At 34.4% G+C, this 113,541-nt stretch overlaps 5 protein-coding genes and 1 long non-coding RNA gene across 15 annotated transcripts in view; 4 read left to right on the top strand and 2 right to left on the bottom strand.

Moving 5' to 3' along the window:
- Positions 1-6,943: 6,943 nt before the first annotated feature.
- On the bottom strand, positions 6,944-12,151 carry LOC126827671 (uncharacterized). The gene is made up of 3 exons (XR_007682832.1): positions 11,985-12,151; positions 11,156-11,264; positions 6,944-10,888 (listed from the first exon to the last, which is right to left on the bottom strand). It is a non-coding gene; the product is annotated as an uncharacterized LOC126827671 (long non-coding RNA).
- Positions 12,152-12,440: 289 nt separating this feature from the next.
- LOC126827594 (nicotinate phosphoribosyltransferase) lies at positions 12,441-31,982 on the top strand. Its single transcript, XM_050557077.2, has 14 exons — positions 12,441-12,527; positions 17,343-17,513; positions 18,349-18,559; positions 19,092-19,222; positions 19,675-19,790; positions 20,481-20,565; positions 21,061-21,169; positions 21,638-21,778; positions 23,763-23,847; positions 24,476-24,556; positions 24,893-24,995; positions 26,097-26,254; positions 26,829-26,936; positions 27,671-31,982. Exons 2-14 carry the CDS (start codon positions 17,360-17,362, stop codon positions 27,746-27,748), a joined length of 1,560 nt encoding a protein of 519 aa, XP_050413034.2. The 5' UTR covers positions 12,441-12,527; positions 17,343-17,359; the 3' UTR covers positions 27,749-31,982.
- A 1,874-nt stretch (positions 31,983-33,856) lies between these two features.
- On the top strand, positions 33,857-50,790 carry LOC126827643 (transmembrane protein 241). 2 transcript variants are annotated; one of them, XM_050557082.2, is made up of 14 exons: positions 33,857-33,955; positions 36,114-36,320; positions 36,720-36,766; positions 37,058-37,141; positions 38,200-38,281; positions 39,950-40,105; positions 42,614-42,662; positions 43,094-43,142; positions 44,439-44,474; positions 44,672-44,706; positions 44,898-44,967; positions 45,231-45,327; positions 47,907-47,971; positions 48,789-50,790. In XM_050557082.2, exons 2-14 carry the CDS (start codon positions 36,234-36,236, stop codon positions 48,949-48,951), a joined length of 1,020 nt encoding a protein of 339 aa, XP_050413039.1. In that variant the 5' UTR covers positions 33,857-33,955; positions 36,114-36,233; the 3' UTR covers positions 48,952-50,790. The 2 variants fall into 2 exon arrangements, with proteins under 2 accessions (XP_050413039.1, XP_050413048.1); XM_050557091.1 differs by lacking the exons at positions 44,439-44,474; positions 44,672-44,706; positions 44,898-44,967; ... (1 more) ...; positions 47,907-47,971; positions 48,789-50,790 and having other exon boundaries at positions 43,094-43,146.
- Positions 50,791-52,997: 2,207 nt separating this feature from the next.
- Positions 52,998-97,093, bottom strand: LOC126832175 (regulating synaptic membrane exocytosis protein 1). 9 transcript variants are annotated; one of them, XM_050533232.2, is made up of 24 exons: positions 96,624-97,093; positions 85,047-85,269; positions 83,792-84,498; positions 82,224-83,071; positions 81,371-81,450; positions 74,833-74,959; positions 73,156-73,263; positions 72,324-72,447; positions 71,870-71,922; positions 69,226-69,359; positions 68,726-68,856; positions 68,308-68,473; positions 67,409-67,516; positions 66,623-66,746; positions 66,107-66,262; positions 63,884-64,076; positions 63,240-63,382; positions 62,271-62,543; positions 61,612-61,741; positions 60,831-61,057; positions 59,458-59,596; positions 58,914-59,131; positions 58,174-58,313; positions 52,998-57,734 (listed from the first exon to the last, which is right to left on the bottom strand). In XM_050533232.2, exons 1-24 carry the CDS (start codon positions 96,758-96,760, stop codon positions 57,519-57,521), a joined length of 4,905 nt encoding a protein of 1,634 aa, XP_050389189.1. In that variant the 5' UTR covers positions 96,761-97,093; the 3' UTR covers positions 52,998-57,518. The 9 variants fall into 9 exon arrangements, with proteins under 9 accessions (XP_050389189.1, XP_050389278.1, XP_050419181.1 ...); XM_050533321.2 differs by having other exon boundaries at positions 74,845-74,959; XM_050563224.2 differs by lacking the exon at positions 81,371-81,450 and adding an exon at positions 79,847-80,052.
- Positions 97,094-102,235: 5,142 nt separating this feature from the next.
- Positions 102,236-105,231, top strand: LOC126809587 (AAC-rich mRNA clone AAC4 protein; the record flags this gene model as incomplete). Its single annotated transcript, XM_050534220.2, has 3 exons — positions 102,236-102,616; positions 103,252-103,414; positions 104,242-105,231. Coding segments are annotated over 3 exons (744 nt in total), but the record flags the coding sequence as incomplete, so codon positions are not given.
- A 4,376-nt stretch (positions 105,232-109,607) lies between these two features.
- LOC126811444 (testicular haploid expressed gene protein) overlaps positions 109,608-113,541 on the top strand; it is a 7,167-nt gene continuing 3,233 nt past the window's right edge. Inside the window, exons 1-5 of the mRNA XM_050537067.2 lie at positions 109,608-110,050; positions 110,160-110,223; positions 111,585-111,649; positions 113,149-113,215; positions 113,449-113,541. The exon at positions 113,449-113,541 is cut by the window's right edge and continues 124 nt beyond it. Coding sequence (XP_050393024.1) covers positions 110,035-110,050; positions 110,160-110,223; positions 111,585-111,649; positions 113,149-113,215; positions 113,449-113,541 — 305 coding nt within the window. The 5' untranslated portion in view covers positions 109,608-110,034. The remainder of the gene's footprint in view (positions 110,051-110,159; positions 110,224-111,584; positions 111,650-113,148; positions 113,216-113,448) is intronic.

Below are 113,541 nucleotides of genomic sequence, written 5' to 3'. Positions count from 1 at the left end.
GACGAAAACTAGGGTAATGAAGTAACTTGCATTATTCTACTACTATCTTAGATTAACTCGCCGACAGTTATGTCAGTATCCATTGCTGGAAGTAGGGTACTATAGTCCAGTTATCTGGTGCACAGATAAGTACAATTAACTAGAATAGTGTTGAAGTAAAACGGTGCCTATACGAAACACTTACCCAAAAATGGTAATTGTCCCGCCCTAATACATGACGCATTATACTATTCTATATAGGTAAGAGCGGGTTTGATTTACGCTCAGATATAATGATGAGACCGTAGGGAAGACAATAATATTCAGAGCTCAAGGGGAACATACCCATAGCCTCCCTGGCTTAGAGTCTGGGGTGAACACATCATCCTAGACTGAACCTTAAGGCCCGGTCCCAGTGGCCGATGGACACAAAACGTATGCAAAAAGGACACAGCGGACGAGCAAACTTTCGGGGGTGGCTCCATCCGTTTTCATCCGCTCCAGAAATGGACAAAATTGACGAAAACAGAACGGAAAAGAACTAACGTGGGAAGAATGTAGCGGGGATGTTAAATGGATGTTCATCGGAAGCCTAGCGGATGGAAGTGGATGACAGCTCCGAAGGGGTTAGGCAAACTCCAGACATCCTTCAATATACCAGATACATCCCAGATACAAACGCTTTGTCCGTTTTGAAAACTTTATATACGAGATGCATACGCTTACATCCTTTCTATTTTCGTGCTACTAACGATGTATAGACGTTCCATGTACCTTATCTTTCCTGGCTCCCTCTTTCCGTTTTCAACTGGAGCGGATGTGAGTTGCGAGGATGCAGAGAGGATACAGTGGACGTTTAATGGATGATAACGGACATGGAACGTTTGGTGCTCGTATATTATGTCGCGCATTTACATCGTACACGGCAGAAAGTTCATCCGTTATAAAAGTTTTGTGCAGCTCAAAACTTTTTGCGCGGGTGAAATCAAAGTGAACGGATGCTCGATGGATAGAGCGTATGAAACACGTATGCAATGAGTACACAGCGGATGCATGGCGTTTTCAAACGGAGGGCACGTTTTTTCCCCCGTTTTACATCCTCTTTGCATCCGTAAGTGCAGTGGGACCGGGCCTTTATGTAGAACTATCAAGAAGTATGTTGTAGTTTTTCAGTATTTAACCTTTGTAGTTTGCTGTATTTGTTATAAGCTTAGTAACAACATAAACGGTGTTCCAGAGACAGTTAATTGATGATTGAAATAATTGATCCCACAACGTGAAGTCGAAGAAGGTCCTAGACGATAATGTCACAGCTAATTCTTTTTTTAGTGCCGTGACGAAGGAAAGTCGCAACGTAACTCTACCCCGCAGTGTCACAGTTACGTTTATTTGGTGCCGTGACCAGGATGTCTACCCTGGAGGAAATCCTCGCAAGAAGAAGTTTCCAGTCGTTTTTAGGTAGGTACATATTTCCTAATAAACTGACCATGGAAAGCCAAAAAGACCAAGGGGTAGATTTAATGGCATTTTAGAGGTTAGGGATTTGTTAAAAGTTAAAAAGGACGATCACAAGGCTATTAAAATATGTAGCAGAGGAGAGAGTATGCGCACACGTTAGATGTGGGGTTTTTGTTAGCGTGGCTTTCCACATCTAACCAGCGACTCATAGAACTGCATAGTGCTACATAGTAGATACGATACAAGGTTTAGGTTTAAACATCGGTAACTTTCTATAAACGTAGGAAATAAATAATGAAAGTAATGAAACGAAAGATCCTAAAATTGAAACGGTAAAGCTATGTAAAAGAAAATAAATGATGTGTCCGGTTTAAGTGTAGGATAAAACAAGAGACTGAGGTTATGCTGGGGAAAGAAAGACTGAAGAAAATAACCCAGCATAAACGAAGTCGAGGTCTGAAAAGTTTGGAAAATGGGTTTGCGGTTGTCAATTTTCAGATTTTTTCGGGGGGGGGGGGGGACAACCCTAACAGACCTCCTCGGTCGCTCGTGCGCCTTCGGCGCTCTCGTGATGCGCATTCGGCGCGTACTTGTGTGGGCTTTGGTCAATGACCTGACAGGTGGGCCTTCGGCACACCAGTCCGGCACTGGGGTAAGGTTAAGGTATAAACCGGTGTAATTCGCGGTAAATGCGTTTCGGTTCAGGGCTGAACTGAATGACCCTGTTTAAATTAGCGAGATAGTGTGGGTGGCGGTATTAGGTTTTAAATAAATGTTTTAAACGGAAACACGGTACCTTGTAATATAGCGAGTAGCTTATGCATATGGTTTAAACTGTTTCTGGATTTTTCGTGTTGTGTTGTTAAAAACGTAAACAGGAGATAATAAGTTCAAAGTATGTGTTAAAAGCGGGAAAACATACCATGGTAAAATGGGTAATTTAACGTTGGATTCGAATGTGCGGTTAGCTGTCGGATAAATTTTGAATTCCCTGATATGTCATTCGTAGTGTATACGTAAAACCATACTAATGTTAACGGAAAAGTCAAGAACTTATTTTTTATGCGTGTGTCTGTGTCTGTGTGTCGCCTACAGACCGCAATTCTTAACTGATTGTCTTGAAATTTTACATACTTACTCCTTATACCCGAAGGATGTTCCCTATTGTTTTTGGTGCATGCCCGACGCCCAGGGGCAGAGCCACACCCTTTTTTGTATTTGTCTGTCGTCTACAGGTCACATTTCTTAACGGATCCACTTCAAACTTTGCATACTTATTCCTTATACCCTAAGGATAATCACTATTGTTTTTGATACATGCCCAGCCAGCTCCCAGGGGCAGAGCCACGCCCATTTTCTTTTTGGGTGTCTGTATGTTGCCTAAGGGCGCAATTTTTGACTTATCGTCTTGAAACTTTACATACTTATTCCTTATACCCTAAGGATGACCCCTATTGTTTTTGGTGCATGCCCTAACCCCAGGGACAGAGCCACATCCTTTTTTTGTATTTGTTTGTCGTTTACAGGTCGCATTTCTTAACGAATCCACTTCAAACTTTGCATACTGATTCCTTATACCCTAAGGATCATCACTATTGTTTTTGGTACATGCCCAACCCCCAGCGGCATAGCCACCCCCCTACAGGGCGCAAAGCTTGACTTATCGTCTGGAAACGTTACATACTTATTCCTTATACCTTAAGGATGATCCCTTTTGTTTTTGGTTTTGGTGCATGCTGGGGGGGGGGGGGGGGTGATAGCCGAATGGTTAGCACGTGCGCGCTGTATCATAAAGCCTGTCATTGAGTCAACTGGCGTGGTTTCGAATCCCCGGTTGTTCGTGACATTAGTAGGTTCGCCTGTCCAACCTCGTGGGTTTACTCCGGGTCCTCCGGTTTCCTCCCACTGCTAAAGACTCCTACGCGCAAGCGAATTATTGAAATAAAATTAAACCATATACCCTAAGGAAGACAACTATTGATGTTCCATATTCAACCCCCAGGGGCAGAGCCACACCTGATTTTTGTATTTATCATATACAGGCTGCAATTCTGAATTGATCATCTTGGAACTTTGCATATTTATTCCTTATACCGTAAAGACAGCAACTATTTATTTTTGTACATGCCCCGACCTCCTGTTGCAGTGTCATACCCACTTTTTTGTTAATATTTTGTCTGTAAATTTGGCAAAACAAACCCAACGCCTAACCTTCTTTGCCTCTTGTCATATTACAGCCATTTCATATTTCATTCTCTTCATTTTAAAAAGTACCATATCAATCAAAGCTGGAATGTGGACGTATATTGCAGCGTTAGCGATACTCTTGTTAATTGTTACTGCTAATGACCCCTACGCGGGTGCTAATGTCGAGTGGACGTTATACCCCATCTCTCTCTCTCTCTCTCTCTCTCTCTCTCTCTCTCTCTCTATTTGTTATATGTTAAACGTGAAGAATATAATAACTTTCGGCTTGTGGTTGAATTGTTATTACAACCAGGAGTAGAGTACAATCAGGTCTTGAAATAAATATTGATCACATTTGTTTCAAGATGCTGTTTTCTTCGAATTTACGGGACAAAAAAAAACATTTAAGATGATTATTGAGAGTAACTATATAGAAATTAGAAAAAGCGGCGTAACTGTCTAATTTGATTTATTAACCTTATGAGAAACTCTCGTGGGCCGTAGAGTATCTTATATATTGAAAGATACACCTTTCCATCCTATATACTCAATGTTAACGGTGGGTTTATAGCACAGGTGAAATGTCTTAAACAATAACCAGATACGGTTAGGGTAATTAATTGAAGATGATTTGTTAATGAGATGAAACTGTTCACTGTTAACAGGTAATACTATGAACGTTAGTATTGTAATGAGTTTTTAATTTATTAATTACCGTAGGTGGTGAGTACTAACTAACACTGCTAATTTTTATTAATGGGACAGGTTAAGTTGAATTAAGGATTAATACAGGAGAGTTCCTAATAAAGTAAATACAGTCTTAATTTTAAATAAACTTAAGTGTAAGAATATGATTAAAATAAATGTTATAAATTAAGGTTAAAGAAACTTAATTTATATTGGTCTGATTAAGGAAGTGCACGGATCAATTACGGGAAGTCATGTACCTTATCTTAAGGCACAGCAACAGACAGGGGAATTCCGGCATATAAGCAGATATGGTTCTAAAGAGGAAATGAAAGAAGTGTTAACGGATCACCAAAATTTACAGAGCAACAATTCTGAACACGATTTGAAATTATGTAGTGTTAGAAACAGTGAACTTATTGACATTGAAATTGTGATTTTAATGTGTTGGAACGTTTAACCGAGTATTTATATTGACAATGAGCGCCGACAAGGAATCACATTATTGTAGCATGTTTATAAGTATAATGATATCTTAGAATTAGGACTTAGAAATTTTAATGGACATATTCAGAACTTTTAATTATTGGTATTGTATTGTATTTATTGTATGTGACATAATAGGCGTTAATTAAGCAACCGTGCTTATTTAACGCATTGCAAAGGGGCGTGTTGTAATACTATAGGGTTTATTTTAGTTATACACATTGTTTATATTCTTGAGATGCGAATGTAATACTATAGGGTTTATTTTAGTTATAAGAAAGGTGTTCTGTTTAATATAGAAATTCGTTACCTACATGATGTGTGACGAAAACTAGGGTAATGAAGTAGCTTGCATTATTCTACTACTATCTTAGACTAACTCGCCGACAGTTATGTCAGTATCCATTGCTGGAAGAAGGGTACTATAGTCCAGTTATCTCGTGCACAGATTAGTACAATTAACTAGAATAGTGTTGACGTAAAACGGTGCCTATACGAAACACTTACCCCAAAATGGTAATTGCCCCGCATTATACTATTCTATATAGGTAAGAGCGGGTTTGATTTACGCTCAGATATCATGAGACCGTAGGGAAGACATTATTCGGAACTCAATGGGAACATATCCATAGCCTCCTCGGCTTAGAGGCTGGGGTGAACACATCATTCTAGCGCGAACCTTATGTAGAACTATCAAGATTTATGTAGGTCTTGCCACGTTAAGCCATTAGGTCTGAGTTGGAAAGGATAGTAAACTCAGGCCGTGGATATTTTAATAACTCCTAAAGTACCTCTAATAGATGTTGTAGTTTTTCAGTATTTAACCTTTGTAGTTTGCTGTATTTGTTATAAACTTAGCAACAACATAAACGGTGTTCCAGAGTCAGTTAATTGATGATTGAAATAATTGATCCCACAACGTGAAGTCGAAGAAGGTCCTAGACGATAATGTCACAGCTAATTCTTTTTTTAGTGCCGTGACGAGGGATAGTCGCAACGTAACTCTACCCTGTAGTGTCACACCAATTGATTATCAAAGTTATTGCCTGTGATCACTTTGGGATGCTTTAGAGAAAATGAAATGGGAGTTAACATCCTACTATTCTGCTCCAACTAATGAAGATGGGCATACGCCATACAGTGTGCTATGAGAGAAATTTTGCCCATGCACCAGCATTACGTTCTACAGTCTACTGGTCCTGTTTTCCAAAACAAAACAAATTTTAATAATTTCTGATAACCGCTTGGTTGTTACTCTTAATCAGATTCAGTGCCTTGTAAATTCTTTCATTAACAACAAAAAAATATGTGACAACCTTTGTGGACTGCCCAGACTACTTAACAGTTGTGGGACGTATGTTTTGTTGCCTGGCAAAACCTATCTTCACTTACTGATGTCATGTAAATATATGACATCATAATAATTACATCATCATTTTCTCTTTGAAAATATGCAAAGCAAATACTTGTGTGAATTTTGCAGGATTTTAAATACCATGGATTCAGTTATGCATATGGGTATGGATTTTATATATTTACAACTCAGTGATAGGATGATTGATGGGTGGCAAACTCTAAACACATAAATTTTTTAGCGTAACTTCTCCTAATGATGTATGTATGCCTCATGTGCAGCCAATCACTGACTGGTTGTGTGTAGCTAGTTGTAGGAGGAGACAGTTAGTCCAGATAAATTAGTTTAGGGGTATACCAATTTTGACTGTCGTATGACTTTCTTCCACTCACTGTAGTCTTAAACTTTTTTCATCATTGCTCAATGCTGTATCGCAGTGGGGGGAAACCGGAGGTCCCTGGGAAAACACGACGTTGTACAGGCGACCCTATTCCTTGTCACGTACAACCGGGGAATCGAAACCACGTCAGTTGACTCAATGACAGATCTTACGATACAACGCGCATGTGCTAACCATTCGACCACCCCCCTATTCATGAGAGTGGGGGATTTGAAGGGGGCTCATAAATGGAATAGCCCTGGGTATCTTATCATCTAAATCCAGCCCTGGAGACGGGTGATATCCTGGTCACAAATGATCACTAAGTTCAGCAGAAAGAAATTCTCAAAAGAAAAATTAACTTACTTCCAAGAATATATATTTTACACAAAATACACAAAAATAACTCAAGCTGATTTGTAATTCTTTTTATATAATTAAATATATTTCTGGTACATGCATTATACATATTATTTAATCTGACAATGTTATAAATATCACAATAGCTAGCTTATACTCAATTAGGTGTATTTATAGACTGAAGTATATGGCTACCTTACAACTCAATGACTACCATAACTTAAAACTATGAATGCTCTAATAACTGTATGAATCATTTATCTGAACTGTTCTCCTTTCTGCACTTGTTCCTGTAAAAAATATCCATTCTCATGTCAGATGAGCCAAGCTTATTTCAATTCAAAATTAGAAAATATAAAACATTCACAACACCATGTAAGCAGTAGTTAAGGAGTCAAGTTGTAAAGTTTGCATAAAGTATACAACACTAAAAAAAAATCAATAAAAAAATCAGTATTAGCTATATGTGGAAAGTTTTCATGCTGCTTTATGTTCACCTTGCACTATCCTTATTGACCTCATTACATATTCTTGTACACACACATATATAATTGTGTTGTCCACGATTCTGATCGGCTACCCAACTATAACATTAGTAGACTAGAATACAGTGGTATCAGAATTAATACCTTTGGTTACACGTTGATATTTTATTCTAACTTCTATTATTTTTTCTTCATCTTTCAGTAGTTGTATTAACAAACTAAAGGTCTTGTATTCGAACCGAGTCCAATCCAAAACAATCCGATTTCATAACTAACAAACTTCAAAGATTTCATTATTTCTTTTTTGGCAGACATTTCGGTTTTGGGTAAGAATTAAATGATTTTGGATCCAATTAGAACCTACCAAATTTATTTTAGATTTGATGCAAGCTTTGGATTTAACTGTTTCTAATTCAGAGCAAAGTGAATAAGTCGCTTTAATCAAGAATTGTTTAAGAAATTGTTCAAGAATATCAAAGCAATTCTGTACATTATCATGCATAAAAACATTGACAAATTTTGTATTTACATATACAATATTTTTTTTTCATTACTTCTGAAGTTAAATACACCCTGTTGATTTTTCTGATGTAAATAAACGGCCTGTTACACAGAAAATCCACTTGTTAGCCTTGATGTTTTGAAAAACAAAACATTTCTGTATCAAAGACCACCTACCTTGTACATAAATCAATACATAAAAATAATGGTGTCAAAAACCAATTCTCATTAATATGTGATAGGTCTTCACATGGTAAAGTTATTGATTTGCAAATTAATGTAAAAAATAAACTACGGTAATATATAGATTGCACCTTTAAAATAGACAAACTACACAATATTTCCCTTAAAATATTTCTAAATGACTTTTATTTTACCAGATTGGCCAGAATTATTTATTAAAAATGTGTACTATTTTAACTTTTTCAATTAACTTGGGACTGAATTCACTTTAAAGTAAGAAACTACCCCAACTTGAAAAATATGTAAATTACTACCATGTATTCAGTTTTAGAAATTTTTTAATAAATTGAAGCTCATCTCTTGATGTACATAAATGCCACATCATTATAAGATCTATTCTAATTCATAGTGTTACAATTAATAATTAATTAAAGCAACATAGATAACATAATTATTCATAGAATAATGAGATTTTTAAGAGCACTTTATCGATAGGTATTCATATATATTGTAACTATGAATTAAAGGAGAACTCAACCCATTGCAGACTTTTTATGTTTTATTAATTATTCAATATTAAATAGTTTTAACTATGTTCAACCCAAAATACAGATGTTTTTTGTCTTTAATTTGAAAACTAACACTGAAGCTCATCACATACATGTATGTGCAGCTGTATTTTTTATTTAATGTGGATGATAGTTCCTCTCACAACATTACAGCATGTGTTAATTATTTTATTAACAGGGACGATTTTTAACTCGGGTTATGCATTGTTGTAACTCTTTAATACTAGATAAAGAATCAAATATATAATAAGTCTGTAATGGCCAGACTACTTCTTTAATATATGACTATATTATATCGACATTCATTATCCAGTCCTTATTACATTAAACATGTATCAGTTTTAATATTTAAACAATTTAGTACATTACATGTATAATAAATCCTCTTCTTAGCACAGTCATTCATATTCAAATACATTAGTTGATTTTTTACTTACAAAATATTCTGTTTTAAATATATTACATGTATATTTACAATAAATTCAAAGAAAAACAAAAAATAAATAGCAATGTAAATGTAAAATTTAACAGGTTTCTTACTCTCTTACATGTGTATCATGTTTCAATGGTATTTAGTAACTGAACTATATACAAACGACATAACTCTATTGAATTTACAATTACCGGTACTGTTTATTTCTGAGTGACATTTATTGTCTTCTTGATAACGACTAGACAATACTAGTTGATACGTCAGTCAGTAATAAACAGTACTGGTAACTGTATTCCATAATTACATAGGAAAGTGTCACGTTTATGTCCAAATATCCCCAAATTTTTCTTCACTTTTCCATAAACCAGTAAGATCATTGCCGTAGTTCTGTCTGTGAAATTGTATTTCTGAACAAAAAGGCAAACTCAAAAATATGTTAAATAGCTATCATAGAAGAATTAGCTTTAAATAGGAGAATTAGGTAAGATAAGATAAAGAGCTGACAGTTCTCACTATAATAGTTAAAAAATAGATAATATGCTGACAATTTCAGTCAAATTGCTTCACTCTGAACCGAGATATTAGCGATTCATTACTACTGTTCGTACGATAATAACCAAAGTCCTAATTATCCATTTTAACGTCAAATCATCCATCAAAAAACATACTCAGATCCACTAAATATCGCAGGCTAACGATGGCATCAAGACTTGATTATGGTCGTGATAAGTTAATTAAAGAAAGACCCGCAATAGACGTATTTTGGCTCTTGCATAATGCATGTTTAAACATACATTATACAAGAGCTAAATCTGCCTATTGCAGGTCTTTCTTTAGGCCTTAAATGTTTTATAAACTATTAATTAGACATTTATTAACATGACAAGACCATAATCAACTCTCGACACCATCTGATGGATAAGATTTTAAACAGACTTTAATCTGATCTGCGGTTCAACGGCTGCTTATGATTAACTGTAAAAATGGATGATCGAGACTTTGTTTATTATCATAACAACGGTAACAATGACAATCGAGGCTACATTATTAGTATTTTTAAACTATTATTGCGAGAACTGTCTGGTTTTTATCTGATCTTCCATAATGCTGCTTTCAGTTTGAGTTATTTGATTGTCATCATTTTTAGAAAAAATATGTGGGGGGGGGGGGGGGTCAAATAAAAGAACTTTTGACTAAGTATGTTCTTAAATCCTATATTTAACCTTTATTTTGGCACCTTTAGTTCTAAAAGTGATTGATCTGATCTGTATTCCGAACAGCTACAACTGATTAAATTAAGATTCCTTTACAGCAGGTCAGTTTATGCAAAACCACAACACAAAGTGCCATTAAGACAAAATAATACATGTATGTAAGATTGCCCTGAAATATCTAAAAAGTCAGCAATATATACCAATTTAAAGTATTATACTTTTTATTGCAATGACCAAGATGATCCAAGCACAAAAATGTATGAATAATTTCCTAGCTTCGATTGGAATGGATTCAGAATTATTTTATCTTTACTGCTAATTTAAGATGGCATTACAAAATCAACTCCAAATGATCATTATTTTTAGTAATTGTCCACTACTTTACATTGAATACATCCTTTTAATTTATTCTCATATGTTGGATCTATTAAATCAGCAGTTGCATGTAGTTTTTATCTATCTCAGATCAAAGTTCAAGTCTCTCTCAGTGAACAAATATACTGGTATTCACTTTCAGATCCACACCGTTCATATCACGACCCCAAACATTGTAATCAAAATACATCTCCAGAACATCTTCGGGTGAACGTCTTCCTGATAGGTAATTTAAAGACTGAAATGCAGAAAAAATAACAGTTATGAATTAAACAATACACCTTGAAATAACACAGGTAATTGAGTTAACCAGCTCAATTTAAACAGATAATTTAGGCTAAATAATAAAATAGTAAAGGAATGCAATAAGACTAACATATTTTCTCAATACTGATTCATCTCTGTTGAGCCACAATCAATCTTTGAGAAAAGTTTCTGTTTACTGTATTAGAAAATTATCACACTTAAGGGGTCTAATTAATAGGAATCCAGCTTACAAACCAACCTGATATGATCGCCACGCTATATTGGCTTGAAGTAGAAAAAGGCCGATGAATAAACTAAAGCTAAAGATGGCTAGAAAATTAAGAACTGCATCATTCTTTGATATATTTCTGAAAAAGTAATTAAAAAGACAGAATTGAAATGTTGATAACTTTTCAGATAATCCCAAAATAGCACTATCCGGACGTCAGTAAAAATCAAGTCTGGAATTATGACACCTGTCTGTCACGGGCTTTGTCGAGCACAATTGATCGTTTAGTTCCTGTCACCTTTTTGTGGCACCAGTTTGTCTTTTTACTAATATAATAATAATTTTAAAATTAGCTAAAATAAACCTCCAGTATTCTCAATCAATCCATCCACAAAATGACCTTTTAAAATATGACTTTACATGAATTTATTAAGAAAATTATGGACGTTTCAATTGTGGGGAATATTTTTTTTGTGAAATCAGTTTTAAGCAAACCCCAAATTAATTGATGGTTTTAGAATTGTTTATGGTTCAGTATTGGAGAAAATCGAAAGATCCATCCCAATATAGCAATATGGAAATATCATAAACTACTGCAGCTTCCCTTCCTGTTCCAATGTTCTTAGGCTATTTTGGAACTCTTACCTTCTATTTTTCACAGTGATTCTTTATTTTCGCCAAAAGGAATCATTTCTCACCATAGTTGACACAAATTTATAATAATTCAACACTATTTTCCAGTAGAATTTTACTATAAATAACCTAGTTGGCTAGTGCCCTCACTTCTCAGTTACTTACTCAGTCACTCATAGTTATGAGACAGACAGTACCGGTAATTGAAAAGCAATGATAGACTTACTGAGTATCATCCTTGTCGTTTTCCATCTCACAGTAGCTGACATTTCCACAGTCTGAATCATCCGTGGAGTTTTCGTCCGATGAATGCATTCTTTCACACTGAATGAAAAAATAGAGCATTCAATCTCTTAAACCATTCTGAAAATTTTCTGCTCTTCAACAATAGAGATGAATTTGGTCTTGTTTGGAATTTTGTGAAACGAAAAGTAGAAACAATAATTGAATTAATAATTTCTATATAGTTTTACTCTTAAAAAGTAAAATATAAACAATTATAAATCCAGTAACTTCAAATTACACCATAAAAGGTAATTTGATTATATTTAGTTATTTTATTGCAAAATAATATTCCGGTGTCGATATTGTATAAATCCAAAGCTATTTTTATCCAGTAAGAAACCTATGAACGTATTTCAAGGACTGGAAGATTAGTCTACTTTGGTGCATTTCCCAATAATGGCTTCCCAAACAGAACCCGTTAGAAGTTCATCTCAATATAACGGCGATAATAAACAAAATGGTATTATCCAGGCCTTACTCACAGGTAAAAATCATTAGCATAGCTTTCATTCTTTTGGGTAATAATAAAATGGTTTGATGTCAAGTTTGTGATTGTATTAAAAAGTCTGTAGTTTGAATTTAATTACTAATTACTTGGGTTAACTCACATGCATACACTGACACAGCATTTCTAGCATGTGTTGGTGCCAGCTATAGGCCTAGTAAAAATTTGTATATTTTCATTTTATTATTTACCAAGATGTAAGTATTTTGTAATTTTAATGGACATTGAGTACCGGTACCTTGAGATACCCCAACTACCGGTAGGCCTACATGTAACATCATGTATGTAGGTCTAGGCTACCCGAATTATAGGATAGGGTCAATGACATAATTAAATAATTATTCACAGTTACAGCAGTGGAAATTATAATCATGGCTTTATTGATTTATTATTGATACGGTATATGCAGAATGATGAATAATCAATTAAATGTCTAGGATCCAGATGTTATGGTCACATTTATTGTTGCAAATACGATTCCTGGTAAAGTTTATGTAGATGTCTGTTCTACTTTCAGTTTCAGAGTTGACTTAAATATTTCCTGTTATGAATTTTCATTTATTATCTGAATAGAATTCACAATTGAATATACACTTGACTTGAAATACATACACTATCTTTCAAGATGAAATATTTGTATTTATTCTGCTCAAGCAGTAAAAATTTTTGCTGAACTCATGTAAGCTGGAATGATAATCAGTGTTCTGTGGCAATTCTCCAATATATCACTCCATTACAAGAAGTTATATTGTATTCCTGGTAAACTTAATGTAGATGTCTGTTCTACTTTCAGATTCAGAGTTTACTTGAATATTTCCTGTTATGAATTTTCATTTATTATCTCAATAGAATTCACTATGTATTGAATATCCACTTGACTAGAAATACATACACTATCTTTCCAGATGAAATAGTTGTATTTATTCTGCTCAAGCATAGAAATTTTTGCTCAACTCATGTAAGCTGGAGCCTGGAATGATAACCAGTGTTCTGTGGCAATTCTCCACCATATCACTCCATTACACGAAGTTATATTGTATTTAAAGGGTGTAAAGCTCTAAATCAATATTATCCACAGTCTTTGACATTACAGAAAGGAATTATTGGTCCATTCCAATTAATATTGATGTTGTTATCTTACCGTGAGAATATGGGCTCCTGATAACAAATATTTAAGATGCAATGAACAATTCTCTCTATGGAACACATGAAAAAAAATAGCGGCACACCTGGCTAAATATATATGAAAAATATTAGAATTTTGCAAAATAAAAACATGGCAAGTCATAGACCACATACAACCATAGACAGAATGACTGAAACTAAATAACACCAATGAATACTTAATTAGGATCAAGTGTTTTTTTGCATTTTCTTAGTGTGCGTTCAAAATTTCGCGGCACACTTAGGAAGATCTCCTGGCACACCTGTGTGCCACGGCACACTGGTTGAGAATCACTGCTCTATAGTCTCAAGAGTGATTTGTAATGTGGTATTGGGGTGTAAGACGTATAGAAGGATACCTCCTTACTAGGATTTACTGTTTTGTCAGGGTTATTTATATCAAAGAAACACTGAACTTTAGTTGTGATGTCATTCAAATTAGTTGTGTCATTCGTTGACATGGCAACGACTTGTTGACAGTTTGTAGGGAGGATTGAAACAAATTTATGTTTGAGTTGGGTGCGACCTACTCCAAGTCCAAGTTGAGTAGCTAATTTCACCAAGCGTTCTAAATTTTCTGCAGGAGTGATAGCAGTGTCATAAGTGAATGAGGAATAGGCTTGGTGTAAACCAAATGAAGACTTATTTTCGGAGAATCTATTAATAAATTGTGTGCGTAAATCTTCACGACTTCGGAATATTTTCTCCTCTATCTACAATCTTGCGGTTATCATCTTATTGATAGCAAGAATTGTCTGAGGATTCATCTCATCAGAGTACTCAAGGTAATCTTCGAAAGATAAAAAAATGGGCAGTGGCCAGATATCTATTTAATACGGATCCATCAAATCTATCAAATGACAGTAGGTCTCTTGCGTTCAACAACCTCGTTCCGACGGTTAGCCATAATTGTATACAAAATAAGCAAAATAGTTAAAAAATGTTTACAATTTTGTCTAAACATAGAATATGATTAACCCTGATTAATTCGTTTCACTACAGTATGAGCAACTAATTATCAAAATAATTGTGAGCAAGACAAATCAGCATGATTACAAGTTTAAACAATAAAGAAAGAAATGCATCTTGTAAACATGGAAAACATCAATTAGCAAAACAAGAAAAAAAATATTGTCTCTTTTAGGGATAAAAGTCATTGATTTATACATCAGACTTCAGTGAAAGTTCACAAGGACACAAGACAGCAAACTTGAGTTGAAATAATGTCACTTGTAGGCTACAACAACACAGTCACAAGACAGCAAATTTGATTTCAAGATTGTCACTGTACAACACTGTAGCCTATACTACATTAATTATGTCACTATGAATGAATTGGATCTAGGCTAGTTAGAGTTCTAGGCATCCACACTTTAACATGGGAAAATTGGCACACTCATGTCAAAACAGATCTTCCATTAGGTTAGGCCTACATGTGTATGGATTTAACTAAGTCTTTACTAAGTCTTATTATTCATTTGGATTATTTGAAATGTCTTTGGGTCTGTACATAAGCAATTTAGGCTGGATTTTAATTTCACACAAATTAATAGAGTTTATCAGGCCTCACTATTTCAAGTCTTATGAATTTGTAGTCCTCAGAAAATAAAGGTTCCCAAATATCAGCTGAATGACTAATTTCATGCAAATAAAGTTTATCAGGCCTCACTAGGTCAAGTTCTGATGTATTTGTAGTTCTCAGAATAAAAACAGTTTCCCAAAATCTGTTAAATGATGGGAGAACTTATAGGCGTACGAGCCAGGGGGGCAGGGGGGGCAGCTGCCCCCCTAACTTTCGGGCAAGCTGACTTTTCGGGCAGAAGGGTAAAGTGAAAAAAAAATTTTATTTCAAATAAAGTGCCCGAAATCTAATAAAACACTAATTTTACGGGCTGGAATACCAGTAAAATGCGTTTGCGGCTGTCAAATATTCCAAAATTTTCTTCGGGGGTCCATATAAGGTCAGTTCTGCTTCTTCACCTCTCGAAGAAAACCGGCGCCGCTGTCTGTAAACCTGAAATTTTTTCGGGCATTTCTAGTTTTTCTTCCCTAACTGTCATTGAGCCCTAATAAAACACTAATTTTACTTTTCTTTTAATTGAATACCACAAATTTGTACTGAGTTGACTATGGATTAAAACATTTTGTCTGGAGCCACTCTACTTTGTGCGACATTTTTCGAGCATCGATTATTATTTGTGAATGCAGCTGCAACAGTCTGATTGGATGGTTGGAATTTAGAATGGGATTTCGGTTACAAAACCATTGACTATTTTTGGAGTTGCTTACATGGGCTAGAATAGCCGAAAACACATTTGTGGTGGCTAGATTTTCAAAATTTTCTCCGGGAGGGTGAGGCTCCCCATACCCCGCGACGATTGATTGGTTGTTTGGAATTCGGGTCAGCCAGGTAGGCTATATTGGACCAAATTGAAGTTGCTGTATTCACAGACTGGAATAGCAGGAAAACGCGTATGCAGCTGTTAAATTTTCAAAATTTTCTCCGAACGGTCCCGTCTCCGTAGACTGTAAACGATTGATCTTTTGATTGGAATTCGAGTCAGCCATCTTAATTAGGCTATAATAGACCACTTTGAAGTTGCTTTGTTGACGGGCTGAAATAGCAGGAAATTATGTTTGCAGCCGTCAAATATTCACAAATTTTCTTGTGGGGGGGGGGGGGTACAATACAAGGGGAGCTCTGCTTCTTCGCCTCTCGAGGAAGATCGGCGCCGCTGTCTGTACACCCGAAATTTTTTCGGGCATTTCGGGTTCTGACCCCCTAACTGTAATCGAGCCCGTACGCCTAGGGGAGAACATGCTCCACAAACTGGGGTCTGAATCTCAAAACATGTGCATGTGCTCCTCACATCACAAGTCAATTCTTGGCAACAAATCAAAAATATCACTTGTAAACTAGTTCTTTGGATTCTACATACTAGAAATGAGAGTTTGGCATCTCCACCATGTGGTATTGGGGTGTATAGGCCACAAGATGGCCTGGATTGTTTATGACAATCAGAAGGACTAATTAAAAAAAGGCATCTCACATTTCACTCCATCCCAGAATTCCATCAAGGATCAAAGCCTTTTATTAATCAAGGGAAGTAACTCAATTTTTTTTTTAAAGAACTCAAGAAGGTTTCAGACCACTATTCCTTAATAATATGAATAAGTTGGTTTAGTAAAGGAGTATATGACAGTAATGAGGTCCCTTGATGAACGAGGCTATAAACCTCAGTGAGTAAGTGAAATGTAGACTGCATTAACCAAGTGCGAGCGATTGCCATATAATTTAACATTATGTTGAAAAATTCAGTGTAATTCAGTTTATATACACTCATATTACATTCATATGCCATATTCGTCCATTTCAGGTTTCAAAGAAAAAAGACTTAGTTCCTTTAAACAGTGTTATTACTTAAATGTTCAATCATAATTTTTGTATAATTCAGTGTTGTTACATGACCATTTAAGAGTAGAATGTTGCTAACCTTCGGATTACTTCAACTCATAAAATACATTGATGATGACTTAATTTACTTTATTTTATTCTTATTCCTAATTTTGAACAACATGTTCATTTCACATTATCTGTACCATCTTTACCATCTATATTTTATTTTTCAGATTTATATCAAATAACAATGGCTTATTCTTATTGGAAGAGTGGTAAACAATTTGATACAGCTGTTTTTGATCTGTATTTCCGTAAAAATCCTTTCCATGGAGAATTTACAGTATTTGCTGGTTTAGAGGAATGTATCAAGTTTGTCCAAAATTTTAAATTCTCAGATAGTGGTAAGTAAGCAGGTATACGGTAAAAAAGTATTATTTTTCATTCTTTGGAAATACGATATGGTCTGTAGTGCAGCTGGGCTGTTTATTAATATTATTAATATGAATATACTGCTTACAGACAAAAAGAAATTTAAAACATGTACATGTATCTACATGTATCTCACCAATGAATCAGCAGATTAGATTTAAAAATTTTGAAATACAATTCGTTAAGTCTTTGGTAAACAAAATAATAATTGTTTACAATAAGTGATCTTATGGGGAGATAAATCCACAGGCACTTGAAAAGATTAAAATAAAACTTCTTACAATGATTTATCCACGGGCACTTGAAGGAAAACTTCATACTACTGCTTGACTAGTATCACCCACCATATTGTTTTGAATCGTTGAAGATATTTCGTCTGCTATCATCTCACAATACTCACTAGTTCTAATACTTCCCATCATTTTTATTGCTAACAAGACTTTATTTAATCATTATACACCTTCCAGTGTAATTAAATTGGTCATTTTACAGCATTATTAATTACAAATCAAACTTGAAGCATTATCACTTGGCTATTCGTATCTTCGAAATATCTTCCAACGAGCCAAAACAATATGTCGGGTGATACACCTTGTGTTATTAGTAATACTAGTCAAGCAGTAGTAAGAAGTTTTATTTTAATCCCTTCAATTGCCTGTGGATAAATCATTGTAAATTATTCCAAAATATTGCAAGCACCTCAGCTTTGTTAGTTAGAATTTAAAAATTATATGCATATTTAACAATTAGTATGATTCATGATGACAAACTATTCTAGCTTGACACTTCGATAATTATTTATTTCAGATATTGAATATCTAAGATCTGTTTTATCACCATCAATAGAGGAAGAATTTTTTGTTTATTTGAAGAATTTAACTACAGATGAATTAACTGTTTATGCTATAGATGAAGGAGAGATAGTATTTCCTAAAGTACCATTAATAATGATAGAAGGGCCTCTACCAGTTGTGCAACTTATAGAAACTCCATTATTAAATTTAGTTAATTATGCTAGGTACGTAATACTATCAGACTGAAAAAAATAAATATAAACCATGTATAAAATTCCTGATCATAAAATGAGAATGTTAGTTAAACTAATTATTTGTTGTAATCGTATGTGTTAAACTGCATAGGCAGCCATTATATCTTTCTGGCTATCATTTGTTGTCCTAATGGAAAGTTCTTCAGGATTTTCCAGCCTGATAGTGTTAAAGATGAAAGGCATGGCAAGGGAATGTGTCTAGTTGTTTGGCTGAGACAAAAATATGAAATTCCATGTAGTAGTACATTTGGCAGCATGGCAGATCCCCTGACAGTTGGAAATCAAAAAAAGAATAGGCTTTAGTACCACCATTGGGTCAATATTTCCCTCATAGCTGCTTGCATGACATATATTAGCTCAGTTATTGCAGATAAATAGAATTGTCTGCGATATCACCTCGGTGGAAGCGGACGTAAAATACAACTAACTCATCATCATCAGATAAATAGAATAATAAACCAAATTTCATTTTCTGTCCTAAATGATAGTATTTATTATTTAGTTTAGTGGCTACTAATGCTATGAGGTTCCGTATAGCAGCCAATCCTAACACAACATTATTAGAATTTGGTTTACGACGAGCCCAGGGTCCTGATGGTGGTTTATCTGCATCAAGATATTGTTATATGGGAGGTAAGTTAGATTTGGTATAATAATACTGCTATCGATAACTTGCCGTCCACCATAAGTAGCATGGTGAGGACTCTGGAATCTCAACTCAAATGTCTGTGATTTGAATTTTGGGATCAAGGGATTCTTTTGGCTCTGGACACTTCTTAAGAATTTTCAGGCCCAGAATACCCTTTTTTTAATGGGGACGAAACACAAAACCAAAGTCTTGTGTACAAATTAATGTGACATGAACTCTAAAGAGTATGAATGAGAATGCTGCCTAGGCAATATTCTTCATTCTCAGTCACTATGATATCTTGCTATTGTCCATATTTTGTAAACAGTGTAAGTTGAATACATAATTAGAAAGGCAATGATTTGAATACATAATTAGAAAAGCATTGATTTGAATAGAATGTGCAGCGCTTTGTGCAATGGCTAGAGTTCTATTCTAGTGATTTGATTATTTTCAGGATTTGATGGAAGTAGTAATGTTCTTGCTGGCAAGATGTTTGGTATTCCAGTGCGTGGAACTCATGCACATGCTTTTATTACATCATATGTCTCATTAGAAGATATATCTATAAGGGTAAATATTTTAAAATTCATTGTGGAGCACATTATCCTAAGTATCTGTTTTATTTGTCAGTTTTATGAGAGGCAATCTGATTAAAACACAGATCTATATTTCGTTTCGTTTGTATTTTACTTTCGATGGCCTACACTACATGAAGATCTGACAAGTTGTACTTGAAGGTCGTGTTAGGGGTCGTACGAGCAGCTTTTGACCCTATGACGTCAGACATTGATCAATCAATCAGCGTTGGTGTTTCTAGTGGTTTACCCACAGTTCCGTGCATGGCACACCAAGAAGTCGCTGCAACAGACTGTTTCATTGACTTACGCCTCACTTCAAGCAAAACGCCCCGGTAATATAACAACTCTTCCAGATCCTAGTGTAGAAAAGACAAGTAAAACGAAATATTGAACTATAAAAAACGAAATGAACTAGGATCTGTGTTTTAATCATATTGTATGAGAAGGACGGACAACCACTGACGGATGGGGTAACCTTTCTATACTTTCTCTTTAGCAACTGATTTTTTTTTTTTTGCTGTCTCTTGTTAGAATTTTCTATTGAAATGTCAGATAACCAATACAATTGAATGATTTACTTGGGTCTACAAAGTTGGCTTGATAATAGTTTTTGATTAATCGACATAGGAATAGGGTAGACCAATGAAACAACCAACCCTAATTCTGTATATTTTTTTTTCAGACTCTAACTAAGAAGAATAGTACCGAGAAAGTAGATTTTGTAGATATTTGTTTAAAATGGCAATCAAAGCTGACATCTGTGATAGGTGAATACTTTTCCTCACAGTTTTAATTTGAGAGACAATTTGAAGCTACCCGTATTAAAGTTGTAGATCGTTATTTGAGGGATTTTGAATATCTTGCAAATATTGGGCCAAAAATGGTTCAATATGATGAATTTAGCCTCTCAGAAGATGATATAAACCAGGTAGCCCAACCTATAGTGTAAGGTCAATTTTTTGAGGCACCTCTTTTTAATCCAATTGAATCCAAGCCAGGACGTGATCTACCTTTGATATTTTGTTTTTTTCCTTAATTAAATGTTCAATAATCAATTTTAGTACAATTTTTATTTAGCATGGATTAAGCCTGGAAAAATATTCAATATTGTCTGAAAAATGCACGAATGGTATCAGTGACTTTAGATTAACATCATAAATGTATATAGTTGAACCTGGGCCAAAATATAAAATTGATCATCTATCCTGATGGGGGAAAAATTGATTGATGTTTAAAAGGATATTTTTCTTTTTGATTACCAGATTTTTTAGCTGACCAAGTTCAACCTGGTGAATTAGCAGCATTTATATCTTATGCTCAAGCTTTTCCTGATAATCTTGTTGCTCTTATAGATACATATGATGTCATACGGTAAGAAATAATTAAAAACATAGCCAAAATCTGTTGAGGATACTGAGAACCGTTCCATAGTTCCTAACTCTTCAGTAAAATGAGGTAGAAATACTCAGCATCATGTCACCATGGTTTGACAGACCTTTCCGTGACATCGTATGATTCTAGTGTTACTTCAATGCATTTTAACACTGTATATAATCACCTCACTTCTATCATCTATGGCTAGGTTTACTCTAATGTCTTCTTTTATTATAGTTCTATCAGTTTTGCTATTAACTATATGTCAACATCAAATCTGCAAAAATGCAGGTATTTGGCTAGAAGCTAGTTAAATTCTTATGTCGTAAACATGTTTTGTACCACCATACGGTCACACGACAAGTAAATTTGTCACAAGAGTTACTTCCCTTTCATGAAATAAGACCCGGTAATTTATTTTCTAAAATTTTCCATATTTTGTTAAGTAAATTTTTATAATTTCAGGAGTGGTTTACCTAACTTTTGTACTGTTGCTATGGCATTAAATGAATGTGGCTATACACCAAAGGGTATTAGATTAGATAGTGGAGACTTGGCTTACCAGTCTCTTCATGTTCGTCGTATTTATACAAAAGTTGCTAAGGCGTAAGATATTTTGAATATTTTACAATTCTATAAAGAATTTTACAAGACAAAACTATGTATTATGTATTAACAGAAAAGTCTAATTTACGAATATTTTTATTCTCAGTTATAATGACTATTATAATATCCCAGGACATGAGAATTTCAGAAAATTTGATTGTCCGAATTCAAATTGAGGATGTTGACCACTTAACTGGTTAAATATGGAATTCAGTAATCAACTGTGTGAACAATTGTAGACTACACAGATAATCTCATCGAGCACTTTCCTGAGGGGAATTTGGGGGGTTGGATGGCCGAATGGTTAGCACATGCGTGCTGTATCATGACACCTGTCATTGAGTTAACTGGCGTGGTTTCGAATTCCCGGTTGTATGTGGCAAGGAGTAGGGTTGCCTGTACAACCTCGTGGGTTTTCTCCGAGTCCTCCGGTTTAATCCAACTGCTAAAGACCCCTACGCACAAGCAAATTTTTGAAATAAAATTAAACCATATGTTAGTCCCGAAATGACCTAGTCTGTGTCGAGTGGACGTTAAACACTATTTCTCTCTCTCTCTCTCTGAGGGGAATTTTCTCAGGCAACTCTGCACATTTAGAACAGAAATCTATTCATGGATTCTCTCAGTATGAAAATTACTTCTGGAGAAACTACTCCTAATGGCTTTTCCATTTTAAATTACGTTCGGGTGGAGGGTTTAACAAATATGTACATTGTGGTATTGGAGGGGCCTATAAAAAGATGAGCCTTCCTCCACCCCCACCACTAAACTTTGGGTATATGTTAACCTCCATACTATTCTAAAAAATGCAGATCATAAGTTTATAAAACATGTTTCAAGATGCCCGAACACACCAGCCTAAATGGGCTAAATTCACACTTTCAATTATTAACCCTTTCAATGCTAGACGTAAATCCACTGCCTGTGCTAGACCCTTTTTTGAGGAAAAAAGGGAGGTTGGAACTTAATGCCAAGCAGTACTTATGGAAGCTTTTATGAAAAATCTTTTTGTGTGTTGGGATGGGCATGAAGTTGGGCTAAGAGGAAAAAATAGAATTTTGAAAATTTGCATAATAATGTAGTCACGTGACGTCATGGCGGCCATTTTGGATTTCTCATTTCTCACTAAAGCTAACACGAAAACGAATTTTTCTCCATGAAATACTTAAAAGATATTGTTTTTTTCACTGGATTTTGATAAAGATATATAAAATGAACAAAAATATCAATAGCAGTCATGAGCAATGCCGCCACGAACACGTGCATCACGTCTCCCGCTGCCATGAGCACATGCGGATTGCAATACCTTGTTTTTACTTTCACTTTCACTTTCATTCCCAAGTCCCATATCATTATCAATATAGTCAGTCAATAGATCTACATGTTCGGGACTCAGGAATTGCCTACGTCTTTTACGATCCAGCAGGCCAGCATTATTATCAACATCAGAATTATTGTCAGAATCTACTGCAGACACAGGGCTATCGTGTTCACATTGGGCTTGTTCATCATGCACGGGAGACATAGCTAGCCATGGGCGGAACGTCGCGCAACAAATCACACACTTCATAATACCAATCACTGTCCTGACTACTATCATTATCAAGTAACTGGAAACGAATTATGTGTATCACCCGCCTCGAAATTGTCCACGTGTTGGTCAGCAAGACGTCATTCACGACTTCGTCGAGAGTGCATAGTCTACGTTGTCACTATGCACTCCGCCATTTTATGGTTTGCCGCTTTGAAACACGTGGAAATATGTTCTAGTGTATAGAAAATACAATAGATGGCACTTGCAGTTACGGTACTAATTTTAGCAAGGGCTTTAGAGTACACGGTAATATCGGGTACGCGCATTTTACCAACATTTTATAATACCCGGTGCTACCAGGTATACGCAGTGAAAGGGTTAATATAGAGAGTAGAGAGTATTGCTGTTCCTTGTTGTGTGGTGAATTGATCTGTATTGTAATATTTTCAGATTTGATGTAGAATGGTTTAAAGATTTGATTATTGTGGCTAGTAATGATATAAATGAAGATACCATACATTCCTTAAATCAACAGGTATAAACTTTAAATTTATTTTTGTATCACTGTCAATTTGTGCAACCGAACTCAGTGTTGACAAGGCATTGTTGCTATATACACCATTGGGCTTAATAAAGCTATTTAAGATGGAACACTTTGTTTCGTTTAGACATGTATTTGCAAGCCTTAGCATTAAAGTATACTTGTATTATTATTTATCAATACTTTATAATAAGGGAGATTGTTTGTGAATACAGCCATATGTAGAGCTAGCATTAAAGTACATTATTTACGGATTTTTCTTTTCATCAATATTTTATTAATATTAGTATGATTAAAACAACCCAGGTTTTCTTATGAATCGCAAATAAACCAGGGCACAAATCAGTGCACAAAGACATTCTAGATACCTGATAGGTCTAAAGCTGTCATATACATATTGTCTGAGACCAAGTCAGAGTACATGATTGAGGTCAAACTGTAAACAACTCATCCCTTTTTAAACACTTTTTTTTTATTCAGGAAATATTGAAACCAAGTTTACTTGAATAAATATAGCGATTTAAAACAATGAAAATATTTTTTAATTGTTTTATGGCCAAATCAGAATATTATCCATATGTTATGCCCTTTTCTTTAAGATTCTATTTGTTTTTAATTTCAGGGACATGAAATCAATAGTTTTGGAATTGGAACCCATTTAGTAACATGTCAGAAACAACCAGCTTTAGGCTGTGTATTTAAGGTGAGTTTATTTTCTTTCTCTATTAATTTGTTTTAAAAGACAGCTCATATCCAAAGGTTACAGGCCAGAAAGAGCCATTAGAGTGAATAAAGCTACCCTTGATTTAAAGATACAGGTATTCAGTAGATCACTCACCATTTGAAAGAATAAGATTAAATGAAATTTAAGACATTCCAAACCAAAAGGTGACAAGTAGGAAAGAGCAATTAGTGTAAATAAAGCTGTTAGCTACACTTGATTTAAAGATCATTCATTCAATCACCCAGACATCAAACCCTCCTGAAAGTTATTTGAAAGAATACAATTAAATGAAACTTAAAATGTTTGTTTTTATAGTTAGTAGAAATCAACAAGAAGGCTCGTATTAAATTAAGTGAAGATATGGAGAAAGTTACCATACCAGGACGTAAAGTAGCCTACAGATTATATGGTTGTGATGGTTTGTGTTCAGATTTTATTTTAATGCATTTGGAGAAATTGGGAAAGGGTTAGATTTTTTCATTTCAGATGGAAAAATGGATCTCATGGATGTGATAAAGACCTGTCAAAAAGAAACTCAATGGGACAAAATAAATTTTTTGTTTTATCAAGTTTGAAGGCTTTGCACAATTTAGAATATCAAATAGTGTAACATTGTTAAATATACTAATGGTACATACAGGGCTCGACACTGCCGGTGGCCTCGGCGGCCATGGCCTTCGAATTTTAGAATTTGGCCGCAGATTCATGGCCGATTTTTAATTATCCACGGCCATGTATGGTCGCCGATTAGTGCTTGGTATCGAGAGTTATTTTTACTATCGATAATCGGTATCGAAACAATCTTATTTTCACGATCGTAATGAAGAATGGATTACGTGTTTTAAAGTCAAACCATACGATGTTTTTGTTCATCTAATTAATAATAAACTGTCTCATATTACGTATAAATTGTTAAAATAATGTAGCCTTGGTTCCGAATGACGAAATACCATTGATAGGCCTATGTATGTGCAGGAACCAAAATAAAAAGAGCACGAGTCGATTCAAAACATTGCGTACGTGAGCGCGACAAATACCAACATGGTGGACAAATCGTTGTCGATTCGTGTGCAAAAACTAAAGAAAATGTAATAGCCTAAAGAGCTTGTTATCACAAATTCGCAAATTGTTTATTATTATTAAAAAAATACAGCCTTGATTCCGAAAGAAGAAATACAAACGTTTTTGTCATCCATCATTGCTATATCATTTATAAATAATGAGCAGACGAATTCTGAAAGGGGAAAAACTCTGAATTATTTACACATCCGGGTATCTCCAATTTAGCGAATTCCATGATATGGCGATTATTGTTTCAAAGTTGGCCTTCGATCGAAAAAACGAATTTCAAGCCCTGGGTACATAGTCTTAATTATGTCTCTGGGAAATGTCGTGGCTCAGTGAGTAAGAGGTCCTGTGTTCGATTCCGGGTTTGGATGAGAAAGTTCATCATGATTTTTCAGCAATGATATTCTTTACATACAATAAATTATCATTTGTTTGTGTTATTTATTGTTAGGTAATGCTCTGGTAGATTTAATAAATCAACAAGATGAACCACCACCATCACCAAGGGAGAGAACTCTATGCAGGCATCCATTCCAAGAATCAAAGAGGGCTTATGTCAGTCCAGCATCTGTTCAAGTTCTACATAAAGTTTACTGGAAAAATGGCAAGGTAATCTAGGAAGTTGAATAATTTAGGCTGGTTCCTTAAAGAGTAATGAAGATAAAACGCTATTTTGAAGGGTTTTATTAAAGGAGCTTATTTGGAACTACAATTTACAATATTGTGAAAGTTGAATCTATAAAATAAATATCAGTTCAATTCTGTTCAGTATTTACAAATATATGATGAAATGAACATTTTCCAATATTTGGCATCTTCTACCTATGATATAATTGTTTGGTAAAATCTTTTGATGATTCTCTTTTTCATCTGATTGCTATGACACAGAACTATTTTTCCCCCACCTTTCGAAGATAAGCAATTTCAATGGTCGTTGCTTTGTGTCACAATATCTTGAGAGTGATGAAACTTGGTGTATAGTTTCATTACATCAATACCATGACTATGTTCGATGATGACAATTTTCTGCTCGGGCTAAGTATAGATACAATTAATAAATTTGTGACATCTATTTATTTGGAGATTGCGGCGGGGAACATCGGCTTCACTGTTGGCTTGTTTGAATTAATAATATCTGCAATATGATATGTTTTTTGGGAACATTTTCATTTGTTTTATGTAGATTCAACAACATTTACCCACATTAAAAGAACTACGAGATAAAGCCATGAAATCACTACAAACAATACGACAGGACCACAAACGAGCCCTCAATCCAACTCCTTATAAGGTAAATAATCACATATGTATCCTATTTTGGTTTATAATAATTCAGAAGTTGACACTATTAAAATAAAATGTTTATAAATGTCTATCGATTTTATTAAAACTTAATCTTTATTTCATTCCGAATTTAATTTTGGTTGTCCGGTTTGACATGAAAATCTAACTACCTCTATCAATTTTATATTCTCTTTGAAGTCTAATGATAGCCATTGTGATTGGTTAATATCATTATTGCTCAAAATTTTCAATGATGAGTCAGGTCTCCTGGTTAGTTGAATACAAATTTGGGGGCTTGGATGGCCGAATGGTTAGCACATGTGCGCTGTATCATTAAGCCTGTCATTGATTCAACTGGCGTGGTTTCGAAACCCTGGTTGTACGTGACAAGGAGTAGGGTCGCCTGTCCAACCTCGTGGGTTTTCTCCGGGTCCTCCGGTTTCCTCCCACTGCTAAAGACCCCTACGCGCAAGCGAATTATTGAAATAAAATTAAACCATATGTTAGTCCCGAAATGACCACTTTTTATAAAAAGGTCATATATTTTGTATCAGTGAATACACCAGACAGAAATTGATAATCTTCGTGAAATTGCCTATAATCAGATCAGTTTAGTGAGAAGAAGATAGAATAATTATTTCCAAAGTTATCATTTGTAAGTAAGAATTTTCTACTATGGCGACCTATGTTTTGAGAAGAGTAAAGGGGGGTGACTCATTTTGTTTTTATTGTACATTTCAGGTGTCAGTAAGTTCCAGTCTGTATACGTTTATACATCAGCTATGGTTAGACAGTGCACCTATAGGAGAGCTTTCTTAATTTATATACAGGAGCTAAACCTCTCTTCATTAAGGTCAAAATAAAGTGCTGCATTGGTTTGATTTGATGTGTCAATTAATATTAAGACAATTTGTTTACTAATTTTAGTTTGGTTTTGGCTTCAAACTGTGTTGAACACAAATTCATTTATTTGAACATTGGCTTGATATGTGGACATAAAATTCTAACTGCAGATAGACGCCCCACCCCCTCCACAATATAAACAACACATCAAACCTTACTAAACCAACACTTTATTTTTTTACACAAAATCAAAAGGGTTTAGTAGTTATTTTAAAAATCTCAATTTGTATACCCTAATGTAAATTGAAATAAAATAAGAAACTAAAATCAAATCAAATTTTATAAGACTGAATATGTTTGCTTTTAACTCACGTGCTTGACACTGCCATTCACAATAGTTTTAACCAGCAGTTTTGGTGTATTGATATGTTATGTAGAAAATTTAAGAGAATTTGTATAGTCTGCAATTGATATTGATGTAGTATTTTCAGTCCATGAGTCATTTGTATAAGGCTTCAAGCAGAACATAATGAAAAAGAACCAACCTTTGGCCAAAGAAATGGACCAAATACCCAATAACTTGTAATTGAAACACATTTGTCAGCTAATGCCAAATATCAGTGGGTACATTTAAAATTAGTATCAGTCAGGGGTATAATTGACAAAAAAATCAGGTTAAAGCTTACAATTTTAAGTAAAATAATAGAAATAATTATGATAAAGGTCTAATATTACTGTGAATTTTGATAGTGTATTTTATGAAAAGTTGGCATCTTACTATGAAATCCATTAACTTTTCACATACCATACCTCAAAATGATCTTTTCTTGTATGTTTTTAGTCTCACATACTCAAGGACATTTTTGCTATACTATGTTTTTGTATAGCCTAGCAGTCAATCCTCCACAAATAATGTTAGTCATTTAGTACCAGTAGTATAAGTGGTCCATGATATTAATTAGATTCCATGATAAATGCCAAATGTTGGAAAAACTAATTATTAGTTAGCTATATGGCAATGTACACATGAATCAGTTTGTTAACAAAAAATGTTCATCAATAATGAGACGAGAATTCCAGATTCATATATTATTCTCTGTATCTATAATCTCAATCTGATTAAAGTACATATAAATTATCAAGAAATATCTTTTTGCAATAAATTAAGTGTCATAAATACAGTCCCTCGTTTCTTTCATTTTACATGTAGCTCGGAGCTTTTAATCAAGTTGACTAAGTTACATTTGACTGAAAAAATTGACTCTTGTGTGTTCTTTATAGTTAGAAGGGGGGTTGGATGGCCGAATGGTTAGCACGTGCGTGCTGTATCATAAGACCTGTCATTGAGTCAACCGGCGTGGTTTCGAATCCCTGGTTGTACGTGACAAGGAGTAGGGTCGCCTGTCCAGCCTCGTGGGTTTTCTCTGGGTTCTCCGGTTTCCTCCCACTGCTAAAGACCCCTACGCGCAAGCGAATTATTGAAATAAAATTAAAACCATATGTTAGTCCCGAAATGACCTAGTTTGTGTCGAGTGGACGTTAAACCCCATTTCTCTCTCTCTTATAGTTAGAAGTAAATATTTCTGATTTGTACAAAACATTAAAGAGATGATCTGTTTATTTCTTTAATAAGAGGGATAACCTTCTGCATTAAAATACCATAAGCAGACAGTTTACTTCCTACAATATTCTTTTTGCCTGTCTATTGTTTCAACTTCCTGTAATGCTTCCGCAGATAAATTTCTGGGACTTTTGGGACTCTCTTTTTTTTTGTGTTATTGCCCCTGCAGTCGAACCATTTTAATAGCTTTATAAGATGGTGTTTTAAATAATTGTTATCAAACTTGCTGGAATTGTTAACTGGGCATAATGATGAACCTGATCAAAAGCCATAGCTCCACATCATTTATCTGTGAAGTTATTTAATTTATGTACTGGTCAGTGTTTTCAGAATTTTTGTAATTTTAATCTTGCTTGGATTGTTTGACTAGTGACTATACTTTAAATCTGAAACCTAAAATTTTACATCCAGTCTGCTTATGGTTCTTCGAAATGTATTAGATATGTTTCAGTAATCAACAGTTTGAATAAGATATCAAACTGGAGTTTTAAAAATACAAATATCCACACAAACTTTACAGAAATGAAAATCCAGTTTTAGAGAAGGAATATTCTCACTAATCAAAAGGTTGTTTTTTTACAAATCACAGATGTTCGCTATTATTAGTAATATTATTTACTGCCTAATAATTAATATATATATGTATGTTATATTCACTGTTCACAATTATATAGAAATATTTATAATAAGTAAATATATATTTAATGTATTTTATCATATTTATTATTATATTATATCCATGTATATACATTAAAGTCTCCACGAAATTGGTGTATGCTGATCATCATGATCTACAAAGAACTCCATATTTTGGATTGGTCTCTTTCTGGCTGTGTGGAACATAAACACTAATTATCTGTTTGCATACCAGATGTTTAGGGGGTGATTGCATTGGTATATCAAAGTAATGCTTATGATGCATGTTCAGTTTATAACCACTTATGTTGTCTGTATCACTTTGAAGAAATTATCAATATACATGATGTATCAATGTATTGTTAATAACAGCCCTAAAATACATGATGTATCATAACAGCCATTAAATACATAATATATCATAACAGTCCTAAAATACACAATGTATTGTTTAACAACAGCACTAAAATACATAACATGTTTCGTAATGGCCCTAAAATACACGATGTTTCAGTGTATCATTTTATTGTAACAGCCCTAAAGTGCACGGTGTATGGCTGTATCATATATTATAATAGCCCTAATACCTCCAATCGGTTTCAGTTGAAATTATCAGTACATGTATATATATATTTTAGTACATTCATGGTTGAATCTCCATTTGAACTTTGATCTGACAAATTAACCGGTACATGTATTTGTTACACATAGTTCATCTGTATAAAACCTGTCACAGACAGTTATTATTTCTGTTGCGAAGTTAAAAGAATTAAATCCGCAATTTTATATTCAGTAACCTGTCATATAGTAAATTAGACGACATAAATATGTATCTATATACGTTGAAGCCACAAGATAAGGTTTGGCAAGCCAATATTTTTTTTTTTAATTCATTTACACACAAGTACATGTACTTCAAAAAATAAATTGAACGACAATATATTATATTTTGTCTGGTAAAAAAGCTATCAACACAAAAAATAAATCATGACCGTCATTTGCCCCTCAAATAAAATAGCTGAAAATTTCATTAGCATATGCAAAGAGCATTACTGGATTAGAAATATTTGTCACCAATAAACCTTGCATGAAATTATCATCATGGAATTGTAACTGTCAGAGGCAGGCTTTAGATCAATCAGGGTTATTTTTTTAAAACAAATAATATTTTGTCCACAATGACTTTTAGTCTTTTGTATTGTAATTGCTCAAGGGGACTTGTCTCACAAACTTTTTAATAATTTAATGTTGTTAAAAGGGATTTGAGGTTTTGTGGACAAAGGGTCCAGTTCTTTTTATATAATATTTTAGAAATTGTGTACACTGTAAGTATGTTAACACTATAATCAATATAATAATATATGCTAAACTATTTATTATACAATATAAACTAAAGCAAATGTCTTAAAAATTTGAAAATAAAATGATTTTCTAACTGAATATTTTATGGTAATTGTCAATCCTGAGGGTGGGATAAAATTTCAAATTCGGGTGGGAGCATCATGAAATTAACAATAATAGATTTATGACACCCTCCTTTTGATACTCCCCAGCTCTTATATAATATATTCTAGTTTTAGAAATTAACACATTAATCACATAATTCAGGAATACTTTATAACGTGCAATTTATTGTGCCAAATAAAATATACATACAGCAGAATATGTCATTAAATTGTAATTTAATTGTATATGAATTAGTGCAGAGAATATGATTGATAATTTATTTATGTGAATTATTTCAATAAAATCCCAATAACATGTAACGAGGTACCGGTAGTTTTCTGGAATTGTGTAAATTTCTTTACACTTTAAATCTATAGTTTCAATAATATATGCATAATTTTAATAAGAATATTTGTTATGTACTTTACAACAATATTGTGGGATTTAACTTTTTTTTTTTAATATTATTTTAATATATGCTAATAAATGTTTGTAGATTGTTACAAAGGAAAAATACTTTCTTATATTTTGGGGGGTGTCTTATTCAGTAAGCATCCAAACTACATGTACTGCTATTCCCAATCAAGTTCTATCTAAAAGGACAAATGTTTAGCAATGTAGGCTACTTATAGACCAAGTTCTACTATAAGCATATGTGTATATTATCTATTATTACCTAATACCTAAAGCCAAAAAATGATCTAATTGTATCCACAAATAAGGTTAACAAGATTCTTGGAAATGAACTAGGCATATTTCCGTGCCCTACCCTTGTATGGTGAAGGTGACAGATTATTTGGTACTACCAGTACGGTACATTCTTTGGTTTGATCCGTGATTTTAATTCAGAAGGTACCCAGAATTGACCTAGACATGATGTGGAGATCATGATGTCGGTTTGGCTTCACGTCTGTTCTGGCTAGCTGCCAGGATTTGTATTTGTGTTACCAATAATGTTATGCCGTTTAAAGTATGTGAATTGTGTTATCTAACTTTGTGGTTTCCAAGTTATCATTCATTTGCAAAGTGACATAATTATGATCGATTGCTGGTCGTTACAATCTACTCTTATACCAAATTCTAAATGTCATGGGTCCTTTCAGTGTACACTAATGTGTACACAGGACCTCAGTTTTTTGTCCCATTCAATCGACAAGGCATTGTCCTTGCCAGTGTCATGCACCACTGTCAAGGAGAAACCATGCTGAAAATCCCGGAGAACTTCCTCGACCAACATCTCTGTGGCTTCCTATTAGTGATCCTTGACACTTGTTTGGCATCAAAATGATCAAAATTTTCATAAGTACAGGTGGGAGTTCTTTAAGAAGAAATTGTATCTTGTCTGGTTCATGGACAACCACATAACCAGGTTTTCATTTGTCTAGCGGGTGAGAATTACTGCTGGCGTATTGCGTCAGTTGCTGGATTGGCCAATAAATGTATGAGATTTAAGAAGTAGCTTTCGGAAGAGCCTCTCACAGACAAACTAGAGCTCTACCCCACCTCTGTTCTAAGGCTATTTTTGGGGTACTTACCTTCAATTTTTCACTTTAATTCTTTTTTGTTTGTCAAAAGGGATCATTTCTCAGCACAAATTTATAATAATCCATCACTATTTTAAAGTAGAATTTTGTGATTATATGTACAGGTTTATGGTTTATTATTAATTTAACTTGTTTTAAAAAGAAAATGTAAACTGACCACAAATTATACCTATAAAAAACATGTATAGGGCCTATATGTATCTAAGGTTTCAACCTGTGCAATTTTCTTCAAGTATAGGTAGGCATCATCTCCCAGGCGACAAAGGGAGATAACTTTCTCATTCGTCATGACTGTATAATGCCCAGTATCATTTACAGTATCACATCTTGCAACAATGTGTAAATGTGTCGTGGAATTGTACCGGTCATTTGTGCGTTATTCGTTGCCACTCACAAATATACTTACCATTATAATGAAATAAATATTTAAATATCATACATGAACTCCTCCCTGTTTTCAAACAGGGGACTTGGATGGCCGAATAGTTAGCACGTGCATGCTGTATCATAAGGTCTGTCATTGAGTCAACTGGCGTGGTTACAATTCCCCGGTTGAACGTGACAAGGAGTAGGGTCGCCTGTCGAACCTCGTGGGTTTTCTCTTCAATCTTGGTCCTCCGGTTTCCTCCCACTAATAAAGAGTAAAGCGCCCTACGCGCAAGCTAATTATTGAAATAAAATTGAAACATGTTATTCCCGAAATGGACCTAGTTTGTGTCGAGTGAACGTTAAACACCAAAATTTTCTCTTGCTTGTTTTCAAACAACGTACCTTTTAAAGGGGAATCCCCTATGGTTGTTTCTGGGTCAGTCAATCTATTTTTAGTCCGGAAGTGACGTCATTCAAAAGTAAACCCCAATGCCAGGTGGCGAAGAAGAAAAATATAACGGACCTCATTCACTGAATGCTAAACTAAATTCGGTACAAGTATCGAAGGTAGGCCTATGTATCAGTTGCATAATTATCATGCAACATAACCTAGCTTTGAATTAGATATCTGCTGAAACAAATTGATGAATAATGCAGAGCTGCATTTGCTTGATCGGTTGATTGATGGTTTGACAGATCTTCTCTACGACTCGAGTACGAGTTAAAACAATGAAACTGTCATTGACATTATTATTTGTCAGTAAATTATGTAATTATATGTAGGCCTTTTTATTAGACGTGAATAAGTGCATATTTCACATGCGATGAATGTTATTCATTGATATCAATGGCAAAATAAAACAAAATTCTAATGAAAAAGTGAAACACTGCACTAGCAGCTCTTTATAAATAAAAAGTCAGATTTTGTCCACTAGCTAAAAGAGCAGTATTTCTAAATGTTTGGTAGCACGATTTACCGGGTCTGTAGCCACGGGGGGTTAGCCCCCCCAAAAATCGAATTAGCCCCCCTCAAATATTTTGCCAACAATAATGATTTCTTAGGAGCGTTCTTAGCCGGCCACATCCTCAGCCCCTCCCAAAAATTCTGTAGCTATGGGCCCGCGATTTACCCATATCCATCAGTATAATATAATATATATCGATATTTGCTAATATACAGTTCTTTATGCCAAATTGTTATTTTTAATTTAAAATCATAGCTATAATTTTGTGTCAGAATGTGATTTCCACATAACTTTAGAAGTTGTAACCAAGGGCCATGACTTGTGTAATACACATAATATCACCCACAAATCCACCATTATTTCAATTGATATCATAATCATTTAAAAATGACAGTTTGGCATAGACAGTATATTATCAAATATCAATATTAATAATTATTGACATGTAATATGTGTTAATATAGCCTACATGGTAGATTTGGGTGGAATTGCATGAATCGTGCCACCCCTTTAAAATTAAATGTTATATATTATATCAAATCCAATATTCTTGTCACCAAGATGGTTTAAGAAAGGGGCTGGCATGAAATTAGGTGAAATGAAATGAGGTTTAACACCCTACTATGGGATGAAAATCTATGCCATGATGGACTCTTACAATAATTCTTCCTGGAAGTTTGGGAATCTAGACGAGTAGTCTAACTTGAATGATACATGCCAGTCTTTTGAACAGTGTGAACATGTGTGGTGGATAGACCATAAGTAGTTCAGAGCTAAACTAGACCATAAGATGCCTTGTTTTGGGAGAATAGTTGCCTAAAAGATGCATTATGTAAGATTTAGATAAAAAGCTGACAGTTCTTGCTATGATAGTTAAAAAATTGATAACGAAAATTGATTATCCATTTTTTAATTAAATCATTACCTAGCAATCAGGTTTATATCCGTTGAAAATCAGAAGCATTCGATTATGGGCTTTGCATATGAATAAATATCTAATTAATGATTTATATAACATTTCAAGTCAAACGAATGGTCTGCATTAGGCAGATTTAGCTCTTACATTATACATCTTTAATGAGACTTTAACCATTTATTGTTTATTGGAGATTTGGCAGGTTGTTATAACGTTAATTTTCAACTTGTATAGATTTGACTGTACAGCTAGCTACATCGTGCATGTTTAAATTATTAAATTGTATACAAAATCACAGAAAAATTAGCAGAGCCATCGCGGAGATGTAAATGTTGCAACCATCAATTTACAAGTTGTGCAAAAATTTTTAGTCATTTTTTCCAATAAACTTAACAAACGTTCACACAGAATATATGTGCCTTACTTTAACTTAGTCGGCCATACTGCTTGATTTATTCTAATGTCATGAGATTGTGATATTAATTACATTTATTTGTATGATGAAAGAGATAATGCCACTTTTATCTCCAATCAAATTGTATTTACCATACTTTCCAGGACGTCCACTCTGTTCTCAACAAGAACATCTTATAGTCCCAAAATATAAACTCAAATCATTTGGATACAGATCGTTTATTCATATTGTGTCTGTTCTATGGAATTCATTACCACTGAACATTAAACTGTCATCTAGCCTAGAAACATTCAAAACTAATTTAAAAACTCATCTATTTTTTACGGCCTATTATGGCACCTAGTCTGTGTAGTGGCTTGAGCATGCATACTAGCATGGAACTGTGCGTGATATAAATATACATATTATATTATTTATTATTTTTTTCAGCTCTTACAAAGTAAAATAATTATAACCCATAATCTCAGATAAAATGTACTAAGCTTACAAGAAAAAGAATGGAGTAACAATGACAAGACCAATTAGAAAAGAGGAAGATAAGAAATCACGATGATTGTCTCAACGAATGGGAAAAAGGCTCTCTATTTATCAGTCCTATTTGTTCTTCTGTTTGTTGCCACTAATTTTGTCAATAAGGTGAAACATAAAATATCTTTAAAAAATATCTTCTTCCTCTAGAACATCAAAATAACAGAGAAAAAAACATTTCAAGAATTTCTTCAGATAGCATTTGACATGGGTTGAATACATCTGCATCTCCCCACATTTGCAGGAAGCATTGCCCATGTAACTAAAAATATATGACCATTTGTCTCATATTGTAGAAGTTTTCCTTATGTTTAAGATATATATGCATTTCACAACTGTTATCTTTTTCATTAAACAGATTTATCTCTTCATTAGACAACATCCTGTTCATTAGACAACTGTTAGCTATCTTGTTCTTTAGATATCTGTTACCTTGTTCATCGAACAACTGATATCTTGTTTGTTATATATACGCCTTTGACAGATATTTTAATGAATTTATTGCAGTTTGTATTATCTGTATTAAAGTTTACCTATCCTACCATTTTCCAAGGGTAAGTTTTTTTTTATTATGCTCCCCCCCCCCCCCCACCCAATTATTTTATGACCGAGTACATTAATGATTATCCTAACTATTTTTCAAATCTTTTTCAAAATAAAGCACTTTTGAGGTCACAAATCGTGATTTTAGCTAGTAATTTTTCTTGGTGATTGACAACCTGTAATGTAGAGTTAGTTAGTCAATAGACTATTGGAGCCAAGCATTTACCACCTTTCAATGTATAAAATAAAATTGATCAAAATTTTAGAAATTATTCAACTGTTTCCCTTTTGACTGATTTTAGATGGCAGACTTTAGTTGGTGCTGTGATGATAAAAATTCTCATATCTGCTGGCATAATGGAACCAATTACCCCAACTCTTAACAGGTAATTAAAAGATTTTTGCAAATGTGTTAATATTATATATGGCTATTGAACTTGCCTTTGATATGTTAAATTAAAGTCTTCTACACATTTAGCCAGCCCCATAACAAGGAATTTGCTGAAGTTCACAGTAGAATTTGGTGAATTTCCTATTTGCAGTGGTTTGCATTGGTACTGATAACAGAATCGCAGGTGGGACCCCTGTGGCACAGTGAGTAAGACATTGGCTCGCTAACGTAGAGGTCCCGTGTTCAATCCCGGTGTTGACAGAAAGTTTATAGTGATTTTCTGACGTGATTCCCCTTGGTGCAAGATCGGACGAAAAACTGAGGTCCTGTGTATACATTGGCATATGCCTGTCTTCATTAGCCCACTTTAGTAGCAGAACAATAGGACATTATACCCCATTTTATTTCATTTCACTTCGTATATTGCAGCTATTCTACCATACATAATAGCACTAATAGCACATTATAGAATAGAATTGTCAAGTATCAATGTGTGATTGGATACAGTGTATTGTGGGAAGATATATGCATCCTGATACATAGCTTTAACAATACATCATGGCAATATTATTTTGCATTGAACATACATTATGCAGGAGCTAAATCTGCCTATTGCAGGTCTCTCTTTAGGGCTGAAATTTTATCTTAATTATTAATTAGACATTAATTAACTTATATCCAGACCATAATCAACTCTCAATGTCATCGGTAGCCTGCGATAATTACTGGATAATAATCCGATCTGCTGCTCAGTGCTCATTCATGATTAAATCAAAAAATGTATAACCGAGACTATGTTTTTTATCGTACCGACTTTAGTAATGATGATCAAGGCCAGGCCCAAAATTCAATCGCTTAAATCTCGTTTCAGAGTGGATCAATTTGGATCAATTTGACTGAAATTTTCAGCAAATTCCCTTTACATTGTCTAGTTTTTAACTATTATTAATATAGTGAGAACTGCCAGCTCTTTATCTAATCTCCCATAATGTATCTTTAATTTAGTTACATATGGCTAAAATTGTCTATAACATATGGTGTGGTTATTTTCAGATCTGATGTAGCATTATGGTTACCTGGTATGATGTTGTATGTTATATCTATTTATTCAGGTTCTAAAGCATTAGCTAGTTTGGTAAGTAATAGACGGTATGCAGGAACGTAGCTAAAACCATTGAGATATACTGATCTGCTTGTTTATAGCTACGATTGAGTGTCTTTATTTTCAACTGGCAAACTTAATTTCGTTATTAATGCATGTAGCATCTTAAAATTAAGTTAATTTCGTACTATTATAGTATTAGAACTTATCAAACATACTAAGCCCAATCCAATGAAACAACTTTGGTTTATCAGCAATTATTTTCAATAAAGTAAATCAAGCGTTGTTTTTATTAAAATTGATACAAACATTTGTTATTATGTATATTGGTCCTGCGCAACTCTGATCAAGCTAGTACTTTGATTGGCTGTTGTAAGCGAGACCTCGCCTTCATGAGGTAAAGATGTCAAATTTTAAATGTCGGGGGGGGGGGGGGGGGGGAAGCAATCTATTATCACTTCGACTTAAAAGAGGGGAGTTGTACCCTTGTCAGGTAGGATTATATGCTTAATTGTAGTTGGTTGTGACAAAAATGTTATAAATAACAATAATCAAGCGTTGTTTCAACGAAAAAAATTGTTAATTTTGCTTATTTGAAGCCTGATGTGATTAGCATTGGGGTTTACCAGTTGGATCTATATAGTACCATGAGGTTTCTTATCTAGTAGCCAGTACATGTAAACTGTGTACAGATAGACAGTACAGGTAGTCAGTACATGTAGCCGGTACAGATGGACACTACCGTCAAAAAGACAGTACAGTCAGATAAAGTATAAATAAGGGACATAATACACATAATAGTGTTCATTAGTTTGATTATTATTCTAAAATCCAATTACAGTCAAATTCTAATAAATTTTAACATTTATTTGAGCTCAGTCAGTTTAGTATTAACCAAGAAATAGTTGTGAGTTATATTAGGTTTAATATCCTACAGAATTATTTAAGGGCTGTAAACTGGTTCTGTGACTCAGACAGTTTGAGGTCATTTTGAAAATGAGCTACATAAAGTAGCTAAGTCTCTAACTCAATATCATCCAAAGTCTTCAACATTGAAAACACGAATTATTTGTCAATTTAAATCAACATTGATGTTGTGATCTTACCGGGAAACGATGGGCTTCTGATATCAAATATTTAAGACATAATAAACATTTTATTATTGGTACACGAATCGTGTACCATAATGCGTTTCAGGACCATTTGTAACAAGGGACTGGAAGAAGAAGGCTAGACATATTCCACAAGTCATGTCAAATGGTTACGCCAATCTCTTATCTGGAGAGCATGCACAATAAATACTATCAGTGAAGACTGGAATAACGAGACGCTAGAGATTACCATTCGATTGAGACTTCTGGCGTATTCCGCCGAACATAAGTGATTTGAAATAAGAGTAAACACAGAACAGATTGAATGTAAATCAGTTTATATACATTCATATTACATTATTATGTATTATGTGCGTTGCAATCTATTTGTGTGAATTTCTAAGTCTCAAATATTAGCGATTTAGCTCCTTTAACTCAATGTAAAAAAAACCCCTCTTTTCTCTGCTTTTTTCAAAGAATTGGGGTAGTGAATATTTACATGAGCCGACTGCTAAGGCCACAAGGTTAAAGAAGTGGGAGTATTCAGTAATCCATTAAAATTCATATATGTTCTACAAATCAGAATTATTTATGTATTTGCTTGTTTCAGACAATACCAATATATTTTACACAACAGAATCTGGTTTTAGTCTTTCGTCAGATTGCCACCATGTCAATCAACAAACAGATGACATCATTATTTAATTATGTTATGTTAATGTTAGTTGTTGTGTCTTGTGTTGCTGTCATTAAAACAGATCCAATGGTAAATAGACAAAATTAATTGCTTTAGCCGTTATTACGCCCACTCTATGAACTGGAAATATGTTTTTGTCATCCAGTATTTCATTTTGTCTGTCCACATTGTTTGGGACCTAATTGGATTTTAATTAAAATGCTCCTATTCTGGGCTAATGAAGACGGGCATACGCCATACATTGTGCTATGAGGGAAATTTTGCCCGGGCAGCGGTACTGTCGCCTACTCTTATATCGAATTCCAACTGCCAAGGGATCTTTTACGTGCATTCCAATGTATACACGGGACCTCGGTTTTTCGTATCATCCGAAGGACTAGACAGCTGTCCTTGTCAAGCCCTCCGTCCTGCATCACTGACAAGGGGGAACCACGCCGGAAAATCTGGATGAACTTTCTCGGCCAATGCAGGGATCAAACACTCGACCTCCAGGCTAGCGAGCCAGCGTCTTACCCACTTAGCCACGTGATCCCCCGGATTTTAATTAAACTTGCATGTTTAAATATTATGTCCTAAATGTATAATTAGTATTGACAAAGTTATTCAGCTTCAAAACAAAATAGTAGATTTTTATACAGCCACATTTAAATGTGGCCATATATTGTTGTCGGCCGTCCGGCATCCACAATTGCTTGTGCACACTGTAGAGGCTAAAGTTAATATCCGACTGACTTTAAATGTATACAGTGTTTAAGGTCATGAGACGAAGATGCCTATTGATTTTCAATGATTTCCGATAATTACTGCCAGAGTTATGGCCCTTGATCACTTTGAAAAATCGTGTGGACACTCTAGAGGCTAAAGTTAATATCCAATTGACTTTAAATTTATACACAGTGTTTATGAAGAAGCCTATTGATTTTCAACGCTTTCCAATAATTACTGCCAGAGTTATGGCCCTTGATCACTTTGAAATTACTTGTGGATGCTCTAGAGGCTAAAGTAATCATTCGATTGACTTTAGATTGGTACACAGAGTTTAAGGTCTTATGGCGAAAAAGTTTATTGATTTTGAATGATTTTTGATAACTTGAACAGCTAAATCCATGATATTAAATGTGTTGTATACTAAAGATTAGCATGGGGCAGAACTAGAAGCCAAACAAATTCTAATGATTTTCTGATAATTGCTTATTGAGTTGTTCCTCTTAAATCATTACCGACAAAATCATTACCGGACGATTTAGCTGCTGTGAGCGTATGTTTTGTTGCCTGGCAACCTATCTTATGAACTATATTTAAAGTTGAATTATATAATATTTAGATAAAGAGCTGGCAGTTCTTGCTATAATACAGTGACCCCCCACCCCCCCAAAAAAAACCCACCAGAACCCATAAAATTCTTATTAAATCCTACAAAGGTCCCAGCAAATTTCTTGACTTAAACTTCAGTCTGTGTGTGATCATTCACCAAAGTTTCAGTTATCTTGGTGGTTTTGCATAAAAGTCATGTTCTTTTCCAAAATATGCTCCAAATGGTATCTTACGTTGGAGGCAAACTTGCATATGTCGCGCAAAATTGGCAATTACTCAAACACATTCCTTTTGGGGGTTTCCCTGATTATCTCGAGGATAATGTGTACCAGAACAACCTTCAAACGATTGGTGAAGTCAGCAATCACAGCAAAAATCTGGAGAATCCCAAAGGGGAATGTGTTTGAGTAATTGACAATTTTCCGCAACTTATGCAAATTTGTCTCCAATGCGGCCGAGGCCACATGGAGTATATTTTGGAAAGAACATGACTTTTATGCAAAACCACCAAGATAACTGAAACTTTGGGGAATGATCATAGTTAAATAAATAGACAATAAAAAACAAAAATTTTAGTTAAATTACTTTATTCTGAACAAAGTTATATGAGTGTTTGTTTTAAAATGTTTTGACGTTAACAGTCTTTATGGTCAAGTACAATGTTAAATTATTAGATAGTGTGGATGCTCTAATCCATTTGATATCTCGGCCATCTGTTGGGCTAGAGAGTCGAGTATGGGCTTGTCATTTGAATAAATGAAAATGAAATGAAATGGAGTTTAACGTCTTACTGTTCTGCTCCTAACCTGGGCTAATGAAGACGGGCATACGCCATACAGTGTGCTATGAGGGAAATTTTGCCCGGACAGTGGCACTACGGCCTACTCTTATATCGAATTCCAACTGCCAAGGGATCTTTTACGTGCACGCCAATGATCCCTTAGCAAATGTCTAAGTAATACTTTATATAACATTTGAAACCAGAAAAAAGACCTCCAATAAGCAGATTAAGCTCATGCATTAGCAGAAATGTATTCTAGATATGCAATGACATGTTTTATTCTTCTGCTGTTTCCAATAAACCTTTTAAATTAGTTTACTGAATAGATGACAGTAAGCTCCCAATCATAAATGAGTTAGGTGGTAACAGGTGTTGTAAAAAATTAAACACACACTGCCTATCGCATGACACCTGTCCCCACTTGTATGCCATTTAATCAATATTATCATACATATAACTTTAAATATGATTTGATCTTATAGTTTAATGCTGAGGGCTATTTCTGGGTGTCTATTCATGTTGTATGTAGTGGTAAGTGAAATTATTTTATTTCTTATAGGTAATGGCTAATACCCATCAAATACAACTAAAACCTTCCATGAATGACAGTCCATTATACATCATTCAACATATTTCATGTGCATGGCACATTTGGTCAACATTCATTTTGGAATTAATATTGTTTGTTTTGTTAAAATTGGTTTACTAGCAATTTCTAATGAATTGTCCATTCAGAATTCTTGTAAATGCTTTTACAAATCAGAGTATTTATCCATGTTTTTAATGATATATTTCATACAGGCCTGGCACAAAGTTGAAGATGTGAAGTACTAGTTCTTTAGTGTCAGATATTTTGTCAGGTTCAACTAAAATTATTATGAGATTATTATTACAAGTGTTCGGCCATAAAACATCAAAATTAATTCTATATATATATTTTCAAGAATTTGTTTTTTTTATAGGTTTAATAGAAATTTATACACAATTAATAAATGGCAGATTAAAATTAAAGTAAGTTTGTTTTATTTATGTTGTCCTTATCTTATATCACCTTTCTTCTAATTCATCAGTGTATCATTTCATTACTGACATAAATATCTATTGTCTCTAAAATTTAAAATTGGTACTGCCACTTAAAGCTGGACCAAAGAATAAATTGGTGGTTTCATTGGATTTTATATCTTGATATATTTCCTTGAATGATATTTTATCTATATTTAACATTTCACATGCACAGATAAAGCAATGTTATATCTATATTAATGTAGAAAGAACCCAATGAAATGTAAATTGATAACCAAATCAATTTCTTTGCAACAAAAATTAATGCACAGTGTTTATATTCATAAGACCAAGAAGCATATTGATTAACCATTGTCTGGACACGTCACACGAAAAACCTTGTCGGCAACAAGGGGTAATCTAAGACCTGACATAAATAAGTTTTTGTATGCATAATTTTATTCAAATACGATCTAGAGCTTCATATAAAGACTGAAGAATAATCAGTCATAGTAAAAAAATATTTGAGGTATTAACAGTGATGATATGGATTATAACTTATTTTTGAAACCATCAAAATTTGCAAATAGCTTAATTGTCATTTCCATGTAGAATCATCTTTTGACAGTGTTTGTAGCGTACCTAGATTTGTTCAGATCTAGATTACTAGAATGATCATTGATCAACACAATATCATCAGTAAGAAAGATTTGAAATACAAAACTTGCACTGAGCGCAGAACAGATTAGATACCTGTAACCAGCAAAATGTTTAAAGGAAAGGGGATGGGATGGGGTTCCACAAGACCACTTGTTTCCGATAATGTAACACTTTTAGTTTCTTGTCAAATGGTGAATGTTGCCACTGCCTGACTTCCATTCTATTTGCAGCATTATACCCGACATTTAGTTACTGACGAGTATAAAATTCTCGATAGACAATTATGAACCGGTCCCCGACAAATGTTATGGATATGGCCGTGGGGTCCCGAAATACCCCTTGTATCCGCAAAAGGGTTAATGTCTTAAGATATGGCCCTTGTTTCCCCAAAACATGCCGTAATCGAAGTTTTAAAACTTCAGCAATAAGAGTAACTATAGGGTGAATTTTAAAAAGAATATGATTTATTAAAGCAAAGAATAGTCCACATGATTTTGATCATCAACATATTTTTAATATGATGTTGTAGAATCTGACAGAATAGTCACATCTTGGTAACAATACACAACTCTTTCAAAAACAGCATCAGTACCAAACTACCAAAATATATAATCAGTAATAATATATAGTGTTGTTTATTTTTAGTGTCCATGATAGACTTTATTCTTGTTATATATATAGGTAAGTTTTCAATCTATTGTATTTTCTTCTTATTGGATTGTGCACTAGCCACTAACTGTGGTAGTCCCATGCTGGACTGTAGTCGAATATTCCTTCTTTCTAACATTGGCAGGTCTTGAAACTTAAATTACTTTCATTGGCTTGAAAAAAAGTATTATTGATGATTGTTGTGATAATAAAATGTTTCTTTTTTGCAGTGTCATTATTTTAGCACCTTCAAGTTATTTACTTGGTAAGTTTTATATTCAATTGTTATTGATTTATTTATACGAATCAGGAACTCAGATTTTTTGGACCAGGGGTTTAGCATGTGGTCTATGATTGCAATAATGCAAGAGATAAATTTTGTACTCTTGTCTTCAATTATTTATTGCAAATTTCCCAGAAATTTAAGTTTTACATTTTATCATTATTTCTTTTTAGGGGATGCGTTAGAAGCTCAGAAATTTCCTTATTTATATTTTACAAAGTTTTATATTGGTTGTATTATGAGGTAAGTAACTTCCCATATCAAAGGTACATAATGCTGACATTCAATTTTGATTGGTTATTACTGATACTATAACATCGATGGGCAAAATGTGACTTAAGCTTGAGTTCTAGTGCTTACTGGTCAGTGCTTTTATTTTGGAACAGTTCCACAATGTACTGTATTCTAGCTCATTTTCAGGTTTAAATTACACCAATTTTGTCCCCTCTTGTAACCATTGTAATTTTGTACTTTGGATTTATTGAACATCTTTTTGTAATTTGTAGCGGTGTGTTTGGTATATGTTTGAATTTATGTGCAATAAAACTTCAAGATACCCAGCTTCGAGTTGTAGAGTTATCATCTGTAGTAGCTATTAGTAAGGTATGTATCATCATATGTAGTATCTATAAGTAAGGTATGTATGATCATCTGTAGTAGCTTTTAATTAAGTATGTATCATTTGTAGTAGCTATAAGTAAGATATGTATCATCTGTAGTAGATACATATATAAGAAAGGTATGTATCATCTGTAGTAGATATAAGTAAGGTATTATCATCATATGTAGTATCTATAAGTAAGGTATGTATGATCATCTGTAGTAGCTTTTAGTAAAGTATGTATCATTTGTAGTAGCTATAAGTGAGATATGTATCATTTGTAGTAGAAACATGTATAAGAAAAGTATGAATCATCTGTCGTAGATATAAGTAAAGTATGTATCATCTATAGAAGCTATAAGTAAGGTATGTGTCAGCTATACGTATGTGTCAGCTATAAGTATGTGTCAGCTATACGTAAGATATGTATCATCTGTAGTAGCTATAAGTAAGGTATATATTAGTTGTAGTAGCTTTATGTAAGATGTGTAGCATCTGTAGTAGCTGTAAGTATCATCTGTACTAGCTTTAAGTAAGATAGTATCATATGTAGTAGATATAAGTAAAGTATGTATCATCTGCAGTAGCTATAAGTAAGGTATAAGTAAGGTATGTGTCATCTGTAGTAGATAAAAAATCATCTGTAGTAGCTATAGGTTAGATATGTATCATTTGTAGATATGTGTCATCTGTAGTAGCTGTAAGTAAAGTATTATCATCTGTACTAGCTATAAGTAAGTTATTATGTAGTAACCATATGTAAGATATGTATACTATTCAAAAAAAGTAGGGGATATTTGATTTTGGGGGCATAATACTAAAATATGCAAATGACTACGAAAAAAGTCACTATAGAACCTAACAGAAGAAACATTTCCAGTTACATGTGACGCCCAAACGCACCAATAGCTACCGCATGGGATGCAGGTGATGCTTGGGATCATCATGGGGGTCCAACCCAAGATTTGCACGACTCTGACTTTGAATGTTACAGTCATTGTGGCATTGAATTCCAGGGTGGAAACATCAGTTTAATTGTTTTAGTGACCAGAAAACAAATTTTGATATGCGTCGGCTTACCCAAAATGAAAGGTTACGTGCCCTTGGCATGCTACAGATCGGCACAACACAGGCGGTTGTGGCGCGGACGATGAATGTTTCTCAGTCTGTCATAAGCAGGCTATGGTCCAGATACCGTGATACACAATCTGTACAGGACAGACCACGCTCAGGTCGACCAAGGGCGACAACTCAAGCCCAGGATCGATTTATCCGTACCTTGGCCTTGAGAAATCGTGTCATCACAGCAAATCAGATCAGCGCTCGTCTTCAAACAGACACTGGTGTGAGAGTGAGTGGCCAGACGATTCGGAATCGACTGCATAGGGGTCACCTTCGCGCCCGACGTCCTCGCGTGATCCCTTGTTTGAGAGATCATCACATTCAGGCAAGACGTCGTTGGTGTAGGGATCGTCAACACTGGGATAATCGACGCTGGAGCAATGTGATGTTTTCAGATGAGTCAAGGTTCACTGTTGATTTTTTGGACAGACGTAGGAGGGTGTGGAGTCGTCGAAACGAGCGCTTCCAAGACGTTAACGTCATCAGACATGATCGATTTGGGGGTGGTTCTGTTATGGTGTGGGGAGGCATCACTGTTGCTGGAAGAACGGCTTTACATGTTGTTGCAGGGCGTGTTACAGGCCAGTACTACCGGGACAACATCTTGGCAGTCCATGTTGTGCCGTTCGCACGACGTCATGGCCGCCGTTTCATCTTCCAGGATGACAACGCAAGATGTCACAGGGCCAGGATCGTTACAGGTTACCTCCAACAACAGAACATCACCACATTACCTTGGCCAGCACTGAGTCCCGACCTCTCCCCCATCGAGCATGTCTGGGACATGCTTGGACAGAGGTTACGTCAACGTCAACAACGTCCTGCCAATGTCCAAGAACTTGCTGCTGCGTTGCAACAGGAATGGGACAATCTGGACCAAAATGACCGTAGACGTCTCATTAGGAGTATGCCACGTCGGACCAATGCTTGTTTGGCAAACAGAGGAGGATTTACCCGTTACTGACTTGGTTGTGATGCTGTGGTAACTTTGCTGTTTGACCCCGGGTATCATTTTACCCTTATAATGGTCAGTCTGTGCCTTACTTAGTCTAACGATCATTTGGAATAAATCGATGAATGTGAACTTCATTTCATTTTGTCATTTGTTTCTTCGTCAGTTTCATTAGGTGACTTTAATAACACTTAAAAATCAAATATCCCCTACTTTTTTTGAATAGTATATCTCTGATTGATATGCTTGATTATGATTCTGAAACCTTTCTGAGTAAGTGATAAATCAGTTACTAAATTGTTTTCAGAAAAGTAGTAAAAATGTAAAAAAGAATTTTCATAATATTGTTAAAAAAAATACTTATATATTGTAAAATACTTACATATTTCATGATTAATTTTGATATGTAAAAAATAAGAGAATGAAGTATTTGAAGTAGCAATAATCATGATACTAATAGAACTAATAAAATGTGTCTTTTATTTGATTATATTGTATTTTCAACAGATTGTTGGGTCGTTGTTATCAGTGGCTGTATTTAGAGGTTTAATAACAGGTACACATGGGCTCTGGTAAGTTTTTTATTTATGTATTAAATTTCAAGAGGTCTCTTTAATGAATTTGGTTTTGTTGAGATCTGATTAAAAGGTCAATTAATTTAGGAACCTTTCCATAGTAAACTCCTCTGGTTAAGTATAACAAGCCTAGGATTGAAACCACAACACTTGCCTCATTGACAGATCTTATGAACTATATCACTCACATTAGCCAATTATTAAAATGAATTATTGATTCTTATCCCAAGATCTGTCCACAATACCAGAGTTTTCATGATCTGTTTGACTTAAAAAGGTGAATGGCCCAAATTAGTGTGGTTTTACTTATTGGTTGTTGTGGGTTTAAGCAGGTTTTTTTGTAGTAGTTTATTATGGTTGTAGTCTGAATCAAGGTACATTTAATACAGCCACAGAAAACAGTGATACATGGTTTCAATTGTCTAAAATTGTTAATAACAAATTTCACAGTTTTCTATCTTGTACTTCAATTTTTCTAAAATCTAATCTTAGGAAATAGACCAGGGCTCTAATATCCATCATATCCATCATAATTGTCAGCCATAATTGAATGGTAGTGAAATTTACATGCCACAAAATTAGAAATTTGAAGCATTTAACCATAAATTACATTTAAATTTATGAATTTTTGGGTATAAGTGAAAACATTTTAAACTGGAATGGTTCTAGAAATTGCAAGAGTTGTTTGAAAAATATCTTGCTTTTCTGAAGTAAACACCAAATTTTAAAAAATAGACAAACTGTCTAAAAATTTGATGTGAAAGTCCTGATATTGTTACATTTGTTCATCAGGGGTTTTTTTTCTCTTCTGCAGGTTAACAGTTAATCAGCTCTGTGGTTTAGCAGTATGTGATCCAAACTTTGACCTTACAACACCTACAATTATTAGCCTATCAGATACTCCAAAACTAAAGACTGTTGGTTTAAAACGTGATGCTTTACAGCAAGATATGTTACGTATTGAAATCCGAAGATGAAACGATGTGGTGTTCAAGTAAAACTTTTGGTTTTCGGATATGAATCTCCATATTTTGATAAAAGAGAATAACATTCCATAAGTGTTCAAGATGGCCACTTTGGCAATCATCTCTGTTGGCATTTTCATCAACATCAACATTAAAAATGACTTTTATGTTATTTGGGAGAAATTATTTGTATTTTTCTCTGTGAAGTTTAATTTGAAGTACCTTCTATGTCAGCTTACATATATTGGTGTCAACATCCTTTGTTGTTTCAGAATTTATAATTTATATAGGCATTAACAGGATTACATAACTCAAAAAAGATTCCACCATGACTCGCTAAATTTTATGTGACGATATATCTTATTGCAATATATCAGTTTGTTTTGACAGCTCCAGTTTTGATTAAACCGATTCTATGTTGCTGTCGATTTTAATATAGCATCAGTAAAACGTATCTGAAGCCTTATTACTGAAAACCTGATCTAAAATAGTTTAAGCATGCAGCCTTTCCATTGGCATGAAGCTAACCTCTAAAACAGGATTATGATGCTGGACCAATTGATTTTCTGAAATACTGCCCATGAGAATCTTCTCACTGTTTCCTGTTCAATTACCAGAAATACTGGTAAAATAAACAAATAGTTGTCTCATCATCAGTCACATGACATCATCCACTGATCAAACTCATCTCCTGAGAAAACACTCACTTACTTGCCTACCGTCAACTTCATTTACAATAGCAATACTATTGTTAAGATCATTGTACACTATGTTCATTTGCACAACTTAAGCATACCCTGGTACTTATTTAAAGGGAAATAATGAGAAATCAGCTTTAAGATATCCAGCTTATCCGCTTTTATCCTATTGATTTTCTGTTGATATGGCTGAATATTGAATAATTGGATATTGCATGTACCTTAAGATATAGGGTTCATGCCTCATGGTTAGCATTTTAATGGTTAGAAATAACTCAATCATGTTCAGAATTCACTAAAATACTTTATTGGTTCAAAACACCAATGACTCAAAACCTTAGCAGCATTGTACTTTAAAACTTGTACAAATTAGCAACTTGTAGTGTAATGTCCATATCAGTAATCTGTATTTGAAAAGTGCTGTTTTTCAGTAATTCAATCCTTCTGCATAAATTAATTTGCATATTTTTGTAAAAATATGTATTTTTGGTCGAATAAAGTATTCTAGTGAAATTTGAACATGATTGAGTTATTTTTAGCTTTTTTAGACACTAGGGTTAGTTCTAACCTTAAACGGATATCTGCACAGCACCATGTTGCAAATCAAACTTAAGAACCTTAAACTTAAATCAAACATTTTACGATTCTACTCATGTTAAGTAACCTTACATTGATAAAGTGTCTAATGTTAAATGTATTTAGACATAACTGTTTGTACAAGGAGGTCCTGGGCCTAGTTTCTTGTTATACTTACCAGTTTCATAGAGTTGTATAGTAAACTGTTCAGTTTACTTACATGTATGTAAGTCTTACATGTACTGAAATTGAGAGTACAAGTTTCGGAGAGCTGAAGTATGTTTCATAATGCTCTAGTTACCTACACACAAGTTCAATAGACTTGTATAGTAAAATGTTCAATGTGCTTTATTAAGTAGAATCTTGGTGTCTAAGCCAGTCCCTGATAAATCCTTTACTAATTTTTATTGTATCTTTTTATTGGTGTACTATATGTGTACATGTATATATTATATTTGTTGATGTTAAAAAAAAATAAAGGTCAGTGTAAGCAGTGGTACAAAAATAGTGTTTACTTTTAACCATGTTGATCATAACACTAAGATAAATCAAAAGATTAATTTGCTTTGATTTAAAGTAGCATTATGTAAGATTTGGATAAAGATCTGATCATTCTTGCTATAATAGTTAAAAAATAGATAATAAAAAAATGAATATATTGAAAATTTTAAGATACATTATGAGATATAGATAGAGCTGGCAGTTCTCACTATAATAGTTAACCAGCGGCTGCCAGGCAGTATACGCCCACATTTTCGAGAGATGGATAGAGAACAAGCTAACAAGAAAGTGATTTTTCCTACAATCAAGGGCCATAATTCAGGAAATTACAATTCGATATGCGCATATATCGAAAGGAACTGAACGAACGGCAGCCATTTTGTCTGTCAATTTTGGGCCGATTTTCACGAAATTCGAACTCAGTCGTCCTCAGGGTGTAACGGTGATATAATAATACGTTTTTTTAAATCGGATAAAAATTATGACCTATAGGATGCACAAGCTAAAAACGCAATTTTTCGTACAATCAGGGGCCATAATTCAGGAAGTTACGGTCTGATATGTGTGAATATCGAGAGGAACCAAGATCTTTGGGTTATAAACTTACATTTCAAGTTTCAACAAAATCGGATAAAAATTGTGACCTCTATAGGGTCCACAAGCTAAAAACGTGATTTTTCGTACAAACAGGGGCCATAATCCATGAAGTTTCGATCCGATACATGCCAATATCGAAAGCAGCCAAGATCTTTTGGGGATAAACCTATATTTCAAGTTTCGTCGAAATCGAATAAGAATTGTGACCTGTAGAGAGTCCACAAACAATTGTGGACGGACTGACGGACGGGGGCGACGGCATAATACGTCCACATGAAAATGTGGGCGTCTACAAACTAGATAATGTCAAGGGAATTTGCTGAAAATTTCAGTCAAATTGATCCACTCTGAACCAAGAATTTAGCGATTGAATTTTGGGCCTAGTCTCGATCATCATTACTGAAGTCATAGTCTCGATTATCCATTTCTTGATTTAATCATGAATGAGCGTAGAGCAGCAGATCGGATCCAAATCCAGTAAAAATCACAGACTAGCAATGACATCAAGAGTTGATTATGGTCTGGATAAGTTGATTATGGCCTAAAGAAAGACCTACAATAAGCAGATTTAGCTCCTACATAATGAAGATTTAAGTAAAATTACTTTATTCTGAGCCAAGTTATGAGTGTTGAAAGATGTAGCGTTGATTGTTTATTATCGTACCTAAGGTACTGGAAAAAAAAGGACCAAGTCTCGATTATCCATTTTGTAGTTTAATTTTTAAATCCCATGGGCATTCTAATCCATTTAAATCTCTGCCATCTGATGTTCTAGAGAGTTGATTATGGGCTTGTCATGTTAATAAATGTCTAAATAAAGACCTGCAATAGGCAGAATTAGCTCTTACATAATGCATTTTTAAAGAGGAGATACCAGATTTCACAGAAATGATCGCTAGATCTGTTTAACACTACAGAGATACGTAACTCATTTAAGGATTTTCATTATTCAGTTGTATACAGTTTACTTATATCTTAGCATGGTTATCTAGGCATTGTGGAAATTTAGAACTTATGGCTACCCTTCTGATAGGTATTATTTTGTTCTCAAAGATCAAAGTTGAACATAATGCAAACTGTGTTAATTCTGCTCCCCATCTTATCTTTACTGTAGAAAAGAATCATTCCTATCATCTCTTAGATTTTGCTTAAAGATGTGTTTCCAGGCAACTAAAAAAACATGCCCTTCTTTCATATGGACTGTCATGATATTTAATCACATTGCCAAGGATGCTGTTAAGAATATGATCATTCATTCTTGTTCAATCGGGGCAACTTTTCGTTGACATTTTGGTAACAGTAAACAACGGCATACCAGTATATACCGGTAAATGGTTGCCACAGATATGCTTTAGGCATACTAAGTTCACAGTTTCGTTAACATGGGCTTAGCTTTCAATTGACAAAACGGACAAGAAAGGAATGAGGTTTAATGTCATTTTAACATTTTAAGACTAACCTATGTTAATTTTTCATCTTTTTAATCTATAGTTGAGTGTGCAATGTGAGGGGGACAATTTTGTCCAGACAAGATTGTTTCTACCCACTCTTGTTCAAATTCCAGCTGTCAAGGGATATTTTACATGCATAACCAGTTTGTCCATGGGACTAACTGAACAACAAGACCCACATTTTTCTTCTTGGCCCAAACGATGAATTGACAAAAGACAAACAGAAATATTTTTTTCAATGTACAAGAAATTTAATAGTGCACAATGTACAATAATACCGACTAAAAACTGAATTAGTCAGATGGCTATGAAAACAGTGCTATTCAAAAATGTACAGAATGAAAAATGAAAGTTGTATATGGCGTATAATAATTATCATTAATTAATAAAAACCTAAATAATTCTTAATTAAAACCTGAAGTTTAATTATAATTAATATCAATTAAAAAGCTATGGTTGAATAGTACCAATCAAAAAGCTATGGTTTAATAAGGAATGAAACCCAAAAGCTTCATTATCAATTATGTATCTATGGCTTAATAGTCAATTGAACATCTATTGTTTTAAAAAAAAATCAAACATTCCCATGGTTTAATAATCAACAAATCAATATTTAATGTTATTAAAAAATCAATCAAAACCTAGAGTTCAATGATCAATCAAACCAAATAGTTTAATAATCAAACTGAATAGTTTAATAATCGTCAATCAAAACCTACACTTTATCAAAGAATCAATCAAATAAAAACATATAGCTTGGAGTAACCAATCATAACCTATAGTTTAATAATCTTCATGAAACATATGATGTATTGTTTAATATTCATTCAAATTTGATGTTTTCCAATGGTTAAATCATAATACTTGATAATTATTGATTTCAAGCCAATATTGTAACTGTCATTAAGCCATGGATTAATAATTATTTACTAAAAAACTATAAATGGTATATTAATAACATTTATAATCTAATAATTTCCAATCAAACTTTCATATGATATACATATGTATTAATTGAAATTCTATGGGATGTAAATCAGTAAACTAGCTCATTGATTACATGTAACTTTTTAAATAATTTACCATATATGCCCTTATTAAGTCTTTCTATATTAAAACGCCTTTAAAAATTTCTTAAAATGATTAAATACATTGTAATGAAAATCATGTCCTTTCAACTACTTTTTATCCAGAATCCAATTTTTGGTAGAATTCATAAATAAATTAATTACTACCCCAATGAGCCATTTTTTGCTACCTTTGTTTCTAATTAAAATTTAGACATCAGATTTCAGATTCAATTTCAATTTCAATTGTGTTCATCAATTAATAATTTATTGCATCTGAGTAAAGAAATTATTACCCTACCTGCGGCAGTAAAGTATAATTTCAACAAAAACAGATGAATGCATGTCTAATTGGTTTTCTCAGTTTGAAATTTAGTACTTAAGTATAATTCCTACGAAAAATGGATCACAGCTTATTATCAATGATCACAAAGGCTTATCCATAATTAATAATTAGACTGACCATTTATTATTTACGTACAACCTCTTTAAGTAAATTATGTGAATGTTGTATGTACATATTAGCCATATTGGCCTTTATATTTATATATATCTATATATATATATATATATATATATATTACCAGTAATAATAATAATAAAAACAAAACAAAAACAAACAAAAAAACGCATGACATATTTGCACTTGTTGGCAATGATTAGTTCACGCTTTTTTGTTGTTGTTAAATAAAAAAACAGGTACATACGCCTTTTAAGTAACACAAAAAAAAATGTCTAAAAAAGTTGTCTACTATCAATAATTCTTCTTTGTAGTCAACGTTAATATATATTTATATATTATATATATTAATATTCAACAATTCATTTCATATACGAATCAAAATTTTAACTTCACACAAACAGATTTAAATCGTGAAAAAAAGGCAACCCGACCTACAATGTCGGTTTGCACAGGCATTGCTCTAAAGTCACGCAGTTGCCATTTTACAACCGTGCATGCACATACAAGCAAAACAATCTAAAAACACGAGACTACTTTAAATATCACAAACTGGTTTCAGAAACGAACAAAAAAATCTGTGAAAAAAAGCTACATTCAAACTTATATATTATAATGTTAATTCAAATGTATTTAAAGTTTTTGCATAGAAATCTTTCTTATTGAATAATATTAATAATAGTAATAATAATAATAATAATTATAATAATATTAATTAATAATAATAGTTACTATACATATTAAATATCAACCACACATCTACGTATTAAAATTTTATCATCCAATCAACAACAAAAACCTATTTCAGTTAGCCAATCAATACTAAATACCTATTTCTGTTAGCCAATCATCAATAAGAACTGAATTCCTTTAGACAATCGGTGATCAGTGAATGAATTCCAACATAAAACCACATCATGCTACACATATACTATTTATTTTCATGTTGATCATTGTAATGGAAATGGAAATAAAAATTAAAACTATTTAATAAAATTGTCTTTGAAATACACTCCAAGTAACAAACCATATGCACCAGTCATGGCAAACACATAAAAATCTTTACATGAACTTCAATGTTGAAGATACAATGTAGTAAAATGGTTCCTCTTTAGCGATCTCAAAGAAATTTACTTTTTTACCTGGAACTGAACTAAACAATTTAATTTTTAATATTATTTAATTGAAACTATAGTAATGCAAACACTACTCGAGTTCTGAAGAAATTGTGATATACTGTATTCCAAAAAGTCCTTATTTCCAGATAAACAGAAATATTTAAAATAACTTGTATACTCAGCTACCAGATTGTCAGTCTTTGAGGTTTGTTTTATCTAGAAGTAGACTGAATCTTGGCTAAACAAACCTTATTTTAATTTTCAACAAACTATTCATGCAGTCACTTAAAAAAAAATCATGCAATTAATAAAGTTCTAAAACAAATCACTCAGTACTAAGCAATATTTAACTACAACGGCCTACATAACTTTCAATTAAAATTGCATTACAATAGTTAGTCCCAAATATGTCGGACAAACTTAAGAACTCTCAACAACTTCTAATAACAATTTGCCGCGTAACAACATTTCCATAAATCACAACACTTTAACAGAGTTGCAGACCTCTTGCAGCATCCTCAATACTTAGCATTTCAGCCTATCACATCACTCGAATTCATTTTCTGTATAACAGTCACATTATTCCTCCATGGGAATACAACATGCTAATAGTATATCTCCATGGGAACAGCTACACTTTCGTATCCATTAGTAACCGAAAAGACACATTTTTTTTATAACACACGGAGATCTCAAGTTAGTTAAACTTGTTTATTTTTCTCCCCAAAATCAAAGGAAAAAATCAACATCCATGGAACATTGAATAAATTATTAATAGGCACAATAATTGATCCCTGGTAAGAGTAGTAAACTTTCTAATACATATTCATCACTTACTAGTTAATATTCATGAAATCAATTATGAATATTCAATTATGCAAATTTATGCATACATCAAGTGTCATGTGTTAAAAAAAACAAATACTGGTAGTAGACTTACACACAATTAAAGATTTAACATCATACAGACTAAAGTTAAATATTAATTAATAGAATTGAATATTAATGAACTAATTAATAAATATTCATAATCCTAATTAATTCTGTTAAAATCACAGTAATTTTTTTTTTTTCAAAACTGGATAAAAACTTTTTTTTTTTGGTACTTTCTTAAAATGTTTTGTAAATAAATTTTGTATGTAAACAAACATTAATCAACTATTTCATATACTTCTAAAAGAGTGTTACTGTTGCATCAAAATTTCTTATTTTTCAAAAAATTCCAAAAGCAACCATCGCACTCTTTTGAAACTACTGTATCCTTATACACAAACTCTAATAAACTATTTCAAAAGCTTTAATAGGCTATTGCTTTAACCTCCCTCCGATTTTAAGGATAACAGGCTCTCGTCATTCATTACAGATTCTTATTAAAAAAGATCTTAATAAATTCAAAATTTAGATTATAAATGATCTTCCAATTAGAGTAATACAGAATGGACATTATCAAACAAATTCAATTTATACCAATCACATTTCATAATTTGCTCATCTGCATAAAGTTATGATGGTTTCCATGGCAACTTGAATGAAAAGGCTCCATATTTGTAAATGTAATATATGTATAAATGTAAATATAAGAATTGTTAAATGTGCGTTCAGCAGTAAATATTTTCATGACCTATGACTGTATCTAAGCAGATGTCGGATATACGGTTATCTGTATAGAAAAAGCACATTCTGCAATACTTCCAAAATTTAGAATGGCCAACAACTTCTCCCAGGAATCCAACTCATTGGGCCTTCTTATCCATCTTTTTTGAATGAACTTTTTTCCAGGAAATTGAAACCTTTAAATTTTTCATCATCTAACATAGCTAACACTCAACCAGAATTTTAAAAGTTTGGGAATTTTCTTTACATGCAGTAACGAATATCAAATTTTAAGTTGGTTGCGAGCATACTGTTTTTGTTCCTGATAAGCACACAATCCAATCATATTTACAAAGTTGGAAATCGCTGAAGATTGTTATGATGATAGGCATTATCAAAAGGTCACCGACAAAGGTTATGGCCATTCCATAAATCAATTCAAGTTGATCGAATGCAGACAAGTTTAAAAGAGATATAGAGCACGCTTGAGAGAAAGAGGGAGTTTAACAAGTACAGCACTAGGAGCGACCATATTTATCCAAAGAGGTGGAGGATCCTCTCGCTGATTGAGCAAGTCCAGTGGTGGAAGAATGATGTCCAACCAATGAGGAAGTAGTAAACAGTTTGTACCAGCCAATCACAATGTTGCTTAGATCTAAGTCCTCCAATAGAATCTGACTTACACCCATAAACACCTTCTTATCCATTCGACCATAATCACCCCAAACAGTCACCTGTAGAACAGAAAGAAATGTTGAAATGAAAGTAGTACATGTTTTTGTATTGGAAAGGATTAAGCACAGATCGAATAATTATACAAACATAAATTTGTTGCTCAAAAATCATAACGGACAGACGTGGCAGAAGGGTATTTAGCATTAACCTCACTATGCAAGAGCTGAAAGATACTTTCCACTGATTGTTCGTGGATAGAAATGACATATTATTTAGCTGTTGACAGACGCTTACAAGGAATTAAGGATAGCAGTATTAAATCATGAACTTTACATGGCCAAAACCTACATTGATTATAACCACTTTTGGTCCAATTGGCCTTTTGGTGAGATTCCATGTTATCTTCATCTATGTATACTGTTTATTATGGTATATTAGGCCTTTTAATGCTAAAATATGGATTTTATGTAAGTACTTAATTTCTGCTTTTCTACTTACCTGTAGTATTTTACCATGGTACGATTCATTAAAGACTAATTGTTGTTGATACAAGGGATCTAAAGTACGACGAGCTATGGTAGTCTTCTGTTTCTCTATACAATTTTTACCTTCTATTAAATACACTTTTACATATGGGGCTGAATAATAAAAAGGAAAACATTAAATTCAATTCAAAATCTGTCAATGAAATTATGTCATTGCTCAGATTTACAAATTTGAAGTTTCAATCGATGAGTCATACAAATGTTTTTAATGTAAAATACCATACTCAAGTAAGGTTATATTGCCTCTTTAAATTAAAGGACAAATTTATTTTGCATGTCTTTTGAATTTTTTATAAAATATGACTAGGACACCATTGACTAATAGACAAACAAGTTATTATCATCCTTGAGGTAAATTTAAGCCTGCTCGTTGAACAAGTTTATTTAATATCAATATCGCAGTGGGTGACATCAGGTGTTGCTAACAATTTTAAATCAATTACAGTGTCGGAAATAAGAGAATGTGTCACGATTTAATAAAATTCTAAGACAGCGAGCGACCTCAACCCAGAGATTACCAACGCCAAATGACGAGCAGTTGAAATCAGGAGAATGGAGCAGATTTAATTTTGCTTTTTTGATAATGTTCAACGATGACATAAAAGACTATGAGACTTAATAAACAAGACTAGTAACTCTTTGTTGGCCTATTATAACTTGAGATTACTATTTGAAATTCAAGACACTACCTACCTGGTAGAACACGTGCACCGGGTTTTGATAACAATCCACGAGCCCGAATAACCTCGACCTCTAAATGACCTTTACGATCGTACAATCCCAGCTGTATTTCTCCGAGACATGCAGCACCGAGTACCTGTCTGCCAACCAACTGAGATGGACCAAGTCCTTCGATAAAATCGCCAAACTGACCTTCTGATCCCAAGCGCATTCCTGTTGGAAGCCATAACCTAGAAGATAATACTCTAATGAAAGGATATTGTCAATGTTGACGCTAATATTAAAAGAATACTAATACATGTAATTATAATAAATATACTTATACTGTAAAGTCTTTAGTGAGTTATATGCTAGGGTGTAGACTTCTCATGAATTATATTATTTATGAAGTGTGAATTAAACACACTCTAATAAATAAAGATGGTTAGATTTACATTGTATGATCAGGACTCGAATTTCCATTTATAAAGGGCACAGATTTCATAAAAAAACAGAAAACCACATCTTTCTATGGTCTCTCAGCTGTTTATCCTTATCTTAATCATACAAAACTTACACGCTAGATGAGTCGCTACTAACGCTACCCATACTGCCATCGGTTGAATCTTTACTAGCTTGTTTAGACATTCCTCCACGAAGATCAACAGGTCCCACTTCTTCACTGCGTTGAAACGAACTTTTCTTTTTGCCTTTTTCTGTGAAAATACCAAAAACAGGTAGATATGAAAATGTGCAAGGGAAAAAAAGAACTTTTACAAAAAGTGGCCATAATTTATGCAAACCAGAATAAAATGTTGGCATTAATCATAATTATTTTTGTTAAATATGCATAGTAATTTAGAAATTTGAACAATTTAAGCTCCATGATTTGCAATATTCTCGAGTAATGCCCATAGTGTACCTCTCTACAATGTAACTTCTTGTAAACTAACTTTATATTAGTTGTCAACTAATTTAAGAAATGGAGTTTCCAAACATTATATTTGAAAAATATGGAGGTTGTAAACCAACTTTATATTGGTTGTCAACTAATTTAAGAAATGGAGTTTCCAAATATTATACAATGTAAACTAACTTTATATTAGTTGTCAACTAATTTAAGAAATGGAGTTTCCAAACATTATATTTGAGAAATATGGAGGCTGTAAACCAACTTTATATTGGTTGTCAACTAATTTAAGAAATGGAGTTTCAAACATTATATTTGAGAAATATGGAGGTTGTAAACCGACTTTATATTGGTCGTCAACTAATTTAAGAAATAGAGTTTTCGAACATTATATTTGAGAAAGATGGAGGTTTGTAAGATTCAATACGTTTGTAAATGACCATTATATAGTATGTTATAACTCCATACAACAACTGAATGTGGTCAGTTTTTTATAAATTAACCACAATATTGCTGCTTTACATATGGGCCAAATTATAAATATTCCTGAACAAGGTTATAATTCTCTGGAATACCTTATTCTTGAAATTAACTGCTTAAACATGCATTATGCAAGAGCTAAATCTGCCTATTGCAGGTCTTTCTTTAGGCCTGAAATGTTTTCTAAAGTATTAATTAGACATTAATTAACTGATCCAGGCCTTAATCAACTCTCGATGGCATCAGTTTTCTCCGATAATAGATTAGAATGGTTCAGCGATACTTTGATTTAATCAAATATGGAGGACCGAGACTTAGCTTCGATCAACCAGTACGGTGGTTGAAATTATTGCACACGTCTGTCAAACCTTCAAAGGGTAATATCTTCGCTTGCAATCGAGTAATTTGAATGAAATTTTCAAATTATTCATTTTACATCATTTACTTTCAAACTATTATAGCAAGAATGGCTAGTTCTTTATCTAAATCTTACATAATGTATCTTTAAGATATCAGATACCATCTTTATAGTACAGATTAGTATGTTTAATCTCACTTACCAGCTAACTGATTGGCACTGCTACTCCTGCGTTTCAGACCCACAAAATTGGCGACTTTATTGGAAAGACTAGGTCGTCTCTTACGACCTTCAGTGATACTGGATGATATAGCAGAGTCGGACACACTGCCGTCATTTTGATCTAGCCCTTGCTCGTTGCTTGTACTTTTAACCACGTTCCGTGACCTTGGTATTGTGGTTCGACTCTCCATCTTTGAGGTAAATTCACTGAAAGAATAACATTCTGCACTTCAGAAAGGAATTTATTTTAAATAGTCAGCCCAGATTCCACAGGACACCATAAATTAAAGTACTGAAAATTTCAAATCAAAATATTGATCCGTTTGGAGAGGATGCTTAACAGGCTTAAGTAACTCATTTAAATAAACTCATTCTTCAGTTATAAAAGTGACTTGATAATCACAATGATTGCTTATCTGTATAACTTTGGCAAGCATGTAGACATGGTTATCTAGGCATTTAGACAACATGGATTATTAGGAATATGATCTTGAAAGTTTGTATTTCATCACAGCTTACCACATAGCATCATACAGTTGCACAGAATACGGATAACAGTTAACAAGATTCTTTCACACTAAATTAACCTGTTTTATTCACGAAAATATATCTGGGATGGTACCTTTAAGCACAGAAACAATACTAGACTTTACAGTAAATCAAAACCCCCTTTTTATTGGCCTAGTTAAAATATACTAATGAAAGGGGTCCACTAGCTGGAGGGAAAAGTACAAACAAAGAATAAAATAACAGACACCTACCTAAGTTTTCTACGAGGTCGTTCGGACTGTGTAGAGCGAACACTAATGGTGCTGACTTTTGACACTTCTGACATGTCACTTGTCTCTGAAACGTCACTGGCCACATCATCTGAGACATCGGGACTAAATTCTGACAAAAAGACAAATATCAAAAATCATTTATAGGTAAAACATGAAATTATGACTAATAATATTATTCCATCCCACTATGATGCTACATCGTGACATGTCAACTTTGGGTAAGGGGTATGGGGAATTTCACCTATTCCCATTGCAAAATTTGCATAAAAAACGATTTTAGCTTTCTGAATCAAAACTGATCATGTGTTCCTGTTTAGATAATAAATGTTGCTACAGATTTTGTTATAAAATTAATAACAATTGACAAAGTTTGGCTATGATATGCCATTTGGTGATCTCTGGTCAATGTATTTTTTCATATTATTAGTAAGAACAATACCTCTTGCCTGTAGCTTTAAGATTCAAAACGAAAATGAGGAGATACGGCTGTATTGCTAAATGACGACTATCGATGCAAGTCTACCACACGATGTGTGTCATGATGATATACCTCTAGATTAAATGTGGGTGTAGAACTAGGCATTTCAAACAATTAGAATTCAATTTGGAAAGCTTTTATTTTATTTCAGTTTTTTTACCTTTATTGCGTCTGCTTCTATGATGATGATGTCCTCTTTCAACATCACGTGACCTATCATAACTCCTCTCTCTTTCTCGCCGCTCCATAGCTTTTTCTAAACTTCTTTCAGATCTCTCTCGAGTCTTGGCGCGTAGCTGTCTGTCGAGGTAATCTGAAGTGTCATGTGACCTATAATACGACTCACTGTCTGATTGGGAAACACCTGATCCCCCTCGTCCCATCTTCATTTTCATCTTCATTATTCGGGCTCTTTCTTCTAGATCTTGTGTAACTGAAAACAGTTTTCATAAATTATAAACATGGAATCCGTCAAAATCATGGTCACATCCAATCCAGATATCAATATTGGAATGTTATTCCAATGCTATTTGAATATTGGAATGTTATTCCAATGTTATTTGAATATTTGATTCAATTTACATGTTTGATGTTTGCACTCTATATACATGTAGCTATTTGCTGCATTTTACATTATCTGTTTATTTATTTTTAAATGTTAGTTGATTGCATATAATATTAATGTTACTAAATATGTGTGTATAAACTACATAGGTGCCCTCAGAATAGGCCTAAGGGCTCCATGATATTGATACTATATATCTTGTAAACCTTGTAGATAGCAAATCTTACAGATTACTGGGGATCGGCCTAGATGACAATTTTAAAATGCTATGTAACACATGCGTACATGTAAATCAAACATTTTACAATGCAACTCATCTGAAGTTAGCTGTAACTGTCCATAGGAATGTAGTATCTAATAACTTTGCCAAAAGTTTTCCAGCTTACATATAAATATTTGGTGTAGGAATTTCTGAATGGAAATTAATCATGTGTTGCTGTTAGAAAAGTAAATGTTGGAAGAGACACAACAATAATGACAGACATCATACACTGTCTGTAAATTATCATATGAAATCATGAGTGAGGTGTTTGACAAGGTAAATAATAAATAAAATATAAATACCTCGATCTCTACTAGCCATCTGCGCTTCTAGCGGGATGGCTGGTAGTTGGCGTTTTTTAGGTGATGGGGTACTGGTAGGAGTTCCGCCTGCAGAACGTGATGATAATCCTCCTATACCTCGACCACTGCTAGCAATAGTTGATCTGAAATATTCAATTTTAATATCTAAGTGGCTGGCAAAACCTACAAATGCAGGTTTATAAAGTTTGCTTCCTGCCTCTACAAGTATTTTTACTCTAAACAAAACATAAATTTAGGTCAAAACAAAATTATTCTGGTTCTGATTACGCATGAATTAACTCTTACGTAAGTGAATTCCTGTAAGATAATTGTAGAACCTTAGATGGTGATGTTTGTGACAAGTCATTTATTTGGCAAAATAAATACAAAAGAATAAAAAACCTCCCTTCTACATCAGACTTTTTGAGGGACTGTCTGAGAACCAGAATATTATTTTTTTATGGCCTTCTGCTGTTAGCCATACAGAAAAATTCTACAGCTTCTTGGCCCAAGCTACTAGAATGTCAATATTCTTGACAATTTCATATCTTTTCAATATCCACTCTTAAGCTTGTGGCCACATTCTAATACTCAATGCAAATATTAGCTTATATATTCTCAAAATGTTCATCCATATTGTTTACCTTAATTCTGGTGGAGAGAGTGACCTTGACGCCACTTCTGGCACTCTATGGTGAGTTGGTGAACGAGATCTAAGACGAGTTCCATCTCTTGGCACCGCACGACCTGATTTTGTGGCCGTCTTGTCTTGCGGTTCCAGGGAATCACTGACGCTTGCATGTCGTCTTCTGGCTGGCAATTCTTCTCTTCCTACAACTATAAGCGGAGATCAAAGGTCAATTTAGTAAAAGAATATATATTTGCCAGTGTTTCTGCCAGTTGAAAATAACACATCAAATTAACATTTTTTGTTTTATTTATTAAGTAAGTAGAACAAACCAATCAATTCAAACCTAAATACTATACACCTTTGTATTTCCACAAGAACATTTTTAACTATTTATTTTATTTTTCGTTATTGTATCAAATGAAATCAAATAAAGTTTGTCGGGTCCTAATATTAACAGGTGTGTTGAAAGAACATGATGAATTGGGGTGTGATTTGAATTGGGAGAGTGATTTGAATTGGGAGAGTGATTGGAAAGGATGGATGGTGGTTAGAGATACAAACTAGCAGGATAAATCGGTAACTTTCTAAACAATGTTGTGTTCATACTAGCCATAGTCTACTTAATACATATAACCATACCGGCAGGACGATTTACCCAATACTACCCAATACCATTTTGGGGTCATATTGGCCCATTATTTTACAGAAATGAATTGATTTTTGACTGTATGGGTTAATAATAGTTAGCAATGGGCGATCAAGGGAGCAAACTGGAATAGCGATACATTGACCATCACTTTTGGGAATTTTTCAGTATTATGTTAGTTTTTCACAATATTGAGGTAGTATGTGGTTGTATTTGGTAGTATTTAGTTAGTAATGGGAGGTATTGGGTAGTATTGGGTAAATCATGCCACCCCTAACATACTGTCATATGCTATACTGATAATACTATTCTCAATATCATCTTCTAAATGCAGTGACTCTGGGAATCTTATAGTAAATCGACATTTTATGCCATTGAAAATGAAATGGAGATTAACATCCAACAAGACAATACTTCGATCATTCTAACATGTCAAAGGTTATTAGTGCAATGCAGAGGGGGATATTGTCCGGACAGTGGTGAATCTTCCTACTCTTCTTCAACATCCAACTGCTAAAAGGGGCCCTTCAGTCTATGGAACATAGAAAAGCCGAATACCCATTTCCCTGGCTTCCCTAAATCATATATTTTGCTGCTTTAAACATGAAAAGACTAGTTTTAGAGATAATTTTTGCTTAGTATTCCCAGAGTCAAGATTTTGCCGACATATGATGAATTACGGGGTGCAGGGCAAAGAATATCATTTAATAGTAATTCTCTAAAATGACAGTTTAAAATTCATCTATAAGAACTTCAGATGTTTCGAAGTTGACCAGTCATGCAATTGAAACACAAAATTTTATTTTTTCAATGTAAACCATAATGACAAACTCAAACAATTAACATGCAGCTTAATGCTAATTATTTATGACGAATTAACTAAATCTTAACTTTCTTGGAGGTGACAACTAAAGTGATCGCATGTCAGACACTACCACAACAACCACAGAAATTAAATACAACTCGTTTCATATTTCAAGGCAAAATTTCTGACAATATTAAAGCCACAACATGCCAAATGGTCTACCAATATCTTAAGTCTTAACCGTTTGAACAGACAGATTTCTGTTGCAGCATCCGGTTCTCGCCATGTCTTTTATTTGTTTATGTCCAGTCTTATATTTTGATGGACTCAGTGGTCAAAGGGTTAATCAACAATAAGTACATACTTTTATTCTAAAATACATGTAAGTTCGTTCAATCTAATTAATGAAATAAATCCAAGCACAAAGACCTTTTATGACCAACAGCCTGGTTTACATGGAAAAGCTTATAAAACTATCAACATTTTTAGAAAACCAAGAAAACTGAAGATGGTTTCATGAAATTAATAGAAACTAATGCAAGACTGTCTGAATTATGTAATTTTTGGACCATAATAAATTACTTTATCTATGTATGGTGTTGAGACTCTTTTTTTCTATTATTTTGGCATGTTGGGGCATTATTTTGAATTTTTTTCACTTTATTTTTAGTTGGGTTTTTTTTCCATAAAAAGCTGTTTGACTATTATCTATGCACTGTTAAATCTAAGCATGGGTTAACGACATTCACTACACAAACAACTATGTGATTGGGCTATCAAAATACCTGTCCCACTTCGCCTTCTCGAAACGGGCGATTCTTCATGATCGCGTCTAGAAGAACGATGCCTGTCCTCCACATATACATCGTTTGTATTAGTAGGGCTACAAGAGGAGGGGATAGAGCTGACACTGTTACCCTCCCGAGCTATATGACCAGTACCTTAATACAAAAACAGTCATTTCTTTAAAGATATGCACAAGGCAGAGTATGCTAGTTCTTTTTAGAACACCAGGTATCACTTCTCATTTTGCATAGCTAGATAATGTTGTTCACTATTTGTATAATACATGCCTTTTAAAATAATTTATGACATCTATTGCACCAAGAAGATATCATGTTACCTGAAAATTTGGTTCTTCCAATGAACAGGAAAACCAAAATGACATATGCCTGCCCATCGATAGACAGGTATCTATTTCAAATACGGTAATGCATAAATTTGCTGTTTCATTTCAACTCAATGCCAATATCTATTTGTTCATTTGTACATATTTAATATAAATAGTAAATGACCATTACCGGAGATAACACCAATACTGTCGTCATAATCTAACTCTGATACGTCACTGTCACTCAAACCACGGGCACTGATAGGAGGTGACAAATGGTCTTTACGAAGGTCGTATGGATCTTTTGAGGTTTTCTGAAAAAAAATAAATAAAGCAAATATTTAATCTATATAGGTGTCATATACGTGACAGGTTTGCTTGGTTTCTAGAACACATTAAACCTTTTGCCACATAACCTAGGTGGTGTTCATATACGTTTTGACACTCTGGATTAATATAACAATTAGTAGGTTGACATATGACTTCACTATGGCTTGACATGATACATTTTAAATTACAAAGCTTAAAAAACAAAGACATCAAATCGGCTTTAAGTATATAAAATTTGTGAGTTTTATTAGAAAGAGAAAGATGAAAATAAAAGGCTGATCCCCAATCCCTGTTCAGAAATAACCTGAATAGAAATATTAGTTACAAAAAAGATAGTGTCAAAAGGCATTTGGAAATAGAATAAAGAAAGATAAGCACAGGTGGTGTATTAGAAAGTAGGTGGAGTGACCCAAATTGTTTCCCCCCAAAATAAACAGTTTCTGTTAAATATTTTTAGGCAGTATTGAGCAATTTTTCCTTTTACAGTGGCCCCAATCATAAAGAGTCCCATACAGCTTTTAGTCTATGGTTATAAAAATGCAAAATATTAGGAAAACAATATTGGTTTTAGACCTCTCACAATCACCTATGGAGATAAGAAAATGGCAGAAGTGCCAAAGGGAGAGCTTCAGGTTAAATAACTCACAGTTCGAGGGGAGTTAGCAGGCAAAGGAATACTTGCATCATCATGGTGACTTAGTTGATACCAGTAAGGTTCATCATTTAAATTAGCAGACGTCAAATCTATCAACACCTGAAAACCGAGATAAATAAAATTAAATTATATGATTGGCTATTACATTTGAATGAAAACTGATCTTGGGTTGTCAAATTTTGTGGTTTTGCAATGAAGATACATTCATCTTTTTGACTGTTTATGGCCTCTTTATTTTGACTCTCTTAGAAAGATGTAAGTGGACCATTTCAGTTGGCAGAGTAAACATATATTTTGTGAAACATTTGTGCTGTAACATGAGACAACAGTAAGTCTATGTACAGGAATAATATACTTAATACATACAATATTTAGCATTGAGATCTATTTGATAATAATCTGTGAAAACGTCACAATTATCACAAAAAGCATGTAGAAGCACATTTCTGTATTCTTATAATTTATATTGAATTCCAACAGCAACGGGTAAAGGGTTCTTTTACATGCACACCATTGTGTACATGGCACCTTGGTTTTATGGCCCATCCGAAGGACTATACATTGTCCCTTGCCAGGCCCTCTGTACTGCATGGGGGGAACCATGCTGGAAAATCAGGATGAACCTTCTTAACCAACACCAGGACGAACACAGGACCCCCAGGTTAACAAGCCAACGTCTTGCTCACTGAACCACCTTGGCTCCCCAAATCTGTATTCAAATATGTTTCCACAGATTCTACATAAATTTGTATCCTTGACTCCCCAAACCCTCTAACCTAAATAATACATAGTACTGTCTAAAAGACACAGTGCGCAGAAGTAACAATTTAATTCAAATTTATGTGACCAGACACGATCTGAATGATGATTATAAATAAATTAGACAATACCTCTCCCAGGAATTCACTAGCACCAATTCTATCATAATCCCAGACAGTGATTTCAAGCAGACGGTCCCGTAAATCTACTTCTTTAACTGGGCAGTAAATAAACGTCTGATTCCATGTTGGTTCTATAGTATTAGCTATAGTCTTGGTTCTTCGCTTACTCTTCTCACTGGAAAAAAGAGCACAAATCAAATAATTACCAAAGAATATTCAAACTATTCAATGTTTTCCTTGCAGGTATTATGAACAGTTTAACCATTTGAGATATTGTTATGCTAAGAATATTACAGCAGTCAGTTGAAAATGGATCAATTCAGTTCTGAAATTCTTACGCGAAATGCGAACAAGAAAGTCTTATATAAATGCTTTTTCTTTAACTGACACTGTCATTTGGCATAAAATATTAAAATAGCACACTAACCTTCGATCAGGTAATAAATATAGTTTACAGTAAGGATTGCGGAACTTTCCATTATCTGTCAAAGTCAACTCTAGAGCCGATATCACAGAAACGATAAGTTGAAAACTTCTACTATCATACCATAATTTGACCTGAAAAAGATATATAATACATTTTAAAACTGATGTCTGTTTTTATAAAGGCTTATTCAGAGTTTTGCCACCCAGTGTCGCAGTTTCACTCAGTAACAAGTCTAACTCAGATCCTTATTTCATTTTAGTTACCAGATGACAAGACATATAATACAGTAATAGATCTAAGCAATATGATCAATCAATACTTGGTTGTTATAAAACATGTTCCATCATAAACAAGGAACCAAATAGACATACAAATGATGCTGTTTCATTCAAGTCCCATGCACAAGGAATTGAGCCAAGCGATTCGGTGTCAAACTGCAATGCCAGCCTCCAATAACCCTGTCATTGAAATACTCTTGACAAAATTATGGTTATCATTACCTGTAACCTTCCTGTAATAAGTGGTGAATGGGGTCGAGATCTTGACCTTGATCTTGAACCAGTGGTTGTCACAGTAAGGCTGTGACGATTTCTGTGCTGATTCTGGGCTGGAAGCGCATCTCTTAAAGCATAGTCTGTAAAAAATAAGGAATGGAAATCTCCTTAATAATAAGCAAAGAAAGGAAGTATCTATGGTCACTATGTCAGAAAACTTTCATCAAAGTTGAAATTCATGATACTAATATTAATCTTTGATACATTCGGATTCAAAATGTAATTAATAATTTTTATTGAAATGCATTTCTATTAATAATTACTCTGACAACCCCATTTATACAATCCTAAAATAACCTTATTAATCATATGAATAAAGATTAAATGATAATTAGGCAATTAACCTACTAAAAGTAATATTTATACGGTAATGAAATATTAGCCTACAATTAAAATTTATAGGGTATATAATCTCTTGAAACTGATATAAGTGAACACAATATCAACATTTTCGTATCCAGTATCCTCATCTTTAATCTAAAGATAATCTTGAGCCAGGACAGATTTTTTAAATGTATGGATACAATAATGTTTTAGAATATTATTGTCCTCGGGTAGAATGTAAGTTTGAATTAATTGTCTGTGTTTTTTCTGCCCTGTTGTCCTTTCAGTAATAATATCATATGCGTTTTACTTTTATAATAAAGTAGCATACTGAAGATAAAATAATCTACACTAATACCATTGTCGCATATTGATAAACGTTTCAAATGTTAATGTTAGTAGGTTTATGATAATTAGCTGAATTAATTAATTAATTATATCATAATAGTTAGTTTCTATAGGGCAAATTAAGAGTCACAATCCACACAGTAAATATATATGCCCATGGACAGAAAGCAGGCTATAAAATATCCATGGCTGGTTTCTTTGATCAAATTTGATCATTCCGTCACAGCACTAAAGCAAATAATTTTCAAATTTGGGGACAATAAAACGGTGTTCATGACATAGCGGTTGGAGGCATTGATCAAGGAATATAAATGTTACTTGGTTTGGTTAATTTATCTTGGCAAGATCATAATAGGTCTAAATTTAAGCTCGGCACACACCGATGAAAATAATTGCAAACATTTGTTCAGTGTTTACATAATGCTATTTGTTTAAAAGCTGGCACATAAATTCATAATGGATGGATTCTTTAGAAAATATTTTACAGACAGAATAAAACAGTTCTGAATGGCAAAATAAACTTTGTTCAATCAACTTGAGAAATATTTTAAGTTTTCCTAAAACATCTTTCTATATTTATTTAATGGGCATCTTTCAAACAAGCAGTTGTCATGCAAGATACATGTACACCCACATTTTGCAGGAGATGGACAGAGAGCAAAATTATCTCAATATAAATTTTGACTTATGTCTGACAGCACAAAACATTTTTGAAAATTTGATTTTGCCAAGATACTGTTGTCTTAGGATTATTCAAACATATCTAACTTTAAATATTATTTCAATCATATTTCAAATTTCTATAGCAGGCGGAAAGAAGGGTTAATAATTTGATCATGTTAATAATATAGCTTCAAGCATTATCTGGTATTGTCTACTCTTTAACTTACATTACTTCAGCTGAAAACTCGAAAAACTAAACGAAAACAAAAATATACAAAATAAAAGAAATAAACAAAACAAAAATAAACAAAGAAAAAAAGAGAAAACAACAGACTTTAAATACATAATTTACACCAAGATTTTTATATTACTTATTAGTAAATGGTGGAAATTTGCCCCAGTAATCTATATATATATTTGTGACTGTCGTTTGTCTGTCTGTCTGTCTGTCTGTTCGGGGTTGGCGGCTACATCTGGCCCGAGTCTGAAATTTGGGATATAGGGGTAGCTCAGACCAGGGAGTAACATAGGCCAGGTGGCGTTAGTCTACCACTTCCGGTTTCGGAGTTATGACCCCGAGCGAAGCCTGTCTGTTCGGGGTTGGCGGCTACACTAGGTCTGCCCCGAGTCTGAAATTTGGGGTATAGGGGTAGCTCCGACCGGGGAGTAACATAGGCCAGGTGGCGTTAGTCTACCACTTCCGGTGTCAGAGTTATGACCCCCGAGCAAAGTCTGTTCGGGGTTGGTGGCTACATCTGCCCCGAGTCTGAAAATTGGGGTATAGGGGTAGCTCGGACCGGGGAGTAACATAGGCCAGGTGGCGTTAGTCTACCACTTCCGGTTTCGGAGTTATGACCCCCGAGCGAAGCCGGGTATCCTGCTAGTTCATCATATTTGACTCTTTGTGGAGCTTAGATTACAAAATATCATTAAGTAATTTGATTAAATTCTTATCCCTTTAGCTCCAGGTGCATGAAAATATTGACTACCGAAGTACCCAAGTATTGAGTTTCGAAACTGCCAGAAACTACTGCTCCCTAGACTGCCTCAAACTGCCCAAGTCACATAGCTACTATACACAGTCCTTGTATAGTTCACAGGTTGTTTGAAGTCTTGAGGGAATAGTAGTTTCAGGTGGTCAAGGTGCTAAACGGCTCAGCTGCACAAAATATACAAATAATTGTGTAAAAGAAGTCTATAAAAAACGAAACAGAAAAGACAAATAAATTCAGAATATGATCAAATGTTTACAAACCTCGTGCATGATCAGTGAAAGTTGACTGTATTCCAGGAGGAACCTCGCCAGTTCTGTAAAAAAAATATAAATCAATTAAATACAGAGATGGAGAGAAACAAAGTTTAATGTCTTCCCAAAAAGACCTCGCATTTTTTTTTTATAGAACTAGCATACCTTAATATCTGTTTGTGCTCTGGAGTCTTTAGCAGCAAAGTTCTGCTGGTGACTCCTAGTCTTCCACAAGCCTGGGATCAAAACCACAACACAAGAATCAATGGCAGACACTATGGTCTAAAGGACTGAGCTTAATCCACTTTGCCATGACTACTTACTAAAGACTTAGAACAGTCATAACAGTCCCGGATGAATAGGTTGAAATGAGAACATCGTTCACCAATGACAGAAAATGTAAATTATAGATTAAAACATATTGCATTCTTATAATCAATACATCATAGGATATCCTACTTACTTAGTGCTTCTATGAACGATAAGTTCGACCTGTGGTTCTTGTTTTGATTCTAATATAATGTCATACACCTCTTCAAAAGTAGCACCTTGCAGTGATCGACCATTCCACTCTACCACCTCATCACCTGAAAATAAAATAATTTGTTGAAAAATTGTAAATTATTTTTCTTGAAGATAGCCTATTTCAAAATCTAGTCAAGTATACATTTATCTGCAAATTTTGCTTTTATGTATAAGATATAGCCTCCTTAAAGGCAATTTGAGATGGAAAAGTTTTTTCAGAATATAAAAGAACTGAATGGAAAGGAATTTAACAAATTTCATCGATACTTTAAATGGGTTATTTTGAGACAGACATTCATTAATTTATATTTATGGTTCACAGTAAAATCTTACTCTACCAATTTTTATAGAAGACCTGATTGATTGGTTCCATTTAAATGATTAGATTACTTTTCTTATCAGCAAGGAAATGCCACTGATGACCAGAGACAAGCAGGCTAGTGAAATCATGAAGATTCTCCTCAACCCATGCTGGGACTCAAAGACTCAAACCGGGGCCATTCTGTGCCTTGTGTCCTTAACATGCAACCACCATAATAAAAGACAGTTTAATATCCTTTAAACATGACCAGTTCATTTGATTTAATTAACACATGCAAGGGGCTCTTTAGAGTAATTCTGAAGGATACCCATACAGGCGACAGTACTCTTTACCACACACAATTATGGGAACCAACTCAAAGGTTTGCATAGATGAAATATCTATGATACAAAATATAGTACAAAGCTCTCAAGATATTATGGTTTAATTGTAGGCCTAAAATTCTCACCTTGTCTAAGATGGCCAACTGTGTCTGCTATGCTCCCTTTCTTTACTTTCGTAATAAAAGCACCAAGTTTGCCACTTTCAGACATTTTACCACCAATAACTTTCAAACCTGTTGTCATGGAAATAGAAGCATTAGGTGTCAAGACTGTAATATTTCGATACTAAATTTCCATTGTCAACACTCTTTAACCAATGACACAGTCAATCAGTGTCCAGCTATCAAGAAAAACTTGGTTTTGAAGAATACAAAACTGAGGTTCTTTATCTTCACAATTTATGTCAAGGTATAATGAAAAGCACCCATTAATTTGTATTAATGACAGTGGTTTGTTGAGGAGGTAACTAATCATAAGAAGTGTTACAAATTCTTGCATGTAGGTAACTTCAAAACAAGTTCAAGAAAGACGTATACACTTAAACGTTTAATACATGTGTGCGTAAGACTTACACAGACGTGAATTTAAGGAGGCACGAATTTAAGTGGTCGCCTCCTCTGCCCCCTTGAGACCAAGTAAGCACCCCTAAGGTTCTCAAAAAAATAATAACAAACTCAATAAAAATCATAATATGATATGAACCTTTATGTCAACTTGAATAAAACTGCTTTCTGATGAGATAACAATAGGTGAACAAGTATATAGGCAATATGATCTATGTTCTATCGGGGTGCTCAAAGTTATTTTATGCATTTTATTACATATTTTGTTGCCATTCATTGTGGGGTGGGATAGTGGACGGAGCCCTAAATTTGGAACTGTCACACCCCCCCCCCCCAAACCCCCCTATTCACAGCTTCTAGATCTGCTACTGGACTTCCCAAAATCAAAACTTTCGCTATATCAACCTAAAATAAGTAATGTCTTTATCTTCTGTTACCAAATATTTTTTGTATACCAGTAAAACTACTTATCATTCATGAATTGCAAATGTGGAGGGATGGAGTAGGGTGGGTAGCATTACTGACAACAAAAAGAAATACAGTACAGTGCTGAGATAGATGCAGGCCTATCTCTCTATAAAGCTTGCTACGTCTAAAATACAGCATCAAAAAGAATTAATCCTAAATATATGTGATATGAAATAAATTGGTATGGAGTTTAACGTCCTACTTTTCTGCACCACCCGGGCTAATGAAAAAGGGCATACGTCATGCAGTGTACTGTGAGGGAAATTTTGCCTGGACACCGGTGTTAAATGCTACTTTCATTTCAAATTTCAACTGTCATGGATTCTTTTAAATGCATCCCCTCTTTCGTAACGTGGTGAAACCACACTGGAATATACAGAGGAACATTCTCTTGCCAATATCAGGAGTGAACACCAGACCTCTGGTTAGTATTAATTCATTAATAACATGATGCGATGAAGACGACGAATGACGAATATAGCCACAAATGACCACTGATTGGATTGATATTATAATCACAAGCTGTACATATATATTCAGCTAAGCCTCTCCATAAACAGCTAATTTTTTTCACTCATGTAGGCCCTGGTTATCAAAGATGTAACTGAAAAGTATGTTCCATGACTAGGTCTATCGATTCATCAATAATAAATATTTGATAAAATAAACATTAATTGTCTGCTAAAGCTAATTGCATTTGCTAAAAGCTCAACAAATTTCAATCACAAAAAGCAAAGAAAGAAAGAGGGGAGGTAACTCTGCAAACTATACCTAATGCAGTACCTAAAATGGCACTAGAGTCACTGCGTTGACGTCCACCCTCCAGTACCGTCTTCTTTAAAATCATGTGACCAATCCATTTTTGTCCGTCTGCCGAGGGTTGCCAGGTAACTGGGTGCTGAAAATAAGAGAAAATCCTTTGTTTGCACCTTGCTGCGCTTTTTTCCCAAAATTCTATCGACATTTTAAAATGGCCATTGTTAATTTTAGTAATAATTAATTTTCAAACAGATTATATTCAAAGATTGCTTGTAGTGCCAAACATTACAATAAGAAGGACTTTGCTTTCCTTGGTTATAAGTATTGGTATATACTGTACATGTATCATGTACAAGGCAGCGCCTGTTTTCTAGTACTCCTTCCAGAACACCTTATACAACTTGTCATCATAGTTAACAATTTATCTTGTACTTATGTATCCTTAATCAAAAAAAGACTAATTCTAGTCTGAAGGCCAATATTTGATTTCCCAGCAATGTTTCGGGAAAATTAGCGCCAAGTGCTGTATGTGATCAAATCGTAATACAATTCTATGCCTAATTTGCTTCTCTCCATAAAATGTCAAATGAAAATTTCAGGCATGCAGATTCAGGCAAAGTCAGTGTTTATTCACTCAAAACATTGACTAAAGCTAAATGCATGAAATTTATTTTTAAATTTAAAGTAAAAGGGCATATCAGAGAGTTTATACAGTAATCAAATTAACACTTTAACATGAAGTAAATTTTAGGGAACATATATACATTTTATTTGACTTCACAATAATTCAGTGTGGAGACTAAAGTTAGGAGCAGTCATAAGCTATTGGACTGCCTTTAACAGAAAGGAATATATAACTCATGATCCAATATTGAAGCAATGGATGTGCATTTATTCAAATGTGTGCTGATATGGCTGATTACAGAACATGATTTTGGTTCAAGCGGACTGAAATGTCATGTGATTGTAAGTCAGTCTAGACAGGATCAATAAATGGAGACAGTTTTTAGAGGGAACACTGTATAGGTACCATAGCAATTGTTTTTTTTAAAAATGAAGATTGTTGTCATGTCAACACACACAAAGCTGGATTCACACTATAGGTCTTAAATCAACTATTTCAACACTATGTTGATCTCATAGACTTCTATATCCTACATTACCAAAGTGTTGATGGGGAAAAAAATCAGCCCATATTGTGTGATGAGAACACTTCTATTCTCATTGATATTGTCAACAGGGTAAGTTCCAGCATTCAAAATCCAAACTTTGTCTTAACATCTTTAGTGTGAACACAGCTTGTGTATCTATTGTATCTGCGGTATTATTTTATCATTTTGTTGTTTTGGGGTTGTTTTATGTACAGTTTTCATTATCTGAGATTAACATGGTAATTTTTAAAGTCAACGATGGGAGGAGGATCAGAGTGATCTCGACCATGCTATATGTATCATTCAGTGAAGTCCTGTAATAACATCCATTCTACCATAACATATTCCCCAGCCAGAGAAAACTGTCAATTATTACAGTTATGTATACGTAATGCACCATTAGTAGACTACAGAATAAATTAACAGTTTGCATTTTTATTATGGCTGGACTATTTGTTGGTGCAATTATGCAAATATATGGCGAGCTTAACCAGTGACATTTTACATATTGTCTAAATATTGCAATATACACCAGTTATTGATCAAGACATCATGTAAGTTTATGTATATTCTTCAGGAATGTCAGCTTAGATAATATATCTAAATATTAGCCCACTAGCAACTTTCTTGTCCATGTTGTTTCTAAAGGTTGCCACTACATTTATTTTATTGTTTTAAAGTTTTGGTAATAATTTCTAAAGAACTTTAAATGTAGGGTGTTAAGGTTTAGTTGGCAAAATGTGATTACAAAGTTTTAATGATGTTTATGACTAGTTGAAGAATCACTTTTTTCCTGTTTAAATCTCACGAACTGTGATCCTAAAATGAGTAAAAGTAGAGGAACAGACAGACAGCTGGAATGACAATATACAACAATATTTTTGAATGTTTTAATAATTCAAGTCATTCTTCTTTGAGGATGATCTGAATACAATGAGCTCTTAATTATTTGCATTTTCAAATGTTTGGGAATTCTTTTTTTTATCTTGTATTAAGTATATTTTAGCAATTTGTAGGTAGGTGGAATGCACAGTAAGTTCCCACTGTAGGGCACATTTCTGTTAATACTGAATTCCTGAAACCCATCGTAACTATATAACATACAGAGAATGGCAAATAAATGGCAAAAACATCTGTTGACTTTTGTACAGTAGATAATTTTGTGGGATACGGTACATAACGAGGCATTATCTCTGCCAGTCAGTAAACGAATTTTTATACAGTAATATCAGAGGTGGGGTGTATGCAAAATTGGGGACAGATCTGTCCATCAGTCGTAGAGGTTTTAAAATTTATTATAGCAGATAACAGTTTTCAAGGAACTCTGCAGATAACTGTGCAAAATGTTTTACTCAAGTTGGCCATAGCTTGAATTTTCAATAATGTTTTACAGCATTGTACCTTTGCCTCGCAAAGTAAAAGACGATTTTCTTTAAAATTAACAATGAATATCAAACCAAATGTTTCAGATGCGCACAGAGCCAGTATGTTAAAAAAGTGACGATGAGCTTCTAACAGCTTTGGCAGAAAATAATCTGAATGAAATCTTTTCAATATACAGCCGTTCAGCTACACTCTCCCTAACATTTAAACATTCATACAAAAGTGAAAGACATGGTAAGGAGCTGAAACTTGCATTCAAAACAATTAGTATGATCCAATTTTACCTTTAATTACCTACATAAATCACACAGACGTTAAAGCTCAATAAATATATTTTTCTGTCCAGCAGATAAAACAAATTTCAAGAATAAAATTTGATTATTTTATGGTTTGTAATTCATTATAACAGACATTGGGTATTTATGACAAAAAAACAAGGAATAAATTCTGATATTTTGGGTCACATTATTTAACTTTCCCCTTGTAAATCTAATCTCTGCCAAATATATAGCCTATTTAACTGTTAATTTTAAAGGTTCCCACAAAATAAAACTAGAAATCCTGGAGGCTACAGATTGTTTTTGTTATTTTTAAGTTAACTTCAATCTGTGAAGATATATTTCTGATCTGTGCCATTTGAAAATCAAACTGCAGTGTTTGCTGGTAGATTGTCTTGATTTATAAGAAACTGCATAGATTTTCATTTCCTACACAAGTTAATTGCTGGAAATATGGAAGCAACAATTTTTCCAAATTGGGTCAATATGAATGCTAAATCACACATAGTTGTAGTTTTTGATAAATTCAATCTGTTAATAATGTAGTTTAGAAGCATGCTCCAAGTTTTGATTTCCAGATAGCATGGGTCAGACCAGACAATAGATGATATTCTTGTTTGATTTCCTCTGAAATCTACAAATATTGCGCTGATTTTTTCAGATCAACCAAAATATCTAAGAATTAGTTACTTTAACTTGTTTAATCCCCAAAACATTTTTCAAAACAATTTAGATAAGGAGTAACTGCAACCAAAGGGAATTATACCTTGAATCTATTCCTTGCTATGTTGTCATGGTGACTAATGTAAATATGGAAAAAATGTAAAGATTCTAATAATATTTAATTGAGAGTTTACTGACAAGCATTCAGATCAAATAAGGAGAAAAACAAATTAGAAATCAAAACTACAGCAGGATTTATACAGAACAGAAAGAGATATATTCATTTGAAACCAAGGTATTGCCTTCAGCTCCATTTAGACTAATATTTCAGATATTCTTATAAGAAATAAAAGCCATAATAATGCTGATATATTACAAAAGTTTATTTTCGAGTGCATGTTTCCTGTGAACAGTAAAGCAAAGTTAATTGTAAAAGACCAATGCAAAACTACAAACAAAATTAAAGAAATATTGCATTATAACTAATAAGGCATTGTTAATATGTAAGTCTACAAAGCATCTTAATTTAATCCATTAATTTACCATTTTGTAAGCAAAATAATAACCATGCATGCAGATGTGCAAATGATAAGTTTGAGAATTCAAATGTAAAAACGTTTGGATGAAAATGAAATAACTGGCATCAAAGCACAATGTTTTGTCAACACCAACCTTCAGTTATTTGACACTAACATATGGGACAATAAGTTTGCGAGGGCAGGTCCATTTCAACATATTTTTTTCTTAATTTCTAAATGCTCTGTTAACAACTTTACCTTAACAAATCATTTTTGTCCGTTTCATGAGGCATAAATTGTGGAGGTACAATGTATAGTATTTATTTTGATAAAATCAAATGTGAAATTTATTAATAGGCCAAATACTGATAAAAAATGCAATAAAAGTAAAGCTAAATAGCGATTTTCTTCAGAAAGAATGCTCTTTCTCTAGGTAAGATTGTTATTATTTTAATAAACTAAAACAAAATTCATTGCAACAAAAAATAAAACAAAAATAAAAAAGATAAGTATGTGTGTGCAATTTTCTCCTTGACGTCAAGCATTACAAAATCATGTATACCCAATATCCATAAAAACCAAAAATAGAAGTTCTTTTCCTTTCAAGAGGGGGATAGCCTTGTGTTGAACATCCATAGTGACTCTTATAGGAATCTTTTTAGGAAACAAAATGTTCTCAAATCGTGAATTATGAATCATGCAATGCAGATTTCCTTTTACTATATTTTTTGTATACCGGTAAGTATACAGATCATAGCTGAGATCTTTCTGAGATCCTAAAAGTATTTTATAGATCAAGATATTTAAGTTAAAATAAGGAAATCTTGTTCTGACATATTGTTATCAAAACAGGAAAAGAACTTCTACTTATGAGCAAATTACTTTTCACATAAAAAGAATTATATGGTTACAAGAAAAAAATCCAACCAGAAGTCTAGCAAGAGTTACCCAACCCTGGCATTAACTCTTGTGCTTTTAGAGATAATAAAGGTAAAATAGTCATAAGATTGTTAAGAATGAGTTTCATAGCTACCTTGTGAAGTTCTTCGTTAAGTGAATAGCAACTACTTGAAAAGCCGGTGTCAATGCCAGAATCCTTTATATTATGTGGCTCCGAAATGCAGGATGAGGATTCTTCGAAACTAGTACCTCTCCCAGTGTCATATTGTAATTTGGGTCGAGAATCAGAAGACTTGGACGAGTTTAATCGCCCTGATTGGACATCTGTATATATGTCCCCTAAAATTACGGAAATAAATATCAATTCTGATAAAGTAACAAGACTGTATTTACATAAAACTGTGACATCGGGAACTATATAGGACGAATAATTTGTGTGCTTCTGTAGCCAAAAGTCAACTTCATTTTATATTATGAATTGTTCTGCTGGCAAAAAAAAATACCACAGGTTATGAGTGCCCATAGAATTAAAATAACCATACCCGGAAATATCCCAGAGGTCCAGTTTAAATATTCTAGTTTAAATAATTTGGAAAATTCTCCGGACAAACCATCTAAATAGAATAATGAATATTTGGACATTTTTATATTTATTAGATTCAATCAATATCAACAAACAGTTCAATCAATATCTACTTATTTTCTATTCCAAACAGAAATAATGGCAGAAAGTTTAGCTTTATTCTTCCCTTATATTGGTAATTAGCGTATATAAGGACACCAGATGGTGCTACAGCCAAGCCTATCTTCAAAACTGACCCATGGTTATAAGATGTCATTTATTTCTAATATAAAGTTGAAATTTAGCATGCAATATGAAGAACTTATCAATGAAATTTTAATTCACATTATAGTTTAATTTCTTTAAACAAAATCTGAAGTGAGGTGAGATAAGGGTATTAATTGTAGTTATATGTACTACCGCACTTTTTCCTTTAAAATTCTCAAATATGACCCACCCACCCTCTCAAGGCATTGACCCTTCTCCATTTTAGTCTTTATTTTATTTTTTTTAATTACTAATAATAGCTAAATACTCTCAAAATTAATATGGTAACATTTGGTAACACTGTGTTGATATATTCATTGTGAAGTAACCTTTATTTCACAGTCAAAAAATATCCAAATTAACCAATATTGCCTGACTAATAACATAAATAAGGTCATTTAATGCATCAACTCATTTGACATTTTCGGTAATTTGAGAAAATTTGCCTAATTTGAGAACAGTTACAGCCCACTAACATGTATATATTAAAACAGAGAATCTCTCCATAAATCCATGTTTAGCCATTGCAAGTTGTGGCCGTCACACTTAATTTCCTCCACTCAAAAATTGTGTTTTGGTTCACACATAAGCACATATGATTAGTCCTTTTAGTTTTCCACATCCACAGTTTTATGTAAATGAAAAGGAGATTTATATATTACGAGAAACATCTTATTGCCAAATTTTAGATGTTTTTTCTCAGTTTTCATATAATTATAAATCTCCAATTTATTTAAATGTATTCCCATGACAACCAGGCACAAGCCCTTATTTGTGTTTGTTACTAAGGGTGGCCATTTATCAGTTGCCATGGATACAAGAACTCACCGACAGAAATTTTTTGATTTTTGCAGCAAGAATTTCATCTCTTTTCCACTGGTCATCATTACATATTTCATTAAATTCACCTACATTGGAATAAGTTTCAATAAAGTAAAGATATATTCAAATTAATTACAGGAATTGTCTGCACTTCCTGAAAAGATAACCCCTGCCCTCACAACATTTTTATGAATTGGAATTTGTGCATCAATTTCATGCACAACCTACAGTTAACAGTGTACAAAATCTAAAATAAGAACATTTTTCTTTCCTTGTACCACTAGAGCGAAAGTAATTTAAAATTCTGTAACATCAAATAGAAACAATTTAGGAGGAACAGATTTCCAAAGCCAGAGATTTAACAAAAGAAGGAGAAAGTGTAAAATCATGGGCCTGTCTCATTGCATTATTACTATACAAATTTTGAAATGATATAAATCAGAATAGCATTAAGCAACTGTAGAATAATTTTGGATTTTGAAATTCTCAATGCTTCTGATGTGTATGAGGCCTATGTGTAAAGATTTATTTTTTCAAGACCTGAGAATTGCAGGGTTCTAATATTCTAATAACATTTTGCCTTTTATACATGACTGAACAGAACATCAAGGATTTTGTTCATTTCGACCTTTTTTCTATATTCTGAGCCATTTTGAATAATCACAACAAAACTTTTCATTCAAGTTCAGATGGACTGCAATGACTGACCTGTAAAGTACTTTAAATAAACTTAAACCAACAGAGCAGAACGATAAATCACCTTTCGACTTTCACCAAATGAAAATCTGTAATTCTGTAATTCTCAAGTCATGAAAAAATAGAAATAATCAAAATTATTAGAATAATAAAACACAATCACCTTTATACAAACCTTTTTCACTGACACTCTCAGATTCTAAATCCAGTTCCTCACAACTAGAACACTCAGGTGTGGAACGAATCTCGTCCTCCGAGCTACTTAGAGATTGTTGACGCTGTTTTTTACCCCGCCTATGTTTATGGGGTTTCGGGGGAGGTGGGCGAACACAGTCTGATGGATCAGAACTAAGTGAATCATTTCTAAGCATTGATTCCAATTTTTTACGATTATTCTTGGCCGAACTCGGGTCCAGATGTCTTTTGTCGTAAAATTCTCTCGAGTCCTCGGAAGCAGTTGGCGTATCACTCGCATGATCAATTAAAATACGATGTCTCGGGATCGGAGAATCTTTGAAGTCTGACACATCACTTTCCTTATATCGTCCACGTTCCCGACTTGGAGATCGCCTTTGATCTTTTCCAGCACGATCACGATGATGTCTGTTACTACCTCTTCTCTCGACACGAACTTCATCCCCTTGTGTTTCTACTGCATGAGGATCATGAGACGGATCCCGTATATATTCCCTAGATTCACGATTTTGCGTAGTATCGCGTAATTCCTGCATTTCTGCCGTTCGATCGCGAGAAGTGCTATGTTCACGACGACCATTTATTGGAGATTGTCTATATCTATCAGGTACTGGCTCTTTCTTCCTATCTTTCGTGGCATCACGATCTCGTCTTCTATCAAGATCTTCGGGTCTCTCCTCTCTACGGTCATGAGGACCGTGGGGAGGATGAGAACTATGTGTAGAATGGGATGAATGCGAAGAATGAGTACTGCCGTGATTTGATCTATCTCGACCTTCACGATCTCTTTCTTTACCATCCCTATCTCGACCTTCCCTGAAGTGGAAAATATATTAATGTTACCAATCTAAAATCACTACCTCAGCCAAATATGTTAATGTTAGAACAAAGTACAAGAAACCTGAATTTGTTAAAATCATTCCAACCTCCTTTAATGGCTAGGGGAGGATGCAGACACTTTGGCTGGCTGAACTTGGACAATAACAAAAACCTCTATTTATAGACTTTTATTAAAGTTCAAAGATGTACCAACAACAAATAATAATCTCTTGAAAGATAAACCGAGTAGCAACTTCTCTAAATTATCTTTCGGTCCCAATTCAATTTATCTTAGGGTTTGTCTTACATTAGCAATAGTCTTATATATATCATATGAACATTGTTACATAAGCATCTTAACAAATAATGTGTGTTCTAAGGAAGCTATTGGGCATAAGACTCTAAACCAAATTCATTAATCATTTAAATTGTTCCCAGATGGCAAGCTGGTGTAGCAATACTAATAAATATTTTCAAATCACGAAAATATAGCGATTCCATATCTCGAAGTTCATGTCAAAACTCTGTAATAAATTAAGATTCGAATGATTCTAAATCATTGCTCTCTGGAGACCTACATGTAATGCAAGGAATTATAGACCTACATGTACTAGATATTAACTTGTATTTATAGACAACCTTTCCTAATAAGATAAATGCCAAAATTCAATCTAGTGATTTCTAGTCTAGTATCCTGACTGAACAAAGATTTCCTACCTGTGTCGACCTTCACGAGTGGGATCCATCTTACGTTCATTAGGATCTCTCGGATCCCTATGATCACTCATTTCATGTTTCACGCGATCTCGGTCGCGCTCATGTTTGCGATCTTCTGGATGTTTTGGTTGACTACTCGTTAGAACATCAGCAGATTGATCGCGTGATCTAGGAACACCATGACGATCCCTTCCACCTTCCGTGTGTTGCCATTCTTGCGCATGAAATTTTTTATCCGTTTCCGAAAGACGACTTTCACTATGATGTCGCTGTCTGGCAGGAGCCCGCTCCTTTCCACGTCCCCTTTCGGGTATTTGTCCGTGTTCTCGTAATTTTTCCTTCTCAATAATAGAAGTACCGTCTTTATTTTCAGTAGATTTATTAGTCACTGCATCTGTCATTGAAAATTGTCTTTTGAGTTCTTTTCCTTGCATACTCCCCGTTCGCACAAAACTTTTATCATGCTTTTCAATATTTTCTTTCTCTGATCCTTGACTACTATCCTGCTGTTTTTCTAAAATTTTCGGTTTCTTTTCGTTGGGAGGGCTGACGTCAGTTTTTGTAGACGTTGTCTCGCTTCCTGTACCAGAAGCCCCATCACTAAGAATGTCAAGAGCAACTGGTTTAGCCATCCCCCCATGATACCAAGCCCCTGTTTTCGCCAAAATTTCTTGTTTCTTTCGACAAAGGTTGCATGACCAAACAATCTGCAATGAGAGACAAAATTCTTTTTTGTGGGTAACAATATCATTATGCTTGTTTTGTTGTAGTATCCTTGTGGATATAGTACACAAGTGTAAGGTAACATTTATCTAGCACTAAAAATCTGGAAACTTGAAACAAATGGAAACCGGTTTCTTTAATGTCTTACTTTCGAAGACAGGCATTGTGCTACGAGACAAAGTTGACCAGGACAATGGTTTTACAACCTACCCTTATTTCTATTTCCAGCAGTCAGGTGGAATTGTTCATTGAGGCATAAGGTGAAAACCTAATATTTGGATTATAAAAATCCTGGAGTTATCATCTCATTAGTTTACATTGCATTTTGCAGAACTATTTTTCTGTCACTTTTTGGCTGATACACAGAGTTCTATCTAGTCCGTATGGAATTTTCAAAGCTTATTGGAATTTTTAAAATTTGCTCAGAGGAATTTGATTTTAAAGCCAGCATAGATGAAATTTGCTGCTGGTACGTGTACATGTTGTTGTATTATTGGACCTTACAAAAAAAAACATTTATGCTTTCACTTACCGTATCACCTTTCATGTTGGCGTTTTTGATAGGCATTCGTCCTCCACAGCGAGCACAAGATTTGATTTGGCAGTAATGGCAACTATGTCCGACCCCGTCTGCAAATTTTGTCTTGTGACATACTTGACAGACAGCACCGATGTCCTCTGGAACATTTTTAATTGTTTCTTCATTTAATTTAAGAACCGATTGTTGGTAATTTTCAAACTCATCCTTCATTTGACTGAAAATATATAAAAACATGTTTTACTACATTTATATCAAACTGCGACCCTCAAAGGTCAGTACTGCATCCCAACTGTCATGCAATATTTTAAAGATCTGTTTGTGTTGGCCAACACAATAACCAATTTGAATGAATCAAGCCAGTTGATTCTTACTGAAATGCCTTTTGAATTTTGCTCTATTGATGTTTTTTTTTTTAAAGCTTTCCTGGGATTAATTGCTCTGAATTCTAGTAGTTGGTTATAATTTGTTTTATTTTCGGGAGGTATTTTTAAAGAAAATATTTCAAGCATTTTCTTCAGAGACTCTTAAAGATGGTATTTTGGTCTTTTATTTATTTTTCATTAATTTTGAACGAGTTTGATAAAAAAAAAATCTTAGCCCTTTGTTCATTAGTGTATTTGTATTTTATATTTGAGAGTATTCATTCCATCTCTCTGGTATTTATGTTTCATGTATGTGTACCCAATTTGCAACAACATATCCATATATTGATTAACTAACTTATTAATTCAATTCAAAGCTCTGCAGAAAACCCTTGATAATTCTAACTTAATCATCCATAGGACTGGCACTAGACCGTCTGCAAGGTCTGGGCCCCATACCCTGCATAATATGGTGTTATATAAATGAGCCTGTGGGGAATACTAATGATGGATTGGAATGGAAATTGAAGGCATTTAGTCACAAATTATCTTCATTCACTCAGAGAATTTGACCACAGCAACTTAAAACTTTCATATAAATAAATATAAGTACACTTTGGGTAGTTATTACGAGTGTGAGTCATAATTTTGGAAATATGCCATGGTCTTAGTTTTTTTGTTTTATCTAATAAACTTGGTGAACAGAATCTAACTATGTGATCAATTATTAGGTTCTGATGCCAATTGTGGGGAAGGTCTCCTGTGTTCGCATTAATTACACAAAAGGTCTCCCAAAGTGGGTTTTTAGGCTTTGGTCCTGCAATAAGATCACCAATTCCTCAAGTTTTGATCACTTCACCCCAAATTATCTCTGGATGAACTGGAATAAATATCAATCTGGACCAAATAGTGTCCAGTACTGTTAGGTTTGAAAGTGTGAAACGGAACACTACTAGAATTTAAGCACTATAATTCTAAAATAAAAACTTTTATGTATTTGTGGGTAGAGACAGACATACACAGATAAATTATGTTGTTGAGTTGTGAACCGTTTCAAATCCAAAGAATCCACACCATCAAGTGGATTTACATATTCACTCAATATCTGGATTAACATTTGGATTTGAAAAAAACTGTAAAGGATTCTGACTCTGGTACGTGACATGTAGATTTGTATTACAACAACAATAAAACATGCTAAAGGTTAATCTAAATTAAATGTAATTTACATTATATAGTACCCATTACATACATGTACGGTCTAGAATTTTAAAACTTACATTCGAAACTGAACAAAAAACTCCACTTACTAGAATTTCAAAAATTATAAAATTTACAATTTAATATTGATAATTGAACTATACATTAGACAAACTAGTTCTAGCCTTTAATTCAAACAGGGATATTATTCCTTACATTATAGAGAATGTGTTCTGACAGTGTAATACTTGAAACGGTTTCCAATGTTTTAACTATCAAAATAAATTATAGTGCCTAGAATTTTAAGAATTTTAAAACTGACACATAGGCCTATATTTGTAATACATACTCGACAAACCTGTGCAGATTCCAGTAGCCTACATCTAGTCTCGGCTGTATGACGAAATCCTCCATTGGAACTACTTTCAAGTTCCCAGATTACCGACGGCATTGCCCATGACAACGCCTTTGAAGGATATTTTATCGTACAAATATTTCAAAGTCTGAAGCTGTTTTTCTTTCAAGTTTATCCGATTTTCTTCAAACAAGGACAACTTTGCACGAAAAATTTTACACACGCATCGAACGACGCAAATTTGATAACTTCTTTTTAAAAACAGGAAGTTTTCCTTATAAGTAAACCTGTGCCGCATCGCAATTGTATAGGCGTAGGTACATATCACTTACCATCATACAGCCGAGGCTAGATGTAGAGTAATTGAATCTGCCGAGGTTTGCCGAGTGTGTAATACAGACCTACATGTTCACATACTACAAACTATTTAGCAGACTACGATCTGACAATGATATTAGCATTGTTTCCAGTGTTTTAACAATTAAAATATGTTATTTGTAATGAAATATATTCCATAGGATTTTAAACACTTACATGTACATTTAAAACTTATCTACCTTTTCTAGATTATGATCTGACCATGTATTGTGAAAATGATAAATGACAATATTATTACATTGTGACGCTTATGAGTGGGTGGCTGTTTTTCTATTCAATATTATTGTCATTGTAATACTCCTAACATATATAAATCAACCTCTATATGACTCATATGTTTACACATACACCATGACCTTTAACCTATTCAAGTTAGAATAATTGATAGTCTTTATATACATAAACTTAAAAGTCAATAAAATGATATCATCATCTGTAAATTTCCTTGAAATTATGAAGTTGGTTGGTTTCCATTTTCAAGCTTTTTTTAAATATAAAAATAAAAGATAGGAATCTGATTAACAATATTTTTCAACAAGTTACAAATGGACACCATCTCTAATCTTTACTAGTCAATGTGTGCAGTCTCTTAATGTTTAATAAAACTATGTTGACAATAAAAACACATGTAGCAATATGAGTAATAAATGTATGTGTGGTGGACATGTACATTTTGTACATACTGTACATTTTGACATGACCTAAATAACGGCAATTGGCACTGATATAAATTGAAATGTGTAAACATTTAAAAGACACACCCTATTTGATTGGTAGAAAAATGGAAAATGTTTGATTTGATCACAATTGATGTGTTAATTTATATGACATTTTTGGACTAGTATAGAGTTGTTGTTGTTCATGGTGTTTAACGTCTGCTTCCACCGAGAGTGATATTGCAGACAAGTTGTCTTATTTTTATTACCATAGCATGTGTGCAGGGGTCTTTCCTGTGGGAGGAAACCGGGGTAAACCCACAAGGTTGAGAAGCGCACCTATGTCTACAACACTTACATGATTGTATGCTCACACCAGGGATCGAAACCATGACTGCAAGCCAGAGGTGACCGTAAAGCTACAGCTCAAAGTGCGACACTTTAGACCACTATACCATCCCAACTGCAACATTGTCACACTACATGTACTTACTAAAGTGTGTCAAATTAAACATTTATTCGGCCTTTAAAACAATATCTTCCTCCTTCATTCTATATGTATATCGCCAGATATCAGAATCTGTATACATTAAATGTACCTGTATCCATGAATGTACGATCATTGAATACATGTCAGGATTTTCCTTTGAATATAAATGAAGTAATACTGGTCTGTTACTTTTCATACATTAGTAATCTTTCATTATTTCCCTATGTGCATCTTCACACATGTAATACACTCAGTGGTGCATCTACATGTATATGACAGTGTAAATTAAATGGGGTTTAATGTCCTAAAGCTCTGCACCCACTAGTCTAATGAAGACTGTGCATGCCATGTACTGTATGACAGTATAAAAAATTCACTTTGTTGGTTGTGGTGATGTAGCCATAAATCACCATACACTAATTAAAGGGGAGTTAGGTAAGATTAGATAAAGAGCTGACAGTTCTCGCTATAATATTTAAAAAATAGATAATGAAAACAGAATATGCTGAAAATTTCAGTCAAATTGCTTCAATTTGAACAGAGATATTAGCAATTTAATTTTAGGCGGAGGTACGATAATAAACAAAGTCTTTATTATCCATTTTTACGTTAAATCATCCATCACAAAATGTATCCACTGAGTATTGCAGGCTAATAATGGCATCGAGAGTTGATTATGGTCTTGATAGAGATAAGTTAATTAATGTCTAATTAATAATTTAGAAAACATTTCAGGCCCAAAGAAAAACCTGAAATAGGCAGATTTAGCTCTTGCATAATGACACCTCAGTTTTTCAAATATCCTGCATTTCTACAGTTCATTGTGTTAACTGTTCACAAGAATACTAACCAATGAAATAAATTAATTAGCATCTGGCAGTTGAGGGGATTAAGATTGCTGATTGAGTTATCAAGTTAAGTTTGTAGATCATGAAAGAAGCTGTCACAGCTCTAAGTGCATTCGGTAATCTTTGTCACACGACTGAATTAAAACATGGCTTATCTGACTAATAATTCAATATTAAATCGGTCAACACAGCAAAAATGCCATAAATTTTTGAATATAAACTCATTGAACACAATTCCTATGCCATAAATTCTATATTAATTGTCAATTTACATATTGCATACAATAAGCAAGGAATAAGCAATGATTAGCCTATATAGATAGTGCAGTCATCATGTTAATTGAATCATTGTTTGAATAAATATGCACCAGAGATGCCATCATGTCTAATAATACTAGTATTACTCTAAATCCAAAAATTGGTGTATATACATGTAGTGCATTCTATCAAATTGGCTTAATTCACATACCACTTTTATGTGCTCTTTAAGTTTGATGGCATTTTCTAAGTGTTGAAACAGCTTGCATCATGTCACATCTATTTTGATATCCCAACACTGATCTATACTATATACATGTAGTGCATTTTATCAAACTGGCTTAGTTCACATACCACTTTTATGTGATCTTTAAGTTTGATGGCATTTTCTTAGTGTTGAAACAGCTTGCATCATATGATGTCACATCTATTTTGATATCCCAACACTGATCTATACTATACATGTAGTGCATTTTATCAAACTCACTGGCTTAATTCACATACCACTTTTATGTGATCTTTAAGTTTGATGGCATTTCTAAGTGTTAAAACAGCTTGCATCATATGATGTCATATCTATTTTGATATCCCAACACGGATCTATACCAAATTTTGTGACTGTCGTTTGTTTGTATGTCTCTTCCGGGTTGGTGTACTGGGAACTAACATAGACACAACCTGCGCAGCACCGGGTCAACAGCTAGTCCTCTATAATATCCCCTAGAGAACTTGTTTGTGGGTGGGTTTGCTATGGTTGAACTAAATTCATAATAACCTGTTTGTAACAAGAAATTTGTTGGTGCTGTGTACTTTGTAGATACATGTTACATATCATCCATCAGTCCTGTTAGCCTTTATTGTAATCATAATATTTACTGTTACCTACCTTATATAAATTTGTACATGCGCAGTGTTCAGGGCGGGAAGACACACTTCCGCCTAGAGGGTTTGGGACGAGAACATGGCATCGACCTCTCTGTATTATTAGTGTTAATAAAACAGTTTACTAATCAGTGATTGAAGTGTCAACATTGGTAGCATTATTATCATTTCACTTTTATAGATCTAAAGTGTCAAATTGTTTAATAGTTACAAAATAGATACATGTAACATAAATACATGTAGGATATGCTGAAAATTACAGTCAAATTACTATGATTGGATTTGGTTCTTTTAAAGAGGCATTATGGAAGATCAGATAGAAAGCTGACAATTCTCGCTATAGTTACAAAATAGATAACGTAAAGAGGATATGCTGAAAATTTCAGTCAAATTACTTCACTCTACACCGAGAAAACTGAAATTTAAAAACATTGTAGCCTTGATTGTCATTGTTACCGTTGTTACGATAATAAACAAAGTCTGGATTATCCATTTTTACGGATAATCATGAACAGCTGTTGAATCACAGATCGGATTCAAATGTATTTAAACATACATTATGCAAGAGCTAAATCTGATTATTGCAAGTCTTTATTTAGGCTTCAGATGTCATAGAAATTATAAATTAGATCTATATTTACACAACAAGCACAAAATCCACTCTGTAGACCCACGGATCTCGGATTTGGCTTGTATTTAAACAGGATTTCATTGATTGATTAAATTGTTAAATGGCGTCGTAAGCGGAGATTAACCGTTAAGTTGACGTCATACTCCCAGAAATTTTTGATCGAGGCTAAATGATAGAGTGTACGAAGCGAGGCCGCTGTTGAACGAGGCCGCATGTCAGTCAATTTGATTGAAAGTTCGATATTTACGGCCTTGATATTATATTTAGTTGTGGTTAAAATGAGAGTTTGGATGTCGGTATTATACGCTTTTTTGTCACTTGCAGAAAAATTATGGAAATTGATAAACATCGCAGCTAACATCACCCGAGTTGAATTGCAGCCCCATTGGATCACTGTTTCCTATTTGTCCGCTTCAGGAGTTACGTAGGCCTACCAGTTACAGTACAAGAGTACATGCAGGCTAACAAGAAGTCGGCTATAATTATGCCTCATTGATTTGGTCCATTCCTTTCAAACTTTCGCTTCTTATCTAAATATTAAAAGTCTTAGTTTTTCAATAAAAAAAAAACATGACAATTGTCCCTGTTGGTGGAAGTAAGAAAAGATATGAAAATTTCAATACTACTTAGATAGAAGTTAGGGTGCTTATCAATGTAATACATGATGTAGAATACACTGGAACATCTGATACCTCTTGGCCCTTCTGAGCGAAGAGTCTTGTGGTGAGTTGTTTGATTTTCATTCATTATGACTTTTGGATTTAATTCTTTAAAGATACATTATGGGAGATTCGGTAACGAGTTGGCAGTTCTCACTATAATAGTTAAAAACTAGATAGTGTAAAGGTAATTTGCTGGTAATTTGCTGAAAATTTCATTCAAATTGATCCACTATGAACCGAGAACTAAGCGACTGAAATTTCCTCCTAGCCTCGGTCATCATTACTAAAGTCAGTACAATAAACAGCATAGTCTCAATTACCCATTTAATCGTTAAATCGAGAAGGAAAGTTATGCAGTAAATCGGCTCACAATCCACTAAAGATCGCAGGCTAGCGCTGCCATCTAGAGTTGATTATGGTCTGGATAGGTTAATTAATGTCTAATTAATAATAATTTAGATAACATTTCAGGCCTAAAGAAAGACCTGCAATAGACAGATTTAGCTCTTGCATAATCTATGTTTAACTACACCAAGCTAGTGACAATAGTTCTTGATTTTTATTTTTAAGGCTGCAGTTATGCCGGTGTTATGAAACACAATCTCTCATTCGCTGATATGTAAATGATGACAACTGGTCAATAAGGCAGACTGTTATAATCAAATACAACATTTGTTAATAGTATAATGAAGGGATTTCCGAAATTAGGTATTTTATGATTGATTGAGTTATAAAATGGCGGGGGGAACGAAGTCCAGAGTAGATTGTCTGCTCAGCAGGCCTGTAAGTCTATAGTCTGAGTGGGCATCATGTTTAGTTTATATACTTTATGGGTTCATTTCTTTTATTCCCAAATCTAGTATTTTCACTAACTACAGAGACCTTATTGATTTTTCAATAATACATGTATATAACCTTTGAAGTTTGAAATTTCTAAAAACCATACTGATTCACATTAGAAACAAATTGCCAATAATGAGGATATTGCTAATTAATATCCAATTTATTGGCTACATTTACTTTCCTGGGGTATGACCGAATTTTGAATTTTCTCAAAAGCATTCTGTCCAGATGTGTAAAAGATAGTTTGCCAGGCAACAAAACATACACCCACAGCAGCCAAATTGTCCCTGCAGTCAACAAGAGCTGTCACATATATTTTCTTTTGTTGGTAATGAAACATTTATTATACACTAAAATCTGATTAAGAGTAACAACTCATAAAGTAATTATTAGAAAATCATTAGAATTTGTTTGACTTCTAGTTCTGCCCCATGTTGACGTTTACATGTAGTATACAAAACATTTAATATCATAGATTGAGCTGTTCAAGTTATCAAAAATCATTGAACATCAATATACTTGTCCGTCTCAAGACCTACACTCTATCAATCTATAGTCAATCGAATGATTACTTTGGCCTGTACAGCATACCACAGGAGTCTGACCTTCTATCCGTATATATATGCATACACCATGTCCAACCAGACAATATATAATAAAAAAGAACAGGAATGCAATGCCTGTTGAAGACTCGATTTTACCTGCTCTCGCTTCGGCTTGTTTTTTTTCAACAATTCGTAATGTCAGGCAATCAAACCTCTGTCGATTCACTCAGATATGTTTTTTCTTCAATCTAGTCGTTTTCATTTGCATAAATACTCCCACAAAACGATATCATAGCCACTTGTTTCCAATATTTACATTACTTTCGTCCGTTTCCATTTTGTCACGGCCGCCATGCGCCGACGTCACACAAAATCAATTCGCAGTGAGTAGACCATTGAAACAAGTGCCAAAGATATTTTTAGTTTTTCTCTCCCTTTCCATTTTCCCCCTTTTGCATGGCGATTTTTGTTGACTTTTGGGTATAGAATCGAAGAAGAGGGTTTGCATATACATTTTCTGCCAGGTATTGGTGAATATTCATCATTTTGAGGCGGAAGTATACAAGACTTCAGAGGTTGGTTAGCTTTTTGTGTGACGTCAGCGCATGGCGGCCGTGACAAAATGTTCTTTTTTTATTGTATATTGTCTGGTTGGACATGGTGTATGCATATATATATACGGATAGAAGGTCAGACTCCAGTGAGCATACACAAGATTCTTTGAAGTAATCAAGGGCCATAACTCTGGCAGTAATTATTGGAAATCCTTGAAAATATATAGGTGTCTTCATCTTATGACTGTAAACATTGTTTATAAATTTAAAATCAATCGGATGATAACTTTGGTCTCTAGCAGCAATTATCGGAAATCGTTAAAAATCAATAGGATTCTTAGTCTCATGAGCTTAAACACAGTGTATAACTTTAAAGTCAATTGGATATTAGCTTTAGCCTCTGGAGTGTCGACATGACAAGATATATCAAAGTGATCAAGGGCCATAACTCTGGCAGTAATTCTCGGAAATCGTGGAAAATCAATAGGCTTCATCGTCTCATGAGTGTATCCACAAAATATTTCAGTCTTCAAAGGCCATAACTCTGGCAGCAATTATTATCAGAAAATGTTGAAAATCAATAGGCTTCATCTTCTCATGGCTGTAAACACTGTACATGTATATAAATTTTAAGTCTAATGGATTTTAACTATATTTCGAAGTGATCAACGGTCATAACTCTGGCAGTAATTATCGGAAATCGTTGAAAATCAATAGGATTCTTCGTCTCATGACTTCAACACTGTGCATAAATTTCTAGTCAATCAGATATTAACTTTAGCCTCCAGAGCATCCACAAGACTTTTCAAGGTGATCAAGGGCCATAACTCTGGTTGTAATTATTGAAAATCATAGCAAATCAAAAGGCTTCTTCGTCTCATAACCTTAAACGCCCTGTATAAATTTAAAGTCAGTTGGATATTAACTTTAGCCTGTAGAGCATCCACAAGCAATTGTGGACGGACGGACGGACGGAGGCAACGACAATATACGTTCACAAAGATTTTTCAATGTGATCAAGGGCCGTAACTATGGCCTTAAACACTGTGTATAAATTTAAAGTCAGTTGGATATTGACTTTAGCCTCTAGAGCATCCACAACCAATTGTGGATGTCGGTCCGACAGACGGATGGGGCGACGACAATATACAACCACATTTCAATGTGGGCGTACAGAAATAATACCAGACTTTCATATTTATCCACTACTCAGATTAGCCACAGTATAGCATGTGTTCTGAACATCTTGTTTGTACATTAGGTGGGGCATGTTACATGTACCGTTTTGGTTTGTGTTTTTGGTTCATAGTATATAATTATAGAGGCTGAAATTCATAAATACTCTTCCACAAAGCATCTTTTGATGAAACAAACAAATACATATAGAAACTATACCATATTAATATATTAATATACCAATATACATTCTACTGGGTGATTATACTTGGACCTAGTGATAAAAGTTAATTCCAAAATAACTCACAGTGAACATATACTCAGTTTTTCAAAATTCATTTCATATCATGAGTGAATATACTTAGATCTAGAGTGTAATAAATGTATACTCCCACAGTGAATACACACTATAAAACAAATATCATTCCAGTAACTCACAGTCAATGTACATGGTTCTTGTGTGTAACCTGTGTATTCACCATAACACTCAATATCCCATGATTTGTAATACTATGTATAAACCTACATGTTGTTATTTCTATAGGGACCAATACACATCATGATGCTAATCTTAACCCACACTTGTCTTCAATATTGCTTAGTTGCGGAAACTCCCTTTAGATAAAGTTATTTCAGGCAGACTGACCTCACTTGGCTTAGTAAGAAAGGTAAAAAATTCATATCATACGTCAAGCCATCGCCAATACTTTTATGTGGCAGTTCGTCAGGGTATTTCGAACATCTAATTTGCTAATAAAAATGAATGAATAAGTTGCAATTTGTAACCCTGTAGGCAGAGAAACTTATTTCACAGACAACTACAAGTACTACAAAATTGAAAAAAAATATGTTACCTATAGTTTTATCAAAAGGTGCATATTTACCGCTTTTAATTTATTATGCAATATTTTCTGGTTGGCAATTGGCCTATATGATATCACTATAGACATGAAACTATAGTCTGATAGTTTAATAAATAAAAAATGGATGAAATGATGTGTATTGTTTTAAAATGAAGTCAATGTATACATTTTGCAAGATAGTCTTGTGAGACCAATTAACTGATTATATGCAAGTGTAAGTGGGTAGGCCTGCATTCCAGATTACACTCATAAGTATCAGTATCACATGCATCCACACCATGCCATTTGTTTTTGTTTTGTTACGCCTGAACTATATTTCATGCCTGGGTGATTCTCAGCTGTCATTTGTAAATTAGGCTATGAAATGCACCCAATAACACCTGTCGTAACCAAATCTAATTTGATTGTCCCCGGTAGTTAATGTCCAATTCTCACCTTTTACACTTACAGTGGACATATTGCGGTTTACTAATTACGCGATCTTATTATCGTAAATATATGTGCAGTAAGGACAATACGAGACTATGTGCCGTTAACAATATCTTGTTGTCTGTCGACATTCCATACAATGTATCATTCTGTTATACCGTTACTTTCACAGTTAGGCTGATATGCATGCATGATTGCTTTTGGAAAAACCCTTGCTTAAACACGACGAAACGAGTGTAGCCTGTACCGAAATAATGGCCCTCTTGATTGCCGACGTTTATTCCCCAGACCCGGTGATCAGCCACACAGCGTTTGCTCATCTAAAATATGTTTAAAATTTAATCCCCACTCGAATGTCAAATAGCGTTATTGAGTAAGCCTCATTTTAAAAACAACATGGCCGTCTCGCTAGCAAAAGCGAGAAATAATTCCTTACCGAATCATGTCTTGTTCCTTTTCTTCTTCTTCCCTCTGGCGGGCGAGTACACCCTCAATCACCAGCCGCTCATCCTCCGTAAGGTGATTGAGGTCCGGCATGGGGGGAAGCGATGGTCTCCTTGAACTCGTCGACATCTTCCCGTATTAAGCGAAGGAGCGGGCCGATATTCACACTGGTATAAAACCAAATGCACTAGGCTAGTATAGTCTACGGCCCTTAGACTCGTCGAACTTGCTTGCAGTATATCGCCATTCTCGTCTTTTGAACTTATCACATCATTTTTAAACCATTTTCAGCTCGATTCCTGCTCAAAAATATAATCCAAATGTATTCTGACAAGGCATCAATGCCTTTCATCCATACACCACAAAACTCGCGACCTCTCAATTAGATATATGCGTCGTGCATAATTTTAGACACGATATTCCAGTCGTCCTGATTCCAAGCTCAGCCTGTCTTTGATTAACTCAAAACCGACCTGTAAAACTAGACTAGCATAATTTAAACACGCTTTTCCAGCCAATGGTGGAATAACGTGATGTGACGTCATCATATTCCATGATATTGTAAGTATAACGGTATATGGGTGATTTTGATTGGTTAGTTTAGTGTGGGTTATAAAGTGGATATCTACCGTTATTGGCATTTAAGAGACCGATTGCCGTATCTATTCTTAAGTGGTTGAGGGTCTACATAAATACAGTGAAATCAATACCAACCATTGTATTTTTTTTTAATCTTACAGCAGATTTCATTTAGTTAACACTTCCTTAATTAGATACACTGTATTGAAAGGTTTATTTAAGTGCTTATTTAATGAATCATAGATACATTGAAATAAAATGTATGAAGTTAAAATGTATGAAGTTTCTTTTGACTTACTCTCATCTCTGTTAAGCAAAATATATGTCAATATGAAATAATTTTGAATTGAATTTAACTTATCCAAGGTTTCTGATATATGCCTTGCTTTATATTCTTTAGGGTTTCAAGTACACACTTAACAGCTTGTATGTTATATGCCTAGATGTCTTACTTCATGTATTACCCCTATATGATACGTTTGATGACAAATGAAATCGGTGTCCTACTTCTCAGCTCCAATCGGTCTAATTTTTTTAGTTTTTAGTAATATGAGGGAAATTTTGCCCGGACAGTGAAGTTACAAATGTACAAGGGATCTTTTACGTGCACGCCAAAGGGTACACAGGTTTTTGCCCCATCCGAGATAAACACCTACCTCACTAAACCGTCCAAACTGCGTCACTGACAAGAGGAAACATCCGAGAGAGTAAACACCTACCTCACTAAACCGTCCGAACTGCGTCACTGACAAGAGGGAACCAGCAGATTTCATTTAGTTAACACTTCCTTAATGAAATGTTTAGATACACTGTATTGAAAAGTTTATTTAAGTGCTTATTAATGAATCAGATACATTGAAATAAAATGTATGAAGTTTCTTTCGACTTACTCTCATCTCAGTTAAGCAAAATATATCTCAATATGAAATAATTTTGAATTGAATTTAACTTATCCAAGGTTTCTGATATATGCCTTGCTTTATTCTTTAGGGTTTCAAGTACACACTTAGTGATTTTCAGTCCTTGTATGTTATATGCCTAGATTTCTTACTTCATGTTTTACCCCTATATAATTCTTGATGACAAATGAAATTGGCGTCCTACTTTTCAGCTCCAACCAGTCTAATTTTTTTACTTTTTAGTAATATGAGGGGAATTTTGCCCGAACAGTGGCGTTACAAATGTAAAAGGGTTCTTTTACGTGCATGCCAAGGGTACATAGAGAAACTAAACACCCTACCTCACTAAACCACCCGAACTGCGTCACTGACAAGAGGAAACCAAATTACACCAAAAAAAAATCACGATAATCTTTCTCAGCTAATACCAACTATAGCTAATGAGCCAGAATATTACTCACTGAACCACCACATCTTCTACCAAAACCACAATTTATAATTTTTCACAAGATAGACCAGAACGGAGAAACATGATGTCAGTTACGTTTTGTGTAATCATTTGTAAAGACAGGTTTAATCTAGGGATGGTGCAGAGTGTGTGTGGGGGTGGGTGTGGGTGTGTGTGTGTGTGTTGGGGGAGGGGGGGGCATTTAAATGTCCCCAAACACTTGGTATTAATTTTAGTCTGAAAATGAATATTTTAAAGTTTCCTATATGGAATCTTGCAGGCGATCAAAAAATTTTCTTTTATTTTGTGTCTTCACACAGAATTCGCCAACCAGAATGCCAGGCTATATCTCAAAAAAAAAAAAGGTGGAAGAAAAACATCAGTTTCTGCTTTCTCAGGCAGTAAAACATGCCATGAATAGAGTCTAGTTCTCTAACCACACCCACCATCCAACGGTCAGCTTGGGGCATAATATGAAAAACTTACAGTATATTCTTACAGATTTATATAGGACTCAAAATGAATGCAATAGAACTAGGTTTCCCCGTCAACAAAATACTTCGGTATAGTTTTGAGAATAATTATTTTATTTCTGTCGGGTTTTTTTTAAATGCACAGCCTGGGTACTCAAAATGGACCTGGGGTTTTCCCACCCATACGACTAGGCGCATTTTAATAATCAACCTTGTAGGTGTACCCTGACAAATGAAATGGGATTTAACACCTTATGCCCCAACCGGTCTCAGCCAGACTAAGGAAAACAGGCATACACCACTGTGTGCTGGAAGGGAAATTTTGCCCGGACAGCAATTGAATTTACAACTGTCAATGGTTCTTTTACGCCAAGGTGTACATGGGACTTCAGTGTTTCATACCATCAGACCAGTTGTCACTTCCTTGCCATGTCCTGGAAAATCCTTTAGAGCTTTCTCGGTCACCACTGCAGAGATCGAACCCCGGACCTCATGGACGGAGGGCCTGGCACAGAACAGTGTTTAATTCTTCCTAACAAAATTCTACGCTCTGCCATTGTACACGTAACCATAGTAGAGAAACTATATTGTACTTTAGTCCTAATAAGTTTTTTCAGCTAGATACAGGAATGTATAGGTTAAACGTTGATATATTTTTATGTATATTTTAGCTCCAATTGTCTTCTTGTTTTGTTGACCATGGCTACAGGGCACTGGCCAGGTTCGAATCCCAGCCTGAGCCAAGAACAAATGTCAGGGTTCTCCAAGCCTGGTTGTCACTTGTCATGAGGTGGTGTCTCTGGGGCTGAAATGGAAAGTATGTCTAGTTGTTCAGATGGTATGTAAAACCGATGTCCACCTGTACATGTACACATAGGCACGAAGCCAATGGTTACTAAGCATTGAAAAGGGAAGGGGGGAGGGGAAGCGCATTTTCGACACTGCACTGACAAGTATGGATAAGTATGCTTAATTTTAGATTTTAATGACTTATTCAGTTGGGTCTCATACAAACCTGTATAATATTGCGTTCATTTTATGTGAGCAACTATAGTAGAGAATATTGCCAGGGCAGTGGTGACAAAACGCCAATTCCCATTCATGAAAACTCACAGCTGTACATAAAAGCAAAAGAAAAAAGTTGTTTGGGGTGTTTTTCATTGTACAAACTGAAATCAAATATTTTGATTAATTCTTTGGAAATTAAATAGGAGGATTAAAGTTTAACGCTTTCGTCTTTTTAAGACCAAAATGCGTTTATTTTTTTATCTATGGTCACGTGCGCAATGTCAGGGATAATTTTACCCGGACAACAGCGTTTCTGTCTACGCATCTCGAATTTCAACTGTCATGGGTTGTTTTACATGCACGCCAGTCTGTATACGGGAGACTGTTTAGGCAACAGTTTTCTTTTTAGCTGTGGGATGCTGGCTTGGCCCAGAAAGTTCATCAGGATTTTTCGGTGTGGTTTCCCCTTGTCAGTGATGCAGGACAGAGGGCCTGACAAGGACAGCTATCTATTCATTCGGATGGTATGAAAAAATGAGGTCCCGTGAGTACACATTGGCATGCACATAAAATATCCTTTGGCAGTTGGAATTCGATATAAGAGCTAGAAGGCCATATTGCGCCACCGTTCCGGGCAAAATTTCCCTCATAACACACCATATGGCGTATGCTAGCTGCAATAGTTGAAGCCGTGATAATTCTTACTCAAGACGGAAGACATCGGTAGTGGAACCATTTCTAAGCGTATGCCCGTCTTCATTAGCCCATGCAGTCGGAGCAGAATATTTCATTTCTTTTTAGCTCACTGGAGTTGCCCTTGAGTGGAGACCAAGTTTGAAAATCCCTTGATTTGAATCTGTGCCATTCTAATCCAGGGCCCTCGAATGGGATGTTTAAATCTTTAGTTGATAATATGGCTTTCATCAAGATTCGAAATGAAATGACTTTCAGTTATTGAGTCTACAGCTATGTCGGGACAAATTTTACCTGGGCAGTTTTTGGATACCAACTGTGTGGGGACTTTTTATGTTAACAATGGACTAGTCCCATACGAATGGTTAAAAACGTGTTTGATGTCAGACACACGCATTATGTAATATTGGTTAATCACCTTCTACAGCACACTATGACATGGAGACTGCGTTTGGCGGATGCCTTTGCCTTTTCAATTGCCGATAAGAGATTTCAATGAATAATATATTATAGCCTATGCCTGACAATAAAAAATCACCGTTCCGGTTTCATTTTTTCTCTCTGTTCGATTGTAGACTGCAAATCGTAGTCACTGTTGCTGATATAGCGGGCGTAAAAATCGATGATCTTTTAGGTGATATAGGGGAGCTTACTCCATTAACCCATTCTACGGATAGCATTACAGATCAAATCATTTTCCGTTTCTGTCTGTTTTCTGTTGGTATTACTAAAGTTTGATCCACGTAATTGTCCATAATGCATTCTCACTCTTTTATTTATATTCCGCGCGAAAGGAAACCGTCTTTTGCTAAAGAATGAAAAATCCATAGTGAGTTTTGACTAGGCCAATGATGACGATCGTTCATATCTGACTGTATTGTACAAATTCTTCTTAATGCATTTGTTCGATCGAGATTCTACATTACTTGAAATAAATGGGGTTTTTTTCATTTAATTTGATCTTTGTAGTTGCATATAAAATGCGATTAGTTTTAATATTTGCATGAATGAATTGATTAACCCAATTCCTTTCGAGATCGAATACATAATTGTTTTCACCTATATACAAGAATGGAATCGTCGTTATGCGGGGTAAGGCGAGTCCATGCAGTAAATATCGGTAGAGAATCCGTCATTTGCATGGGTTATTGTGTCGATTCGTTCTTGTGTGAATCGATATAACTGCTTCATTTGGATTGGAGGGTATTTATAGAGCGGATATAATTAGATCTTTACGTCATGGGTTATACCTTATAAAGGTATTGCACCATTGACGGCAAACAGCAACTTATGATGATGACATAAAGAGAAATACAGAATCGGATGGACGTTCGGTCGAGAATTGAAACAAATTAATGTGATACCACGAATTGTGCTTAAGTTGAAGAAAGTTCTATGTTACAGAAGCAAAATTAATTGGAAAGAAAGAACGACAAGAAAATGACACGAAAGACGACAAAAATGAGCAACATACGATCGACGAACGGAGAAATGACCCGTTCCTCATCCTCCTCACACCATCGTTTTTTCTCTCGCACGGTCTCTTCCCGGCGTTTCTCCTGCGTTGCCCTTCAACAGCAAGAAGAGGGAGCAGACAAAAAAACTTTTTATCCAAGAAAACCTATCATCTTGGAAGGTTTATCTAAGTGTTAATTTCAGCGTTCGATTTCAGCCATGGTTCAAATTTATGAAATTGCTCGGTCATGAAAATGACGGGGGGATTGTTCAGTGTGATTTTGATCCTTTTCCAAATATTCGGAATATGGAATTCCTACTTGGTTCTTTGAAGTTATTGAGTGTTCCAAATGCAGGCGGCAGTTCGATATTATCTGAAGTGTTCTCATATGAACTCCTTGGACGATGCTTCGGGGCTAAACTAGTCAAAGTAAGTTTTCAATATTTTGTCCCATCATAAGTTCATAAATTCGCTCCTTTCCACAATCTTTCAAGTATTCTCTCTTTAGCCTTTTCGATCTATTTGTCAAGGCCAGTTCAATTTTTGTCAAGGTCGCTGAGATGTAAATAAGTTTAGGGCATGTGATTGTTGGCGAGATTGTAGGTTAGGGTTAGGGTAAGCATTGGGGCTAGGTCCAGGGTTAGGATTAGGGGTGGGATTAGTGCTAGTCCTGTTTACATCTCGTGACCTATGACGAAAAATTGAGCTGGCCTTATATCATTTAGCACTAATCCTCCCCTACAATGGCTGTTGGGATGAATCACCGCCAGTGGGTTGTTTAATGCTTGAATTTAATAAAAGATTTTCACATGGATCAATGCAGGCCCATAATATAAGGTATGCCAAGAAATGAAAAGTGAATCTATTAAAGCATTCGGGACGTGGAGGTCTGGAAACGGAAAAAAAACCAGGCCATGACTCTCCCATGGCAGATCAAACAATACATTTGGCTATAATAATTTTGCCGATCAATGCTTCATTTGCAGGACAGATTACAACAGGTTGTACTTGTTTTCAAATGAGGTTTTTTCTTCCTGACTACGATTTTTAAAATTCTTTTGCAGACAGAAATGGAAATCAACTATTTTCCACATGGTGGTGCCATAACGGATTACGTTGCAGATATTGATGGCACACGTCTGGGTGTGTCTGTAACGCGTGCTATGAAATTTTACGGCGAATACACCGACGAAGATGCCCGGCACTTATTAACGAAAAAATTGAAGGGTGAGTAATTTTGTAATTGATTATTATTTTTAGTAGAACAGCAAGAAATAATATTAAAATATGGCATTATATTCTGGCACTGCACTTTGGTATGGAAGACGAAATTGATTTAAGTGTTACATATAGTCATTTTCTCGCAGTTTAAAGGGCCAATCTTGATTATATTTTGGAGATTATATTTTGGAGAATAAAACTGCTTAATTTTGTGTTAAAAGTCCTTAAAATCCTCTACCTTAGGGCCGAGCAACAAACTCAATGTATGTGATACATTTTCAAACAACTTAAACCCGCCAGTCTTCATCTGAAAATGGAGAATGGTGTCCCAGACTTTTACTTTATACAAATAACGTGTAGGTGACATTTACCTTTCGTTATCAGGTACAGCACATGGGTCTTGCACTGTATAGACCCCTAAAGGAACTGCAATCGATTATCAGGTCACCCAACGAAAAAATTGACCCGAACGAAATCTTAAAAGGGTTACGTGTCCGGATAAGCGGCTTTGACGTTCACGCCCAAACGACTCAATATTTTGAGATGAAATTTTGAGACAAGGTAAATACACCATTCATCTGTATTTTGGCGCATAAATTTCATACGTATACGGGCCTTTAATTTTGAGACTCGGGATACTCCCTTTAACAACTTAGGCCTATCAGCGTAACACGAAATCTGGTGAGAACTGTGCTGTTGAGGATTGAGGAATGGTAGCTTGTGTCGCTGATGAACTTTATACATAATATCAATTGCATTAGCGGTTAGGGAGAAAAATTAAAATACTTTTTTGTTAAAGACGTTTAAAAATATGTTTTTAATTCTGTTTTCAGGTGTTAACCAATCTTCCAAAAATTCCTGCGAAACCTGGACAAAACAGATTTTACACGTTTGGACAACTTCAGAGAATATAACTGACGTCATAACCAGGGTATATGAACACGATATACCACAGATATTAAAGAGTAACACATTAGTTCTGGTAACTACGACAACCCGGTCGGATTTTATGTTCAAAAATTGTTTCTCATAGTCATCAGTGGCACTTAAGAAACCGGCTTTTGGCCGACCGCTATAGCGACATTTCGGGTCGAAAAGTGTTTTATGCTAGCCCATGCGTCCCCAGAATATTTACGAGTATTGTAAGCTGATATATAGAATATGGCCTATGTAATTACAAAACACAGCGTATGGGATAATGAATAATCGCTGAATCCTAATAAATTTACAAGGAATTCAAAGAACCAACTAGGAACGCCATATGAACGGATTTCGTGCAAATCTGTATATTGCACCATTTTATACATATATTGTTTGTGAATAGATTGGGTTTTTTTTTCATTATTTACCCAAAGTTTGTAAATAGATTGTTTTTGTATAATATACCCTCCATTTGCAACAAAAGATCAAATTTGTCTCCGTTGTCTATATATAGCTTCACCAACTTCACGCGGTCAGCTTTAGAGGCGAATATACTATAATGCTTTTATTATTAGTGTACTTCTACACAATGTTTCATAGATATTTCAAAAGTATTATTGATGTACTTTTTTTGGATTAAAAAACCCATGACTGTCATCTAATTAAATACATCAAAATAAACCACAATGTAAACTTCCAATGGTCATAGCTTGAGCCATTAGTATGCATCCCCATGAATCTGTTTTAGATTATTTTTTTTTCTTTTTCAGTAATAATGCTTTTGAATTTTTCTGCCATGTTGTCACTTTAAATCACTATTTTTTCCACCATAGCATCCATTTTTATTTATGTCGTGTACATTTATTGTTTGGTATTAATGTTATTAAAATTATAAAAATATGTTTTACTGCTCGTATTGCTTATATCAGTCAAGGAGGCCCAGTGATATTGCGCTTATTCAATAACCAATGCTCTGCTACTATCTTGGTTCTTTAACGTCTGCTTCCCCAAAAATGATATCGCAGACAAGACTAATTAGGAGAACCGAAGCTTCTTCCTGTTTTTTAGAATATGATTTTGCAATTTTTCCATTGCAGCCTTTGGCTATGGAGTGATTGATTTAGTGGGAAAGTCTTCGCTTTATTTAATAAAACAATTGGGCCTACGGGCGTACTATGGACCAGGAACAGACCACAATGTTTGAGAATATGCATACTCCCCGCAGTGTTTCCTTTGATTAGAGCTAATATCACACTGCTGTAATGGAAGCAAATTTCTGTTCCAAATTATGACTGGTCAATAGTTCGTTTAACAACCAATAGCTAACTGGGTAACAATATCATTACGCTTTAAACAGAGATCCAAATTGGACCAAATATGTTTACATAACGTTACGTCATGACTCAAGATTTTATTATGCCCAATTAACCAGTGCACTGCAGAATATTGCAGAAAAACTAATGACTATCAATGATACAATGTAAACAATACTGTTTTGGAGACGAACATTACTTTCACCGTTTTTAATACCTTAAATCACTGTCCAAAGTTTTAGGGAAGAACCCAGGTTAAACGAAGGGATATCATGTTGCTGTACTTTGGACAGATTTGATTGAACGGGAAGAATAGACACACTCCCTCAAAAGCTCAAGTATCAGAAGCCAATCCAGCAATGGCCAGAGAGGGATTTCTCGGGCCATTGCTTCAGGAATATGAAGAATATAGTACATTTAGTCCCCCCTAATTCGGGTACTTATAGTTTTAACATAGGCCTACAGGTATTGTCCTTTACCTATCACCGTAAAGACAGAATTCAAAAAGCTTTCTTCTAATATTCGGGTACATAATATACTATACATATAGTTTTCACATATATAGTTTTACAAATTTCATTATTCATCAAACCAGCCGTTTACAGGTATTGTTCTCTGCATATATCCTGTGTTCCAGCTCGGTGTTTTCCACCGTGGCTTCCTCCTAGTTCCGGTGGACGAAAAACCAAGCCCCTCCCCATCCACCACCACCGTTTACTCCGTTGTCCGTGAAAAATTCCACATTTACTGCATGAGGTTTGCTTGTCTCAAATTAGCCCGGTTGGTGCCCATATTATTTCATTTCATATTATTGCTTACTGTACGGAAGGGGGCTGGGTGGCCGAATTGTTAACGCGTGTGCGTTTGATCATAAGGCCTGACAGGGATATCTACATGTATGTAACCCGGACTGCTTCGTTTTAGTCACCGTTACCTCAAATCCCAAACAATCCTAAAAGTTTTGCGTTACACCAAAAAAAAAAAACCTGTTATAGTTGAAACGGGCTTTTTCCCCCATGATCTTGTTGCCACCGTCAAGATGAAAAATCAAGAAAGTCCGCGCCGCGACTAGTGCCCCCCCCCCCCAAAAAAAATAAGCATATTAAAACTTTCAAAAACATATTCGGGCGCATTCTCCCCTGAACAACCATATACATCCCCAATCTGGTTAAAACACAAATCCTATTTCGTTTCGTTTTTATAGTTCAAAATTTCGTTTTACTTGTCTTTACTACACTAATATAGGCCATCGAAAGTATAAAAAAAACGAAACGAAATATAGATCTGTATTTTAATCAGATTGATACATCCCGTGATACGGTTTGATACTACCCGGGAAATATCCTATTCAGAAATCATTGGGCTTACTGTTAATCAAGAACGTGTATGAATTCGCGTTTAAACGTTTGAACGATTACCAGGTTAACAACGAAGAGAACTTGGAGAGGTTTGCCATCTGTGCCCCTAAACAAACGCATCTCCGGGAAAAGGATTATATTTTTACATCTTGAATTCTGCTGAAATCAAGACGCAGGTCTTTTTGGCGTTACTCACAACCGGCTATTCAGAAGAATTACCCCTCCCCTTATTAGTCTTTGTGGGTAAGGCGCTTGCTCGCTAGCCTGGAGGTCGCGTGTTCGATTCCTGCATTGGCCGAAAAAGTTCATCGGAATTTTCCGGCGTGGTTTCCCCTTGTCAGGTTGTCTATTCGTTCGGATGGGACGAAAAACCGAGGACCCGTGTATACATTGGCGTGGACGTAAAAGTTGGAATTCGATTTAAGAGTAGACAAAATTTCCGTCATAGCAGCATAACACACTGTCTTCATTATAGCCCGGTCGGAAAAGAACAGGAGAGAGAGAGAGGGTTTAACGTCCACTCGACACAAACTAGGTCATTTCGAGATTAAAATATTATTTAATTTTATTTCAATAATTCGCTTGCGCGTAGGGGTCTTTAGCAGTGGGAGGAAATCGGAGTACCCGGAGAAAACCCACGGGGTTGGACAGGCGACCCTACTCCTTGTCACGTACAACCGGGGAATCGAAACCACGCCAGTTGTCTCAATGACAGAATGATACAGCGCGCACACGCTAACCATTCAACCCCCCTCCCCCGAACAGTAGGACGTTAAACCCCATTTCATTTCATACTTATTAGCAAACAAAACGAGAAACCTGTCAAGACAAACCTGGGATACGGCAGACAATGTAAGTCATGCGACTATTGAATCACACTGATCCGCAGTGAATATTTGCTTGGCCGCGACAATCACTGATAAGGATGACATTGATGCGGCTTAATGAGCTAGAAATATTAACTTTTTTCCTGCGACAAATTAAATTCTAAAACATTTTTTGTATATATTGGAAAAATAAATAAAGGCGTTTGACGTATTTGTAGGTAAAAATTATTTCCTATTTAGTGTAAATGGGTATTAAAATGACTAAAATGCAGCATTCTCTCCGAAGTAGTTAATGTCTTATGTAAACAATGCACGCGCCATTCAGCCAATGATTCACACCGCGTGCTGTGACAGCACGTGTTCAGGCAGTCATCTATGACAGAGATATTATACTAGACTCGTAATTCTCGTAATTTCATATTGAATATGAAAGGCACACCTACGGTACTTGAAAAATTACTCAGGACACGCACACACCCAATCGTTAAAAGAACCTAGAATGTCCCTATGGCGTTTTAATTTATTATTTTTAATTTATCTTTTATCGGATTTTCAAATACACAGTTGGATATGTTAATACAATAAAACAAAATGCCGCTTGTTTGGAATCTGGCAAAATTACATTTTTACCAGGACAACCGCCACTCCTAGATGTTTGAAGTACTTCTATTGCAAGTACGATTTCATAATGTGTCGACGTTACCGCTCGCATATTTCACCAGGGCAACTGTAAAATCTACGACAGACATTTGCAGCGGCGCTTCCCAACTTTCGTCACAAGCGTTAAGTTTTTCACCAGGGCAGCGGTGTTTCCAAACTCTCTTACTGGGCGGAAATTAGTTGACCAGGGCTGCGGTGTTTCCAAACTATTGTCATGAGCTGACAGTATTTTACCAGGTTGTGACGTTTCCGATATTAAGTTTTCGGAATCTCTTTAATTAGAATATTACCATGAAGCGGCCCGCGGTGTTTGACGTCCATTTACCATGCAGAGAAGAAGGCCTTTCAAAACCATCTTCATAAATGTCTTGGGTAAGTTGGGTTGCAATGACAATTTTACCAAATATAGGTTCTTTCTAAGAAATGGAAGCCACAGTGGCCAAGAAAGTTACTTCCGATTTTCTAGCGTGGTTACCCCTTGTCAGCGAGGCAGGAAAGAGGGCCAAATCGTAAAGATGTTCACGTTTCCCTCCACTTACACGATCCCATGACAGCAGAGGCGTAGCCGTGAAATATATATGTTGGGGGGGGGGGGGTCCGCAAATGAAATTATATAAAATGTTGACAATCTGTGACGTCGGAGGCACGAGGCTACGTAGCAGCCGATGTAGCGCGATGGGGAGAGTGTGGGAGGATCGCCCTCCCACTGTGGGGGTGGCCCCCCCCCCCACATACAAAAAATTAAAGTTTCAGTCTTCTGTAAACACTGTTTTGGCATATTTTACGGGGTTAAACTAAAACATCACATCAATGCAATGTTTATCATGTTTAAGTCAGGGGGTGCCGTATGCATATTGGGATATGTACAGGTTTTATAGAGATAGAATCTTAACTAATCCTATTAATTGTTGTAAATAATTCGGATTAAAGGTTGGGCCTGCTATGTATTTTTTTTTGGGGGGGGGGGGGCAAGTATATATCCAGACCACCCCCCTCCCCCGAGCACACCACATGGCATATGCTATCTTCATTAACCCGGTTGGTGCAAAAATTTAGGACGTTAAACGTTTATGCACCAAACGGGTTAATGTAGACTGGTCCTTTTCTCCAATAATATGTACGTTTGGACGTTTACATCATCAGCTGATACATAAACATTTTTTATAACCCTCTCAAATAAGATTTACAAAATATCAATTTTTCCATACTTTAGGTATTTTGAGAAAAACATAATACAGTATGCTTTTTTATTTTCAGCGCTAAAGTGGGTATTCCGGTTCTCGCGCCATTTCTTACTAGAAATTTAACTACCAAGAGAGGTTGTAACAATATCGTTAATTATTTAGAATGATTAATATCTGGATTAATGAATATTTCAACAGATTTACATAATCCATCATGTGTGTAAACACTACACCTTAGCGTCGTTAACAACGACCCATAGTAACGGTAGGGCACATGTCTGGTAGATAGAGTTACCCAGTGCAAAACTTTAATCTTATTTAATCATTGGGGACTGGGTAGACAAGGCTCAGCAAGTCATTATTATGGCCGACACAAAAGGTAAAATAATTTACTTATTACTACTATTGTTCAGCGATAAAGTTTCTTGTAAATGTGTAAAGTGATTCCAGCAGAATTCGTTTTTATTTTTGGCGAATACATTTTACAGGTATGAGTAGAATAGAAGTTTTAGCCAGACCGAAAACGGTTCCGAAAACTTTCCAGGAAGACAGGTAAGCAGATGGAATATGGATTTTAAAATCACAAACTATAAGAGACAAAATATATTAAATATTTGTTATTAATGTCACTGTATATGTATTTATGTTATTAATATGCTTAGATAACTACCTGTCAAGCCCAGTTGATGCAGAAAAGTTGGACATTAAACTCCATTTCATTTCATATAAACTCCATTTCATTTCATAGATAACTCTAGCTATCTGCTACAGGGATTACAAAAAGTAATAATCTTTATATACCAAAATGCAGGACAAGGACAGCTGTTTAGTCATTTGGGTGGGACAAAAAATCAAGGTCTCATGTATACATTGGCGGGCATGTTAAAGATCCCCTGGCAGTTGGAATTCGATATAAGAATGGGCCATAGTGCCACCGCCCAGTCAAAACTTCCCTCATAGCACACTGTATGGTGTATGCCCATCTTCATTAGCCCAGTTGGAGCAGAACAGTTGGTTGATAAACCCCATTTCATTTCATTACATGTATATACCAAACTCCAGATGGATTGGTTGATTAGGTCAAGTTGTTTGACATGTCTGATAAAAATAGGCTCCCATCACCCTCCACCCCTGCTCCTTAATACACCCATGTAAAATTGGGATAAAACAGCCCAGTGTGAAATATTTTGGGATGATGCTAATCCAGCCAACACCAAAATCTCAATTTCTGAGAGGTAACTTTTTTGCAAATTGACCCTCCAGTGAATTTCACACCACCATTAGAATTACTGACTTCTGTATCAAGTTAATTAGGTAGAATTTTAATTTTTTAGTCTTAATTTTTTTGAACAAGCTCATTAATTAATTATTTAAGAAATAAGCTGGAAGCCAAATTAAATTATACAATATACATGGTAATAAAATAATAAAACTGGAGTATTCATCAGGAGATCTATGTGTGCAAAAGTATATTTAAGATAACCTTCAAACACTGTATGATTTGTCACAGTCCTATACAGGCTGTGAGATTTATGCCCCATTGACTTATGCAGTAATAAATATCAGATATCAATCCGAACAAATGGTCTCATTAGTTAAGATTTACAGGAGCTGTGCATTGAAGAGACACATATAGTTTGACAGACAACAAAATTAATGTCAACTAATCAAAGTTCATGTATATGACAGCTGACATGACCTCACACATAATCACCTCTCATTCTATGTGTAAAACATAAAATAAAATTTACATCAGATTGTAAAGGAATTTGAACTTTTGGTGACATAAATTAGCTATAATAATTTTTTTTTTTGATGAAAAGTGAAATTGATAATAAGTGAAATTGCACTTTGAAATCCATAATGTGAAGAAAATTGTCAAATACATATATAACCTTTATATTCATTTTTAGGCGCTCTGTTTATTGGGTTGACCATAAACCATTAAAAACAGGTCCAAATGGAACAACAACTATAGGTAATATTTTTAACTTAATTAGGGGATTGGGTGGTCAAAAGGCCAAACAACATTTAGGATTTCACACAGACTATTTCAGCAAGGAGTCCCACCATGCCCATTTCAAGAAAGACCATCACCTATCACATAATGTTCATAAATATAGTCAATAGACACATTAGACCATATCATATCATATCAAATCTAACTAGTTAATAGTGAAATACACAGGAAACAATTCTATGAGATGCAACTATTGTTTATTTTTGAATGATGTTTTAAAAGAATTCTGGAGTCTTTATCAAGCAATGATATATAAGACTGGTTGAAACTTGGCACAGTAATTATATAAGATAGAACTGTGTCCTGTTATAACAAGAATAATTACCTTGACTTTCTCTAGAAGAAAAGGAATCTCCTATATATGAAAAATAGTGAGAGAGAATAACTGTTTTAGAGGTTTTAAAAAGTTTTAATCCACAGCAAAATGCCTGTTGCACACACAAATCATCAACCTCTTTTTATATTCTATTGGAGACACTATAGAGTCGTAGATGATAAGTTCTGTCATTGTTGAGTTTTCTCCGGGATCCCCAGTTTTCCCTTACTGCCAAATACCACTAACTTACGGTAGTTTTCATACCACTGCCAAAGATCCCTAACTTACTTTTCATAAAAGACCCCTGCATAATTTTCATAAAAATGCAAAAGACTCCTAACCTAACTTAAAGGGGCATTATGGGAGATTAAATAAAGAGATGACAGTTCTCGCTATAATAGTTAAAAAGTAGATAACGTAAAGAGAATATGCTGAAAATTTCAGTCAAATTACTTCTCTGTGAGCCGAGAAAACCGAATTATAAAAACACTGTAGCCTCGATTGTCATTGTTACCGTTGTTAGAATAAAAAAAATTTATTGTTAATCATAAACTGCCATTGAATTGCATTCAAATCTGTTCAAAATTGTACCCATGAGATGGCATCGAGAGTTGATTATGGTCTTTTCATGTTAATAAAATATGTTAGTTAATAGTTTATATAAGGCCTAAAGAAATTAAGACCTGCCATTGGCAGATTTAGCTCTTGAATAATGTGTTTAGTTTTCATGCCACTGCTAATGTTAAAATATTTCATTATATAACCAGTATTAAAAGTTGAATGAAAATTATATTTTACATAAATGTGGAATTTTGCTCTTTGGCGCCTCCCTTTCCTTTGAAAATGCAGACGGTTTAGTCCTGTCCAAAACTTGCTTTGAAATAATAATGTGTGATGTAGTATTATGATATTTCTCAGTGATAGCCTAGCTTTAAATGAGATATTTACCTTGAAAACAAAGGTTTACAGAAGGCTGAAAGTAGATTTTGTAGTTAAATATGGATATATGTATTTGGAAATGTCTAAGTGGAAACAATCTAACAGCCTAAGGAGGGAAACATTTTAAAGGGGGATAACTCCTTAAGTTATCACTTCAGGTTTGCATTTGAAACATTGTATGAGATATTTCTTTCTATTTCAGAAGTTTCAGGTCGTGTAGAAGAATTATCCAAAAATCGAAATGCTAACCCCAACTATCAATTCGACAAGTAAGATTTTGTTTGGATTTGGTTGAATTTTTATATAGAATACTATTATAATCCTCATTGTATAGATCGTGGCCGGGTTACATGTATGTTACGGTAACCTATGTACTGTAGACTTATAATTTCAAGTTAAAATAATTATTCAGGGCTTTTTTATCAGATATTTAGGTATTATTAAATGGTAAATATTTGGAAACATCCCTTTTATTGTAAGTATAATGTGTTTTCATTTTCAGGCCTACTCCAATATGGGAAGTAAAAGCAGGTGCTCTAAGAGCCACAGCATCAGCACGTATAGCAACTCTAGCTCAGCATAGAGATGCTCATAA

This window comes from Patella vulgata, chromosome 1 (assembly GCF_932274485.2).
Source record: "Patella vulgata chromosome 1, xgPatVulg1.2, whole genome shotgun sequence".
In the NCBI taxonomy this organism is placed as follows: Eukaryota; Metazoa; Mollusca; class Gastropoda; family Patellidae; genus Patella; species Patella vulgata.
This window is presented reverse-complemented; position numbering and strand designations above follow the sequence as displayed.

Excerpts from the sequence above, each read along its gene's own strand:
- LOC126832175 (XM_050563224.2), bottom strand. The coding sequence starts at position 96,760 with ATGTCGACGAGTTCAAGGAGACCATCGCTTCCCCCCATGCCGGACCTC. Across the intron at positions 61,058-61,611 it reads CGACCTCGTAGAAAACTTAG|TGAATTTACCTCAAAGATGG; the intron begins GTAGGTGTCTGT and ends TTATTCTTTCAG. Across the intron at positions 58,314-58,913 it reads CGGTGCACGTGTTCTACCAG|CCCCATATGTAAAAGTGTAT; the intron begins GTAGGTAGTGTC and ends TTTATTATTCAG.
- LOC126827594 (XM_050557077.2), top strand. The coding sequence starts at position 17,360 with ATGGCTTATTCTTATTGGAAGAGTGGTAAACAATTTGATACAGCTGTT. Across the intron at positions 18,560-19,091 it reads AATTTAGTTAATTATGCTAG|TTTAGTGGCTACTAATGCTA; the intron begins GTACGTAATACT and ends TTTATTATTTAG. Across the intron at positions 21,170-21,637 it reads GATACATATGATGTCATACG|GAGTGGTTTACCTAACTTTT; the intron begins GTAAGAAATAAT and ends TTATAATTTCAG.
- LOC126827643 (XM_050557082.2), top strand. The coding sequence starts at position 36,234 with ATGATTGTCTCAACGAATGGGAAAAAGGCTCTCTATTTATCAGTCCTA. Across the intron at positions 36,321-36,719 it reads CCACTAATTTTGTCAATAAG|TTTGTATTATCTGTATTAAA; the intron begins GTGAAACATAAA and ends AATTTATTGCAG. Across the intron at positions 47,972-48,788 it reads ACAGGTACACATGGGCTCTG|GTTAACAGTTAATCAGCTCT; the intron begins GTAAGTTTTTTA and ends TCTCTTCTGCAG.